The sequence below is a fragment of the Podarcis vaucheri genome (genome assembly GCF_965113315.1).
Source record: "Podarcis vaucheri genome assembly, chromosome: 16".
NCBI classification, from domain to species: domain Eukaryota; kingdom Metazoa; phylum Chordata; class Lepidosauria; order Squamata; family Lacertidae; genus Podarcis; species Podarcis vaucheri.
This window is the reverse complement of record NC_138754.1, coordinates 32166984-32296262: the sequence shown is the minus strand read 5'-3', so window position 1 is coordinate 32296262 and position 129279 is coordinate 32166984. Positions and strand designations below refer to the sequence as shown.

At 44.9% G+C, this 129279-nt stretch overlaps 2 protein-coding genes across 14 annotated transcripts in view; one reads left to right on the top strand and one right to left on the bottom strand.

The window, feature by feature from the left end:
• Positions 1-8557: 8557 nt before the first annotated feature.
• On the bottom strand, positions 8558-103238 carry TANGO2 (transport and golgi organization 2 homolog; the record flags this gene model as incomplete). 4 transcript variants are annotated; one of them, XR_014214499.1, is made up of 10 exons in its annotated part: positions 8558-11906; positions 11990-15076; positions 16215-16319; positions 17994-18147; positions 28629-28699; positions 49158-49272; positions 54712-54834; positions 58163-58251; positions 69302-69424; positions 103147-103238. XR_014214499.1 is itself a non-coding variant. In XM_082203396.1 (9 exons), the coding sequence occupies 9 exons, from the start codon at positions 103236-103238 to the stop codon at positions 14956-14958; spliced, it is 993 nt and encodes a 330-aa protein (XP_082059522.1). In that variant the 3' UTR covers positions 11956-14955. The 4 variants fall into 4 exon arrangements, 3 of the variants coding, with proteins under 3 accessions (XP_082059522.1, XP_082059524.1, XP_082059523.1); XM_082203396.1 differs by lacking the exon at positions 8558-11906 and having other exon boundaries at positions 11956-15076; XM_082203398.1 differs by lacking the exon at positions 8558-11906 and having other exon boundaries at positions 11956-15076; positions 54712-54831; positions 103147-103235.
• Positions 103239-115704: 12466 nt separating this feature from the next.
• ARVCF (ARVCF delta catenin family member) overlaps positions 115705-129279 on the top strand; it is a 605652-nt gene continuing 592077 nt past the window's right edge. For 3 of the 10 annotated variants that reach the window (XM_082203069.1, XM_082203071.1, XM_082203068.1), the window contains exon 1: positions 115708-116104. The gene's annotated coding sequence lies outside the window, so the exon portion shown is untranslated. Of the gene's footprint in view, positions 116105-129279 lie in introns of all 10 variants that reach the window. The other 7 variants (XM_082203066.1, XM_082203061.1, XM_082203067.1 and 4 more) reach the window with 4 other exon arrangements.

Sequence of the window (129279 nt, the reverse complement as noted above, 5' to 3'; positions counted from 1 at the left end):
TCTCACACCACTTCTGGGACTAGCCATTTAGCAACTCCTCTCAATCAGCTGGCATCTATCAGGATGTCATTGGGATGTGGCTGTAGCTGTAGGCAGTCCATGGGTAGGCAAACTAAGGCCCGGGGGCCGGACACGGCCCAATCTCTATCTAAATCCGGCCCGCGGATGGTCCAGGAATCAGCGTGTTCTTACATGAGTAGAATGTGTCCTTTTATTTAACATGCATCTCTGGGTTATTTGTGGGGCATAGGAATTCGTTCATTATTTTGCTAAAAATATACAGTGGTGCCTTGCAAGACGAAAATAATCCGTTCTGCAAGTTTCTTCGTCTAGCGGTTTTTTCGTCTTGCGAAGCAACCCTATTAGCGCCTTAGCGGATTAGCGCTATTAGCGGTTTAGCGGATTAGCGGCTAAGAGGCTATTAGCGGCTTAGAAAAAGGGGGGGAGCAAAAAACAAATCGGAACACTCGCAAGACGTTTTCGTCTTGCGAAGCAAGCCCATAGGGAAATTCGTCTTGCGAAGCAGCTCAAAAACGGAAAACCCTTTTGTCTAGCGGGTTTTCCGTCTTGCGAGGCATTCGTCTTGCGGGGCACCACTGTACTCCGGCCCCCCACAAGGTCCGAGGGACAGTGGACCCGTCCCCTTCTGAAAAAGTTTGCTGACCCCTGAGCTAGATGAAGAGGAATGGTGGGAGCCACTGGTTGGGGAACCCCCAAAGGAAGATCAGAGCCCAGGGATAGGCGATGTTATGACCATGAGCGGTTATAGCAAGCAGAGGGAGCAGACTGGGAGGACGTGTCAGAAGCTGAAGAGGTACCAGGGTTGCTTTGGAATTCCTTTGTCGTGCAACATTAAAATTCACCAGTGAACTAGACTAGTGGATGGAGAATGCTGGATCTTCTAGTATTAATTTAAACCTGTTCCAGCCCCCCCCCCCATGCAATACCCTGGGCATTCCCTGCCCTGAAGCCGCTCAGATGACGAGCTTTACGTTTTTTAAAAAAAAGGTTTTGCTGCCTTCCCTTTGTGTGCCAACACTTCCCCCCTTGCTAATAGGGGTAAAAATCAATTATTAAATGCATTCAGCACAAACTGTGTGAAGCAAACTGGCACTGTAGGAATCTTCAGCTTTTAAATAAGGAGATGACACTGATCCCGGGCTCGGGCTGCAGAAGGCTGATTTTAATTTGATAAAAGTGGAAGTTGGTAAGGAATATAATAAAAAGAGGAAGACATGCATACCTCCTCCAGCACACAGCTTCCATTAAAAAGAAGACGAGGAAGAAAGATAGATCACAGTATTTCACACTGGCTCCAACAGCAAGCCTTGCTTAATGGAATCCAGCTGGAGTTTCGCTCACTTTTTTGCAGTTTATGGGATGAAATGCTCTACATCATTGCCACTGGAGATAGAGGCCACTTCATGTTGAAATATTTTATTTATATGCTTGCTCCCAGACTATGCATTGCGAAGGACAAATGAACTACATATGCCTTCTTTGCAACTGTCAGGAGCCAAACTGAGCTAAGAAAGAACCAAACTGGGAATTCAGAAGCATCCAAGCACTCGGGCAACTTCAGTCTTATTTTTTGAGCTTAAGGCCGGAAATCTAAACTTATGTTGTGTACTGTCCCATCCTGCCAACCAATGCATCAACCATCGGTCAGTACTACAAGTGTTAATACATTTAGCAATGCTAAGATGTTATTTTATCACCTTTTTTTGCTGCTGTGAATGGTCACTTGCAATGCAAACGGGGGCCATTATGATCTGGTGCTGGGGCGATTGTTTTTATATATTGCTTCATTTACAGTGGTGCCCCGCAAGATGAATGCCTCGCAAGATGAAAAACGCGCAAGACGAAAGAGTTTTCTGTTTTTTGAGTCGTTCCGCAAGACGAATTTCCCTATGGGCTTGCTTCGCAAGACGAAACGTCTTGCGAGTTCTTGCGAGTTTGTTTCCTTTTTCTTAAAGCCACTAATAGCCGTGCTTCACAAGACGAAAAAACCGCAAGACGAAGAGACTCGCGGAACGGATTAATTTCGTCTTGCGAGGCACCACTGTATATCTTGGCTGTGTGTGAGTCCTGGAAGATCTTGCTCCCTGCCTTGCAGGAGTTTTCCCAGTTGGTCTGGGAGGGCCCTGACTGACTCCAGCTACAAAAGCTGAGGCTGCTGAACAGACTCTTGGGTTGGGGAATTGTTTAGAGGGGAGGTTGTTTGGAGAGGGGGCTGTTGCGGTTATGAATATTCATTTTGTATCTTTATTTTAGATCTTATTATGATTTATGTGGAAATTGATTTGGTTGTGTACTTTTTGATGTTTTATTTATTGCTTATGACTTTTGTTACGTTAGTAATTATGTATTTTTCATGTTCTAAGTTGCCTTGAGCATGGTTTGAACTATGGAAAGGTGGCATACAAATAAAATTATGTATGTATGTATGTATGTATGTATGTATGTGATATTGACTCCAATCACAAGTTCCCAGGGCAGCTTAGAGAGCAAAGAACAAAATACAGAATTAAAGTTCAATGTATTAATTAAAAGCATCAACAAAAACCCCCAATAAATCAAAGGATGAAAACGGCTTTTGTAGACATGTTATTTCTATGTGCCTAGTATAGTAAAACATTGGTTCTTTTCCTCCTGCATTCTGGGAATTATTTCTATCTTCTCTTTGCTTCTAAAACAGACTATAAGGCCTGTTTATAATCAATCACGCTTCTCTCCCTCTCTTTCACGCACAAGGCTAAAGGTCTGTGCCTGGCACAGATCTTTCTGTATAGCATTCCTTACATACCACACTTTTTCTCTTTTAGTTCACCTTTAGTTCACAATGATGTGTAAATCACAATGATGTGTTAATCCTCAATGTATAATTAATTGTGTGAGTTTATATAACAATCTAAACATTAGTAAACACCTTCTTATAACATTATCAATCTTAGTCATAGGTGGATTAAGAGCTTATATGCCTGTCTAAATACAGCTCTAACATTCTGTCTTTCATGTGCCAAAGATCTATGGAGCTATGTAAGCCCGCCTTACATACAAATGAGCCAATAGGATTTCAGTTTCTTTGTCTTGTATTGAGCCAATCAGCCACTGGCACATTCGTGGCCATGCTTTTTGTAACTTGGAATAAAAGGAGATGCTGTGAGGCTAGAGGAGAAAGAATCTCTCTCTCTCTCACTTTCATCTGGCACACACGCAAGCTCTCAGAAAGAAAACATCTCGTTGTCTGTCTTTATTCATCTCTACAAACCCCCAAAATCCACATCTGGTGACCCCGACGTGATCCTGAAGAAGGGTAAGTAATCAGATCCCAATAGAGATCCCTTTAGAGCCAAAAGCATTCCTCATACTAATCCGACTGGGAAAAAGTCTAAAGCGCTTAATTCGTTAGTATGGGAGGGGATTTAAGTAAGGTGCAAAAGGCTCACGCGAAAGAGCTTCTTTCGTTAGTAAGACAGACAATAGACAAAGTTCAAATTTCTCTAAAAGAGATTGAACAGCTACTGCAGGAAATAAATCATCAATGTCCTTTTTATCAAGCAGAAGGCTCATTGCAAATTAGCACATGGGAGAAGATCGGCAAAATTTTATTTTCCGAGCCACGTGCTCCAATCAGCTGCCTACTCACATGGCAAAAGTGTGCTAACGCCATAGCAAAATTAGAACAATCTTCTCTTTCAATTTCTCCATTGCTGGCAACTGCAGAAACCTCCCCCCCGCCATACCCTCTGATTTTGCCCCCTTTGTCTCCTTCATCACCTAGCCAAAATCCCCCTCCCTTTTCTCCTTCCCTTGCTCCTGTGTCGTCTCAGTTTACAAATTCCCCCCCAATCCCCCCTCACCCCCCTTCTCTGCCTGAACAAGCAAATCAGCATGCCTTTGTCCCTTCCTCTTTGTCTCTAGACCATGCTGCTTTGCCAAAACAATATGGAGCCGTCCGTGCTGGGCTTTTACAGGCTAAGCAAGATGGGCTTTTTTCATTGGAAGAAACAGCTGCATGGGCTGGTGAAATGCCATTAATTTTTCCTCTCACATATCAAAATGCTCCTGGAGGTCAGCAATTACAAGTTTATCATGAAAAATTGCCTTATGCTGTCATGAAAGATCTCAGGAAAGCCATTAGTGATTCAGGTCTTAAATCTTCTTATGTAATGGGTATTATAGAGGGCATTTCTACCTCTTATACAATGATTCCGAGTGACTGGAAAGATTTGATGAGGATGATGTTATCTCCAGCGCAATTTTTAGTTTTTGAAAATGAATTTAAACATGCAGCCATAGCTCTGGCTGATCCAACGCATACAGCAAGCCAGCTTTTCGGCGCTCCTCCATTTGAGACCCTGGCTGCCCAAGCCGTGTTGTCACCTTCACACTTTCAGCGCACTGCAACTTGCGTGCAGCGTGCATTTCGTAAAATTCCTGTCTCAGGACAGCCACTGAGTTCCTTTGTAAATGTTAAACAACAGAATACAGAGCCATACCATCAATTTGTGGATAGACTGAAGGAATCTATCTGTAGACAGATAGATAATGAAACGGCTCAGAATGAGTTGCTAAAAAAATTGGCTTATGAGAACTCTAACACGGACTGTAAAAAAATGCTGCAATCAATCATAAGCCGTTCAACATATTCCCTTGCAGATTTGATAAAAGCGTGTTCGGAAGTAGGGAGTCAATCTCATACAATATCTTTGTTTGCCAATGCACTTCAGGCTTCCGTGAGACAAACAGGAAACTGTTATAATTGTCACCGTCCTGGTCATTTTGCAAAGCAGTGCAAGGCCCAAGGTGGGACTGCACAGAAGAATAATAATGCAAATACCACGACCAGACCTTCCAAAAAATGTCCAAAGTGTGGGAAAGGCTATCATTGGGCAAATCAATGTAGGTCTCAGGGAAACTTCACTGGGCCCAGTCTCTCGGGCCCCAAAGAATAGAGAGATGTCAGCCTTTGGTTTCTGCTGCTGCAAAAGTTACTAAAAATATGCCTTCTGAATTTGCCATTGATTTGATTAATCAAGAGACCAAAAACACTGCATTGCCTGGTGAAATCATAATCATGGCCAGCCAAATGGCAGGTCCACTTCCTCCTAATATCACAGGTTTAATTTTACCTAAATTTTCTGCTGCAAAACAAGGCATTCATGTCATCCCAGGTGCCTTGCCTCCTGACTATGTGGGCACAATCATGGTTCAATTTTGGAGCCATATGCCCATGCAGTTAACAAAGGGTGAATCTTTTGCTCATTTGGTGATGCTGCCTTCACCACCTGATGTTGTTTGTGCTATTGACACTAATCTGCACAAGCTCTCTTTATCTTTTTCCCCACAGCTTCTAGCTGTGACCCAACGTATTGGAAGAGAGAAACTCCTTCGTAAGTATAAAATCAATGGAAAAATATTAGAGGGTCTGATAGACACTGGTGCGGATGTTTCGGTCATTTCCAGTAATTTTTGGGAACAAACTTGGCCGCTTGAAACTTCTCCTGAAGTGTGGGGCGTGGGAGGTAATCAGGCTTCTTGCAAAAGCGCACAGTGGCTGCCTGTCTCTTTGCCTGATAGCTCTGAAGTTATTGCATATATTCAGCCCTGTGTGCTCAAAATTCATCTTAATTTGTGGGGAAGAGATTTGTTGCAACAATTACAAGCAACCATTCAAATAAATGAGTAAGTTTGTGCTTCCACTTACTTGGAAGTCCACTGATCCTATATGGATTCCGCAATGGCCTCTTATAATGCTACTTGTGCACGTATGGTCAACTGTACGAAACAAAACTGCGTGAAAATGGGCAAAAATAACTTTAATTGCTCTGATTATGTAAATATTTCTTATATATATAAGTACACAGAACTGCCAGCAGGCTGGTTTTGGTCCTGCCCAGGTTACACTTTCAATTACATTCCGGCAAACATTAGTCACGGCACACCTTGTTGTTTAAGCCGTCTGTCTATCATATTGCCTGGAAAACATCATTTCTCTTACTCTAGACATCAGCGTAGTGTTGAATTGTCTGATGACTGTGATGATCTTGTCTCTCTCCCTAGCAGGTCTGAATACATCTCTTTAGCTGTCTCTCTCTTAGGTGTTCCAGGTTTGGCTGTGCGTAATAGCGCAAATATTAATTCCTTAGCTTGCTCTGCAGCAAAATCCCTGAACTTTACCTCTCAGGCGCTTCATCTTCTCAACACAGAGCAAGCCGAACTTCGCAACGGTTTATTAAGGTCGAAATCTACTTTGGACTACCTACTCATGGTACATCATTATGGTTGCGAACAATTCAAGGAAATGTGCTGTTTTAACATCACTGACAATTCTAAGGCCGTTCAAAGGCAAATTTCTCATTTGCAAAATCTCACTCACCACATTAAAAAGGATATCGGATTTTCCGGACTCTGGGATTCCTTTTCCTTGTGGTCTACGGCGTGGCTCCCTAATCTCGATTGGCTACGCAATGCCTTTTTTTATGTAATTATTATTGTATGTATATTAATTTTGTTTTGTTGCTTTCTCCAATGCATTCCTAGCCTTACAAATCTTTTTTCTCGCCTTCTCTCTCCTCCACCACCACCTAGCGCGCTCCTTGCAGCCTATTATGCGAAATGGCAACGCCACCAGTAAGAAAAAACAAAAATAAAAGGGGAGATGTGGGTAGGATTATTTTGAGATTCGTTGGCACACCACTAATCTTGAAGTACTTTTGCCCCATCAAGCCTAGCAGTATTATTTCCGGCATTTGATGGCAAACCACTAATCCGGAAGTATTGTTGCTTTATTCACCTAGTTGCCTTACCTCGCAAAGAAGAAAAAAAAGGAGGAGATGTAGACATGTTATTTCTATGTGCCTAGTATAGTAAAACATTGGTTCTTTTCCTCCTGCATTCTGGGAATTATTTCTATCTTCTCTTTGCTTCTAAAACAGACTATAAGGCCTGTTTATAATCAATCACGCTTCTCTCCCTCTCTTTCACGCACAAGGCTAAAGGTCTGTGCCTGGCACAGATCTTTCTGTATAGCATTCCTTACATACCACACTTTTTCTCTTTTAGTTCACCTTTAGTTCACAATGATGTGTAAATCACAATGATGTGTTAATCCTCAATGTATAATTAATTGTGTGAGTTTATATAACAATCTAAACATTAGTAAACACCTTCTTATAACATTATCAATCTTAGTCATAGGTGGATTAAGAGCTTATATGCCTGTCTAAATACAGCTCTAACATTCTGTCTTTCATGTGCCAAAGATCTATGGAGCTATGTAAGCCCGCCTTACATACAAATGAGCCAATAGGATTTCAGTTTCTTTGTCTTGTATTGAGCCAATCAGCCACTGGCACATTCGTGGCCATGCTTTTTGTAACTTGGAATAAAAGGAGATGCTGTGAGGCTAGAGGAGAAAGAATCTCTCTCTCTCTCACTTTCATCTGGCACACACGCAAGCTCTCAGAAAGAAAACATCTCGTTGTCTGTCTTTATTCATCTCTACAAGCCCCCAAAATCCACAGGCTTTTGTTAAGAGACAAGAGTACTTTTATCATGTATCGGTGTAACAAAACACAAGATAATGCTGAACCAGATATATGATTGGGAACGTGGTAAGAACATCGTGTATAAATGTGCTTTTCTTTAATTCTAACATTCTGAACTTAAATAAGTTTGATTTATATATATTTTTATTGTGCAAATGCATTTTTAGATTGGCAATTTTTGTATTTAAACTAATAAACCATGTGTGGGCAGGAACAAATATAACACAGTAAACCATAAAATTCACCCTAAACAATTAAAGCCCAGATTTCATTTTTTAAAAAAATGCTAGCCATTTACCATATTTTTCGCTCTATTGGACGCAGTTTTCCCCCTCCAAAAATTGAGGGGAAATGTGTGTGCGTCCTATGGAGCGAATGCAGGCTTGTGCCATAGCTGCGCGCAACCCCTCCGGCAGGGAGAGGCTGCACAGGGCTATGGCTTCTTTAGCCCCACGCAGCCTCTCCCGGCAGGAAGAGGCTGCACGGGGCTAAAGAGGAAGCCAAAACAGCGAGCAGGATCCATCCCACTCGCTGCCTTGGCTTGTGACATAGCCGCGCACAACCCCTCCGGCAAGGAGAGGTTGTGCGCAGCCTGTACGCTGCTCTTTGGGGCTGGGGGGGGAAAAAGATTTTCCCCCTTGATTTCCCCCCCCCCCAAAAAAACTGGATGCGCCCTATGGTCCGGTGCGCCCTATGGTGCGAAAAATACGGTAAAAGGCCTGGGTAAACAGTAAGATCCTTTACCTGGTGTTGAAAAGACAATAAATAATGTTTCTAGGGAAAATATTCCACAGCTGGGTGCCACCACTAAGAAGCCATGCACTCTACCTCTTAGAGGCCTTCTGTAACTTTTGAGCAAATTCCTTCTGACCCCATACATTCCTCACTACTCAATTTTATAACGTGCCAAATCAGCACAGGTCCACAAAGGATCGGGTCCTCATTAAGATCCACAGAATCCTGTTCTTTACATGTCACATGGAGACAGTAATGCTACAACACAGTATTGGTCAAACAAGTTTATTGATTGCATTTGGACACAGGTGTAAGTGATAAAATATAAAACAATTTTTAAAAGAAAAACAGAAATTATATATTTATATTCTTTTCTTTTTTAAAAAAAATAAATCACTCTACTTCAATGGACCAAACAACTTAATCACTTCAGCACACACAGAGTTATGGCTTTTACAAGATCATTCAAAGCCACACCAAACCGCAGCAAGCTTTATTCTTAAGACTGCCTCTATTTATTTATTTTTAAATACATTACAAAAATAAAGAAATTATTTTTCCTGCAACTTTTGCCTTGTGACGCATTTCTCATTTGCATTTTTTTTGGTGCACAGAAAGGAATAAAAATCTTGCATTGATCACACGTCACTTTGCCTCCATTTACTAGGCCCAAGTTCTAACTAAACGAGGTACGGCTGCAGCTCCTGGTGGTGCAAACGTCAAAGTTTTAATTGTGCCTCCTGCGAAAAAACTATTTGCACACTCAAAACCAGGTTTCCGGGGAAATATCCTTTGCTGCAGTCCTGTGTCTGGGCATCGCATTTTGAGGGCATTATTAACAAGAATACATCCAGAGGAAGGCAACCTGGATGATGAGGTGGTCTGGAAACTAAGGTGATACCCCTAAGTGTCTGATGCTCATAAGTGACCAACAGAAATCAATGCTAATAGCTACGAGGAATGGTCAAAAGAGCAGGGTATGTTCTGCCTGGTGAACCTTCACCAAGTTGAGGTGGGGGACACACAACAGCTGTCTTCAAATATCTGATGATTTGTCAAGAAGACGAAGCAGAGCTGAGTCCCGCCTGTGTCGTATCACACCACTTTAAACAGTCATGGCTCCCTCCCACAAATTATTGTGGGGATTGTAGTTTGCCAATGGCACTGAGAATTGTTAGGAGACCCTGCTATTCCCCTCACAGAGCTACAATTCCCAGTGTTTCCCGGGAAGTGGGTTAAACCACTCAAGACTGTAGCTCTGCTGTTCGGGGGGGGGGGAATAGAGGTCCCCTAACAACTCCCAGCGCCTTAACAAACTACAGTTCTCAGGGTTCCTGATACAGGATTGCCTATACAGTGGTACCTCGGGTTAAGTACTTAATTCGTTCCGGAGGTCCGTTGTTAACCTGAAGCTGTTCTTAACCTGAAGCACCACTTTAGCTAATGGGGCCTTATGCTGCCGCCACGCCACCGCAGCATGATTTCTGTTCTCATCCTGAAGCAAAGTTCTTAACCTGAGGTAATATTTCTGGGTTAGCGGAGTCTGTAACCTGAAGCATATGTAACCTGAAGCGTATGTAACCCGAGGTAACACTGTATGGAATTATACGACGCCCCAAGCCATCTGGAGGCAATCTTGTACAGTGGTACCCCGGGTTACATACGCTTCAGGTTACATACGCTTCAGGTTACAGACTGTGCTAACCCAGAAATAGTACCTCGGGTTAAGAACTTTGCTTCAGGATGAGAACAGAAATCGCGCGGCAGCGGGAGGCCTCATTAGCTAAAGTGGTGCTTCAGGTTAAGAACAGTTTCAGGTTAAGAACGGACCTCCGAAACGAATTAAGTACGTAACCAGAGGTACCACTGTACCCTCCAACATCTCTCCAATGAAAATAGGGACGTCCTAAGGGGAAGAGGGACATTCCGGGACCATATCAGAAGCCGCAATGGCTTCTCTAAATCAGGGACGTCCCTGGAAAATAGGGACACTTGGAGGGTCTGTTATCGGATTATCCCAAATTATGAGAGGGGGAAGGGGGGGGGGAATCCTAGCCACACTCTCCAAAACATGCCTATAAACCTCCATCATTAAGAACATGAGAAGAGCCTGCTGCTCTCAGTGGTCCATCTAGCCTAGTCCTGTTCTCACAGTGGCCAACCAGATTCCTGTGGGAGACCCACAAGCAAGACATAAGCACAGCAGCACCATCCCTGCTTGCCGTTTCCAGCAACTGGTACCCAGAAGCATTACTGCCCCTGATCTTGGAGGCATATAATAGCTGTCAGGGTTAGAAGCCATTGGCAGCCATCTCCTCCACGCTTTGGTCATGCCCCAAGCCCAACGAAAAAGCCCCAAATTATTGAGCTGTACCTTCGCTAAATCTGTGTGTTCATCTGGAGTGCATTCAAGGCTCTATTCGTTCATGGTTTAAAAGCAGGACACATCTCTCGTCTTGCACACCTTCCTTTTCAGTACTGTGTGTTATCAGTAGGCCTCCTACCGACACTTAAGAAATAAAAAGAGCCAGCAGCGTCAAGTGCCAATACACAATATTGTACCAATACACCGAGCGATGTTTAAGGCGTGACGAAATACGGAGGTACTAAAGTGGAAACAGCAGCAGTAACTGACTGTGTCAGCATTTCCCATGCAACGCCAGGTGCATACTGGATAAAAAAATTTCAAAGTACATTCAGAAAGATAGCACATGCCTCACACGTGGTATGTGTGTCCTTAAAACACACACACATACTGCATAACCAACAAGACCCATAAATTCACGAATAAGCTTAATATGTATTTAGTTCTTGTCTTTTCCTGGGAAGAAAAGGGGAACAGCCTGGTTGTGTCATAAAAAATCCAATCTGCATTTCCAAGACTTTAGTCTCTTGACAAAAAGGAAATTGATCCATTAAATGAGTCCTTACCAACCAATGACGAACCAGAGGAATCTCTTGGTTACACAAGAACGTTTTGAGAACCTTTCCCAAAGATCCCGTATTAATTGGGAGATATTTGAAAAATACTTAATAATCAAATTGGATCTGTAACTAGCCGTTTTATTATCATCATGTATTGTCCTGTTTGTTAACTGAAGTATAAGAAGTATAGCCATATATTTGTGGGTCTTCTTGTTCTTGGCATGTTATATAGGGACTGTTACTGAACACAGCACTGCATTTTTTAAACAAAAACACCATCGAGATGATCTCCATGTAGTGAAAAATGGGTACACCGTCACTTTGCACATGTGGAACTTTTTATTTCGGCAGAAGTAATGGCTTGTGAATGCCGGGCGTTTGCCACCCACTCTTCACACTGAGCCTGCGTCCTGAAGGTCGGAGTTGCCAAACAACTGAAATCCCCTTATTAACAGTCGCGAGAAGGAAGCTGGAAAGTCAACACTTATTCCCTAAAGTTCACCAAGATGCAAAGTCTCCAGGATCTGAAACACACAAACTGTATGCACGATTATACACCTGAACTCTGTTTGGGGAGCACATTTGTGAGTCCACCTACACAATATGGCCCAGCTACAGACACCGCTGAATATTCAGCATTCAACCCTTTTAACATTCCCAGATATTTAAGCAAAAGGGTTTGCTTTTATCTATCTATCTATCTATCTATCTATCTATCTATCTATCTATCTATCTATCTATCTATCTATCTCAGTTTGCTTTGCACGTACCAGTACCCGCAAAGAAGGGAGACGCAACCCAAACCACATGCAAAGGCAACTGTAATGGAGGTGTAGATTTAGCAGGACAATGGCTCACAGCTCAGTGGTTCTGCTTTTTTGCATGCAGAAGGTCACGGCTTCAATCCCCCTCATCTCCAGAAAGGGCTGGGAAATTCCTGCGTCTGAAACCCCTAAAGGGCCACTACTAATCACAGACATCACCGAGCTACTGGGAACAACGTTCTGACTCTGTATAAGGCAGCTTCCTATGTTTCGAACCCCCAGTCCATAAAGCGTGCTTGTAGGAGAGGCTGCTAGTTCAAAACTCTATGGCAGCTTCTCCTTTGCTTCCCCTGAAGTGGTTTTTGGGTTTGTAGGCCATCCAAGGACTGCTCTGGGCACACTGCTAGTGTTTGCCAAAGCGAGAATTTAAGATACACTCACCTCCGAAGGGTGTGCGCATCTTTAATTGATAGTGTCCAGGCATCCCATGCTAGTATTTGAAGATGCAAGTGCGGTGGTCTTTAAGGATGTGCACACTCATGTGTGACATTCTCACATCACCTGTGCATTGTGGGAAATGATGGGGTAATATCAGTGTTCCCTATGGCAAGCTCCCTACCTCCACCCCCAGCCCAGCCCATCTCTTTTACATTACCTTGCAACACAACCCCTTCCCACACATACTTCAGTGAGGATTCAGCTGCTGTAGCTCAGTGGAAGAGGATTTGCTTTGTGTGTATGCATGCATGCAGAAGGCTCCAGGTTCAACCCCTCGCATCTCCAGGCAGGGCTGGGAATATCCCACTCCTGAAACCCTGAACAGCCACTGCTGGTCAGTATGGACAGAACCGAGTCCGATGGACTGATGGTTTGCCTTGGGGTAAAGTCGCTTCCTGTGTTCCTATAACTGCTCCTGTCCCAATCTGGGAACAGCACCCTGCGATCCTGTCGCCGTTCTCCTAACCACACATTTCCCAACGCATTACAGGCTATGCTGCAAGAAGCCTCACACCTGAAGTTGCTATCGAAGCCCTCGGCACAGAGGCGAATCGGCTGGTGAAATCTGCAGGACGTGTAAGAAAAGCTAAAACTTCAGTCACTTATGCAGCTTGCGGAATACTAATGCAGAAATAATATGCTGTGCAAGAGACAGAAGGGAGAAGGGGGGGGGATGAATACAAATCCATTCTTACATATAATGCCTTGTCTGCTGATTTAAATGCAGAGAAAACTTAAGTGCAGACTTAAGACTCCTTCACTTAAGCGACTCCTCCAAACTCCCGGTACTGTCTAACTGAAAAGCAACCTAGCATTTGCTCTGGAGGAACCGAGTTCAATGAGCTTCACTCCCTAGAAAGCTCACTCAGGATTGCAGTTTGCAGGATTACCATTGCCCATTGGGACTGGTAGGGTGGAAAGCAGGGAGGTGGATCCAAAGCCAATGGCAGGTGCATCCAACTAATTTTGCTTTTGTCTCCATCGTAATTCTGGTATCGTCTCCATCCTTTCCCCTGCCGAGGTCTGCAAGGGGCGACACTGAGACTAAGGGGAGGAGGCTAACAGGTGGCGGGGGGGCTGGTTGCCATCAGGAAGGCAGGCCGGTAGGGGCTGGCTGAGGTTGGTGGGGCATTGCCCCAGCCTCCCACTGAATCCTGTATACACTGACTGGGTAGTAAGTACTCCCAGTGCACATGATTGCACTGGAAAATATGCACAATTAACAGCACTTGAGTGTCTGCCTGGAGGAGACAAGGAGACTATGAAGTTGCAGAATTACGAATGGCAATCAAGAGTCCATTTTTTAAGGCCCTCCCCAGGACCCCACGAAGCAGGCATTAGCAGTGCTGCGCATATGGCTCCAAAGGGCTTGCTCCCAGCTAAATGGGTACACTAGAATTGCAGCCCAAGGCTCGACTTCCTGTGTTACATCACTCAGGTGTTAGATGCAAAGCAAAATTCACGTTAAAAAGAAAAGCCAGTCTTAGCTTTGTTCTCTTGGAGAGCGTAAGATCGAGAGAGCAGTTGCCATTTTGCCTATAATCACACGCATTGCAACACTGAAACATCCATATATTCAACACATCAAAGGCTGCAAAATTACACATTCAGTTATGATGAGAAAAGGGGGTTCCAGCTCTCCCCACAACTGTTTTTTTTTAAATCTGCCTTAAAAAGCAGACATGACACAGCTTGATTTTATTTTTTACAAAGACACTCTTAACTTAGAAGTGCTTGACAAAAGAGTTAAAATCAAAGTGTGTTGATTTTAACCTTTCTAGGCTAATTCATTGTAGCAGTCGGGGGGTGGGGTGGGCAGGGGCTGGCTTACTGAAGAAGTTCCATCAGGATGTCAACATATATGTAGGGTTTGTGTGGGAGCAGAGACTATGCCATTCACTTCAATGTTAAGGCCAACTCTGAATGCCCAGTGGGAAAAGCACACACAGAATGAGAAAATGGGGAGTTCCTGCAAAAGTTGAGCTCTGCATGCCAGTGGACTGAAACTAGCAAGATATCACCAATTCTGAATTGTGCCCCCCCCTTTTTTACAGATTTGCATTTTAGTTTACCAACTCTGCCTCCCCCTTTGACCGAGCAAACAGGAAATGCTGTCCATGATTATCCACAGTTCCTATTTATCCCCTTCCACACACATGATTCTCAATTTAAATACTTGCGCCACGTAACTGTGTTACCTAACAGCATCCCTTTCAAAAGTCAAACATGTACACTTGTGCAAAATGTGGTTTGCTTCTTAAATATAGCCCAGCTTTTCCTGTTCAGATTTTTCTGTTTTGGATTTTGTGCAAAAAATAAATTGTTTTGGTGGTCGCTAGGGCGTGCTACGCAGCATCAACAAGCCTCTGCTGTATGAAAGCTGCAGCCAAGGCCTTCCGCACCCCTACAGCCTAATAGACTGCACTTTGCCAACCTCCCCTTCTCCCCTTTTTGGTGTGACCCATTCACATGGAGAGCTGTCAAATCTGCAGTTTGAACTGGTAGGTGCTCGTTTTCCACTGGTCGACGTCCGCATTCAGCATGGTGCGCTCGGTGAAGGTGACGTGACCTGCCGCATCAATGAGAATAACTGTATTTGTCCTAAAGAGGAAGGAATAAGAGCATCAAGAATGCTTCTAGGTAGACAAAGAAATAATACGATGTACTCGATTTTTATTTTTATGTTTTTAGGTTTGATGTTACTGTATAAATATGTTATTAGTATTTTTTTTCTTTTAGGAGGTAGCAAAGTGGGTGAAAGGAGTAACAAACCAGAAACGGAAGTTGGGGGAAGCCCAGGAGGGGAGGGAGGAAGGACTGCATAGTAAATGTTATGGATATGAAATGTATTTAATGAATGAAAAAGAAAAATGTATAATTTTTTTTTAAAGAATGCTTCTAGGTAACCAACTCCTGGGATTCTAATTCTTCGCTCTTGAAAAAATAAAAAATCCCCAACTTGCACAGTGAACCAAGCAGCAAGTTGTTGGGGTCAAAAAGGAAGGAGCGAAACTAATTCAATTTTCTGTTGTCACATTGCTAAATTCAGGCTTTTTGCTTTTGCTGCACTGCTAAGCCCACCAATGGTAAAAGTAAAAGTAAATGACCCCTGGACAGTTAAGTCCAGTCAAAGGTGACTATGGGGTTGCAGCGCTCATCTCACTTTCAGGCCGAGGGAGCCAGTGTTTGTCCACAGACAGCTTTCCATTTCATGTGGCCAGCAGGACTAAACCGCTTCTGGTGCAATGGAACACTGTGACGGAAGCCAGAGCGCATGGAAACACAATTTATCTTCCCGCTGGAGCGGTACCTATTTATCTACTTGAACTTTGACATACTTTCAAACTGCTAGGTTGGCAGAAGCTGAGACAGAGCAACGGGAGCTCACCCTGTCATGGGAATTCAAACCGCCGACCTTCCGATCGGCAAGCCCAAGAGGCTCAGTGGTTTAGACCACAGCACCACCCATTACCTGTAAAGCATACCAAAACAAAGTGATGGATAAGGAGAATATACCAACCCCCCCAAACCCCCAAAGAACTCCTTCCTCCTCCACCCCGTTTTGACATATTAAAGTTTGGGGCAGATCTGGATAAACAGCCCCCCAAGTCTGCAAATTCACTTGCTGTAGACTCAGTGACTCTACAGCACAACCAATTACTTCTAGAGGGAACCACTAAATCATTTAAACCAAACGTAACGGACGGCCACATTTTCTTGCGCAAGGGTTCTCCCTTACCTGGTTCCATAATCAGGGCAGCGGACGCATACAGCTGCATACTTGTTCAGGATGGGGAGGATGTAGTCCTTTCCTTGATCCTCAATGGCGGGATCTGGCAGCTGACTGGAGACAGAAAGCAAACCAAATGGAAGTGGCACAACTTCTGCTCCTTCCAGCACACGTTTCCCACCATAGATATCGAAACCTCGAGAGCACACAGTAACGTGATAAGCGGTCAAAATACCAGCAAGGACAGCCTCCCTGGGCTTGGTGCTCCCCAGATGTTAATGGACTGCAACTTCCATCAGCTGCAAGCCATCATGGCCAATGGTCAGGGGTGATGAGCACCAAGTGGACAAAGGCCGGTCAAGGGCAAATTACAGGAGATGTCCACCAGGTTTTACTTGGGTGCCTACTGACTTTATTGCTTGACTTCTGTTTTATTTTGATGGTTCTCCTATATAAGATTTGTGGGTTCTTAATATATGAGGTTTTAACAGCTACCCAAGAGGTAGTCTTCTTCCCCTCTTACATACCCTACCAATCACTTCATTCTGCAGGAGAGGGCATCCCGTCAGGAGGCCAATTCTGCATGATGGACAGATCCAGGCCTTTAGTGTGGTAGCAACACTGATGCTTTAGGACTCCCACTCATTACATATCAAAGAGGCACTTTCCCCATTTTCCCCCCTGCTTTTGCTAAAGACAACCCTCTTCCAACAAACCTTTATCCCCGCTGGTATCTACCGTATTTTTCGCCCTTTTGGATGCACCATCCCATAAGGCGCACCTAGTTTTTTTTGGGGGGGGGAAATAAAGGGGGGGAAATGATTTCCGCCCCAGGCGCGGGGCTGGGGTGGGGGAAGCCCGAGCTTCCCCCGACCCCAGCCCCCAGAACAGGTAACTCTCCGCAAGCCGTGGAAGCCCAGTGCCGGGCTCCCGCACCTTGCGGAGAGCTGTGCGAAGTCTGGGCGCGCTGAGCTCAGCGCGCCCAGCCTTCGGCATGCAGGCAACTCTCCGCAAGCTGCGGGAGCCCAGCGCAGGGCTCCTGCGGCTTGCGGAGAGGTGCGTGAAGCCTGGAGAGCGAGAGGGGTCAGTGCACACTGACTCCTCTCGCTCTCCAAGCTTCAGCGAAAGCCTGCATTCGCCCCATAGGACGCACACACATTTCCCCTTCAATTTTGGAGGGGGAAAAGTGAGTCCTATAGGGCGAAAAATACAGTATATTGAAGCTAAACTGATTTTAGGCATGTGCTGCTGTTACTTTAAACTGTTTATCTCTCTCTCTCTATATATATAATGGTTTCAACTGTTTTTATACATGTAATTGTTTTGTATATGTTTTTGCTATACTATATATTGCTTTGGGATGCCTCATGGGAAGTAGATAATAAATTAAATAAATAAACGCATTGTGACTGCAGCCTACTTTGGGAGTCTTTTCCGTAATGAAAAGCCGTCTGGAAATATTGCAAATAAATATTGCAAATAAATAAGTAAATATGCTTTCACACACACAAAAACCACCCATCCCTGGTGTGGAAGATAATGAGCCAGATGGAACAATTGCCTGGCACCATTATCAGGAAGCTTCCTATTTTTCTCTCCGCTAATGCAAGCAACCGTGTACATAAGAAGGAATTTAGTTCAATACACTTAAGACTGAAAGCATTAAAAAGCACAAGACGAAAAACCGACCATTTTCCCACAAGCATTCTTATTTACAGGCAAAGCAAAGGCTTAGAGTTGCCGATCCCCAGGTAATGACTGTACATTACAGCCAAGGCACAGACTTACGGGTCTTGGTTGTTCATCACTTTAATGAGCTCTTGCACCAGATCTTCCTTCACAAGGTCCTGGCTGTGCCTGATGACATCCGTGAAAAGCTGCTTTCCATACTGAAGCTTCTTCCATGGTGTATCCAGCAAAGAATTGCTCAAGCCATATACCCCTGCATGGGAGGAAAGGTGATAAAAGCTTATGAAAGATGAACTCTTTATCTGCAGTCATAGCTCAGCAGTACAGCATCTGAGCTAAGGTGGTCTCAGGTCCCGGGCATCTCCTGAGAATGTCCCTTGTCTGAAATCCTGAGGAGCTGCTGCCAGTCACTGGGTTGGTGAACCAAAGGTCTGACTTGGCATGTTCCATTTGACAATGAAATCAAGAGCTGACACACCATAGCAAACCACCCCCAACTCTCATTCACAGTTATTATGCGAGCGGACTGTTCAAAATGGCTGCTTTTGATGACATGCTCTACACATGAAAGAAGGCCCACTCTTGAGCAGTACAGTGGTGCCCTGGAAGACGAATGCCTCGCAAGACGGAAAACTCACTAGACGAAAGAGTTTTCCGTTTTGGAGGTGCTTCGCAAAACGAATTTCCTATGGGCTTGCTTCGCAAGACGACAATGTCTTGCTTGTTCCTGCTGGTTTTTTTCCCTTTCCCCCCCTTTTTCTAAGCCGCTAAGCTGCTTATCAGCTGATCCGATCAGCAGATAAGCCGCTAAAAGCCGCTAATAGCGCTAATCCGCTAATCCGTCAATGGGCTTGCTCCGCAAGACAAAAAAACCGCTAGACGAAGAGAATCACAGAACGGATTCTTTTCATCTTGCGAGGCACCACTGTACAGTGGTACCTTGGTTCTCAAACGCCTTGGTATTCAAATGCCTTGGTTCCCAAATGCCGAAAACCCAGAAGTAAGTGTTCCGGTTTTCAAACGTTTTCCAGAAGCCAAACATCCTATTCGGTTGTCCGCTATCATTTCTGGGGTGCCTGCACCAATCAGAAGGGGCGCCTTGGTTTTCAAACATTTTGAAAGTCAAACGGACTTCTGGAACGGATTAAGTTCGGCGCTTTTGTTTTTCCTATTTATTTTGCATTTTTGTTTTTGAGGCTTTTTCAGTTAATTTGTTTTTGTGACTGTGTGGAACCCAGTTCAGCTACTGATTGATTGATTGATTGATTGACTGTGTGACTGTGGAAATGGATAAAACCCCCCCATCCAAACCATGACTATCATCAGTGCAGGTAAGAAAATAATAATTTTTATCATCTGCAATACTGTCTTATTTATTTTATAGTACAGTACATTGATTATTGCTTTCATTTTATGCATCAATGGTCTGGTTAGATAGTAAAATTCATGTTAAATTGCTGTTTTAGGGGTTGTTTTTAAAAGTTTGAAACAGATTGATTCATTTTGCATTACTTTCTATGGGAAAGGGCGTCTTGGTTTTGGAACACTTTGGTTTTGGAACGGACTTCCGGAATGGATTACGTTTGAGAACCAATGTACCACTGTGTGTCTGCATATATAAGGCCATCATGGAGGGACCGAGAGCATTGTACTTTCTGTTATACAGACAGCTCCCCATTTATGCACGTTCAAGGCATGCATGACCGTGCCATCCACCAGGAAGTGACACGGAAAGGCGCCAAAGCGGCCCTAAAAGAGCATGAAAACAGTCAAAATGGCACAAACACAACATCAAGCAACCCCATGAGACTTTGCAAGTGCAATCCCAGGAGTCTTGCGCCAACCTTTGAGGCCTTTGGAGAGCCGGAGTTTGAGAAAGGAGGTTTGGAGAGAGCAATTGTGGTGGTCTGGTTGGTTTTTTGGGTTTTTTTTAAGGGTTTCCAGAGGTTTAGGAGGAGTTTAGAGGCTTTTTCAATGGTGTATCCCAATATACAGCTTGGGAACATAACCCCTGTATATATGGGAAGTTGCTTGTACTGCCCCTAATATGATGATTCAGGAGCTGGATGCCTGTGGAAGTTCTTCAAGGAATTCCCCAATTTTGGGTGGTAGCCAATATTAGTTCAACTCGAGAGCAGACCCGATGAAGTTAATAGGCAAGGCTAACACAGGCCCCTTAGGTTCAGTGGGCCTATTCTGAGTAGATAGATCTTAGCTGGATACAACCCTTTGTTTAGATTTGCTTCCCTTTATAGAAATCAAGAGAGGTCCAGCACCTACATAGTAGCTATATTTGCTATTATGGTTTGTAAGATCAAACCGGGACGCAGGTGGCGCTGTGGGTTAAACCTCAGAGCCTAGGACTTGCCGATCAGAAGGTCGGCGGTTTGAATCCCCGTGACGGGGTGAGCTCCCGTTGCTCGGTCCCTGCTCCTGCCAACCTAGCAGTTCAAAAGCACACCAAAAAGTGCAAGTAGATAAATAGGTACCACTCTGGCGGGAAGGTAAACGGCATTTCCGTGTGCTGCTCTAGTTTGCCAGAAGCGGCTTAGTCATGCTGGCCACATGACTCGGAGGTTGTACGCCGGCTCCCTCGGCCTATAAAGCGAGATGAGCACAGCAACCCCAGAGTCGGTCACGACTGGACCTAATGGTCAGGGGTCCCTTTACCTTTAAGATCAAGCATAAGCTGGTGACAGCCAGTTGTCATCCAATCCAAATGTTATGCCTTGTTCAGATTGTTCTAAATCATAATTTGTTTCATTGCACCTCTGTCCCACCTTTTTTTTTTTTTAAAACATAGTGGCACTCAAATTGGTTCAAAGGTGGTCTCCCATCTAGGGAGACTGACCAGATCCAAACCTGCAAGCTCAGTGCATCACGTGCCATAGCAATGCAAGCAGCTTACTTGAACTTTGCAATGTGGTGTTCTTTTTATCCTGTGTTATGACTTAAACAATAGAATTTGAACTCTGACCAAGTCAGTGTTTGCAACAGAATGCAAATCAAAACCAGGTTAATCTCAACCCAGAATTGTGTGATTACCTAAATTTGTTTTCTTTTAAATTTCCATTTCCCTGCCTTACAACCGTTGGCATTAAAGGGGAGGGGGGAAATTAACATATAAATTAAATGTTTAATATATAAATATTAGCATATATACCCACCTGATAGCTCTCAGGGCTGTCTATATATGGCATAGGGCAGGTGGTTTTAAAATAGATTCTATATCTGGAAAATCTCATGTTTATTTCATTTGGCCTTTCCCTACCTCCAACCCAACAATGTAATTACTTATTTTATTTTAGCATTTGGAAGGGTCCTTTTAAGACACTATGAGCCCACAAGGAAAAGAGGGAGATCCACCCTATCCCTCGACAGTAAAATAAATTGGAGCTGGGGGGGATAGGACGACTTGAGTGCATATTCTAGATACTTAGAACTGTATAACAAAAATCGTCACCATTTCTAAAAGCTCTGTATGTTTGAAACACTTGGTCGAACAAGGTGTGCATCAATACACAGCGTGCTTGCTGGACCAATTGTACCAGGGCACAATATTCCTATTTTATGGGCACATTTGTAGCTGCCTTACCAGACACAGTATTCCTGAGCTGTGTTTTATTGGTTGTTTTCATAAAGGCTGCTGTGACATGCCATGTCCTGAATCGATGGAAATACAGTGGGGTTGGAGAGCCATGTATTAAATAAAATGCAAACAAGAAAATGGACCATCTCAGCCTCTACCATAGATGTATTCTTTTACACTGCTATGTAATGGTGAATGGTGCCCATTGGGTACTGGTCAGACAGAAGGCAGGCAGACCTATATTATTATTATTATTATTATTATTAGCATACCAGCCTATACCCATAGATCTAAGGGCAGTTCGCAATACAGTGGTGCCTCGCAAGACGAAAAGAATCCGTTCTGTGATTCTCTTCGTCTAGCGGTTTTTTCGTCTTGCGAAGCAAGCCCATTGATGGATTAGCAGATTAGCGCTATTAACGGCTTATCTGCTGATCGGATCAGCTGATAAGCGGCTTAGCAGCTTAGAAAAAGGGGGGGGGGACCAGCAGGAACTCGCAAGACATTTTCGTCTTGCAAAGCAAGCCCATAGGAAATTCGTTTTGCAAAGCACCTCCAAAACGGAAAACTCTTTCGTCTAGCGAGTTTTCCGTCTTGCGGGGCACCACTGTATAAAGTTACAATATAAAAAACACAAAGTACATAATAAAAACAAAGACAACCTGATAATTAACCCGTCCACAACACATTTTAAAAGGGCATTAGATGTCATGTTAAAGATGTTAAAGAGGAATGTTTTCTCCTGGTGCTTAAAGGTGTATAATGAAGGTGCCAGATAAACCTCTCTGGGGAGAGCATTCCACAACAAGGGAGCCACCGCAGAAAAGACAATGGCAGGTGGAGCCAAACCCAAGGACAGGTGGAACTTGAGCCAATGACAGGTGGATCCAATTACCTCTGATTTTGTCCCCATCCTCTCCCCTGCTGACCTCTACAAGGACAAAACGGAGAGTGAGGAGGAGGAAGCTGACAGGCAGCTGGTAGTGAGACGGCAGGCAGGTGGGGGCTGGCTGGGGCACTGCCCCATTCACCTTCATGCAGTGGTGGCCAAACTTGGCCCTCCAGCTGTTTTTGGTCTACAACTCCCATCATCCCTAGCTAACAGGACCAGTGGCCAGGAATGATGGGAACTGTAGTCCCAAAACAGCTGGAGGGCCAAGTTTGGCCACCACTGCCTTAATGGATCAGCCTCCACTGCTGATATGGGCTCTGTGTATTTCTAGATATTAACCACACCTGGGCAGTTTTTGGGGATGGGCAATTAATATCGCAACTACCTCTCCACTGGCAAAATGAAAGCCCATTACAAGAGGGTCTTGGTGAAAGGGAGGGCAACAGCGTGCCAAGGGTCACTCTGTAAATTAGTTAAACCATGCCTAAAGAACACTCTAATGAAACTTGCAAAACACCCAACTGATTAGTCTCAATAATTGACTAAATAACTCATCACAGATTTTCTTTTCCTGCAGATTTCAACTGGATCAGTCCCGCGTGAGCTCTCTTCATTAATGAATCCTCTTCAGTCATTATTAGCCTAAAGACTCATCCGCAGACCCTTATTACCACCATTCAATTAGCTAAAAGGCGATTTAAGCATCCTTTTATCTATGGGGAGATGTACATTAAACAGGGTTCAAATGTCTGTTGCTCTGTAAAGAAGAATAAGAGGAGGGGGAGAAAAAAAGCCTTTCATAAGCTCGTCCTGGATTGTTCCACTGAATGACACAACTCTTAATTCTTCTTAGAGGGTCCTGAAGCCTTGGAATAGATCAAGGTTTCCCAAGCATGGGTCTCCAGCTATTTTTGGACTACAGCTCCCACCATCCATAGCTAGCAGGACCAGTGGTCAAGGATGATGGGAATTGTAGTCCACAAACATCTGGAGACCCATGCTTGGGAAACCCTGGATAGACGGTGTAACCAAACTAATAAAACTATTATTCCAGAATGTCCAATCATAGCTAGGAACTGGTTGAGATACTGGTAAAGAAGCAGCACCAAGAAACAGGAAATGTCCACGTGACGTCCAGAGGATGGCAACACGAGAATGGGCCTTCTCTGAGGTTGGATGGCACCTTTGTTACATATCTTTAGGTGCCAGGCAAAACGTTCCTCTTCTGCCAGGTCTCTGGCTGATAAATATCCGATACACTTTTTAATGTGCTGTTGGGGAGGGAATCATTGGTTTGTTTTTGTTTTTATTATGTATTTTGTGTTTTTAGTATATTGCATTTTTATGTTGTGCAATGCCCAGGGTTCTACGGATGAAGGGTGGCATGCAAATTTACAGACAGTTCCCCATTTCCGCAGGGGGGTTACATTACGAGGAACTGCACGCATACGTGAAATCATGTATATTTGAAACACCATTTAAAAAGCCCCAAAACACCCTCTCCTGCCCCGCCCCTTTTTATGGCATTTTTGGGTCACTTCCAGGTTTGGGCCAATGTGTGTATGCATGGTCACACACATATTGAACACGCGTAAATGGGGAGTTATCTGTAACAAATACCATATTTTTCGCCCTATAGGACGCACTTTCCCCCTTCCAAAAATGAAGGGGAAATATGTGTGCGTCCTATGGGGTGAATGCAGGCTTTCACTGAAGCCTGGAGAGCAAGAGGGGTCGGTGCGCACCGACCCCTCTCGCTCTTCAGGCTTCAGGAAGCTATCTGCAAGCCTTTGGAACCCAGCGGGAGTTCCCGCCGGGCTCCCAAGGCTTGTGGACAGCAGCCTGCAGCCCGAAACCCGAAATAATAACAACAACAATAATTGTAAACTCCTTTGCAAGCTTTGCCATCATGCCAAGTGAGCAAATTTAAGCTACACTTGCTCATTCTAAAATATCTCACAGGCCTGGCATGAAAAGTGGCTTGGGGGAGGACAATCTATGTCGCCCTGAAGTGCGTACATGGAAGAACATTATATAATCAGCAGCATCATAGTAATAATAAAGAGTATTATTTACAAGAAGAGTGAAGTGTATACATCTAGGGCATGGTAGTCAATGTGGTACCCTCCAGATGTTGTTGGACTCCAACTCCAACCCATCCCAGGCAGCAAGGCCAATAGTAGTCAAGGATGATGGGAATTGTGTTTCTGGAGGGCACCACGTTGGCTACCCTCAGTTTAAGGTAACATCAACGCTGTGGAACGCGCAGGTTGGTTTTATGCCGCTGTAGTCATTCCCGTCAACATTTGTGGCGGTTTCTGCTCGTAACTTAAAGAAAAAAGCTTGCATTCAAAGCCAGTCCTACTCATAGTAGACCCATAGAACCATAGAATTGTAGAGTTGGGACCACGATAGTCCAGCCCCCTGCAAAGCTGGAATCTTTTGCCCAACATGGGGCTTGAACCCACAACGCTGAGATGAAGAGTCTCATGCTCTGCTGGAATTGATGGACATGGTTAATTTAGGTTCATTAATTTCAAAGGGCCTACTTTGAGTATAACTTGGTAGGACACAACTCCCAAGTTCCCTAACTTTCTGGCTTCTCCCCAGGGATGGGATGCAGGCGAAAGCTGCATCTCAGTGGTAGATTGTGGATTGCAGAATGTCTCAGGTTCAATCTCTGGAGTCCTCCGGTAGGGCTTGGGAAGACTCCCTGTCCGAAACCATGGAAAGCCCCTGCTACTCAGTGTAATACAGAACTAGCAGACCTGTCAGTGTGACTTGGTTTAAGGCAGCTTCCTATGTTCTTACACAATGATGACAGCGGACTGGATCTCACTTTCTTCAGACGAAAGATTGCAAGGCATTGGCACGCCGAAAGAGCTGCATATATGGCTTAATGAAAGGCACTTTATCCCCTTTTACACGCACACGGCACATCTCTCAAATAGGGTCCTTAACGGTGCGCAGCAACACTGGTTGACAGCAGAGATCTCTCTCTCTCTCTCTAGAACTGCCCTACATTTGCTGGCCATAATCCAGAAGAATAAGCACTAGCTGTGTAATATAATGATCTATCCCGCAACCCTCCAACATCAGCTACTCTCCCCGTGGAGGCCACATTTAGCAGAGAATGAACTCGTCGTTGATGCAGAAAGATCAGGGATGTCAGCGGCAGTACCCAATTCTTGCATTACAGCTTTGTGGCACGGTGTGAATAAGTGATCACTGATCTCTTAATGTGGCATTAAGGCATGCAAAAACAAAGTCAGATGTGCTGAGAATTCTCAACATCCCCCTTATAATTAAAGAGAAGAGACAGGGCTTGAATTCCCTTGCTCTCCCTGGATTTATTTTTAACTTGTGGACTTACATAGTCGCCTTGTACTGAAACAGACCACTGCGCCTCCTTCTCACACCGCTGGGGACCCTCGCTGAGGTCTCAGGCTGAGGCAGAGACTGAACCTGGGACCTTCCACATGAAAAGCACGTGCTCTGCCACTGAGCTATGCGCAGTCTTTCAAGTCAACAACTAGGTTGCTTCCATTCTGAAAACTCATGCAACAGCCAGGCTAGGAAGGGTAGGGTTGGAACCACCGTACAAGAGTGGAAGACAAAAGGGACAACAGCTCCAAAATTAAGGTGGCTCTTCCTCTACCAAGAAAGTCATACAGTGGCCATGAATGTAGTTCTAAGTCAAAATTACTACCTTAATAAGCCAGGATATGAGTGATGCCAGGGACACAGGTGGCGCTGTGGTCTAAACCACAGAGCCTAGGGCTTGCCAATCAGAAGGTCGGCAGTTCGAAACCCCGCGATGGGGTGAGCTCCTGATGCACGGTCCCAGCTCCTGCCAACCTAGCAGTTTGAAAACACGTCAAAGTGCAAGTAGATAAATAGGTACCACTCCGGCAGGAAGGTAAACAGTGTTTCTGTGTGGTGCTCTGGTTCGCCAGAAGCGGCTTAGTCATGCTGGCCACATGACCCAGAAGCTGTACACTGGCTCCCTCGGCTAGTAAAACGAGATGAGTGCCGCAACCCCAGAGTCAGCTATGACTGGCCTAACGGTCAGGGGTCACTTTACCTTTACCTTAGGAGTGATGCCAGGTTCCTTTGTGATGCCAGGTACAGAGATGCCATGCTCCTTTGCAGCCCGTCCATCCCTCCCTCCCTGTGATTATTGTTTTATTCTCAAATGGTGTATAAATGTAATGAAATAGTAAATGTCAAGCTTCAAAAGAAACCAGGATACAAAGCTATGCTTTGAAGCTGGCTTCATACTCTGGCTTGTTCTGAGGCCATTAACCATAGTTTTTGGATTTGCACGCAGTTAACTATGGTTAACTGCTGAGCAAAGTGGCTGCAAATCAGCTGCGTGCCCCTGCATACGACTCATGCATGTCCTGGCTTATTATGCCAGGATTTTTGGGGGCTTTGCACTGCATGCAGGTGTGGCCAGTGTCCCCATTTTATTTGCCTACAAACTTTCTAATGCTCTGCTTATACTTTTATATCCCTGCCTGATCACTGAGGTCTTGGGGAGAGTCTCTCATAAGAGGTCCTTCATGGCACGGATGAACAGTTTGTATCCAGCAGGAGCTGTGCATTCAGTATTGTGAGCCCAAATTTGTGGAACTCTCTTCCTGATGAGGTCAAACAGCCCCATCCCTGTTGAACTTCTACACCTACTGGAGGCTCCCCAATTCCAGCAGACATTTTCCATTCAAGTTTGGCTTTAATCCATTTTAACATTTTATGTATTACGTTTAGTTAAGTAGCATGTATTTTTATTTTAAAAAAAACAGCTTTGTGCAATGCAAGTGAGGGATGGTGGGATATGAACATGCGGAACGAGCTTATAGGTTTGTTGTTTAGAAGATGGAGCAGACTTCATCTCTGTTGCTCCAGAGGGCAGGTCTAGAACCAAGGGGTGGAAATGGCAAGGAAGCAGATTCTGGCTGGGCAGGAGGAGAAATTTCCTAATAGTGAGAGATGCTTGACAGATGGTCTTAAACCAGTGATGACAAACTTGGCCCTCCAGCTGTTTTGGGACCACAAGTCCCATCATCCCTAGCTAGCAGGACCAGTGGTCAGGGATGATGGGAACTGTAGACCCAAAACAGCTGGAGGGCCAAGTTTGGCCATCACTGTCTTAAACGGTGGTTGGTTCACTTTTCTCTGGGGACTTGTCAGAGATGCTGGACTCTGCATCTTGCACTGTAGATTCTGCATTGAATGGGGTGGGGTATGGATGAGATCAGGGGCAGGGAACCTTCTGGGCCAGATCTTTATCAGTTTCCACCCTGCAGGCCGGTCTTGACATGCTGACAAGAGTCAATCCCACCATTCAACCTGACATAAAGCCCCAAGTCATGGAGCATGGAGTTGTAGAGTTGGAAGGGACCACGAGGATCATTTAGTCCAACCCCTGGCAATGCAAGAATATGCAGCTGTCCCATATGGGAATCAAGCTTGCAACCTTGGCATTAATGGCACCATGTTCCAACCAACTGAGCCATGGGAGGTCGACGCATGGCAATGAGGTTCTGCTTCACCAGCATGTTCCCTGCAGGGAACGCACAGGCGAATCAGCACCCAGCAGGACTAAACTCCCCAGCTCATCAGCCGATGGGAGGAAGGTTCAATCCTGCTCCCTGCAGCATTGCCAGTGCTGAACCTGCCCCAGTGATGTTGCTGATTGACAGGTGGGCGTGGGTTTTTGCAGGCCAAACAGGTCTCCCCGCCCTGTCCTGAGCCAAGACTGGCCCATGGACTGGAGATTCCCCATCCTTTGACTAGATAGACGTCCAAGGTCCCTTCCAGCACTAAAAGTATCTAGTTCTAAGTTATGTTGAAAGAAGATCCTCCCAAATGATATACAACATCAGCAGTATGCCTCAGCACTGCCTGACTCCTGAATTCCCCTGCAAGCTGCTGTAGGCAAAGTAATTATTAGAACAAGCCCTCAGGCTACAACCTTCCATGTATTAGTTAAGTGCCCTACTCATCGGTATTTTTTTTTATTAAAAAAGTTGAGATATTTATAAAGCCAGTTTACTCCACATGTAGCCAATGCACCTCTAAACCGAAATGCACCATTCAATGAGACTCCTCTTACAAAGACCCAGTAGCTCTCTTTCATGGGATTCCACTTTTCAGGACAAAGACTGTGCAAGCACACACACAACACACACAAACGCATCCCACTGCTATAACATAAACCAACATTCCAACAGTTTTTGATATAACCCACCGGGATTTAAGAAGACAGGTTCTGGACCGCCTTTGTTTCCGTAATACCAAATTACATCTCCTTTGGTGGTGCTAAAAGATAAAAATAGGGGTGGAGAGAAGAGTTTTCCTTGCAAAATGGCAACTCATATCTTTGATTAAGTTTAAATTCCGTGCAACCCTCCCCACAGTGACATCCCCCCGCCCACCCTCAGTTCAGGGATCAGTCAATTACTTATTTAAAATAATAATCATCAAGTCACTATTTAAAAGGCTGTTTAAAGGGGAAAATAAAAAGGAACACCCCCCCACAAACTACAAAAGAAGAAAAGAAAGGATTTTTTTTTACAAGGTTAATAGGAGCTACAAAAGGGAAAAGGAAATAAAGATCTGTATCCAACAGGAGTTTTCATGCTGCATAACAGAGGAATGCAATGCAACAGTTGCACTAGCAGAAACCCATTGAACAACCCATTGTGCGTTCTATTGTGCAACAAAGTTACCAGCATGCTGCTTATGCATTCCCTTGCACAACAACAACCCACTGGTGCAAAACACTTCACCAGCAGAACAAGCAACCTAGTACCGTATTTTTCGCTCTATAGAACGCACCCGAGCAAAGGACGCACCTAGTTTTTAGAGGAGGAAAACAAGTAAAAAATATTTTGAATCAAATCAGTGTCGGGGCTGAAGGGGGAAGCCCGGGGTTTCCCCATAAAGCCCCGGCATCCCCAAGCTAGAACAGCGAGACGCTGTGCAGCGCTTTGCCTCACTGTTCTGGCTTCGGGGACAGCCTTTCAAGCCTCTCCAGGGCAGCGGGGTGAAGACACCCCGCTGCCCTGCGGAGACTTTGCGCAGCTAACCCCGAAGCCTTTGGAGCGCAGCGCAAGGTACCACTGCGCTCCAAAGGCTTCAGGTGGCTATCCCTGAAGCCTGGAGAGCGAGAGGGGTCAGTGCGCACGACCCGTCTCGCTCTCCAGGCTTCAGCGAAAGCAACGCGTAGCCTCCGGAGCGCAGAGGGAGCGCTCCGTCTGAACTTTGGAGGCTTCACGTTGCTTTTGCTGAAGCCAAGGAGCCTGCATTTGCTCCATAGGATGCACAAACATTTCCCCTTCATTTTTGGAGGGGGGAAAGTGCGTCCTATAGAGCGAAAAATACGGTAAGTTGCTTTTAATTGTTGCAACACTGGATACAACCCCTTGAGCTGTTCCAAAACAAACCAAAAGCTTGTTATCTAGGGACGATATTCAGAGAGCCACTGCTCATGCGTGGGGAGTGTGACAATTTCTGCTGATTCTTTCCCCCAGAGGCATAAGGGGCTGCAGAACCAAGGGTGCAAGGAGGTCCTGCTATGTGCCTGCAAACTCTACTTGTGCTTTTTTGTATCCAAGTCTGTGTGTGTGTGTGTGCGAGTGCGCGCGCGCACGCTTTGAACAAAGGGAAATGAAATTGAGCTTTCCCACATTTGATTCAATTCTGAACAACGCCACCCTGTCTTGGATGAGCACCTGGCGAGTTCAGATATGCATCCGAACCGCAGCAGTCAGGACTCATGCTGATCCCACTCGCGTCTGCCCTGATGAGTCAACAGCAATTTCAGATTGGTTTTTTCCTCTCTTTTTTTACTTCTTCATACACGTTTGTTTCAGCAACAAGCCACAGGACATTTCAAGAGTGAGTTCACATCTAGCCATCACAAAACAGCTCTCCCGCATCCCACTTCATCTTAGTTATTTCCCATCCACACCATTGCTGCTTTTATTCTACTGGGAAAGTGGTACACAAAGCCAATTACGTTTTAAAATTTTTTTCACAGATGCTGAAAATATGAATCAAAGCATGGAATGTAATGAAGCCCCCAGAGTACAGCACAGTTCAGCATACACCTACGTGTTGAAGGCAAAATTCAATCTTCACGGCAACAGCACACCATCCAACAATTGTGCATATGTACAAGTTTACAGCACAAAACACACAATGTGTCAGTTCCCAATGAACAAAAGCTTAGTTCAGTTTGGGTTTTGTCCAACTTAAGTTCTGCCGTCGTGTTCTGGTCTGATGCAGAACCTGCCTGGAAAGGGGCAAGATTGGAGGCATGGCTACTGGACCACTGATGGGTGCAAGTGAGCAACTTGCTCTGACGAAGACTGGGAGCAGCCTGGGCCTCTTGGGTCTGGAGACAGCCTCCTCTAGGCTCCACGCCCTTGAGTCCAAATAACTTCAGAGACTTAAAGAAGCAACCCTCTGGACTGAAGATGGACAAGTCTCCTTTGTTCCATAGCCTCCCCTACTGGTGGACTTCTAGCACTGCTGGGCCAGTGATGTGCAGTGACAGACATTTGGTTCTTCAAGGGAAGTTGTCTATCAGGATCCCGGGTCCCAATAGGCCTTGATGGCCTGGGAGGTTCTTCTGGGAATTCTTGTCCAACCGTCTCAAGCCCAACAGCCTCCCTGTCTTCTGCAGTCAGCTCTGATACCTGACCCAGACTAGCTCCCCATCCAGTTCCCCTGCAGCCTTCCAACTTTGTGTCCAAATCACTCCTGGATCCAGGGGTCATGGCATTTACTCAGACTGTAATTAAAGGATCTAAGATAGTAATTTCCTTTCCTTTCAGTGCAACCACTCCGAAAATGACTAATGCTGTATACAACTCTAAGTGTGCAGTACTTGGATATCAGAGCAAACAGGCTATCAGTTTTCTAACACAAAAAGCCCAGTGTTGAGAAATCAAATTGCTCTCCAATATTTATCGAGCTCAAATATGGTGGGGAAGACATGGACTCTACACCCCTCTAGATTTCACCAGATAACAATTCACTGACCACTGGCCATGCGGGCTGGAACCCCAATGAGAAATGTTACACAACATGCAGGCCAGCAACCCAAAATAGCATTGACACACTGCTTCTTCCACCCTTTCCCCACCGGGAGGGGCAGGTGAACGCATGGCACGGCCTCATCTTGTGTTTCACTGCTGTATGTTATGAGCAGGGGACAGTAGAGAAGCCCCAAGCCAGGGCCACATCCTGAATCACGCAGGCACACCCCTAGTTAAAAGGGAAACAACAAGAGTTCTGCTCTTGTAAAAGAAAAAGAGTTAGAGGAGAGGAAAAGAATAGGAGAATGTTGGATTTTAAACTGTCAATCCACAGCATGAACGCTATGGGGAAATTGCAATATAGGTTAAGGACAGAAATAGGATGCAGTTTAGTAGGAGAGTTCATGCTTTGCAGGCCAAAATCCATTAAGTTTTATTTATTTCCCAGGTAGGGCTGGGAAAAATTCTTGGGACCTGGAGACCCACTTTTTGTCAGATTAGACCACTCTTCCTCACCTGGTGCCTTTCATATGCTTTGGGCTATAACTCCCATCAATTGCAGTCAGCATGACCATGTTGCCTGGTGCACATGGGAGTTGCAGTTGAAAACATCTGGAGGGGACCAGGCTTGAGGCAGGCTGGTGCAGACAAAACAGAGTGAGATGGACCAACTGGGACTGAGACGATGGAAGGCAGGGAGACCAAGAGCCAGAGCCAGAATGATCATATGAATGCTTGTAATGAGGGAGAAGGGACACGGGTGGCGCTGTGCGTTAAACCTCAGAGCCTAGGGCTTGCCAATCAGAAGATCGCCGGTTCGAATCCCCACGATGGGGTGAGCTTTCGTTGCTCGGTCCCTGCTTCTGCCCACCTAGCAGTTCAAAAGCACGTCAAAGTGCAAGTAGATAAATAGGTACCCCTCCGGCAGGAAGGTAAACAGCGTTTCTGTGCACTGCTCTGGTTCGCCAGAAGCGGCTTAGTCATGCTGGCCACATGACCCGGAAGCTGTATGCCAGCTCCCTCAGCCAATAAAGCGAGATGAGCGCCACAACCCCAGAGTCGGCCACGACTGGACCTAATGGTCAGGGGTCCCTTTACCCTTTACCTTTAACGAAGAAGGAAGGGTTCAATATTCCTAAATTTCTCCCAAGTTTTATCCAAGAAAATGGGACTGTGAAATTGACTAAACCAGATTACAAAGCAGCTGGCCTAAACAACTTTTCTCCCAAAAGTAGACTTGGCATAAGGCCACTAATGCCAAAAGGTGGATATGCGGATATACAGCAGGCATGAGCTAAACAAACAAACAAACAAACAAACAAACAAACCACTGAGGGAATGGGGCCAACTGAACATAAGGTTGGGAAAATGAGAAACAAAGTTGACAAGATGCATCTATCTCTACCTCAAGGTCTGCGTGATTCACTTCCTTCAGCTGTTACCAGAGTTGGTGTGGGAGCAGCCACGCCCTTGCTGCTAAGAGATGAACTGGCTTCCAAGCAAGGAAGGCATTTATGGGATTTAGCTTTTTTCTCGATACAGAGTTTTAGAAATAAGCTAGCAGATGCTGCTAGTAGCATGTCAAACTCGAGTGGACTGGGGAGGAAATTGGACAAGGCAACAGTTTTAAGGATCTCCCCCCTCTACACACCTTCCTCTTTTTCTTTTTCTTTTATGAAGTAGCAAAGGAAGAATTGCAGAGCTGCCATTAGATGGCTCACTCTCTACATCCTTCAGCCCTTCCTGCCAGCACAGAAAGGCAATTCCTCAAACTGCTCTGGGATTATTAGGCTGGACGTCAGGATGAGATCATATCAGGCAGTATTTCACTCAAGCGATTCACTTATTATTTACAATGGTGGTGGTGGAGAAGCAGTTCTCGAGCGACAAATGAAGTACATCTGTAGTCAAGATTTTAATTCTATCCAAGCTTTCAGAATTGTCTTGTCCCTTTTATGCAGGATTCTCTTCCCCCTGCTCTTTCCCGTTGCAGATAAAAAATAATACACACACGCGCAATTCTGTAGCAAATCATATAGATAAGCACACACACACACATACATGTATGCACTCACGTACACAAATATATAATGATAGTATGGAGTGTTTGCACAGCAGATGAGCAACCATTTCCCAGCATTTCATTTTGTCCGAGAACAGGGGAGACACACCAACAGGCCCTTGCAAACCGAAAGCAGGCTGGGTACAACCCCATTAAAACTAAATGTAACACGTTGGGAATTTAAGCTGCCGGTGTATAAATTGGCATCTGGTACACAAAGTCTAACAAGCAGAAATTGTTCTTTACTCAGCTATTTATAACCTATCCTATACTTTGCAGCTATAACACAAACTGAGATGCGTTGCCCTCCCTTTTTAAAGCAGCCAAAGCTCTAAAAACACACTCGCACCCACCCCACAACAACAACTTTCACCTTCTGTAGGGCATCAACAACAGGGTGATTGAGATCAAAACAAGATTTTAAAAAAAGAAAATGAAAGAAACAGAAGCACTGGATTTACTCGACCTCTTGGGCTCTCCCTCCTTTCTACTTTCAAGGCATTCTTCAAAAGATGGCTTATGCTACACAGCTCATTGCTATTAGTTAAAAAGCTCCCCCGGAAAAGCAATTGTTAGCTTAGCTAATAGTAAAATGCTGCCTCGGCACAAGGGACAGATCCGATTCAGTTCATGCAATTTGCGCTTTCCAAAAACAGTATGTGAACTGAAAAACAAGCTGCCACTTTAAAATTCGCACTGCTCCAAATCGTACGGTGCGGCTCTCTCCGGCCTCCCCTCAAAAATGTACAAAAATTGCTTGCGTTAAGGGAAACACCACAAAAATGAATGTGCTAGTGAAAGCAAATGAAAATGCAATATATTTGGAGGAATTGCCTTGCAATAAATAAATAAATATGTGTGCATTAGGCAAAATTACATGCAAAAATATGTGCATTAGGTTATTTATTTATTTCCCACTTTTCCTCCAAGGAGCTCTAGGTGATGTACATGGTTCTGAGGCTGCCCTTGAGACTGACCCAGAAACTCCAGCGGGTGCAGAATGCCACAGTGAGACTCCTTACAGGGTCCTCACTGTGGGATCACATTCACCCAGTGCTATACCAGCTGCACTGGCTCCTGGTGGAGTACAGGATCAGGTTTAAGGTGCTGGTTTTAACCTTTAAAGCCCTATACGGCCTAGGACCCTTGGACCTACAGGACAGCCTCTCCTGGTATGCCCCAGGGAGGACCTTACGGTCTTCAAACAAAAACGTCTTGGAGTCCCGGGCCACAGAGAGGTTAGGCTGGCCTCAACCAGAGCCAGGGCTTTTTTGGCTGTGGCTCCGATCTGGTGGAACGCTCTGCCACAAGAGACTAGGGCCCTGCGGGACTTGACATCTTTCCGCAGGGCCTGCAAGACAGAGCTGTTCCACCAGGCCTTTGGCCAGGGCACAGCCTGACCCTCTCCTCTGGCAATCCTCACAGAACTCTAGCCCAATGGTTGACATTAACCTGATTTGAACTGATCTTATAATGAAATGATTTTAGAATGTTGTATCACTGTACTGTTGTTAGCCTCTCTGAGCCTGGCTTTGGCTGGGGAGGGCGGGATATAAATAAATTATTATTATTATTATTATTATTATTATTATTATTATTATTATTATCCGTCATTTAATCCCCACAACAAGCTTGTGAAGCAGGTTATTGACCAGCCCAGTGAGCTCCGTGGCTGTGTGGGGATTTGAACCCTGCTCTCCTAGGTCCTAGTCCAACACTCTAACCACCACACTAAAAATAATAATTGTGAACTGATGTGGAAATATCCAAGGCGTTGTTTGGTTTGCCAATTGCATTCACTGTTGAGTATACAACTCCTCGTTGTCTCTCTTCCCTTGGCAATCACAGGAAAGTTTGGCCCACAGAGTTCATCTCCCATCCCACAATGGAGGAAAATCCACACTGTAAAATATCTGCGTTCAGTTATTTACAGCGCTTATATCGTAAGCTGGCAAACTCTGAGGCACAACCCATTCTTCACATTAGTGTTATAATTTTATTTTCATTCACTCTTAGCCTTTACCACAGAGTAGACTGTAAATTCTAATCCACCTGAAAAATGCAACGAAGATTAATGGAATTCTCTGCATTTTCAACATAGGTGCCGGCTGCCTCGTTGTCATTTTACCAGCGTTTAATATTAGTTATAACCACTACAGAGTTCAAGCCTCTGTGTTCCTAAGGTTCAGCACAATAATTACTCATGCTCTTGTCTTGGCTGATGTCTGTACTGCAAGAAAGCAAGCATATATCTTCTCTCTCTGGCTATAGCGACCTTCCTTACCTCCTTATTTTGTTCAGGACCAAACTAACATGGCTCCCATCACAGGCTGAGCATGAAACAGCTAGGCAGCCCAACTCCCTCATCTCAGAAGACTTCGGTGCAACCTGTTGCCTGGCAACTGCCAGCAAGGGAAGCCTTGCCTCCATCATGGACCACTGTGAAATCCAGTTGCTCATCTTCCCTCCCTTGGAATCAAGGATGGGAGCATGAAACACTGCCCTAATAAGCTTGTTTCTACATGGACACCATGTCATTTCTGTTCCTCTCCCAGATCTGGATCTGATCTTGGTTTGAGAACCTTTTGCACAACACTTTGAAATTTTAAATTTTTATTGTTTTTAAAAAATTGCACACTCTTTACAGCAGAGGATTTTACAACCAAAATAAACGGTAATACAAACAAGAACGTGACTTTGCTTTTCATGCATGTTAATATCATTCTTTTAACTTATTATTCTTAACCTCTTAAATCACATATATATCTTTAACAATTTTCCAAATGCTGCCCTATACCTTCCTCCCCCTGTTCCCATTACTTCCCTTCACCCAGGTGCGATCTTCTCAGCCTAATATTGTTTCTCGTTGTGTTAACAAAAGTTTGTATTTGTTGTTCCATATACGTATGTCATATGATATCGTTTTGTATCCTTGCATTTTACCTACTGAGAGTCTCCTGTTGCTATAAAGCAGGACATAAATATTCTAAAACAAATAACCTAAAGAAAACAAAGTACAGTAATGCATAAATTGCATTAAATGCAGTGCCACATTTAGGTTTGTGTGTTTCAAATAGCAGGCATGGGCTCCCCCAATACAGACAGCAAGGGCTGGACTCGCCTGCCACAATCCTACTAAAATACCCCCCCCCCAGGGCAAATAGCAGCTTGAGTTGGATTTTCAACCAGGCCCTGTGGCACAGGGGGAAAGGGCCTTACCCATTCTTTTCAATGGATCTACTCTGAGTAGAACTACTGTTGCATACAACCCTCTATACCAGGCATAGGCAAACTCTGGCCCTCCAAATGTTTGGGACTGCAATTCCCGTCATCCCTGACCACTGGTCCTGTTAGCTAGGGATGATGGGAATTGTAGTCCCAAACACCTGGAGGGCTGGAGTTTGCCTATGCCTGCTCTATCCTCTCTACCACTTCCCCCTAAAATAAGATTAATGCTACTAGTAACACTTGAGCCCGTCGCTCGCCCATAAACTTTAAAAACTTTTCCTACTTTTAAAAGCCGCTTATTTCTCATATACACAGCCTTTTTAAAAGTCTTTTGAACAGCAACAAAAAGAGTTTATCAGACAAGCGCAAGGCTGGCAAACAATGGAAGATAGAGAATGGGACTATATATCATAACCCCGTGGTTTTCAGTCTTCCTGCCTTTAGAGGGCCTTTCCCCCCTCCCCCTTGCCTAGGAATCAATGCGCGTGCCAGAGGATTTCACAGCATGTACTAGAGTGCACTCTCAGTTCAGAGGAGGTGACAGCCAACCCCCTTAGATGAAATAAATGTGCCCAACCATGCCTTGCAGCTGTGCATCGCAGGAAAAGATTGTCAACAAGGGACACCATCTGAGAAGAGAAGCTTGCCTTGCTGATCTTGCAGAGACACCTGATTCAACTGTGGAAGAGCTCCAGGATTTGGAAACCACTGCCTTAAGTCACCTTTCAACAGGCAGCACCTGGCAACTGTACCACTGCCCCCCCCGAAAAAACTAGCTTCCTTCTGTGGAAACCTGTCTGGATGCTTAGATGATTCATCCCATGGGAGCCTGCCCCTGGCGCTTCCAAGCTCTCTCCACTGACAGCAATTAGGTGGGCGCTACCTTCTGTCATCACATAAAGAGTTTCGAAGCATGGTTGTCAACTGAATCGAGCGCACAAAAATATCTTCATCCGAATGTCATTCAAGTTTCAAAGTAACAGCTGGATGTGCAGTAAAGGGCCATCAATGAAAAGAAACCTCCAACATTTCCCTGTCAACAGAAGTTTGACCATCACAATCCCTATTAGTCAGAACACTGGGGCAGGCCTTCTCTCTTTTCTCTCTTTATTAAACACAAAAATCAATTTTACACAGCAAATTAAACATGAATTAAACCACCGTCTGGTTTGAACGCAATGTTAAGCCATGCTAATTTTTAGCTTAATGCAAACAAGTGACGTATTGCTGTCCTTGCTTCGCTCTTGACTTTGTGATACAATAGCAGACTAATATACTCCACCAGCTTTTTACAACCTGGGGCCATCCAGATGGATTGGGATGCAACTCCATCAGCCCCCCAATAGTCAGGGATGATCGTCAGTATGACCAACAACCAAAGACGATGAAAGCTGCAGTCCAATGCATCTGGGGTGGGGGGCATACCAGTTTGCTGGAAGGCTGTACTAAAGACTGTGGGTTGTAACCAAAGCAGAACCAGCAGAGTTTTACTTGCACAGCATCACGTTTGTTTCCTCCACTGCCTCTTTGCACCCCCAAAATCTTCTCGGGGGGGGGGTCTGTGAACCCTCTGGAGCTGATTTTGAGAGTGCACAGGGGGCTGCAGGTGAGAGGAGAGGAGAGAGGAGAGGAATAGCCTGTTCTGCTAGCGCAAGTCCCAGTGGCTCTAATGCAGGGGTCAGCAAACATTTCAGCAGGGGGCTGGTCCACTGACCCTCAGACCTTGTGGAGGGCTGGACTATGAGGAACGGCTAAGGGAGCTGGGCATGTTTAGCCTGGAGAAGAGGAGGTTAAGGGGTGATATGATAGCTATGTTCAAATATATAAAAGGATGTCACATAGAGGAGGGAGAAAGGTTGTTTTCTGCTGCTCCAGAGAAGCGGACACGGAGCAATGGATCCAAACTACAAGAAAGAAGATTCCACCTAAACATTAGGAAGAACTTCCTGACAGTAAGAGCTGTTGGACAGTGGAATTTGCTGCCAAGGAGTGTGGTGGAGTCTCCTCCTTTGGAGGTCTTTAAGCAGAGGCTTGACAACCATATGTCAGGAGTGTTCTGATGGTGTTTCCTGCTTGGCAGGGGGTTGGACTCGATGGCCCTTGTGGTCTCTTCCAACTCTATGATTCTATGATTCTATGACTATATGGGGGGGGGGATGAACAATTTTCACCCGCCCACAAAGAGGCCTGAAGATGCTTCGCTTTACCTGTCCCAGTTGTCGTCCCAATAGCCACAGTTGGGCATCTCCAGCCAGCCAGGAACCATGGCAGGGCAGGAGGCTGCGTTGGCCGGCGAAGACAGAAGCAGCAGCCCCCGGCGGAGGAGCCGCGGACGGAGGTAGGGGAACCGGGGCGTCGCCGGAGCTTTTACCCACCACCTGCTGCTGCTGCTTCCCGAGAGGCACTGCAGAGAAGAAGACCACCGCAACGACCCGCCTGAACGCCATGGAAGGAACTGAGGGAGGCAGGCAGGCAGCGACGAAGAAGAAAGTGCGCGAGGAAGTGGTGCGGATAAGGGGCGCCCGAGCCTAAATAAGCGGCGAATGAAAGGCGGACTGAGGGAGAGGGAGGAGCAGGAGGAAAAGGCAGCAGCCAGCAGCCAGCAGCCGGCGTCACACGCCCCCTTCACAGCGCCACCCTGCCGAGGCGGGCAAGGCAGGCAGGCGAGCCGACTCCCGCCGTCGACGGCGCCCGGCGTGGGACAAGATTGCTCCGTCCCTGAGGAGAAAAGTGCCGCCGTGTGAGGGAGAGGGAGGGAGAGGGAAAGAACGCGTGTGCTGGCGATCCACGTGCCGGATCCACGATTCCTGGAACGTCCGTGTGCCGGATCTAGAAGGCAATTGGGCCTGATCTGGCCCGCAGTCCTTAGTTTGATGACCCTTGCTCTAATGCCACACATGGAACAGGCAGTAAACAACTAAAGCAGCAGGGAATAGTTGTGCCAAACAAATCAACGTCTGTCATTAGAAATGAAGGATTTGCACTCTTTTGCAACCGTTTCGCGGCCCTCATAATTGCATGGCAAATATACACCTCTGATTTATCGCTTTATTTTCTATGGAGGGAGCACCTTTGCACTTGAAATATCTCCCCCTCCCACAAAAGAACCCCAAGTGGATGATGCATCACCCATTAGTCATGTTGCTACGTTTCACCTTAGATCTTCATCCCCCACCCCTCTTCAAAGACATACATTCCAGAAATTCCTTACAAAACCCAAGCTGGTCACGCATCGCTAAAAAGCCAAAGTTTTTTGTTTTAAGGAAAGAAAGCAAAATTCAGCAAAAAGAACGAACGTATCAGACTCATTCCCAAGACAAGTCAATCAGATGTTCTGCTCAATATAAATTCATCTCATGTACTATTCCACAACTCCTCCAGGATAAGAGTTTTGTAGTTTCCAGGCTTCTAGATTTTAACTATGTATTTTGCTGGGTTTTTTTTAAAAGAGAGAGACGAGAGAGGAGAAATCTATTAATAAAGATTGTGGCAAGAACTTAACATATTTTCAAGCAACCAAGCAAGTTTCAAATACTGCTATGGGCTTCCACAAATATTTCACGCATTTGCAGTAGTGCACAACAGTTTAATGGAACGTGTGCTAAAACACCAATGGTCATGTGCTTTCCATTTCACCCCCCCCCAAAAAAAGAAATAAAGCAAGAGTCGTGTATGTAACACCCCAGATACTCATCATTGTCTGAATTGCCCTTGTTATTACTCATTGCTGAAGAGTCTTCTTTGATTTCTGCATGCTATGTTAATTTAATCTGCTACTGCCTTCCTTCCAAGCTATTATGGTGTTTGCTTTTTTCAGCTGAACACACTAGAAAACCACAACTACCTTACAATAGGTTATCAACAATTCAAACTAAGCAGCAGCAGCAGCAGTATGTGAATGTGCAGGCTGTATAATGCAGTGTGTCACTGTGTCCATTCAAATGTGTTGACGCTAGACACAATGCACCTACAACTTCAGCATTCTTCAACTCTGGTTCCCACACATTGCTGGACTGCAACTCCCATCAGCCCAAACCAGCTTAGCCAATGGTCAGGGATGATGGGAGTTGTAATCCCACAACATCCGGGGACCCAAAGCTGAAGAACACCAAACTACTGGAGATCCCGGGAAGGCAGATGAACCCTAAAGAACAAGTCCTCTAGCAATTCACTTACGTTAAAATGTTTTTCAGGAATCCCCTCAAAATGCAAAAATAAAGACTGTACCTGATTAGGCTCAGGTACCTGAAAACAAAGACCATTCCTGGTCAAACAGGGATAGTTGCACGCTATACAAAATTCGGGATTTTTCTTAAGTGGAGATTTAGCTCCTTCCATTTTCAAGCTTCCATGGGGTGGATAATACCGTTGCAACAAGTGCATTGGATAGTTGGTTCCAGGACAGCGCTGGCTCTGGTTCCAGTACAACATTCTAGCCACAAATAGCACCTGCCTAGGAAGTCTCTATAGAAAATGTCCCAACTTGACCATGTAGATCAACTCCTTGAAAGGCTATACGCTCCTAAAGACATAAGCAAAAAGAGCTAAATATGTGGAAAACATCAAGCCTAGTTTGCTATCTGCAGAGTCAGATGTAATATAAACCTGCTTGCTTAAATTCAAACCATCATTTTATAATCTGACTTCTGCCCCGTCGCAAACCAAAGTTTGTCAATTTAGACTCATCAAACCAGTTAGGCTCTGTAAACCGTGATCTGACTGATGTTTGTGCCAAGCCTGTATGTAGTATATTAAAAAAGCTGTCTTTCAGTGAGTGAGGGGGCACCCAGAAGCTGATCCACAGCCAGTTCTTACATGTATCTATTAGCCAAGCATTGCTGCAAAAGACTATCTTGTGCTGATTTAAGTAGTCACCAGAGACTTCCTTTAGTAGCAGAACTTGAGTGTGAAAGCAACATTAATACTTGCCTTGAAGTTCTGGTTTGAGAATTTCAGCAGTTAAGATTCCTTGGAGTTTAGGGGGTTGGGGGGGGCAGGACAATGGGAGATGCATCTGAAGCCTTGTTAATTCAGGACATCTGTAGCTTATTTCCCCAACATTCCACATTTTCCCAGAAGTACACTCTCTATTCCACATACCTCAAACCGTAACAGATTTGAATAGCAAATAGCTTCAGCAGCTAGAAAACACACACATATACAAGCTGGCACTCACACATTCCAGGAAGGGAATGTTATAACTAGCTCAGGAAAGAAGGGCCACATTCTGTCCTCTAAAACTGGGCTGGCAGGTCAGCTTTTCCCCAAAATACTGCCACCCGCTCTGATTTTTCATTGCTGTTGCCCATATTAGCAAGAGGGACGCGGGTGGCACTGTGGGTTAAACCACAGAGCCTAGGACTTGCCGATCAGAGGGTTGGCGGTTTGAATCCCCGCAAAGGGATGAGCTCCCGTTGCTCGGTCCCTACTCCTGCCAACCTAGCAGTTTGAAAGCACTTCAAAGTGCAAGTAGATAAATAGATACCGCTCCAGTGGGAAGGTAAACGACCTTTCTGTGCGCTGCTCTGGTTCTCCAGAAGCGGCTTAGTCATGCTGGCCACATGACCCGGAAGTGGTACGCCGGCTCCCTTGGCCAATAAAGCGAGATGAGCACCACAACCCCAGAGTCGGTCACAACTAGACCTAATGGTCAGGGGTCCCTTTACCTTTACTATATTAGCATGATCTTCAAAAATAAGATGCAGTGCCAGACTCAGACATGAGGAATGGGAGCTGCCACCCTCGTGACTGGAGGGGAGCATCCAAAGTTTGTTCTACTCAGAAAAGACCCATTAAAATCAATGGAGACTAATAATAATAATAATAATAATAATAATAATAATTTATTTATACCCTGCCCATCTGGCTGGGTTTCCCCAGCCACTCTGGGCAGCTCCCAACAGAATATTAAAAACATGATAAATTTGGCTCAATTGATTTCAGCTGGGTCTGCTCTTATCAAAAACAGTTGGACCCAACCCTATATTCCGGCAAGAGCTATTATATTGTTGTTAGCTGCCTTGGATATCTTGCATGACAGAAAGGAAGGATATACGTGCTTTTATTCATACGCATTTTATTTTAAAAGCAAGAGCTAGCACGAAAGACAAGGCATTTTTATTTATTTATTTAAGAGAGCTTTCCTTTCCTTTCCTTTCCTTTCCTTTCTTTTAATCCCGCCTTTTTAGAAGAATCTATTCTACTTGGATCCAGAGAGGCCCTTAGATGGAGAAGTTCTGATGAGCAGCTACTGTTCCACTTTGTGCAAGGGGTAGTATTGGCGGCAAGTTGTGTAATGCACAGGGGATTCTGCGATGCTGATCTCTGGTTTCCCAGTCCTTTCTTTCTTGTGCAAGAATCTTGCGCTATGTCAGAAAGGGCCCTTCTGCCCACAGAAGAGGCCCTTCTATTGCTCACGGGCAGCTCTGGATCCAGCCCAACATCAACCCGCAGAGAGCCTCTGAAAACAAGTGATGTTAACTTCGCCGCAGACAAACAGCAACATGAGCCAGCCACGGAAATTTATAGCTTCAGTGTAAACTGTTTGGAATTATGTTTCAAGATCAATCTTATTACCAAAGGGAATTCTGAGTGCCTTGCGGGCAACGTAGCCACTAGTATCAAAGCCTAAGGGTGAAATATCCACAAGACATCGCTGAAGGCTTTTGCAATTCAGAGATTATTGTATCCAATGTTGGCCGCAGTGAATATTTGGCATATAAGCCAACCACATTGCCTGGATTGTTTTACAGCCATCATAAAAAAACACCCAAAAAAACACAAGGGCAATGGAAGGGAGCAGCACTTTCAGAAGCTGCTCACATATTTCTACCCACTTTTGTCAAATGGTCACAAGCTAATCGGAACAGTCCCTTTATGCTGCGTTTTAAAAATATACCTGCTTTGCTGTCTTTCCCTCTTCACAGAGCAGAGAAAACAGTTGGACATATAAGTGAAGCAAAGGAAAATCTGTGAGGACAGGGCCCATCTTGGGCTAGCTGAACCAAACTGGAGTTGGCACACTGCAGAATGGAAAAAGGTAAACTAAAGAAACCAGGAAAGCAAGACCTAACCATGTGCCTCCATGTAATGAGAACTCTACTTATCACTTGTTACAGTAGTGGGGGGAGAGAAAGTGCAGAATGGACTTCGAAACAGGAGCAAATTAAAAGCAAGAAAGAAAAGAACATAAGCATTTGAAAGTGGGCAGAAATTTCCTATTTATGGGCGAACACAGATGTGGCTCAGCAGGAGAGCACATGGTTTGAATGAAGACTTCCCCAGGATTAATCCCCATCATCTTCCAGTTTGAAGGATGCCCATTGCCAGGGTGGAAGAAAGGTTTCTGCTCAAGAGAACTGTTGACAGTTGGAGTAGACAGCATGGCGGGTAGATGGAGCAATGGTGTTGACTCCACAAATGACAGTTTCAGGTACTCACTGATGTCAGGAAAGGCAGGGCAGTGGAAGGGAATTTTTAGAAGCTATACTGTATTTTTAGAGGCTCTTTAAAAATGCTGCTCTGTTTTGCCATTCCTTTATAAGCCACCACAAATATTCTTGAATTATAAAAAGGCAGGCTGTTAAAAAAAATCCAAAGAAAGAAAGAAGAAGAAGAAAGAGGGACGAAGGAAGGCGAAAGAAAGAAAGAAAGAAAGAAAGAAAGAGGAAGGAAGGAAGGAAGGAAGGAAGGAAGGAAGGAAGGAAAGAGAAACAAAACTATTTATTACCCAACCTTGTCCAACAGATTGTGCACAGAGCAGGTATTTGTGGCTTTGTCATTGAGAAGGGACGAGCAGGGGCTAATCATACCAAGACCACAAAGATCTGGTCAGGGCTGGCTCTGAATGACTGCAACAGAAAGAGGTCTAAACCGCCTGAACTTGTAGGGAGAGAAGGCTGCCCCCATTTGTGAACGGTGTCTGCCCTCCCTGCATGTCCTCCCCAGCCCCTGGTCCCAGGAGAGTGTTCATCTTCATTACAGAGAGACCAAGGGCAAATTAGCAAATCACAAAGATGCCCTACAGTAGTTATGATTCCACTGGGATTTGAAGATCATCGCTCTAAGCAGGAGACACTAGGAAATGTTTTAAATGAAAGCTTCTGCCTGACCTACCACGACTTGCGGCAGTCTGCAGCTGAATTCTAATGGTCCACTTTACTTGAAGCAGGGAGGAAGATTCTACTACAGATTGTTCTGACCTTCAAGCTATGACATTTATAAAAAGCATTCTCTCAAACCCATGCTCATGATTAACATGGCTCCATCACAAGCCACAGGTCCAGACAACAGAGTAAGGTTGCCATACGGAAGCGATCGGCACTCCAGAACTAAGGGGGAGGGAATGCAGTGCTAGTCAAACAAACAAAGCCAAGTGCTACTACTGGGAAGACGAAGGAGAACAGGCATTCCCCACTCCGTCCAAAAGAATGGGTGACTGCTGCTTTCAAGGGGCAGAACCAGAGACCGTCCTTCTAAAGAAAAGAAAACGCACCTGAACTAAGCTACACTTCAAGCCAGGGTTAGCCAACGTGTTGCCATCTGAATGCTGTTGAACTACAGCTGCCACCAACTCCAGTCATCATGGCTAACAGTCAAGGATGATGGGAGTTGCAGTCCAAGAATGTCTGGTGCCACGTTGTCTAAGCCAAAGATTCTCAAGCTGCGATGGTGCAAAAGCTCCATTATCTACAGTAAGGTTGTGGAGCAGTCAGAAATATCTGCACTTGGTCTTGCACTCAATTTATTTTTTTCTGATGACAGAAATCAAAACCATTTTGAACAAGGGCCTGTGATATTCATGCACTGGTGCAGTCTACTAATTTCCCCTGAAATGTTTAAAAAGGAGCCCTTCTTAGCAGCCTGGCCCAAAGCCCATGATTTTCATAATACAGTGATGATATTGATGTTGATGCTAAAGAAAGAATAAGATCGTGGGTTTTTTGCCTTCTTCCATTGCATTATAAGGCACCTTGACAGTTATTCAAATATGAGTTACGTATGTATTTTGATTTGTAGAATAAACAAACAGAAATGTTATTATGTGGTCTGCCAAGACCCCCAGCATTGTTTAAGTTGTCTGGAGAAAACAAATTATTCTCCTTCCATTTGTAAGCCTGGGATTCACCGGTCAGCTATCCCACGGCAGGTCACAACGCATGCCCACCAACTCAGTTTCACTAGTAATCTTTGTATAGTCAAAGCTCCACTAAATACAGGTAATGTTCAAACACCAACCTATTGATTACTAACAGCTGCAGTATGCATTTACAACACACTGGAACACGAATCATGTTTTATTCAAACATAGGCTCACCCTTGACTTGTGCATTGACTCGCTTGCACAAAACTTACACAGAGGTTAGACTATGCCTGGTCTTTACTGAGTATCTGTTCCAATTTGGTTGTGTGTGTGTGGGGGGGTTATACAGTCATGAGCTCGGATCTTGATTTCATCCTGATTTGCTTGTACTGTTCATCGTTCATTCATCCGACACTTTTCAGAGGATTTTCCTAATCGCAAAACACCCATTTAAAAAACCAAAAAAAGTGGGTTTGCCGCACCAGGGCAAGAGCCTTTGAATCCACTGAAACTGCACAAGCCTGAAGTTCTGGTATGCACCTGAAATCCTACTGCAAAACACTGAGAGTCCAAAGGCTACCTATTTGAGGGGAAGAACTCTTATAACTACTTCTGAGAAACCAGAGTGCTATTTTGGGGAGGGAGAGCAGGAGGAGGACATGGTTTGTTTGGCATATTCTGAATACCCCCCTCTTTGGCTAGCAGCCATCCATCTTTGATACACTCTATTGAGCTGTCAAGAAATGGATATAGAAAGTAATTACTGCCCAGGGGAAGCTTCCTCTTCTTGTCAAAATACATATAGCGTATTTGAAGGAGTCAGCTATGCGCTGTACACACATAAGAACGAACTGGCAAATGCGCAACAGGGGAGCAACTTTTGGGGAGGGGGGGCGCATGCCAGTGGTGGGCAGGGCCAGAGTCAAAAGCAAGCAGAGCAACAAGCAGGACCTTTAACTCTGTACAGTGAAAGTTATACACCCATCACTCAATCAGCCATCCATGCAAGCAAGAGGCATTATCACAGTTCAAGAATGCATTCCTGCCATGCAAAAGCACTCAAGGAAGGTGAAAAGCAGGGACAGGGTGTGGCCTGGGAAATGTCTTGAAGGCCAGACAGAAAGGCCTGGAGGGCTGCATTTGGGCCTTGGACTTGAGGTTCCTCATCCCAGATACAGTGGTACCTCGGGTTACAGACGCTTCAGGTTACAGACTCCGCTAACCCAGAAATAGTACCTCGGATTAAGAACTTTGCTTCAGGATGAGAACAGAAATTGCACGGCGGCAGAACGGCAGCAGCGGGAGGCTCCATTAGCTAAAGTGGTGCTTCAGGTTAAGAACAGTTTCAGGTTAAGAACAGACCTCCAGAACGGATTAAGTTCTTAACCTGAGGTACGACTGTATACACCACAGACTCCTAACTATACCGTTAACAGACAATGCTTTGGTTCCTGAGGAGTTCAGCATCTTTGGCATCTTGTTCAAGAAGCATTACAAAATACCGCAGAGGCCTACCTATCCTTCAATGCAACTGGCATAAATGAACAAATAATAATAATAAATTTAATAAAGCCAGTTAGTGCATTTGAAAGCTAACCAGAAAGCAGCTCGGCTGGGCTGAGGCAGCCCCAGTAGGCAACAGGAATGCTGAAAGCAGAGCTGAACTAAGGGCGGCAGAGCCCCAGAAATAATGGATTTACAGATCGGCAAAGGGCCAAAAGGATCGTCAAGCGGCACACACTTCAGCATCCACTCCCGTTTCTGTATTCCACCACAGGAAAACAAAATGGTATGATTTATGTTGGCCTGCACCGTGGGGCAGGGTTGGCAAGCAAAATGAAAACAAAATTCACATAAATTTGAAGCTTGCGGCAGCAAAGTCTTAGCAACACCCTCCATTTGGTTCAGCGGCAGGTTAACCCAGTGAGCGGGGAATGACATTAATTATACCATTTTAGAGTTAGAATGAATCTTAGGGGCCACTAATGCAACCCCACCTGCTCAGTGCGTGGTGCCACCACAGCATCCCTGATAGATGGTCATCCAACTTCTGCTGACCCAAGATTTTTGTGCTCTGGCAGGGGATTCTTACATCCCTTTCAGGGCTACACAAGCGCCTGGTGGATATGACAGTCCCACCACAACTCTGCATGATTAAGTGTGCCACAAAAGCATGTAGAACAAACAGGGTATATTGATAAGAGGTTTAAGCATGTGCTTAGTTTGCTGGATCCAAAAAGCTAAGCAGCTGTACCGTTCGTAATATACACCCAAACAATGGGCAATTTCCTTCATTGCTATGATTTCATAGATCGGGGGGGGGGGGAACGCTTTATGCCTCCTTCTAGAAAGGCTACTTCAAATCCAGGTTGAGGTCACCCTCTTGGGTTAATTAGAGCTCTGCTAGGTACTGCAGAGCTCACTAGCACTCTGTCTCTGCTTTCTCCCAGGACCGCATTCTATATTCATTATGTGACTAATTCAGAAAGCCCCGCGACGATCTACAGAACCATATGAAATGACACCTGAAGTGTGCTTGACTTCAGATCCACTCGGATTGTTGGCAGTTCCCACTTGACACCTGGGATGTGCCATTTTACATTTCCAGGGAGCGACATCCTTGACTTCATCATTATCACCACATCTGTTTCTGCCTCTCGGTCCTTTCTCATTCAAGTTCTCCCTAGATGCCTGACCAGGTGAACAAAGCGAGCAGATTGCAGCCATTAGTTTGTAATAACTGTGAGATGGCACCGCGCTTCCTTCCTTATCCATGTCTACTCCTTTTAGTCATCTATGCAGCTTGCCTGGCAATCCCATCTCCCTTCTCCACAACCGCATTGTAGCATGGCTAGGGAACCTCAAGCTCAGAGGGCAAATGTGGCCCTCCAGGCCTCCCTACCTGGCCCTCAGATCTCTCCCCAGGCCACACCTCCCACTGGCTCTGTTTCTAACCCCATAAGGTTTTTGCCTGGCTGGACTATGTCCTGATAATGCCTCTGGCTTGCCTGGATGAAGGTCAGAATGTGGTTTGTGAGGGCCTGTAGAAACTAGCCTACTGAATAAAGGTAAAATGTATATTCATTGCCCAGAGTAAACCCATTGAAAGTAAGACTGCCATGTCTACCAGTTTCAATGGGGCTGCTCTGAGTACAACTCAAGACTGCTACAACCCTTAATTCGTTCCTTAATAAAACAACCACAAGAACACCACAATTTCTTCATTAAAAAGGGGGGGGGGAGACAGAATAGGCTTTGCTCTGACATGCTACAAACATTTAGTGCTATCCATTATATGCACTCCATTGGTTTTTTTTCTCCAACTTTGCTGCCTTAGCTGTGAAGTTTTTATATACTTACTTCAAGTCTGCTGCTATTAAATTAAATCCATTGTAAAGGTGTCCTTCTAAGGCCACTTTCTTCAAGTAAGAGTAACTGTCCAGATCTGAAGTCAAAAAATTTGTCACAAGGGCACCTGAAAAGTGGGAGAAAAGGGGGGGGGTTAGATGCTGGTAGAATGCTTTCCAATGAGGAAAACGGACATTTCCCCCCTCACTGGGCTAGCTCAACCAAGTAGCAGAAATGAATAAGCTTTCTGACTCACTGCAGTCAAGGACATAGCATGGAAACGGATTAATGTAAGTTTGATCAGCTGTGTACCAGGCTCACCGTTAATAAGCGACCTTTATATGATCAATTTTTTTAAAAGGCTTTTCAAATGTTTTATGCCCCCCTCTGAGACAAATTTCACAAATAATACCAACCCCATCAAAGCATCCTTTTATTTTCCGCAAGTCAGTAATGCTACACAATTACGATCATTGCAAATCTGCTGTAGCAGACCCACCACTTAATACCACCAATTAATAATGTGGTGGATTCTCTCCTGCTAACTGCCCTCAATTAAATATAGTGCACCCACCTCACAGTTCACCAATTACATGAATTTCTACAATTTACCACAGATTATCTGGCGGGGGACTTGTGTGAGGGAAAACTTAATGATTTAGAGTCTCAGGCAGGAGCTGATCAAACAAACAAGAAACGTTTCATTAAACAAAAAGAAGTTTATGAAACAAAGCGGGTCAGGAAATGTGTTCTTTCAGGTTGAAGTTAACTTATTTTATTTAATTATGTCTCTGGCTTAAACTTAATACTACAGTGGTACCTCGCAAGACGAATGCCTCGCAAGACAAAAAACTCGCTAGACGAAAGGTTTTTCCATTTTTGATTTGCCTCGCAAGACGAATTTCACCTATGGGCTTGCTTCGCAAGACGAAAACGTCTCGCGACTTTGTTTCCTTTGTCTAAAAACAAAGACATGTTTTGTTTATAAAGTTAATTTATTTTCCCTTCAATTTTTGAACTGCTCTTTACAGTATGTGTGACTTTAAAGAGCAGTTAATAAACTGTTGTTGTACCAAATTTGGCTTTGTTTGGACTTTTTTTGACCATAGGAACGCATTAATTGATTTTCAATGCATTCCTATGGGATTTCGTGATTCGCAAGACGAAAAATTCGCTAGACGACAAAACTTGCAGAACGAATTAATTTCGTCTTGCGGGGCACCACTGTATAGGCACAACTCTTCTTCAGTTACTAAAAATGAGTTGCTACACTTCAGATGGTAAATGTTCAGGTTTCTAGAATAGAGGGTAAAATGCTCAACTCAGTTTCTGCCACTTAGATATTACAGTTAAATACTTTCAGCACCAAACAGATTCCTTCACAGCTTAATCCTTTGGTTCATGAGGTCTTCTAAATGGTATTACCGAACCAGGGGATCCCCTCACCCCTTGTTACTGGTTTGGGAGTCTTCAGTACCTAGACGAACTCTCCCCTCCTGACTCTACTGAGACCCAGGTAGCCCGTACACTGGTACCTCGGGTTACATACGCTTCAGGTTACAGACTCTGCTAACCCAGAAATAGTACCTCGGGTTAAGAACTTTGCTTCAGGATGAGAACAGAAATCGTGCTCCGGCGGCACGGCAGCAGCGGGAGGCCCCATTAGCTAAAGTGGTGCTTCAGGTTAAGAACAGTTTCAGGTTAAGTACGGACCTCCGGAACGAATTAAGTACTTAACCTGAGGTACCACTGTATTCCCACAAGATCTACCTTCTCCTGGCTCAGACTCAGCCCTCCCAGGACACTCCGGCCTATATACCTTCCCCAGACCCTCAACCCAGTCTCCCTATCCAAGCTGCGAGGCTCCATCCTCTCGCTGTGAATAGTCCTCCTCAGTGTGAATGCTTAACTTCCCTCGGAACCAGTTCTCCTGAACCTAACTCCCAACTCCAACCAAGCCCTATTTCTTAACCTGAACCTTTGCCCCTCCTCAAAACCAAGCCCAACTTCTCATCTTAAATCCAGCCTTGTCTACCCCTCTCCCTCAGAAACTCCTTTTATACCCCCCAAGTGCTGTTCCTCCCCACTCTGTGGCTAGCTGACTCCGTAGCCAAACAGAGAGGGGCTCCAGCCTACTCTGGAGGGGAGACTACATCACCAAACTGTGGTCTGGCTCTGCTGTCCATCAGACAGTATTCAAGCAATGCTGGGAACACATAGCTAAACCCAGCTCCCCAGGATGTGGGCAGGCCTAATATATGCAGAAACGCTGAGAAACGCAATTAAGATATGCTCTATTCTCGGTACACATCACATTTTTAACGTGATCTTGCAAAAATTGCAACGGAGAACTGGTGGCTAGAGAAAAGACTTTCTCCCTTTCTCTTAAGAGTAGAACTGGGGGGCGTCTCATGGAGCTGGGTATTGGAAGATTCAAGACAACCAGGAGTAAGTACCCCTTTACACAGAGCATTGCTAAATGATTAAATTCTCTCCCACAAGATGTAGCGATGGCCACCAACTTGGTTGGCTTTAAAAGATGGTTAGACACTGTCAGGGAACTGCCATCGGCTCAGAGGTAAGAGGTAGAGGGAAGTTGTGTTACAGGGAGCCTCCGAAAATCTTGCGAAGCAGTTCCTCTTCTGACGAGGAGGAAAGCCCCACCTCCAGTGGAGAAGAGGTGCAAGGACCAGAGGATGCTAGAGAGAGCCTTAACACCGCGCCTGAGCAAGCTGGAGAGGAGGGAAGCACACCCCTGCCATCACCCATCATGCGCAGTAGTTTGAGGCGCGGGGAGGGGTGGAAAAGGCTGGGGGTGACAAAACTTTTATGTTGGGGGGAGGTACAAAAACAGACCACTCCTGGATTCTGCTAGCGATTGAGCCAGACATGAACTTATGACGCTCTTCACTGTAAATAGTTTGCACCAAAATAAAGCCTGTAAAAGACAGGTCGGAGTCCTGCGTGGTTACTCTCAAGCAACCGCAACAGCACCTGACAGACACATTCATGGAGGGCAAGCTTTGTGGGCTTCCATTGGGGGCTGGTCACTGTGAGAACAGGTTAATGGACGAGATGGGCCTTTGGCCTGATCCAGCAGCCACTTCCGATGTTAGAAGCCAGAAGCCTTAGCATTCTCTAAGTCCTACCGCCATGGTTACATATGGCAGGAACATTGGAAGCTGGCTAATACTGATCAGTCTATGTGCCGAATTCAACTAAATAGTTGCACTAGTGGGAGCCAGCGCAACCAGACCCATTAATGCAATAGGGTTCCCTTCCCTCTTCCTCCTGAGCCCCCCCCCCAATCAGTTTGGGTGTGTGTATGTCAAAAGCACCCCCAGAGCAGTGCTTGGAGGGAGGAGAGTGGAGATTGTTCCATCTAGGAAGCAGAAAGGTTTGCCCTGATGGAACCGTCACAGTCATGGGACATTGAATTCCATCCTGTATGTCCAACTAAATCAGGGCAGCCCAACTTTTCATACCAAGTGGGCTGCAACTTTGACACAGAATCTGTGGGCCATATACTGCCTTGTCGCATGGCAGAGTGAGGCCAAAATTTGGTCCAGACCTTGCGCTGCCTTCCCAAAGCTGGCAAAGGGAGGTGAGAGGCTCTAGCCGGCTCCTGGAGCCTTGCCTCCACTTTCCTAAAGCTGGGAAACCACTAACCAGGTTTGGGAAAGGAGACAGAAGGACTTTAGGACCTTGTCAAAGCCTCACACCTATTTCACAAAGCCCAGCACGCACTTACCCAGCTTTGGGAAGGCAGAGCAAGGGCTTGGAGGGGTGTCAAATGTTACCGAGGGCTGCAAAAGAAGGCCTTGAGGGTTGCATGCAGTGCTTGGGGCGTGTGTTGGACCACCCTGACCCAAATCCTACTATTCCCTACTGGCAGTGGTTCTCTAGGAGCTCAGGAAAATGCTTTCCCTATTACCTGGTTTGTAACTGGAAATGCCAGATTCAGAACAGATTCAGTACCACTGAGTTATAGATCCTCCAGCAAAGAAGTGGTTTCTGCCTAGTTTCAGACCTTTCGCACAGGAAACAAAGGTGATGAAAACTATTCTACCTAAACTGAAGCTTCAATCCTGCTTAAGCTTTAGGTATCCAAACATAGAGATAACCCAGCTTTCTGGAGACCACTAAATTATTCCAAAACAATGGGCTCCCAAGACAGTTAAATGCTATTAATTGTTCTACCAAAATCCTGGCTGGCTGGAACACTAGCATTATCATCAATAGAAGCAACCTAGCAATTACAAGCCCCATCACTTTAATATGTAACATATCTAAGCATTTTCTGGCAACAGTTGGAAGCATAAGCCTATGGAAATAAAATTATTTTCAAAGTAGCAAGCAGGTTTTTAGAGCAGAATTTTAAAAGCAGTTGTGTGTTGTTGTTTTTAAGAGGAACAGCACCACTTTCAACTAACTTGATGTAACCTTGGGAGCTGATGCATGCCATTTCCAAACACTGCAAAGACTGAACAAAGGAAGATAAGAATTAACTCTCTCAGCACACCAGGTCCAAGACAATAATGATTACGAAGGACTACACAAGTGAAATGGATTTTATATTTTAAAGAAATAACCGAGGCACTGTTGGTAAGGAGGCAGTGATGGTCAGCTGTAAGAATGGACGACAACAAGTGAAGGATGAAATGGATATTAATGAAGAGATGATGTGGCTACAGGAGGAAAAGATGGACCTATGTTTGTAACAGGAGCGGGGAACCTGATTTTTTTTAAAAAAAGAAATTGTATTAAATTAAAGTAATTCGGTTTGATTTGTAAAAAACATTGGAAAACTAATAAAAATAATTGGTGGGGGGCAACCACAAAATGCAAGCTAAAAACGCATAAGAAAAACAACTTTTCACTGCCAGCTAGCCCATAATGCTTGTGGCAGCAATACTGCATGATTGCATCCCTATAATCAGTGATGGGAGTACCCCAAAAACAAGAGAAGATGGAGGGAAAGAAGAACTGAGTTTGCATATGAACAGTGGTACAGAGCACATGGTCTGCATGCATCAGCTTCCAGGTGCAATTTCTGTCATCTGCAGTTAAGCCACCCCTGGTAATGGAGACCTGGGAAAGATCTCCGCCCCAGACTCTGGAGAGTTGCTACCAGCATTGACAGTGAGCAGGGCCAGCTAGACCAACAATCTGTCTCCATACAAAGAGATCTTCTGGATCTATACTGGAGGGGCAGGGGGTTGAAAGAGAAGATTCTGGTTTAGTAAGGGAGAGGGAACACGGGGGGTTGCCTTACACAGAATCCATTCAGCTCAATAGTGTTGACTCTGACTGGCAGCATCTCTCCAGGATTTCATTGGGGGCTCTCTCCCAGTCTAATCAGGAGATGCTGGGAATTGAACTTAGGACCTTCTGTGTGCAAAGCAGGTGTTCTACCACTAAGTCATGGCTGTTCTAGGTTTGGAAACACCGCAACAGAAGATATGACTGTAGTAAGGGCAGGATTTATAGCTGAAGATTCTGCATATTAAGGGAACTTCCAGGGATGTTCATGTAACCCAGTCCCCTCTCGTTTCCATATACATACCTCTTCCTTTTGCATTCTTGTCTATCTTTGGCTGCATGTAGTTCGTCAGGGCTGCCAATTTACCTTTCTTGCTGATTCCAAGCCACGTCCCGCCTTCTTTTCCTTCCTCCATATCCAAACCTGCTAAAAACATTTGTTTTGTTTAGACAAGCCTACCCAAATACTTAGAATGGTTAATGTGTGCTTTAATCTGTTTTCAGTTTGCTGCTGTTTTTAATTTTTTGAATGCTTCAACTTATTGTTTTTCATTGCTTTTATTGAACATTTCATCGTTTCATCTTTTTTGTAGATCGTGTTGAGGTTTGCTTGTTTGTTTTCCATTCAAGCAGTGTGCAAATTTTATGAAATTTTAAAAATACACAGTAACAACAGTAATAAAGTAAGCAGCATTTTAAAAAAATCTAAAAGGTGTCTTTGGTCTCTGTTCAAGAGCTTCATTCTTTCATATCCTTCAACATTTCAGTTGTGAAAACATGAGGGACATGCCCAGTTCCATGGCTGAGAGTGTTCCTTGGAAGAACACTGCCTGATTTGGCTCTCAGTGGGTTTTAAAGTGTCCCAGGAGGTAGGTTAGGGCTGAAAGGTAGTGACTGGCCCAAGGTTACCTAGTGAAGAGTAATGGATGAGCAGAGATCTGAACCCGAGTTTTTGCCAGTCTTAGTCTGATACTCTAAGCCAGCCTTTCTCAACCGTGGATTCCCATATAGTGTTGGACTACAACTCCCTAGCTTCACTGCCCACTGGTTCTGCGAGATATGGATGATGGGAGTTTTAGTCCAACAACATCTGGGGACCCAGGGTTGAGAAAGGCTGCTCTAATCCAAGGGTGAGGAACCCCAGGCCTGGGGGCCAAATGCAGCCTTCAAGGCCTCTCTGTCTGGCCTTTGGGACCCTTCTTATGCTACACCTCCTCCCCCCAAGCTATACCCCCCACTGCGTCTGCTTTCAGCCCTCCTTGAGTTCTGCCTTTTCGCAAGCATCTCCCATTATCCTGGACCATTGGTTATGCTGACTGGGGGTCAGGGGACACCAAGAGTTCTCTAGTCCAACCCCCTGCAATGCAGGAATCTCAACTAAAGCGTCAATGACAGATGGCCACCCAGCCTCTGATTAAAAACCTCCAATAAAAGAGAGCCCACCGCTTCTGAAAGGAGTTGGTTCCACTGTTGAACAGCTTTTATTGTCAGAAACTTCTTCCTGATGTTTAGTTGGAATCTCCTTTCTTGTAATTTGAATCCACTGGTTTGGGTCCTACCCTCTAGATATTTGAGTATAGCTATCGAAGGCTGATCGCCGAGGAATTGATGCTTTTGAATTACGGTGCTGGAGGAGACTCTTGAGAGTCCCATGGACTGCAAGAAGATCAACCCTATCCATTCTCAAGGAAATCAGCCCTGAGTGCTCACTGGAAGGACAGATCCTGAAGCTAAGGCTCCAATACTTTGGCCACCTCATGAGAAGAGAAGACTCCCTGGAAAAGACCCTGATGTTGGGAAAGATGGAGGGCACAAGGAGAAGGGGACGACAGAGGACGAGATGGATGGACAGTGTTCTCGAGCCTACCAGCATGAGTTTGACCAAGCTGCGGGAGGCGGTGGAGGACAGGAGTGCCCGGCGTGCTCTGGTCCATGGGACCACGAAGAGTCACCACGACTAAACAACAACAACAAATCCTGTCTCCTCTCAGTCTCTTCTTTTCCAGGCTAAACATACCCCAGCTCCTTCAACCATTCCTCATAAGGTTTGATTTCCAGGCCCTTGATCACCTTAGCTGCCCTCCGCTGCACACATTCCAGACAGTCAATATCCATCTTAAACTGTTGCCCCCAGAAACAGCAACATCTGGACACCCAATGGTTTCCCATCCCAGTGGTAGAGGAAGGTCAGAATGATCTTCCCCTCTGCCCTCTGCCAACCGGCTGCATTTCCATGCTGGTTGTGGAGGAAAGTGTGTTCCCCCATAGAATGATCCACTCTTCCTTCCTTCCTCTGCCAGCTCTGCTCATTCATCAGCATGGAGTTCCCTGTTGCCTATGGGCTACCAGGCAAGTAAATACAAGGCTGCATAAAGGCAAAAATGATGCAAAACCATTTTACTGCACTTACTTTCCACACCGCCCCCCCACCGGCCCAGTATGTCTGGTTTTATTTGAGACAAAAAAGGCAGGTGTTATTAATTCAAAGGGTGTTATTCACACAAGAAATGAAACCTAGACCACTAACACCCTTGAGAATATTTCAAGGCACTATTGCCTCAAAAGTGAAGAAAAAAGAAAAAGAAAAATAGGCAGGGAAAAGCTTAAACAGGGACAACAACAACACATCAAAAAGTGGGTTCAGCATCTCCCCACTTTGCTACAGCCTGGTGCCTGGTTAAAATTCAGATTTCAGCATCAAAGTGTACCACTCCACTCCCCCTCCCTTGCATTTGTATAAAAATGGGGGTGGGGAAGTTTGCAGCATACCCTGCAAGAATTTGGAATGAGTGAGAGACTTTCCGAAAGTAAAAGGAACTGCAGTGCAGAGAGAGTGATTTATCCTTACAATTCTTCCTGCCAATGACAACAACATCAAGCATAAGAGAAAAATCTTTGCACCGTCAAAAGATTTTAAAGCTATGCTTTTGCCTGCCTGTGTCTCATTTTTATTTATGTGCCTAGCGAGGCTTATGCTTCAGTTTGGCTAGGCAGAGAAAAGATGTTTTTGGTTTTCTTTGAAAGAGAGGCAGAGCATTAAAGTGAACAAAAAGGTTGCTTAACTTTTTAAAAAGTCACCAGGTAGAAGGTTGGTAGAGTCGCTTTCAGTAAATTGCAAACTGACAAAAGGCAAAGAACAACACACTTTCTCTTTAACCCCAAGCTATTAAACTATTTTTGAAGACACTTGTCTCTTGGCCAAAACTGCACGCTTGAAAAATGGGATATCGGACCACATTTATGGGAGAGCAAAATGCATTTCTGTTACGATTTAACTATGGCTCAAATCACTCGATTTCAGGTGTCAAATTAAAACACTGTTGTGAAAGTTGTAAAAACAAAGACAAACCACCACAACCACCAGAAATGAAAGCAACATTTCAGAAGACCTCGCCTGTAATAAGAATGCATGGGTCTTTGAGAGGCATCTGAAATATCACATCACAGCCCAACTTACAGATGATAGGTGCCCATTCCAAAACACACTTCACATAGATTTACAGTCAAAAGCAAAGAGAGGGAAAAATTAGCATCAGCACGGTTTAGGGATTAAAGTTTTGGACTAGAACCTGGGAGACCTGGGTTCAAATCCCCCAGCTCAGCCTTGAAACTCACTGAGTGATCTTGGGACAGTCACCATCTCTTAGCTTTGCTTAGCCTATCTAATCGGGTTGCTGTGAGAATGAAAGGGGAGAGGGGAGACCATGTACATAAATGCAACATATGAATAATTACTCAAGGAGAGTGTTACGTACCGCTGAGGATCTCATTGCTGCCGTCCCAGAAGTCAGCTGATTTTGACGGTCTGTGATAAAATTCATCTCTGTTAGCTGCTAAGATAAGCCTGGAGGACAAGAACAGGAAAGCATGGTTGCCATGGATAATGTGAATAATGTTAGACATAGGAGCATTGTTGGCCCACCTAGAGGATCCTTCAACAATACAGTGGTACCTTGCTTCTCAAACGCCTTGGTACTCAAACAACCTGGACCCCAAACACTGCAAACCCAGAAGCAAGTGTTCCAGTTTGCGAACTTTCTTCGGAAGCCGAACATGGTCCGTTTTGAGTCTTACGCTTCCGATTTGAGTGTCACACTTCCGTTTTGAGTGTTATGCTGAGGTCTGTCTGTTTTTGCTATTTATTTTGCATTTTTGTTTTTGCGGCTCTTTTTTGTTTTTGTGACTGTGTGGAACCCAGTTCAGCTACTGATTGATTGATTGATTGTGGGACTGAAGTACATTGTTTATTGCTTTCGTTTTATGGATCCATGGTCTCGTTAGTAAAATTAGTAAAATTCATGTTAAACTGCTGTTTTAGGGGTTGTTTTAAAAAGTCTGGAACGGATTAATCCATTTTGCATTACCTTCTATGGGAAAGCATGCCTTGGTTTTGGAACGTCTTGGTTTTGGAACGGACTTCTGGAACTGATTAAGTTTGAGAACCAAGGTACCAATGTATGGAAAATAAACAACATTAAAACCCCACTGCATTTCCATCTAAAGACATTGCACATGGCAATGGTCCAACAGCTTCTTATAAGAGGGAAACACTGCTGACCCATAAAGTCAGTCTATCATGGAGGAAGGACAGGACAACATGGACTGCCTCACATGCAATGTTAACCATGGCTTTGTGCTATGCAGACAAGCCTTAGTGAGACCCAGCAAAGCAAACCGTAGGTTATGAAGCTGGCTTGCTCAATTAAACAAACATGTTGTATGTCAGGATGCCTGGTTTGCACTAATGTTGAGCCCAGTTTCTTTGAAATGGCAAAGGAACTTGGGAGAAATTCTCCTCCTCCTGGGGAAGGGAGAGCACATACCTGATGCTTAGCTTGGGCTCAGTAAGGCTCATCCACAATACACTCAACTATGGCCTAGTGCTACATGTGAACTAGTCCTGTCCTTCCTGCTGGGTTCCTTAAGGTATGCTCACACAGTTTGCTCCATTGACAACTGGATGACCTGTTTTGCAGGTAGTCTTTGCAAACAAAAGCCAAGCTATACTTGGACCCACACAGCCTAGATGAAAGAGCTCTTACTGCTGCAAATCAACATTATCCATTAATCCTAATCCTAAGAATCATCAATCATGGACCACAGATGTTCTGATGATGGAAACAGAGGCAACACTTGAGGAAGACGGGGTGGTGGGTGGGGAGAAGTTGCCCCTTGACTTGTGTGCCAAGTTTCCAGGTGTAATACAAGTGGGTGGGTGCAGGGGGATGGAGCCAATTTTGCTTTGCATTTTACTGGTTTGATTATCAGATTTTGTTGTTGTTGTTTAGTCGTGTCTGACTCTTCGTGACCCCATGGACCAGAGCACGCCAGGCACTCCTGTCTTCCACTGCCTCCCGCAGTTTGGTCAAACTCATGCCGGTAGCTTCGAGAACACTGTCCAACCATCTTGTCCTCTGTCGTCCCCTTCTCCTTGTGCCCTCCATCTTTCCCAACAACAGGGTCTTTTCCAGGGAGTCTTCTCTTCTCATGAGGTGGCCAAAGTATTGGAGCCTCAGCTTCAGGATCTGTCCTTCCAGTGAGCACTCATCAGATTTTACCACTTTTGAATTTTACAGGAAGAGCAATATACTATAAATAAGTGATTATTCTTTAGGAGCACCTTTATCATCCTCTGGTCCTACACAATGAATGATTATTCCTGTTAACAAATGAAATGGCCTGTGTTCAATGCGTAAGTACCAAAAGGCAGGTGTGCGCACGCACACACACACACACACACACACACACACACACACAGACAGACACAGACACAGACAGACAGAGACAAGAGACAGACAGAGAAAAGATAGCATTTATTTGAAAGACAGGAATTCCAACTAGCTGCTTCAGGTGGGAAGAAGCAAAGCCATCTATTCAGCTGGGATCTGTTGCTATTTGGCTCCTCTCCTCCCAGAACTGCCACCTCCCCATGCTATTCTACTATAATAATATAATAATAATAATAATATAATAATTTATTATTTATACCCCGCCCATCTGGCTGGGCTTCCCCAGCCACTCTGGGCGGCTTCCAAAAGAATACCAAAATACTATAATACATCAAACATTAAAAGCTTCCCGAAACAGGGCTGCCTTCAGATGTCTTCTAAAAGCCTGGTAGTTGTTGTTCTCTTTGACATCTGGTGGGAGGGCGTTCCACAGGGCGAGTGCCACTACCGAGAAGGCCCTCTGCCTGGTTCCCTGTAGCTTGGCTTCTCGCAGTGAGGGAACCGCCAGAAGGCCCTCGGTGCTGGACCTCAGTGTCCGGGTAGAACGATGGGGGGGGGGGGGAGACGCTCCTTCAGATATACTGGACCGAGGCCGTCTACTAGCTCATTATGGGCTTGTTCACACATTAACACGGAACACAGGTGCAAGCTCTCTCCACACATGTACACACGTGAAAGGTTGTGTGCACTGGTTGATTTATACACATGCTGAATGTTGCCTGTATACAGCCAAATGAGCGTGCAGTTCAACTACCCACATACACAGATTGAACGCTTGCTGAATGTACCATATGAGCTCCCATTATGCAGTTTCCCTACGGAACAAGAAATGAAGCAAGAGAGGTATCGACAAGGGCAGTCTTCTCCAACTTGGTGACCTCCAGATGTTCTTGGACTCCATCAGTTCTAGCCTGCATGACTACATGACTGGTGGTCCATGGATGATGGGAGCTCTGCCCCAACAGCATCTGGAGCACCATGGGTGCATAGGGGCTTGGAGGATGTGACATAAGCAGGCACAACACCGCTCCGAAGCACTTGGTGAATAAAATGAGGTCTTCTAATAGGAAGAGAGACTGGGAGAGGTCGTGTGGCAATTCAATATGCAGCTGAACCCATAAGACATCTAGAGTCAGGCAGAAGGGTCATTTCTCTTGTAGACATACAGAAACACAATTTTTTGAATTCAGAAACCAAGGAAGAGGGTAGCATAAGAGCAGTCGATATGGGCCAAGGAGCACAGAATCCATATATTTCAGCTCTTTGAGCTCCAAGTTTCACTCAACTACTAAAGCAAAGAAGGATGCTTTGGGTATTTGCTTTTGGAGTTCATTCTAATGCCCACTGGAAGAGCAGTGAGCTTCTCACCGTTATTGATGGAGCAGATCTAAAAAGTTCAGAAAGCCACAAGCCACTCCTTTAAATAAAGGCACAAAACATAATAAATAGTCCCTATAATCTCCTTTAAAGAGTTTTCAGAAGTCTCTCTCTCTCTCTCTCTCTGTGTGTGTGTTTGTGTAGTCTACCACCAAAATCTCAAAGCCCATCCACAGTGATTTTGCCTTGTATAAATATATACAGATAAGCCTCAAGCATAATGGAAATATGTATCATGCTGCTCAATATTAGCAGTTAATCAGAACCAACCATCAAGGTCTTCTAAATATATTATGCACAAACAGATACAGCTTTGGCTTGTAGTTAGGGAACTGTTCTTAGCTATCAACATAATTCAGTGTGCCAGGAACGGCAGCAGCCTGATGACAGAAATAGTTTTCGTAATGTGCCATGATGAGCATGTAGCTCATGGATTTACTTCCTGTATATCATCTCCCAGTCTAGCCACAGCCATGCAAAGGCACCCATAGCCCAGTCTTAGGAACACCCATGACCATAACTAGCAACACCACCTTCTGGTCTTTCTTCCCCAAATGGTCATCAGTCCTTGCTTGGAGCTGATGGACAGGCCTATCAGAACTACAGAAGCTCCTACCAAGATGGAGGACTGGCCCTATCATTGGGCAAATTAAAACAGCCACCACATTCAACAGATGTGTGTGTTGGGTGGTGGTGGTGGCTGTACCAACAGCTCTCTCCCTCCTCCCCAAGGTCATTCTTTTTAAGTCTCCCCAACACAGACAGATCAGGCACCACAAGTACTTATTTACAGGTAGATGCAGCCAAAAAAGTGGGGAAGAGTGTGTAAACCCAGAGGATGTACTATACCTTACAGGAAAAAGTTATCTCTGCCCCACCCCAGTTATTTGGGTTTGGGGAGTTTGTATCTAAAAGGTAAAACGTAAAGGACCCCTGGATGGTTAAGTCCAGTCAGAGGCGACTATGGGGTTGTGGCACTCATCTTGCTTTTCGAGGCTGAGGGAGCAAGTGTCTGTCCACAGACCGCTTTCCAGGTCATGTGGCCAGCAGGACTAAACGGCTTCTGGCGCAACGGAACACCGTGATGGAAACCAGAGTACACGGAAATGCCGTTTACCTTTCCGCTGCAGTGGTACCTATTTATCTACTTGCACTGGCGTGCTTTCGAACTGCTAGGTTGGCAGGAGCTGGGACAGATCAACAGGAGCTCACACTGTCACGCAGATCAAACTGCTGAACCGCTTCTGATCGCCAAGCCCAAGAGGCTCAGTGGTTTAGACCACAGCACCACCCACGTCAGAGTCTGCTCCTTGGACAAGGCAGCATGGATTTTGCACTGCCAAAAACCAGTGGTGTAATGCAAGCACTGGGAACTGCATCTGACAACAAGAAGAAAAAAGTTCCTCACCCATCTTGCAAAGGTAACATAGTCTCTCATCCTCCCTAGGAAATTTACTTGAATTAGCGCCACCCATGTCCCAGTTTGCATTTAAGGTCCTTTGGGAAGAGAAGGCAGACTGCAAGGTAAGGAGGATTCTGTTTGCTCCATCTACTGATATGAAAATAAAAGCAGGGATAGGGAGCCTGCAGTCTTCCTGTTGGATTAGTTTTCATCTTTCCTCACTTCTGACCATGCTGGCTGGGGCTGATGGAAGTTGGAAGTCCAACAGCCTCTGGTGGGTCTCAAGTTCCCCACTCCACCCCTTTTAAAGCCAATTCTGTGCATGTTCAGGGGGTACTATGCACCTTTTGCTGCTCCCCCTTAGGTAGCAAAGCATCTTGAGTTGGCCCTGTAAAGGTGGGAGGACTGCTTGGCTGAAAACCAGAGCACCATTCATGTAATTGGAGAAGTGGATAGCAGTTATTGCCCACTCCCAGTTTTACGACCAAGTGGTAACATTCATTTTTATTTTTCATTTAAATATGCAATATTTTATCCTGTGTAGGAAGGTTTCAGGATTGCAATTTTTCTGAAAGACACAGTAGGTTGTATCCAGAATACATTATCTGAAATGAATGGGACAAGTTAGGAATGACTGGGGCTTTATCTGTGCTATGCATTTCAAACTCTACTATGCCACCAAAAATTGTTGCTTCCCTCCAAGTGTCCTGGGAACTTGTTAAGGGTCCTGTGAGTTGTTGGGAGACCCCCCTATTCCCCTCACAGAGTGGTTAATCAAACAATCCCTCTTCCCACGGAACTATGGGGATTCTAGTTCCACAAGGGGAATAGGGGTGTCCTAACAACTCTCAGCATCTATAGAGGATAAAATGGTATAGGTAAAGGGACCCCTGACCATTAGGTCCAGTCGTGGCAGACTCTGGGCTTGTGGCGCTCATCTCGCTTTGTTGGCCGAGGGAGCCACCATACAGCTTCCGGGTCATGTGGCCAGCATGACTAAGCCGCTTCTGGCGAACCAGAGCAGCACACGGAAACGCCATTTACCTTCCCACCAGAGTGGTACCTATTTTTCTACTTGCACTTTGATGTGCTTTCGAACTGCTAGGTTGGCAGGAGCAGGGACCGAGCAACGGGAGCTCACCCCGTCATAGGGATTCGAACCGCCAACCTTCTGATCGGCAAGCCCTAGGCTCTGTGGTTTAACCCACAGCGCACCCGTATAGCGGTTCTTTAAATATATGGTGCGGATGTGGCCCAAGGGACTTCAATGGGGACTAACTTAAGTCTTTCTCCAACACAATGTTCCAAAGCAACACACCGGCTAGGTGCTAAATGAGAGGAAAGATCCTTCTTTCATCCACTTGAGCAATGAAGCATACATTAAAAAGGTATTCAGATTTAATGCAAGAAGTTAGTCAAGAAACACCAACATTTAAGGGTGACCTCTGAAGCAGTCTGCTTTCTTAAGCCAATTAGTTATAATATATTTGGTCATTATGAAGTAATTTTGATGATCTAGAAGGGACTATAAAAGCTGACATTAATTCATAGGAAGAGAGGGCTTTGGCTACAAGGGCTACACACTTCTAATCAATGATCTAAACTAGTTTTACGTTCAGTGGAGTATCTTTAATCTCAATTACTGCTTGGTTTCATAATGCACAAATCACAGACTCAAGGGCTACTGCAGTTTCACATCCCCCAAGCATTACATCCAAAGGGAAATGTTTTTGGAGGGTTCTGACTGATATGAGTTTGTCTTACACTATGGAGAAAGGAAGAAACTTGCCCACAGGCACTGCTCACGAGCGGTCATTATAGAATTAGCAAGATTTGTCCACCTATGCTTTGGTGGAATGGAAAACTGGAGAAAACTGCTTACGCAAGTAAAGCAAAATTCCAAGTACAGGCAACATGCACAAGATGTTTGCTGGTGCTTCAGATTGGCACCGAGATTTGCCAGGTTCATTAGAACACTTCAATATACAGTTGTACCTTGGAAGCTGAATGCCTCGCCAGTCGAACGTTTTGGCTCCCAAACGCCGCAAACCCGGAAGTGAGTGTCCAACGTGACTTCCACAGCTTCCGATTGGCTGAAGGACTTTCCTACAGCCAATCGGAAGTTGTGCCTTGGTTTTCAAATGTCTTGGAAGTCGAATGGACTTCCGGAATGGATTCTGTTTGACTTCTGAGATACTACTGTACAAGGCCACACCTACCTTTGCATACTGGTGGGGGGACACCCTGCACCTCTTTGGAATCACCTGAAATTCCACTTGTTTATTATATGTAATGGCACAGTTCAGGCATCAGGGCCAAGCCATGGTTTTGTTGCTATGAATAAGCTTTAAGCTTGCATGTTCCTTCTCTTCCTTCCCTCCTTTCATCCAGTTCACTCGCTTATTTACTGGACTGAGCAAACCACAGTTTGTGGCAATGGCCAAATCGGACAAACTTTGGTTTGGGCAACCCTGAATTCGAACCCCATTTCAAACCGTGGCTTCCAATACTGGTTCAAAAGCATACAGGACATAAGTGAGCAAATTAAAGTAGGCAAGGGGAGGGAACCCATGAGCCTGAAGCTCAAAGACCACAGTCAAAACAGGACCAGTAAATCTGCACTGGGTCTGTGTTTAATTCCTGAATGTCTGCTAGCCACAATGCAACGTAGAAACTAAACTTCTTAAATTGGGTGTGTGAATGCAAGGTTCTAAATTCATACTTTATTAGAATACCTTACTTCTTTCTTTCAAAGTCTCCATATTGGAGAACAGCAGCAGAAGTGCTCTTCTCCAAATAAATTATACAAGACCCTAAAAATAGCTACATAACCTCAACTGTGTTAAGATTTATGTAACTTCTTAATGTGGGGGCAGAGAGAGATGGAAGCATGAGAAATCATTCCATTGAAGCAATTTCCTGTGATATAATTCAGTTCCATAAAAAGATTATGAGATTATGGCTCTGAAAGCTAAAACCTGTATTTACAAAAAGTAGCAATTTGTATCTCAAAAATGAGATTGATAAATCTTTATATGTATGTGAGAGTGAGTGAGAGAGAGAGAGATGTGTGTTTAAATGGAAAACATTTATATACAATACGGAAGAAGTATATTGGAAAAACATGGTTTTGGAGGAATCTCATGCCTAAACCCTAGCTACAAGACATAGCCAGCTGTCCACTACCACAAACTCCAGCTATCTGCATGGTTTCTCACTGCCCTGATTTTTGCCTTTTGGGTGGGGACTTCCTAATATTGCATTAGTATGAGATGCTGGCATGGTCATCATGGAAACACAGGAGGTTATCGTCAAACAAACACAGGAAGTCAGACCACTGGTCTATGTAGCTCAGCATCACCTAAGGTGACTGGCAGTAGCACCCCAGAGTTTCCAACAGGAGTCTTTTCCAGCCCTACTTGGTTTGCCAGAGACTGAACCAGAGACCTTTGGCATGCAAAGGTTATGTCCTACCACTGAGCCCTATACATGGCCCTATGCCCAAATAAGATTCTGGCTCCAAAGGTTCAATCTCATAGCAGGTTAGTACTTGCATCTGATTTCTATCACACGCAGCCTCTATAGATCCTGACCATAGTACATGGTCTTGCAAACCAGTGTGTTCTAAGATGATGTGCCAATACATTCTATCCCATAGCCTTGTTTTACAACTGAGCAGTAAGTGGAAGAAAAATGGTACTCTGCGCTCAGTGTCTATTTTTACAGGTGGTACACACTTCTTTTATGCAAGTTTCAGATCTAGTCAATATGATGATAAACCCAGGTAGTATAAAAAAAAACAAATAAATAAAGAGATGTTCACGTTACACATTATTTTGCAAACTGTATTGTTCTGCCCCTTTGGTTTGTTCTCCCCCTGTGATTTATCATGCTGATGTAGCCTTGACCAAGTTTCTTTCTATTCTGCAAATTCAGGATTTGCTTGTACATTTGTCATTTTTCTTGCTGTCTCTGTTATTTAGTATTTATTATTCTCGTATGGTTCCCAAGTATTTCATCCTTCATTAATCTTACAAGTTTTGTTTACAATGCCAGTATCTTTTTTTCTTTCCTATGTGCATGACAAATTGATGAAGGATGCTGCTTAATACTTTTATTTATTTATTTTAACAACAACAACAAAAATGCAGCTTAACATTAAAATACTAAGGCAGTGGGCAAAAAGGGGGTGGTGGAAATAATGTGGTTACTGCTGGGAGGTGGCGATAATGGGGAGGAGACTGTGGCTCAATGAGGCAGGGCATCTAGCTCCTCCTCCTTTGTGGGAAAGGAAGCTAACACAGGCTAATTTAATTTCACATATATGCTCATGGGGTCTGAACTGGCGCTGACTGACTAGGAATGAGACCTTGGGTTTGTAGCAGATGTCGACCCAGTGTGTTGCAGCAGTGGAAAAGTCAAAGCCCATGCTAGGGAGGATCATTAGGAAAGGTACCGGAAACGAAACTGCCAGTATCACAATGCTGTTATACAGATCTATGGTGCCAAAGCATCTAGGATACTGTTGACAGTCCTGGTCACCCTCACCTCGAATATTGTAGAGTCAGGAAAGGGTTAAGAAAGGGGCAATGCTCAAGGGGATGGAGCAATTCCCCTATGAGGAAAGGTTGCAGTGTTTGGAACTTTTTCGTTTAGGGGAAAAATTCGGGTAAGAGGGGATGTGGAAATTTGTTGTTGTTTAGTCGTTTAGTCGTGTCTGACTCTTCGTGACCCCCTGGACCAGAGCACGCCAGGCACTCCTGTCTTCCACTGCCTCCTGCAGTTTGGTCAGACTCATGTTTGTAGCTGTGAGAACACTGTCCAACCATCTCGTCCTTGGTCGTCCCCTTCTCCTTGTGCCCTCAATCTTTCCCAACATCAGGGTCTTTTCCAGGGAGTCTTCTCTTCTCATGAGGTGGCCAAAGTATTGGAGCCTCAGCTTCACAATGTGGAAATAGAGGGCTTTTAAAGAAGGTTGGACAAATTAATGGAAGGGAGGGTTCTATTGAAGGCTACTAGCCATGGGGGTGGCGCTGTGGGTTAAATCACAGAGCCTAGGACTTGCCGATCAGAAGGTGGGCAGTTCATATCCCTGCGATGGGGTGAGCTCCCATTGCTCGGCCCCTGCTCCTGCTTCTACCTCCTAACTAGGTGTTAACAGAGAAATCTGAGGGCTCCCTTGGACAAAAAACAAGGACACCAGCCAGGAATATCAGAGCAAAACAGCAGCCAGTAGGCTTGGTCTTTATTGAAGACTGTCATGACAGGACTCCCACCTGCCACAAGGTGAAACAAGATGGAAGCCCCGTACAAAAGAGCCCCCAAACTTTTATTAGCTGCTAATCCCCATGTTACACCCCCCAAACTACATCACTAATACATCATGAAAGGAGAGGTCTGGTGGCAGTAATCTGAGCATCCTGGACCCTGCCCCATTCCTCCTCTGCCCTCCAAAACACCCATCAAGTGGAACAAAAGAGATATTTACATTTCCCTGTTTCCCAGCCAAGTTAATCACACCCTTTTGTCTTCATCTGGGTTTGTTATTTCTGGAATGGCTACCTGTCTGGCATTCAGGTATCAGGAAGCCAGGGATTATTACTCAGGCAGAGGGGCTGCTGAGTAGTTGAGCTCACATGTCTATATGAATTTATGAAGTTTTCCCAGTGAGCCAGTACATAGATACATTTATCAGTGAATTGTTACATTTGGTATTGTGCAGCAGAGGCCCTTTGAAGACAGTCATAGCTTGGGTTACAGACGCTTCGGGTTGCGCGATTTCGGGTTGTGCACCGCACCGAACCCAGAAGTACTGGAACGGGTTACTTCCGGGTTTTGGCACTTGCGCATGCGCAGAAGCGCCGAATGGCGACCTGCGCATGCGCAGACGTGGCGCTGTGGGTTGCGGATGTGCTTTCTGCCCAGATCACGTTCGCAACCTGAGCGTCCACTGTAAATAGGAAGAAACTATGATGAAGTGTTTTGTGGGGACAAGTCACAAAAGTCACAAAAGTGATTGTGCTGATTTTGGTAGTGGGATGTATGTGCATGATATCTGCTGGAGGGGCAACCCCCCCCCACCTATACATAAACTCCTGCAACATAGGAAATATGAAAACAGGTGCAAACGACAATGCTCTGCCAATTCAATTCTACCTTTTCTAGGCTCCAGAAAAAAAAGGGAGCGGGAGAGGCGAATAGAGGGGGTGTTTTCTTTATGGCATTGGTTTTCCATTCAGGAGACAAATAGGAGGTTAGATTAGGGTCACAAACAGCACAGCAAAGCCAGCACAGCGAGCAATCCCATGAATAGTGTTACATATCCCAGCAGCTATGGCAGCAAAACATTTAGGTAAGAGACTAATATAACTAGAGTTGAAAATTACCTGTATGCATTTTTGGAAACAGGTCGCGGGTCAAACTTAAAGAACAGAATGCACATGAGTAACTGAAGGGGAGAAGTTCTGCTTCTTCCGGAGAGGGTCAGTGAAGGGTCATACTGCAGCAGCCTGCAAATGAAACATATGCAATGAAGGACCAATCCGACTTGGAAATTTACAAAGAGACAGTCCTCGGTTCTCAGCTGGAGTTCAGAGTTCCCACTGTTCTCATTAGCAGTGCTCCTTTCTGAAATTAAGAGGGTTGCGGAGGTGCATATTTCCCCCCCCCCCTCTTGGTGACTCATGTATAAGCATGCCTCTGAAAAGACGGGTCTTTGGCACTGCCTAGGTTTTAAATGGGAATTTAAAGTTCAGAGGAGGAAAGCTTGCAGACGGTTACTATTTTGGGGTGGGATGCAATCGCAGACAGGCAAATTGCGGTCACACAATTGTAGTTGACTGGGAGGTCTGGTGCGACAAACCTGCTTCCCCCCCAAATTGGGCTTTTTAAAATAAGTGAGGGCAGGGCAAAATGCACCCAGAGGTAAGGCTTGCTTTGGTGCAACACCATCTAACCTCCTCGCAAACCTATCAGAACAAATGCTCAATAGGCGTCTGCAATGTACTGATACACCTAAAAGCAACTAGAGGCAAAGGCTTGGTTTAGACTAGATTTCTCTAGCCTGGTTCTTTCAAAAAACAGTCCCCATCATTCCTGGCCATTGGCCATGCTGGCCGGAGGCTGATGGGAGTCGCAAGCCCAAAGCACGGGGAAAGCACCAGAATTGTGGAAGGCTGGTTTAGTTAATCATCCAAGTCGTATTTTGGAACCTTGTGTTCATGCACTCTTTTGTCCACTGGCATGTTCCAAATCTCTCCCCCTTTTCTAATTTTGTTCAAGCCATGGTTTACTTCCAAACTGAAACGGAAAACTCAGATCAAGCCACGGTTTCCAATTCTGTCCTAGAGAAAAAGGACAGCTTGCCCGATTCAAGCGTCTTGACAAACTGCATCTCTTGAAACTATGAAGAATGGGAGCAAATCACTTTGTGCAAAGAGGAATGGGAGCCTGAGGTTCATTCTGGCTCCTCCGAACCATGGAGGACCAGGCAGCTGTACCAGTTGGGAATGATGGGAGTTATAGTCTAAAACCCCAGATTGTGGAATGCTCTCCCCAGAGAGGCTTGCCTGGCACCATCACTACATGTTTTTTGACGCCAGGGTAAAAACAACCTCTTTACCCAGGCCTATGGCTATTAAATAATCTACGACCTGTGAAAGTGTGGGGGACTATTATTATGATGATGATTATTATTTTACTATTAGGCTGTCTGCCATTATGTTTTTTTTTATTAAGTTTCTTTTACTTATGTTCTGTAATGTGTTTTCTTAATGTTGTACAATGCCCGGGGATCTTCTGATAAAGAGTGGTATATACCACATTTTTCACTCTATAAGACGCACCAGACCATAAGACGCACCTAGTTTTTGGAGGAGGAAAACAAGAAAAAGAATATTCTGAATCTCAGAAGCCAGAACAACAAGAGGGATCGCTGTGCAGCGAAAGCAGCGATCCTTCTTGCTGTTCTGGCTTCTGGGATAACTGCGCAGCCTGGATTCGCTCCATAAGACGCACACACATTTCCCCTTACTTTTTAGGAGGGAAAAAGTGAGTCTTATAGAGCAAAAAATACGGTAAATTAAATAAATAAACAAAACATCTGGAGGACATCAGGTTGATGAAACATAGGGGTATGTGAGAGCAGAAGAGGAGGCCATAGCTCAGTGGTAAGGGAAACACTTTGCATACAGACAAACTATATAGGTTCAACACATGGCATTTCCATTTTAAGAGGATAAGATATAAGGCAGTGGTTGCCAATGTGCCATCTGGAGGCCCAATGATGCCCTTGAGGTCTTCCCCACCTGTGAGGTTTTTGAGCCCCTTCCCCAACCTATTACCTTTTTCTCCATTTAGAAGCACACAGAATGGCCCAGGAAAAGACTAATAATATTAATAATAATACCTTTATTTCATTGTACAACCTGTGTACAATGAAATTAAATGAGCCTCACTCCTCCCCCAACACTCAATCTCTTATCAAACAACACACCACGTCGCAAGTCAATTTCGCTATGTTATTTTTCGTTCAACAGCCTAACAGCCCACGGATAGAAGCTATTTTTTAGCCTGTTGGTACGGCTGATTATACTTCTATATCTCCTGCCTGAGGGTAGAAGATTAAAGAGGTGATGGCCAGGGTATGAGTCATCCCTGAGAATTTTTCTCGCTCTCCTAAGGCAATGATCCCTTGCGATGTCATCTAGCAAACTCAAGGGACAGCCCATGATATCATGTGCTGTATTCACCACCCTCTGTAGAGACTTTCTGTCTGTGGCTGTCAGGCCAGCATACCAGTGTGATACAATATGAAAGGACACTTTCTATTGTGGACCGGTAAAAGGAGTTCATCAGCTGTTGTGTAACATTATTCTTTCGCAAGACCCTGAGGAAATGGAGTCTCTGTTGGGCCTTTTTGACCACCTGAGTTATGTGGAAAATGACTGATGTAAAAAAAAAAAAATGAAGATATGATATTGAGATGTACAGGTTTTGATGGACTTACTGAACGAAAGATATTGTTCCTGTACTCAAGAGTCAATATGTCAGGCCAAGACCTGCTAGCTGCTCCTCCAGAAGGAAGAAGCCTCCGACAAAATAGAAGAAGAGTGGCAAAATAAACTTTTGTACTACGCAGGATAAATTAGATAACTTGAAACCCAAGAAACGACTTCAAATTTTAAAAAAGGGGGTAAATATTTAATGCATATCCTTTGAGCTTTGTGTACAGATTTTTACACTAGTATAACTTTCTAATGTCACTTGTATTAAGATGAAGAAGGTTTAAAATTGGATCATGAAGAATACGTATAAGGTTTTATGGACATGCATGAACAAGTATTAAACAATAAAACCAAGAGGGGGAGGGGAGGGAAGTCAAGCAAAATTTACTTATGATTTTTTTCCTGTTTTTTATTTTACTTCAATTTTTTATTTTTTATTCTTTTATGCAATTTTGGAAAATTAATAAATTGTTATCAAAAAAAGAAAAGGGAAAAAAAGAAGCACACGGAATCAAAGGAGGAAGTTACAAGAGTGACACTCTATCTCACTTCCTCTTTCAGCTCTAAGTGCTTGTCAAGACTCAGATTCAATCTAACTTTTACCCAGATCCCTTGGTGTGTGTGTGTGGGGGGGGAGTATGTGTGCATGTGCGTTTCTGCACTCTTTCTCTCACTTTCTTGAGGGGAGGGGGCAGTTTGATGAAGGGGAAGAGGGAAGTGAGGTGGTGGTGTCCACAACGCTTGCTCAAAAATCCGGATGTGTCCATGGGTATAAAAAGGTTGCCGACGCCTGCAATAAGGTGAGGGGGAAGGTCATCTCCCCAAGACCATGAAGAACTGCTGCTGCAAGGGAAAGGAGACAAAATATGGGGCTTAATGGACAAATCGTCTGACCTGGTTTGAGGCAGCATGCTATTTGCTTTGTGTACATTTCCTAACACAAAATCCCTACATTTGCAGCCTGCTTAAAGATTTCAGTCACATTTGGATGGCTCAAAAAACATTCTTTTACCTTTTCAAATATTTTCTAGAAAGTCCCACTTTGGGGACAGTGTCTGGTAATGAAACCGCAATGTAGCCTTACTCCCCCCCCCCCCGCACTGAAAACGGTGATTACAATGGCAGTAGCTGAACTCCCAAATGTTTCACTGCTACAGGCAGCCTGCATGTATTAAGGGTTTTCCAGAATGTGGAGATGGCGGTACAGCAGAAAGGCAGATCAATACCTGAACTCTATAACGGAGCTGAATAATTAACTTAACCTTGCCCCAGTGAGTGATGACCAAGGGGTTTTTATTGAAAACAAATTAAATTATTTTTTATGAGCCCAGGAGCATTGTTCAAGATAAAGTGATCTTTTCTCATTTCCACGCTACGCTCGGCTTCTAATTCAAGCCCTACATTTCACAGTACCTCGCCAAACCTTCCCACAATATCCCACATTCTTAATTCCAACAGAAGGAAGCCATTTTCTGCAGCATTTCACGCTGGGTTCCCCCCCACCCCTTCCTTTTTTGCTCTTTACCACTAAAAACAGAGTTGTATGTGCAGTGTTCATATGAAATCTTAAAACTAATTGAAGCCTGCCAAACCAGCAGCTTGCTGCTGTCAAGCCACAGATCAGCTCAATACTGATAGAAGTCCACCACCCACTGTCAAGGTTCCATAGTATTCAGTTGCCAAAAAATTGATTTTGTTCAATATTATTTACATACCGCGCAGGTGGCACTGTGGGTTAAACCACAGAGCCTAGGACTTGTCGATCAGAAGGCCGGAGATTCGAATCCCCGTGACGGGGTGAGCTCCTTTGCTCGGTCCCTGCTCCTGCCAACCTAGCAGTTCGAAAGCACATCAAAGTGCAAGTAGATAAATAGGTACCGCTCTGGCGGGAAGGTAAATGGCGTTTCCATGCGCAGCTCTGGTTCGCCAGAAGCGGCTTAGTCATGCTGGCCACATGACCCAGAAGCTGTACGCCGGCTCCCTCGGCCAATAAAGCGAGATGAGTGCTGCAACCCCAGAGTCGGTCACGACTGGACCTAATGGTCAGGGGTCCATTTACCTTTACCTAATCAATAAAAACTTCTAAGGAGGTTTATATAAAACAAAACATTCGTTTGAAAAATGACAATACAGTCGTACCTTGGCTCCCGAAGTCAAACATTTTGGCTCCTGAATGCTGCAAACCCAGAGGTTTGTGAATGTTCTTCGGAACCCGAATGTCCGATGTAGCTTCTGATTCGTTGCAGGAGCTCCTGCAGCCAATCGGAAGCCGCACCTTGGTTTCCAAACGTTTTGGAAGTCGAACGGACTTCCGGAACAGATTCTGTTCGACTTCCGAGTTACCACTGTAAAACCAAACACTGAAAACAAAACATTAAAAATATATGAAGTCAGCTGCCCTCTGCCGTATTTCTAATCTAGTCATTACTGGGCCACCAAAATGATCAAGGGGGTTGGAGCAGCTCCTCTATGAGGAAAGGCTGCAACATGTGGGACTTTTAAGTTTACAGAAAAGGTGAGCAAGAGGTGCTATGATGGAAGTTATAAAATTATGCACAGCGTGGGAGAAGAGAAAATATTGGAAGATCCAGGACAGATAAAAGAAAGCACTTCTTCAGGCAGCAGATACTTAAAGTATGAAACTCAAGAACAGTGATGGCATCCAACTAGGATAGCTTTAGAGGAGGATTAGACAAATTGATGAAGCATAAGGCTATCAAAAAACGAAGATCGTGGCCACTGGTCCCATCACCTCCTGGCAAATAGAAGGGGAAGAAATGGAGGCAGTGAGAGATTTTACTTTCTTGGGCTCCATGATCACTGCAGATGGTGACAGCAGCCACTAAATTAAAAGACGCCTGCTTCTTGGGAGAAAAGCAATGACAAACCTAGACAGCATCTTAAAAAGCAGAGACATCACCTTGCCAACAAAGGTCCGTATAGTAAAAGCTATGGTTTCCCCAGTAGTGTTGTATGGAAGTGAGAGCTGGACCATAAAGAAGGCTGATCGCCGAAGAATCGATGCTTTTGAATTCTGGTGCTGGAGGAGACTCTTGAGAGTCCCATGGACTGCAAGAAGATCAAACCGATCCATTCTTAAGGAAATCAGCCCTGAGTGCTCCCTGGAAGGACGGATCCTGAAGCTGAGGCTCCAATCCTTTGTCCACCTCATGAGAAGAGAAGACTCCCTGGAAAAGACCCTGATGCTGGGAGAAGGGGACGACAGAGGATGAGATGGTTGGACAGTGTTCTCGAAGCTACCAGCATGAGTTTGACCAAACTGTGGGAGGCAGTGAAAGACAGGAGTGCCTGGCGTGCTCTGGTCCATGGGGTCACGAAGAGTCACCACGACTAAACGACTAAACAACAAAAGGCTATCAATGGCTACCAGCTATGATGACTATGCTCTGTCTCCACTGTTTGAGGCAGTAATGAATACCAGTTGCTGGAAAAACCATAAGGGAGGGAGCTCTTGGGTTTGGGGTCCTGCTTGCAGGTTTCCCACAGGCATCTGACTGGCTGCTGTGAGCACAGGATGCTGGGCTGGATGAGACTTTGGCCAGATTCAGCAAGCTCTTCTCGTGTTCTTAAGGGCTCTTCAAGTTGCCAGGCCCCCTTCCCACTGCTTGTCTATCAGCTCCATCTGGTACGCAGGCTGAGACCCTACCTACCTGCAGACTGTCTCGCATGCTCTAGTTACGCTTGGACTATTGCAATGTGCTCTACGTGGAGCTACCTTTGAAGGTAACTTGGAAACTGCAATTAATCCAGAATGTGGCAGCTAGACTGGTGACGGGAAGTGGCCGCCGAGAACACATAACACTGGTCTTGAAAGACCTAAATTGGCTCCCAGAACGTTTCTGGGCACAATTCAAAGTGTTGGTGCTGACCTTTAAAGCCCTAAAGGCCTTGGCCCAGTATACCTGAAGGAGCGTCTCCACCCCCATCGTTCTGCCCAGACACTCAGGTCCAGCTCGAAGGCCTTCTGGTGGTTCCCTCAGTGCGAGAAGTGAAGTTACAGGGAACCAGGCAGAGGGCCTTCTCAGTAGTGGCACCTGCCCTGTGGAACGCCCTCTCGTCAGATGTCAGGGAAATAAACAACTATCTGACTTTTAGAAGACATCTTAAGACAGCCCTGTTTAGGGAAGTTTTTAATGTTTGAAGTTTTATTCTGTTTTTAATGCTCTGTTGAAAGCTGCCCAGAGTGGCTAGGGAAACCCAGTCAGATGGGCAGGGTATAAATAATTTGTTGTTGTTTAGTCGTTTAGTCGTGTCCGATTCTTTGTGATCCCATGGACCAGAGCACGCCAGGCACTCCTGTCTTCCACTGCCTCAGGCAGTCTGGTCAAACTCATGCTGGTATTATTATTATTATTATTATTATTATTATTATTATTATTATTCTCTGTTGTGAAAATTCTCTGCAGCACAACCTACTCAGGACTCATGGATGACAGTTCATGCATTTCTGTTCTTCTGTGTAATCATCCGGTATATTGCTTCACTTCACATTGCAACTTGCAGACAGATAATGAAATATTTTCTGCTATTAAAAATCATAAAACCATGAAGTCATTTGCTACAAACAGAGGATGTGAGAAATCATTTATTATTATTTTAAATACAGGCTGGATTTGAGGCACTTTGTGAGAAAGTTCTCCTTTTTTGCCACTTTTAACAGCAAAAGGCACTTCTGGGCCTTGCTTCTGCCAAATTGCAGCAGATAACAAGCATCTGCAAACTACTGCCCTCTACTGTCAAGTGCCACGATCTCCTTTATCAAACGGCCTTTGAGAATACGCTGGGGAGCCATGAAGCAGAAATGCTCAACTGCTGGGTAAGGTGGTGTCAGTGTGAAAACTAAAGAGGACCTTGTTCTCTTGCTAATTGATATGTTCCAACGGAAGACAACAGTCAATGAAGCAGCCTGTTCTTTCCTACTAGAAACAAAAAAATCCTCATCAGAGGCGGATTTAGGGGAGAGCAACTAGTGTGGAGCCTCTGGGGTGCCGAAAATATGATTTACAACGCAGCGTGAGAGGCGGAGGGGCATCACACAGGGCACTGCTGAAATTTGAGGCCCCAATATCAGCCACTGTCCCCATTTACATGGGAGACCTGCTGGTCTCAAGGCAGAAACTGAGCCACATCATTGGTCCATTTAGTTCAGTATTTCTACACTGATTTGCAGCGGTTTTCCAGGATTTCGGGTAGGGAGCCTTTTCCAGCCCTACCTGGAAATACTGGGAATTTAACCCAGGTATTTCTAGATGAAAAGCAGGTGCTGTACCACTGAGCTATGGCCACATCAGACCCACAACTCAATGGCTGAAATGCTGGGCCTGAAGCATTTACCCCCCCCCCCAAAGCACTTACACTTGATCTTAGCCAATAGCTATTATTTCACAAAAAGTATCAGCTGACTCTTTAATACAGTGGAGACTTGTACTAAAGTTGAACAGAAGCTCCTCGGGCAGTTAATAAAATCAGCATAAATATCACATCATAGTAATTGGATATAGCAAATTTAAAAAACAACTAAGGACAGACAGGTCAGGAACTCAGCTCAGCTACTGGTAAGTCTGAAATCTGAACATTAGCATTCTAATCGGCTGAAAGCCATCTTGGGGCAAGGGGGAAGGAATTTTTTTAAAGTCTAAAAGCTGAGTTTCTTTGGGCAAGTGCCACGTGCGAGAAGGTCCTGGATCTCAGATTCACCTGCTGTGCCTTAGATGGAACAAGTTTTCCTTGAAAGAGAAGAGAAAGACAAGAGAAGAGGCATTTTTAAGTGAACACCAGAATCCTGAATATGATAGTTAGCGTTTTGCAAGTGACAGAGGCTGTGTACCCACGACCACTTAATCCGGCTTCATCATGCTCCCACCTCTGGTTTTAAGCTGAGGACACAATCCATAGGAATCCTGTAGCTTCTTGAGAAATACTCCAGTCTGGTGCACTTTTCCTCAAATCAGCTTCTGTCTGATTTGAAAGAGCTGCAGTTAAGATGTGGCGTGTACACTGGACAGCCATTGGACATGCTCAGATAACAGCTTCGGTGAATTGGAGTTCAGCATGTGGAAACAAATCAGGTGATAGGCATTGTGTGAAGACATTTCTCTGGCCCCTCCCTGGTCTGTGCAGCGATGATAAGACTGCAATGTACAACACAGCAGAGGGAAATTTTTTGCTCTATAAGACTCACTTTTTTGCTCTATAAGACTCACTTTTCCCCTCCTAAAAAGTAAGGGGAAATGTGTGTGCGTCTTATGGAGCGAATGCAGGCTGCGCGGCTATCCCAGAAGCCAGAACACCAAGAGGGATTGCTGCTTTCACTGCGCGGCGATCCCTTTTGCTGCTCTGGCTTCTGAGATTCAGAATATTTTTTTTCTTGTTTTCCTCCTCCAAAAACTAGGTGCGTCTTGTGGTCTGGTACGTCTTAATTAGCGGAAAATACGGTGCCTCGCCATGTTTCAAGCCCCTAAATTGTAAATACTACACAAACAATACACACAGCACAGTATTAAATATCTGATGATTTGCTGTGCTGAAAATGTGTTCATTGCATACCCCCAGCCGATGAATGACACAAGGCATGAAGCATTAAGAAAATATCTTAACAGAACGGCATTCTGCAATGTGAATACACATGGGTCTTGTTTTAGTGTTCCAAAATTAAGAACCATGGTTTCATCACTCTCACCCCTTGGAAGCCAGCCAAGGAATCATCCATGACAAGTCATTCCCCTGCTTCTCTCCAAACTCCTATAAACATGCATCTCGAAAAGGCATCAAAACAAAATTTACAATTCCAAAGCAAGTTACAGCCCTCTCTGGTTGAAGCATGGCATGCTGAGAGGTTAACATTTAACAGATTTCCAGAGAGATTAGCAACGTTGCAGCAAAAACAGCCAGAGAGTCTTGTGGCACCTTAAAGACAAATTTACTGTGGTACAAGTTTTTGCAGACTCAATTCCACTTAAAGAGACAAAATTTTCTTAATCATTCTACATATGTTAATTAGTTTACCAATGCCAGGCTACCTGTGATATCTATGACTGTTTCTTCAAAATGGTTCCTTGCCCCACTATAAATATTAGTAATACCATCATCTCAGCAATTATCACCCATCTGCTGATGTAAAGGTGGATATTTAACACACATTTAAACTCTAATAATCACTGATTTCAGTATCTCCTGGCAATTCACCTTTCACCTTACAATTTTCTGCTGTATATACCTGCCAACTAAGATTTGACCACATGCTTCTGTCAAACGGGGGCTTGAGTCCACAAAAACTTACGCCACAACAAATTTGTTAGCCTACTTCCGTAAGACATCTTGATTAATTTTAGCAGGAAATTCCAGAGGCCTGTATGGAACGCTCCCTCCCAACCCCCCGCCCCAATCTCCCACCAAAGGAAGTGGATGTAACAAGTTTAAGGACAGATGTCAGATAACTATAAGCAGCAACAGCATTGCGTTGGGAACCCTGCCAGCAAATTAATTGGATTACTCAATCAAAAGAAACTGTTGACAGTTAATGGCTTGCAAAGACTCATGAGGGTTGCTTTACGGGAGATTTTCGTCTCCGTTTGCCGATTAAAATGCACTACTGAGTGGCGAAGTTTACTTCGGCAAGTAGAAGTTAATTTGGTTCCAGTATTAAAGCCAAAGCAGCTGTTTGCATCAAGCTGGTGCCTGCCGCAAGGCTCCGAGAAAAGCTGCTTGGCACAAACCGACCATCTCAAGAGCTCAAAACAAGAGCGAGACTCTTACTCCCTACAAAGTTTGTACTGCTGGGATACCGGAGATTGCTTTTCAGCTTTTTGGTGCTGATGCTTTCATAACCACTGGTGGTGGATCATGCAAAAGATTCTCCTGGTGGGTGGACAAACACCCTCCCCAACAACCGACGGCCCACTGGAGATCCTTTGGTGTTGGGGATCCTAGATAATTGCTAGCCAGGGTAAAAGCCAACCTTGTTGGGTAGCACTGCTTCCATCCCTACTATCCCCCAACCTGAGCTAGGGGAAAGTCAGATTGTTCTCTGGGTGTCCTTGGAATTGACAAAGACAAGAGCCAAATAAACCACTCACTGTCTTTTGAGCCCCAAGTCTACGCTTTATTTGGCAGCACAGAACCAAGCAGCCAGGTATCAGATTCGGAGCCACACTTACTTAAGAAACCACACCAGGATAAATGCAACGCTTTAAGGAGGTTATAAATACAAGCATTTATAACAGAAGACAGTTAAGAAAAGACTTAAACAGCATAGACATAGCTTTGGGAATTTGAGTACGAAATAGAAAATAACAAAGCTGCCGTAGCTTGCCTCACCCTAATACAAACCATTAGAGTCGCGGACCCAGGGGCAGAGGCATCCTGTTTCACCACTCGAGGTGAAATAGGAAGTGCCATGCTGTCCTGCCGCTGCTTCTGCCACCACCGATCTGCTTCTGCCGCCACTGTGTGCCCTGCCATATCCACTGCTGGCAGAGAAGCCGTGCCACCCTTGGCGCCAATTTCAGGAAAGATTGTGCTGATTTGGGGGGGAACCTCTTGCACTCTACAAAATCTGGTGCCAGCTTCTCTGTCAGAGGCGGCAAGGCATCCACAGGTGTACCATCTGGGGCAGTGGCCTCACCCTGCCTAATGGCTGGATCAGCTCTGCACGGACCCCCACCAAACCGGCAAGCTGCATACAGGCATACACAGGTGTTGCAATTCACAATCCTCATGCAACTGGGATCTGGTTGTGCTCACGACCTCCGAGCCTGATCGCCTGCTGAAAACCTCCTACAGTAGTCTGGATCCTTCTCAACAGTTTTTAAGTTTACTTTTTTTGCCCCCTAATCTTTCCCCCTTTCATTTAGTTAAATATTTGCACTGATTCAGTACTGCCCTGTCATATACAGACGCTGACCCCCCAGCAGCATGAAGGCTGCACCTGTGTGGTCCTGTTCACACACTATTCCATATCCTGACTACACCTACACACACACACACCTACACACACACACACACACACACACACCTACACACACACACACACACACACACACACACACACAGAGTATATTCAAATAAGTCAGCAAAGCATCCAGTAGAAAATAGATCGCATGGTGTTTGGGCACTGGGGCATATAATGATGGTTTGGCACAGAGAATGATGAATGAGGCACAACCAGCACAGAAGAAAGCAGAGGAAAGGGGATGAAGTGGAGAGGTGGGTGGGAAACTGCTCTACCCAAAGGTGTGATTTGTAACTTTATCAGGGTGATGCACTTGGAAAGAACAGGCAGAGTTCAAGAGTGGTGTTGCACAAAGTGGAGGAAGAACCCAGAAGGGAAGCGGACACGGAGCAATGGATCCAAACTACAAGAAAGAAGATTCCACCTAAACATTAGGAAGAACTTCCTGACAGTAAGAGCTGTTCGACAGTGGGATTTGCTGCCAAGGAGTGTGGTGGAGTCTCCTTCTTTGGAGGTCTTTAAGCAGAGGCTTGACAACCATATGTCAGGAGTGCTCTGATGGTGTTTCCTGCTTGGCAGGGGGTTGGACTCGATGGCCCTTGTGGTCTCTTCCAACTCTATGATTCTATGATTCTATTCTATGATTCTAAGATCTGGTTTGGGGTGGAGAATAGAATATAGGAAGTTATCTTATACCACGTCAGACCATTTGGTCCATCTAACTCAGCATTGCCTACACATTTCCTGCCATACCTGGAGATGCTGGGGGTTGAAACCAGGCACTCTGAGCACAAAGTGGATGCTCTAGCACTGAGCTACCTCTAATATGAAGCTGTCTTACATCAAGCAACACCAGCTTGCTTAGTAGTGCTGCTATGAGATGACCCTTCTGACTGCAGGTGCCAGGGATTGAACCTGGGGCCTTCTACGCACAAAGCAAATGATCAACCACTCACAGAGCTACAACTATTCCGCCTCCACCTGCACAAGGCAACACAATGCGGTAGGATCACCATAGGCTGATTACAAGAGCAGATGGTGAAAGGGTCACTGTGAGCAAACCCAAGCTCATTTGCACTCCCACTACCACTCTATATCTTAATTTTGGTAGCTATAGGAAATCAAATGCAAAAATGCCTTGGTGCCTGAATGAAAACAACAACGACCCAAGTATATGGTGGATCTATAGGAAGAGGATGCAGCCCATAATTTTAGCTGCAGTTTTCAGCCAATCCACATCAAAGAGGAGGGGGAAAACATATTTCTGTTGCCTTTCACTACAGGACTTTTGATCTGGCAGTACTCTAGCCGTTGAAAACTCTGCCCGAAGGAATAGATGGTTTAAATATTTCAGATACGCAGATAGCAGTCCAACTGAGTTTTAATAGCTAGCGGGGACGCATTTCACCACTTTTTTTTGTATGTATCCAAAATCATTCCAGCCACATCTCTCCTTTTTTCACTTACCAGTTGGGGATTCAGAAACCACAGGTCATTCGTACAGCCCTCAAGCAGTGACCCAGCCTGTTTGACTCCAAAGAGTGAAGAGAGACAGTTTCAGACAGACAGTCAGACTCCTAGAAAGAGGAACCGGATGTCTTGTTCCCAAAGAAATCACAATTTTTGTTGACAAAAGAAAAAGCTGGCTCGAAGGATGGGGTGGGGAGAGAAAGGAAACTAGGTCAAAAGTACAAGCAGCTTTTTTACTTGTTTTGACGAATGCAGCTATTTTTTCATTCTTTATCTAAAGCAACGGAAGAAAGCATCAAAATACCAGTCTCTCTCTCTCTCTCTCTCTCTCTCTCTCTCTCTCTAAGGACCATGAACACAATGGCAGTTCATATGCTTCTTTATATGCAGAAAGATCCAACTTCAATCCCTGCTATTTTCAGGTAGGACTAGGAGGGTACCTCTGCCTGAGGCCCTGGAATGCTGCTGCAATTCAGGACAGGTGATACCAGGCTTAGATAGACCAGTTGTCTGGTTTGGTATAAGACAGCTTCCTATGTTCTTCTAACATCAAGCAGATTGGTGCCTGAGCAAAGGAAGTACAGGAGAATGTTAGGTCTATTGATAAACTGCACCACTCAACATAAGGAGGCCCTCTGCCTGGTTCCCTGTAGCTTCACTTCTTGCAGAGAGGGAACTGCCAGAAGGCCCTCAGCACTGGACCTCAGTGTCCGGGCTGAACGATGGGGGTGGAGACACTTTGAATTGTGCTCAGAACCCAACACTTTGAATTGTGCTCGGAAACATACCAGGAGCCAACGTAGGTCTTTCAAGACTGGTGTGATAATGGTCCCTGCGGTTGCTCCCAGTCACCAGTCTAGCTGCCCCATTCTGGATTAGTAGTAGTTTCCGAGTCAACTTCATAAGGGATGATGATAGTCGAAGTTCAAGATCACCTGGAGATCACCACGTTGATTACCCCTGTTCTAGAGCTTTGCATGAGAAAATGTGAAAATCCAGATGCAGTGTTTTGCTTGCAAGAAGGTGAGCATCCAAAGAGCATTACACAAAGTATCATGTTACTGCAAACAGCCCTTGCAGCTGTGATCCTTCTGTTCATGGTCCCTTGGACCCAATCCATAATTACAGTTATAAACTTGCAGCTTTCGAATTCTGGAGCTGCGGAGATGGCAATGGTGTGCACAGTAACCATATTGCTCTCCAATATGTTTGCTCCCCAAGGAGCAAACACGTTCTCCAGGGCGCAGTATTTTATGAAGGGCAAAAGCCAGGCCAGAGGCTTCACAATGGCTGGCACTTATATTCCACTGTGGTGTGCAAGGGTACCAGGCGGAATGATCGTAATAGGAAGCACTTGCCTTACAGCACTAAAATAATGGATTGAATTCTTCACAGGACAAATCGCAACTTATCAAGCCCAAGTCATTACACATTCCACCGCTTGTCTTCTTTAAGAATTCATGCTGCTTTATGCAAACATACATTTTTCATAAAGCCACCATCACAACTCACACAAAGGAAGAAAACTGTAGTCTTTTCTCAACACCAAGAATCTGTGGTGAGTATCTTTTGTTAGTTAATAGTCTCAGCACAGGTCTTTAATGTGCTTTGAACAGAGAGAGCAGCAGTAGCCCAAGACTTAATGTTTAACCAATTAGGTTATTTGAAGGCTTCGTCATCACTGCAGGCAGGTCAAAAATGCACGCACTAAGAAATAGAGCAGCATTCTGAGTAAAAACAGGCAGGCAAGAGTGAAAGCTGGCAGTCTATACAGTCGTACCTTGGAAGTTGAACGGAATCCATTCTGGAAGTCGTTCGACTTCCAAAACATTTGGAAACCAAGGCACATCTTCCAATTGGATGCAGGAAGCTCCTGGAGCCAATCAGAAGCCGTGGAACCCACGTCGGACGTTCCAGATCCAAAGAACGTTCGCAAACCGGAATACTCACTTCCGGGTTTGCGGCATTTGGGAGCCAAAACGTTTGACTCACAAGGTGTTCGACTTCCAAGGTACAGCTGCATATTTAAAAGTGAATTTTAAAACTCTTTTTTTATAGTTTACATGTGCCATGTATAGGGATGGGCGTATCTGTCAAATCTGGGTTCTCTCAGTTTCTAGTTGCTCCTCTCTTAAATTCAGTTTCTGCATTAGCTTGTGAACTGTTTTCCCCCACCCTAAGTCCTCATAAAAATTCATCGGCATTTTAATCCGAATTTACCTTGATATACACAAGTTTATATGCAATTTTGCCTAATATACATTTTTTTCACAGCAATTTCCCCGAATATAATGCATTTCTGTATATGACTTTCACTAATACATGCCTCTTCAAGTATACTTTACCTTAATATATGCATTTTTACACACATTACTTGGCTGGATGACTTCACTGCAAAATTTGGAGAAGTGCAAATTTCTAAAGATGTCAATGCCTATTGCTTTGGAAAGTGTGAAATAGGTATTTTCACCATTAAATGTGAGCTGAATGTAATTTCTCCCCCCTCTCTAGTTATGTGTATGCCATATTCAGCACACAGCAGCACACAAATGAGAAGGATGCAAACACATGGTCCTACTGTCACAGCTTATATCCAAAATGCACAGGCCCTGACAGGCCGCCAACAAACTAGCCTTCAAGCAATTAGCTAAAGCCTTTTTGTGCATCTCGAACTGCAGCAGAGAAACAAGCAACATCGACGTAGACTGACAACCTGTTACCAGGGTCAGGGGCCTGCAGTCCTGCAGGTGTCACTGGACTCCCATCACGTCAGGCAAGCATAGCCAACGGTCAGGGATGATTGGAGAAGTAGTTCACAAACACCTGGAGGGCTCGGGTTCCCCAACACTCCTCTATTAGTTTACCGGAGTGTCTAGATCCTGATCATTACTGCCTTTTGCCCCCTTATAATTTGATATGGAACAGCATCATTTCACTCACCTCTGCAAGCCGCTGCAATTTGCTGAATATTACTACAAACCTCTAAAGTCATTATTAATGAAGCTCCCTCTACAGCAGTAGCTACAGAGAGACCAGAGTAGAATGAGATATAAATCATAAAGTGATGGGCACATTAAAGCTGACATTTCCAATATTTTGCCTGTCTCACATCGCTGCTTCTCGTTATCACCCTTTGTTCCATATTTTATTTATTCTATGTGATTAACTTTATATGGATCTGTTAAAAACATGACAGCTTAACATTGTTATAATAATTGAAATCTATTTCAGAGCCTTGATTTGCCAGTTTGTTGTTCAACAACAACAAATACTCACTTAGCGGCCTTTGAATAAAGAAGCGCATTGGTAAGCTTATGTAAAAGCAAAGAACAAGTTTGCATTTGATTTTTAAGATGCAACGAGAAAATAAAGGGGATGGGGAGGGATGCACACAACTGCGTTTTTACTAACACAATCAAAGGAAGGCAATGGAATATTTTTTAAATATTTTGCTCCCCATACTTACTAAAATGAATACTTGAAACAAAGAAAACTACTTCAACTCTTTTGAGTATACCAGAGGAACATGAAACAAGGAGAGTTCATGTGATTAAAAGAACCATCCCAGATAGCTCAGTTGTGCAAAATCAATATTGAAGAATCATTTATTGTTATATGATGAATACCTCGGGTTAAATACTTAATTCGTTCCGGAGGTCCGTTTTTAACCTGAAACTGTTCTTAACCTGAAGCACCACTTTAGCTAATAGGGCCTCCTGCTGCCGCCGCGCCGCCAGAGCACAATTTCTGTTCTCATCCTGAAGCAAAATTATTAACCCTAGGTACTATTTCTGGCTTAGTGGAGTCTATAACCTGAAGCGTATGTAACCCGAGGTACCACTGTATAGTCAATTGAATGAGTTCCTACTTTAACAAGCACAGCTTGGATTTTCAGGTACCTTTTGGCTTTTACCTGAAATCTGTTTTCCCCATTCCTGGTAGTTTCTATTGCACAATTACAAAGATCAAATTTGTGTATACCTTTCTATGAACTGGTTTGTTGCAGTTCCTTATGTACAGCCCAATAGAGAAATAGGCTTTCTCCTGGAAAGAAATTATTTTCAATCATATTTAGGACTGCAAAATTTGTTCTGGAAAGTAAGGAATTCTGATCTCAGCATTTAAGAGACACTGAGATGTTTTGATTTTGATAACTCACTTGATATGAAAAGCACAAGGCTGCAATCCTAACCCCCACTTACCTGGGCGTAAGCTATACTGAATGCAGTAGGACTTACTTCTTAGTTGGCTTGCTCTGCCAACAGTACACCTCAGTATATCTATTTCTTGATTATTTGTGATCCCACCTCTTTTTTTAGCCTGTAGGGTGGGTACTGTTGTGAACTGTTAAAACATGTTCCTATTTAAATAGTGCCATACTTATAGATTGTGGTGGCTTTTTATTATTATGCAATAACATACATATGTCTGCATTCTTGCACATAGTTCTGTAGTTTTACACCAGGGATGGCCCTTCAGATGCTGCTGTACTACAAAACCCATCACCCCTGACCATGCTATCTGGGGTTGTTGGAAGCTGAGAGTCCAACAACTTCTGTAGGGCCAAATATGCAATGCAAGACCATGTTTCTGACTACCGTATTTTTCGTCCCATAGGACGCACCTAGTTTTTTGGGGGGGAAATAAAGGAATTCCCCCCCTTTATTTCCCCCCCAAAAGCAGGTCGGGGAAACCGAACCAGGTCGAGTAACAGCGGGATGGCGGCGCTGCGCCTCCCTGCTGTCCCCCGAGCTTGTGGGGCTGGCCGATGTCTGCCCGGCGCGAGGGGCGCTCTGCATCAGTTCACCCCGCCCGCTGGGCGGCAGGCTGCTATCCGCAGCGTGGGGAGCCCTGCGGGGAACTCCTACAAGGCTCCCCACGCTACGTATGTCTGCCGGGCGCGGGGGGCGTTCTGCTTCAGGGCGCCCCTCGCGCTGGGCGGCAGGCTGCTATCCGCAGCCTAGACATCCCTGCCGGACCTCCCATAGGGCTGCCTAGGCTGCGGATGTGTTCCATCAAAGCTTCATCAAAAGCCTGCATTCGCCCCATAGGACGCACCCAGATTTCCCCTTCATTTTTGGAGGGGAAAAAGTGCGTCCTATAGGGCGAAAAATACGGTAATTTCCAGCATGCTGTGGGAGAAACTATCCCCAGTACCTTACTACTGCTTCTAGAAATATCGTGCCTTGGTCCTTATCATTTCTAAAGTTATGTTTATTCAATGCATTTGTCTTGTGTTTTATTGTTTTTCTAATTTTAATAATCTGTTTTGTGCTTGTTTTTAACTTGAGTGTACTTCCCTTGTCAATGCAGAATGTCTGTATTCATTAAGCACTTTTCCTTTTTACATTTTATGTTTCCTAGGAATGGTAACTAATGACTAATAAATGACTAGATATTGATATTTCTTGACTTTATTTGATGTACATTCCTAAGAATTTGGGTTGGGATCCAGGACAACTTTGTAAGCACATCAAGGGGTCAATGAACTTAAGAGGTTTGGGAAACTCTGCTTTAAATACAGATAGGTAGCCGTGTTGGTCTGCCATAGTCAAAATCTGCTTTAAATAGTTATTTCTGAACCTTATGTACACAACTGTGGCATGGAGCTCACACACTGGAACACACAGGAATGCCTTTCACAAGCTATGATAAAGGGAGCTTGGGAAGAGAAGGCTATGGCAACAGTGAAATCTGTGGGATTGAGGGAGCCAAGACTGAGCCATTCTGTGAAGGTGGGTGGGTTGGGAGAGAAAGCGAGGAATATATGGGCATGGAAAAAGAACGTGTGCCAAAGACGGCCGAGAGACATACATTGAGGGAGATGTAACAGGGACAGGGGCTGAGGGTCTTGGCAACACTTTTCATCCCCTTTGCCAGTCCCAAAAATTGGCTTCTAGTGTCGTTCACAGCAATTAAAATGAAATACAAGGAACAATATAAAACACTGCTAGGGGGCTGGTTCTTGGCTATGTCCACACATGATGGAAGGGTGCCTGGACAAAGCCTCTGCTCATTCTGACAGCCATAGCGTCTGTGACAAACACTGCAGATGATCCAAAGAATACCACAAATTCTCAACATACCAATTGGTTCTGTGCAAACATTATAGGCAAGAAATTAAGATACAGCAAATCCAGCGCTGGGGAATCTAAGGGTCTCCAGCTGTTGTTGAACTACAACTCCCATCATCCATGACAACCATTCGTGCTGGTTAGGGCTGATGGGAGCCTAACAATCTATGGAAGTGGGATACAACCACACCCTTGCATTAAGCAAAGCAATATCTAACTGCAAAACACGGTATGTATACAGCTATTAGGCATGGTCAGGATACGGCACTTGTACACGATATGGATGGGCTTGTGAACTCAATGCCACCACCATCATCCTGGTGCTTCCCTGGCCGCCCTCTGCCTTGCTACATCCTCACTCCAGCACATGGCAGCAGTCCACCTAGTGCGCCGTGACCGAGGTATGGACCTTCATAATGTTGGTGTACAACTCTCAACCCAATTGTACAATACCCTATTGCAGGGGTCTTCAACCTGTAAGACAAAAAGAGCCACTTGGACCCGTTTCCGAAGAAAAAAAAACTGGGAGCCGCAAAACTTGTCATTATAAAAATAACTTTTTTGTCACTTTTAAAAATTATTTCTTTGTTTGACCCCTCAGAATTACTCCTCATAGAAATAAACGTTAAATTAACAAGTTACCTTTTTGTGTGTGTGTGTTCTTCACTCCCCTTCAAAACAGTGACCAGCGTACATGCCCCTTACAATGTAGTGGGCGGGCGGGAAGGTGACGTCGGGACGGTGCGTGACTAACGCACACACCGCCCCCATGCGACGTCACAGCCAGTACAGCGCCCGCCACAGTGGGGAGTGTCGGGGTGCACAATGCGCCTCCTCCCCTCGCTAGTATCTGCCCCGGAGCCGCGGCAAAGGTGTAAAAGAGCCACATGCGGCTCCAGAGCCGTGGGATGCTGACCGCTGCCCTATTGGTTAATTATTAATTTTTTAGAAGAGAAGGTGAAAAGGGGAGAGCCCACAGCTTATTGGTAGAAGGCATGCTCTGCACGCAGAAATCCCAGGTTCACTTGGCATGTCCAGCTAAAAGCAGGGTTTCCTCAAACTTGTGACTCCAGCTGCTTTTGGCCTACAACTCCCATCATCCCTAGCTAGCAGGACCAGTGGTCAGGGATGATGGGGACTGTAGTCTAAAAACAGCTGGAGACACAGGTTTGGGAAACCCTGAGCTAAAAGCATAGCATATGATGGAAATGACCTCTGCTCAAGACCCTGGACAGCTACTGGCAGTCAGAGCAGACAATACAGTGGTGCCTCGCAAGACGAAATTAATTCGTTCCGCAAGTTTTTTCTTCTTGCGAGTTTTTCGTCTTGCGAAGCATGGTTTCCCATAGGAATGCATTGAAAATCAATTAATGCGTTCCTATGGAAACCGCTTGCCAGGCTGGCGGTGCGGAGAAGGGCTTTTCTCCCCACCGCAAGCCTTCAGGACAGGTACGGGAACAGAGGGGAAGGGGCGCAGCACTTCTCCTCTGTTCCCGGGGCTTGCATTCTGAATGTTGGTGGTGGGAAGGAAAACCCTCCTCCCACCGCAAGTCTTCAGGACAGCCTTCTGAAGGCTGGCGATGGGGCGGAAAGACCTCCTCCTGCCGCCAGCCTTCGGAGCAGCCTTCCAAAGGCTGGCGGTGGGGCAGAGAGCCCTCCTCCCGCCGCCAGCCTTCGGAGCATCCTTCCGAAGGCTGGCGGCGGGAGGAGGTCTTTCTGCCCCACCGCCAGGCTTTGGAGCAGGCTTCCGAAGGCTGGCGGCGGGAGGAGGTCTCTCCGCCCCACCGCCAGCCTTCAGAGGAGGTCCAAGGACAGTGGGGAAGACGCGCTGCGCTTCCCCGCTGTCCCGGAGATTTCCCTATGGGCTTTCGTCTTGCGAAGCAAGCCCATAGGGAAATTCGTTTTGCGAAGCGCCTCCAAAACGGAAAACCCTTTCGTTTAGCGGGTTTTCCGTCTTGCGAGGCGTTCGTCTTGCGGGGTACCACTGTACTGAGCTTAGGTCCACCTTCCCAGCCTGGTATCTTCTAGATGTCTAGGTCTACTGCTCCCATCAACCCTGGTCAGCACGACTAATAATCAGGGATGATAGGATGGGTAGTTCAAAACATCACGTGGGCACCAGGTTGGGGAAGGCCATGCTTGAAGCAGAATTGGTCTAACTTGGTATAAGGCAGCTTCCCGAGCTCTTATAATGCTGCAGGAAACACTTGGGAATGAGTCTTTGATCTACTCCAGCATACAGTGGTACCTCGAGTTAAGTACTTAATTCGTTCCAGAGGTCTGTTCTTAACCTGAAACTGTTCTTAACCTGAAGCACCACTTTAGCTAATGGGGCCTCCTGCTGCTGCTGTGCGGCCAGAGCACGATTTCTGTTCTCATCCTGAAGCAAAGTTCTTAACCTGAGGTACTATTTCTGGGTTAGCGGAGTCTGTAACCTGAAGCGTATGTAAGCCGAGGTACCACTGTATTCTCAAGACAGCAGTCCTCAAACTTGTGATAAGATAGAAGTATTTGTAGAAGGGATCACAACTCAGCAGTGAGCACATGCTTCCCATACATTCGATGCCAAGATCAATCCCCGGTATTTCCAGTTGCAAGGACCCAAAGCAAGGACTCTACCGCTGAGCTGTGGTCCTTTCTTGGAAACAGGGGTCAAGTAGCTGCTGATAGGAAAGACTCCTGCCTGAGACCCTGGTGAGGCAGTAGAAAATACAGAGGCAGAAGGGCAAATAGTTTGCTATAAGGGGGCTTCCTGTATTGCTAAGGAGACTGTAGGAATTAAGACCTTTCGTCATTGAAAATAGTGGATCTCAATGTGACACGCTAGAATTGAAGACGGCCCTATGTTTAATTAGGTTGAAGTCTACAGGTTTAAAGTATTCTAATGCTACTCCAGAATTCAACTACAAATTAATTACAGTGGTACCTCGGGTTACGAACTTAAGGTCTGTTCTTAACTCGAAACTGTTCTTAACCTGAGACAAGCTTTCACTAATAGGGCCTCATGCTGTCGCCGCACCACTGGCACGTCATTTCCGTTCTCATCCTGGGGCAAAGTTCTTAACCTGGTACTACTTCAGGGTTAGCGGAGTTTGTAACCCGAAGTGTTTGTAACCCGAGGTGTTTGTAATCCGAGGTACCACTGTACTATTGACAACTAGTCCTGCTTACATTTTAGTATATGGCATAACATTAACATTTTAAAGTGATTCTGAAAACACAAAAAATGGATATTTCAACAACAAAACTCAGTGGTGTTGTTTTTTGCACAATACTCCTGGTTGAGGAATGACCACATATGCTTTCTGTGTGGTATAAATATTGCACAATGGTTGGGGGGATGTTTAAGAGCAGCTTTATTATGCAATGCCAGAAACAGATGGCCAGAAGAAGAGTTCTGCTTGAGAATTGTGGAGGGGGTGGGGAATCATAGCAGCAGTCATGAGTATTTATCGCTTTTCACAGTTACCAGGTAAAACATTGATCAATTCTTTCAGCTGTTACCCAACAGCATTAATTTCTTGTTTCCCCCTCTTGCTTTTGTACTAAATAAGAAAGCCATTTATTAAGCCCTAAAGATGTGTAGCAATTCATTTACAACTCCAAATCCAGTCACACCTGTAAAGTACTGCTGCTTGTATAGTTCTACAGCTTGGGAAACAAATTAAACTTTGGCACATACTTAAATTTTAACGTGCATTTGATTCACAACACTTGCTTGTTTCTATGGGCACACAACACGTGCGCTTCCACTTGGCTTAAGCTTACCGCAAAATTCCTATTTTCTAAGTATACAAAACATGGATTGAATAAATATAGGAGCCAGAGGAACTGGAATAATCTAATTTTGAATACTATCTGAGAAACACCTTGTCACAGTTCCGAGTCCAATTCACTGAAATAAACAGGGATTCTGCATTAGCCTAGTCTAGTGCTGTTCTTTGACAATTCCCCCATATTTCAACTGAGATTAAAGATACTTCTGATGGGTTGTGCTATTTATGAAGGCTGGTGTGGTACAATACATTACACAGGGAACTACTATATTTAAACTACATCAACAAAATAAGTAATATAACATCTACAATGTAAGAGGATTCACTTATTTTTACTAGAATCCTAATACCATATAAAACATATACATTCACTTCTAAAGTGATTTTCAATATCCACCCCGTTTCACTCAATGCCCAAGTGAGTTTACTTATAACAGATGTATCATGTAGTTTAATGTGCCATTTTCTTAATATACCGGTAGTCATTTGAAAATTCCTCAGGTATTGTTAAATCTTGGTGTTACAATGATGTAAAACATAATCAATTCTTTTACTTCCGATACAGTCCATTTTAATATTTAAAATATTGAATACTTTTTAAGGTAGAAACTTAACTTTCCAAAAGCACATATTTACCTTCAGAATCCTCTAGCACTGCCATAAAATCACAACCAGTGAACAAAGCCCCTTCCCTCTTGTCTACATTTCAGAAGTTTCCAATCATTTTTATATTATAATTAGCTTTTGATACCACTGCAATATCATTTTTAAAAATTATGTTCCTTTAATCATATTTGATCTTGTAATAGGGTCGCAATACCATTGATATCATTTTAAAACTATTTTCATGTAATACAGAAGCTACTTTACTCGTTTACTTCTTAATTACAGTGACATGTGTCATTACTACCAATTTTATTTATTACATTTATACCTCACCTCTTTCTCCACAACAACCCTGTGTGGTAAAAGGTAAAGGACCTCTGGACGGTTAAGTCCAGTCAAAGGCAACTATGGGGTTGCAGTACTCATCTTGCTTTCAGGCTGAGGGAGCCAGCGTTTGTCTGCAGACAGTTTTCTGGGTTATGAGGACAGCATGACTAAACCGCTTCTAGAGCAATGGAACACCATGACAGAAACCAGGGTGCACAGAAACGCCGTTTACCTTCCCACCACAGCGCTGCTTTCAAACTTCTAGATTAGCAGGAGCTGGGAAAGAGCAACGGGAGCTCACCTTGTCTCAGGGATTCGAACCGCTGGTTTTGATCGGCAAGCCTAAGAGGCTCAGCGGTTTAGACCACAGCGCCACCCGTATCCCATGTGGTAGATTAGCCTGAAAGACAGTGACTGACCCAAGGACCAACTGGGGAGCCCTGGTCTCCCAGGTCCCTAGCCTGACACTTTTAACCACTACAGGACACTGGCTTTAAGGTGATTGTGATGGCACATGAAGTCCAATACAGCTTGGATCTCAGTTACTTAAAGGATCGTCTGTCCCTTTATCAGCTTAAAGGTAAAGGTAAAGGGACCCCTGACCATTACGTCCAGTCGTGACCAACTCCGGGGTTGCAGCGCTCATCTCGCTTTATTGGCCGAAGGAGCTGGTGTACAGCTTCCAGGTCATGTGGTCAGCATGACTAAGCTGCTTCTGGTAAACCAGAGCAGCACACGGAAACACCGTTTATCTTCCTGCCAGACCTATTTAGCTACTTGCACTTTGACGTACTTTCAAACTGCTAGGTTGGCAGGAGCAGGGACCAAGCAACGGGAGCTCACCCCGTTGCGGGGATTCGAACCACCAACCTTCTGATTGGCAAGTCCTAGGCTCTGTGGTTTAATCCACAGCGCCACCCGCATCCCATACTTTATCAGCTTACCTGTCTGAAAACCATCAGTGGATACCCTTCTTTGTGCTACATTGGTGAGACTTGTTATGCTGAGACATGGGAGAGTGATTTCTCTGAGCTGGCACCCAATTTATGGAATGCCTTCCTCTCTATGATCTACTGGGAGCTGACTTTTTGCTTTCCAGAGCCAGCTAAAATCATAGTTGTTCACTCAGGTGTTGACAATGTGTTACTCCCTGGACTGGGTGCTAAAATGTAGTTGGCTGTGTTCTGTAGACCAGAGGTTCCCAATTGGTGCTCTGCGGACCCCTGGAGGTCCATGGCACCATTCATGTAACAAAAAACTACCATAAAGGTATCAAAAATTTCAAAAGTAGGGGGTCCATGGCTTGGCTTTTGAAAAAGAGGGGGTCTGCAGTACTTAGTTAATTGGGAAACACGGGCTACAGACTGTTAAGAGGCTGATTTGCTTTATCTGTCCTCATTTTATTGTATAATTCTATATATTATTGTTGGTTGTGGGGGTTTTTAAATTGCTGATTGCATCCCACCCACCCACCCTGGGATGGCTTGCAATGAAAGGCATGTCACACATATTTTAAATTAAAATATTATTGTCATTTAAGGGTCACAAACTCCACTTGGCCAAGAATATACAAAGAGGCTGCAGCAAGAGTTAAACACTAGCCTCACAGTAAAGACACTCCACTGGATGACACCAGCAGCTGTTTGAATACACTTTACCAAGAATACCAGAAGGCTGGATGCTGCTAGTATATCTAGTCAGTTTTCACAACCAGCCAGCATCCGGGGCAGACCTCACCATAAAATAGTGTGAAAATAGTTAGATGATAGATTCCAGATTTCCATGCCTCCAGTCTCCATTTCCGTATGTCACAAAAAGGCTCGATGGGTCATTATTTTGCTTCAGAAGCAAAGTATCTCTTAAGGCCAGCTCTGACAGCATGTACAGTTGTATTGTCAGAAAATGATCATCACAAGTACATCAGCAGAAAACCGCTACCTCTAAAGCTGTCGCACGCAGCACCCAAGGCTGACTGAAGGCATTTATTCTTTAACTCTCACTATAGTCAAAGGTTACTTACAACCGGCAGATGGAAACTGACTTCAAAAGAGCTTTGAAGAATCAAGGTCAGAGAGAGCTAATGCCCTGAGGATTTATAGCAGTCACGAAAAGGCATTGGCACATACAACTAATTATACATATTGGATGGTGGCTATTAGCTATGGCACCCATGTTCATGTAGCCTAATATATAAAAAATATGTAGATACTGATTTATAAATGGCTAACAAAAAGTGGTATGCAACACGCTTAACAAAAAATGAAGGTCAAAATACAATCAGTAGAGCAAAACAAGTAATAATCAAATATGTGCTGAGTAGCAAAAATGAGATACCAAGCAATATTGCTATTTCCCAAAGGTTTATTTAAAAATAAATGTTTCTAACATGCATCAGAAACCACAGATAGACTCATGTTGAATGTCCACAGGGAGTGTGTTCCAGAGCGTAGGCACCATGATGGAAAATTATCTCTTCTGAGTAACTGCCAGGTGGAGCTCATGAACATGCAACCGTACCAGGAGGACCTCTTTGAATGACCATCGTGACCAGGAACAATAAGGGAGAAGGTGGTCTCTCACATAAACATGTTCTATACTAAGGGAACTCTGGGAGTGGTGAGTGAGGGGAAGTTCTGTTGTGCAGCCAGCTAGGACTGCTCATGCTAGGAGAACTGTTTAGTTTCACACTGCCTGTTATTATTTTTGGAGAGGGTTGTTTGAGATAGTGTAGAATACTGCCTTCCAGTGTTTAAAAACTGTGCTCACAATGAGTTGCACTCAGCTAAGTCCTACTCATAAGGAAACCTATTAGCTTCAATGGGTCTACTCTGAGTAGGAGTAGCATACACTACCCATTAACAATATTTTATATGAAAAATAGTAAGAGAGGAACTAATATTGCAAACTAAGGGGGCATCTCTATATGCACTTATGTGGATAAACAACCACGGAGTAAATGAGATTTAACTTATTCTGAGTTGACATGCATAGGAATTAGATATGCACAGGAAGAACTGGATAACTCAGTTGGTTAGAGCATAGTGCTGATAATGCCAAGGTTACAGGTTCAATCCCCATATGAGACAGCTGCATATTCCTGCATTGCAGAAGTTGGGTCCCATCCAACTCCACAATTCTATGATGCTATGACTGACCTGTAGAACACTGGGGTCTGCCGTTAAAACCCTAACCAGGTTTTGAAGAGAAATTTCTTAACTTATCAGTGAAAAGGGAGGAGGGGGTCCAGGCAGATATGCCAAGGAAGAAGCTGCAAGGTTTTCTAATGAAGACTCTCTCACATACCCCAACCCACTTTTGCCTGAATAACTGTTAGAAGAGCATCTTCATCAGATCTTAGGGGACTGGCACTATGATACAAGAGCTAGTGGTCCTTTAGATAGGCTGGACTTAAGCAATTTAGAGCTTTAAACGTGACCACAAACATCTTGAACTGTGCCTGGAAACTAAATGGTAACGAACACTCCTGCAAGCATGGGAATCCACAGGAATGTTTTGGGGGAGGTGCTGAGATGAGGTAACAGGTCAATTTCTTCCAAAATAGGAGTAGTGTCTGTACATTTGGTCTCATATCCCAGGTTTTACAAATGGTAGAAATGCAATGTTCTTTAAATGAAAGCTGGGAATTATGGTTGGGGAAGGGCTTGCCCCCACCATGGACTCCCATGGCTGCAAGTATGCTTCCACCATGAACCTAGTTGCCACATTCTGGACCAACTACAGTTTCCAGAGACTTCTCAGAGGCTGCACCCATAACAGAGCATGTTACAAATCCAATCAAGGTCTAACCATTGCTAGGGGGATCCTGCTCAAGGATGCTAACTGGCTGTTATATCAATTAAGCTGGTACCTCTGTGAAATTCATCTGATTCCCCTTCTACCACTCACAAAACCAGATTACTCCAATACCAGAAAAGAGAATTGTTCAAGGATTTTCAATTACCATCATTTACTTACAATGAAATAAAGCCATTTTGCATTTAGTAAATTAACATTTAAAAGCTTATTTCTGAATATAGTCAACACTGACCATTTTGCATTCACGGTAATGCTTTCCTCGGGAGTACTGTTGAGTATTGTACTTAACAGCTTTCAATTGCCTTCTGCAGGGTGAAATGGCCAGGTGCTAACATCATTATACATGGTTCTACACAGATTTAGCAAAAAGAAAACATTTTAGAATACCTGAACAGAAGTCCCCAAGGAAAAACACAAGCCTGGTCTTAAGAGTGCAGAACCTTCACTGGTTTGGTTTGCAGTACTAAAACACAACATCTTCAATTAATTATATCCTAAAGGGCTGCTGATTTTGGCAAGAGCAGCAGGAAAGACAGCACTCTATCAATCACTGGTTTTGGAACAGACATGGTATCATAACCTATTCCACTACAATATTCTGAAATAGGGGAGAATGCAGGCAGCACAGATTTGCTCAAGGAACATGTGTGGAACCTGTGGCCCTCCAAATGTTGGATTACAGCTCCTATCATCCCTGACCATTGGCCATGATGGCTGGGGCTGATGGGAGTTGGAATCTAGCAACATCTGGAGGGCTACAGTTCTCCACCTCTGGCCTAAGGCATTTTAAAAATATGTGATAGTGTGTCAGAGAAATAAACTGAGCACTGTTTTCCTGCACAGACTTTTGAGGGAGATGCCACGCTAGAAACCTGGGTTCTAATACCCTTGAATACCAAACTCTCATATGTACTTTTCAAAAGCAAGATACTTTTAGCATGTTATTGTAATGACTAATATTTAAATACTGTAGGTTTATGACACAATTAACATTTTACTATGGATACTTTGGAGCCACAGAATTTTTTCTACAAATAAACCTGATACTCTGGCCTTCTGAAAGAAGGGCCAAACATTTAATAGGGACCAAAGCAGCACAATGGTAGAGCACATACCTCACAGGTAGACTGCCACAGATTCATTTCCTGAAATCTACAATTAAAAGGATCAGACCTAAAGTGACTGAAAAGACTCCTCTATCCGAGATCCTGGAAAGCCACTGCCAATCGGAGGTGGTACAGAGCTAGATGGCCCAATGGCCTGATCAGGTACAAGGCAATTTCCTATGTTCCTATCCCATTTTCTAAAGCAATGATACTCTGCAATATGAAAGCCTCCTGTCATATAGGACAGTGACAACAGTATCAATGGACTTTAGTATACCTGTATTTACACAAACCAATGAAAAGTATGCTGAGCAATCCTGTAATAGTTAAGTTTCTATACGTGTTTGCACATACAGGAGCATGCACATTCACAAATGAATAGAGTGTAGTTTGATGCCTCATTTAACATCTTGGCAAATACCAAAATAAAGTAAGAGAAGGCTCAGCTGGCTTTGCAGCAGCCAGAGATACCAGTCCTTGGAGGTGTTATCAGATGATTAAAGGTAAAGGGACCCCTGACCGTTAAGTCCAGTTGCAGACGACTCTGGGGTTGTGGCACTCATCTTGCTTTACTGGCCAAGGGACCCGGCGTTTGTCTGCAGACAGCTTCCAGGTCATGTTGCCAGCATGACTAAGCCACGTCTGGAGAACCAGAGCAGCACACGGAAACGCCATTTACCTTCCCGCCAGAGCGGTACCTATTTATCTACTTGCACTTTGACATGCTTTCAAACTGCTAGGTTGGCAGGATCAGGGACCAAGCAACGGGAGCTCACCCCGTCACGGGGATTCAAACTGCCAACCGTATGATCGGCAAGCCCTAGGCTCTGTAGTTTAGACCACAGTGCCACCTGTGTCCCTATCAGCTGATTAAAGGTAAAGGTAAAGGTACCCCTGCCCGAACGGGCCAGTCTTGACAGACTCTGGGGTTTGTGCGCCCATCTCACATCTATAGGCCGGGGGCCAGCGCTGTCCGGAGACACTTCCGGGTCACGTGGCCAGCGTGACAAAGCTGCATCTGGCGAGCCAGCGCAGCACACGGAACGCCGTTTACCTTCCCGCTGGTAAGCGGTCCCTATTTATCTACTTGCACCCGGGGGTGCTTTCGAACTGCTAGGTTGGCAGGCGTTGGGACCGAGCAGCGGGAGCGCACCCCGCCGCGGTAAGAAAAAAATTATTTTGGACCACAGAAGTGCAGAAATGTTTTGAGGGGTGTGTATTAGCAACACAATGGGTAACAAAGGAACATTCATCTATCCACCCTATGTTTGGTGGAAAAGGCAAGGGCAAATCATAATATAGAGCATTCTCTTTTAAAAAAATTGTCCTGGGGAAAATGAATTTTTAAAAAGGCAAGATAAAAAGGTATAACATAGAAACAAATCAGTCCTTTGCTGACAGGTAGTCCTGAGTACAGAGTTTCCATCCACAGAGTTCCCACACATATCATGAAAAGCTCACTCATTACAGAACTGTAAAGTGCTGGGGATAGTTTGGGGTTTTGGTGTGTAACACAACTTCATTTTCAGAACTTAAGTTTCTGAACCTCACAGTTGCAGAAAAATAAACACATAATGCTACAATGCACCATGAAAAGTCATCTCACCAAATGTAAAAGAATAAAAAGGATTTCCGTTCCTTTCTTACTTTTCTACACCAACCTTCCTCCTGTGAATTAATGTGCAGCTCAACATGGAAATAGTAGGTTAATATTATACGAAAGTATAAGGTAAGCCCCATTGAACTAGGAGAGTATAAGGATTGTGATTAAGCTTTTCCCATTACTTTACCTCAAGGCAAGGAACAACTTCTTATGCCAGGCTTCGTCTTAAAGATGCAGGCCCAGTAAAGAATTAAGGAAAGGTTTGCAGCTGCGGTTCTGGTGGGGGTGGAGTGGGAATCCTAATCTCCTCTTCTGCTTATTTGGTATGCAGAATCAGCAGGTGGACAGTTTCAAGGACTTGAAGACAAACACTATTACCTGATTGCTACTGACCAAATAGCTGCTAAAGGTGCTGCTAAATTCAAAAGTTGATTACACTCCTTAAAAGAAAATGTGTGGAGCTATCATCGTTCAAAGGTACTTGCCTGATCTCCTGCACAAGCCCACGTTGGAATCCACTCAGTTGTGCAAATTTAAGCACAGACTTTCCTTAGGGCCAACTGTATGTTATGATGGAGATCCATGGTTACATTTTTAAAGAATAAATTGAAAGGAACCATAGAGGGGTCTCAATTTGTCCACAATGGCAGCACTATTGTGGTGCTGTTTTGCTGATCAAAATTACTCCCCCAGCTGCTCTTTACCCTGTGAGGGTCTTGAACTGAAATAAAGTGACAACTCCCTCCCTCTTGCATTTTTCATTTTTAAAATAAATAAATAAACTACAAAATACAAGGACAGTTCTTCTACATCAGGCATCCCAAACTCAGCCCTCCAGCTGTTTTGGGACTACAATTCCCATCATCCTTGACAACTGGTTCTGTTAGCTAGAGATGATGGGAGTTGTAGTCCCAAAACAGCTGGAGGGCCAAGTTTGGGGATGCCTGTTCTACATAATGGCCCACACTAATAGAGAAAGCCTAAGGTGTATTGCTTCAAGCTGAGGTCAAGAACTAAAAAAATATTTATGTAACATCACTATCACATCTTTCCCTACGGAATTCAAGGCAGCACACACGAAGCTCCCAGCAGACGTCAAAAGGGTTATCATTAGCAAGGATTGCTAAATTTGTATCATTTTGTTACAACTGAAGTTCCCCCTTTCCTCCCAGGAAATCAAAGTTACATATGTCGCGTGTGGCCCTTCAGTTTTATCCTCACTACAACCCTGAGAGGTGGTTTGGGCTAAAAGACAGTGATTGGGCCAAAATTAGAGTGAACTTCCGTACTAAGCAACAATTGACCCTGGATCTTCCGAGTCATGTGACTTTCTATCCCCAAAATAGAAAAACAGAATGACGTTTTTCCATACCTCAAGCAGCACTCCTGGGAATATACACCTGTGTTTCTAATGGTTGTTTTCAGAACTGTAGTTTATATTTTTTCTGCTTCCTTCCCCAACCCATATTTCTTGTTTGCCATGTCTTTTCAATTGTAAGGGTAAGAAATATCTTACTACAGGTTTTCATAAGCTGCTCTGAGCACCTTTTTGGCTAATCAGCAGGGACAAAAGTGCTTCAAATCAATAAAACAATTTACGACTCTTTTTTTCAGTACAGAGAAAATACAAATTGAAGCAAGTCAATACACACAAGGGGTGGGGGGGAGAAGAACGCATGAGAGAGAAAGTCCGCAACTCTTTCCCCCAAAAAGGTTACTTTTTCACAGGCAGGGGGATCTGTTACATTTGTTTGATGCTGAACAAGACAGCCTGCATCTGCAATCTGTGAAGTCCAACACCTCATTGAGAACTAAGGATTGTTGTACACTATTCAACAAAGTGTAACATCCTTGCTATTTTGCTTTACTGTGTAAGTTGCTTTGAGGCGCTTGAATGTAAAAATGAAACAAAAATAATAATAATTCTCAGAAAGGTGGTCTCATTGGCATAAATGGACCTAACCACCGGATAAGCTCAGTTGGTAGAGCATGAAATACTTGATCTCAGGGCTGTGGGTATAAGCCCCACGTTGGGCTAAAGTTTCCCGCATTGTAGGAGGTTGGACTAAATGACCCTAGCGGTCCCATCCAACTCTACAATCCTACAATTCCAATATACAGTGGTACCTCGCAAGACGAATGCCTCGCAAGACAAAAAACTCGCTAGACGAAAGGGTTGTTTTTTGAGCTGCTTCGCAAGACGATTTTCCCTATGGGCTTGCTTTGCAAGACGGAAACGTATTGCAAGTTTGTTTCCTTTTTCTTAACACCGTTAATACAGTTGCAACTTGACTTCGAGGAGCAACTCATAGAACGCGGTGTGGTAGCCTTCTTTGAGGTTTTTAAACACTTTGGTGATTTTTGAAGTTACAAGAACAGAGATTCTGACTGAACATACGGGGAAACCTTCTGATGTTAAGAGCTGTTCGGCAGTGGAACGGACTCCCCCGGGAGGTGCTAGGCTATCCTTCCTTGGAGGTTTTAAAGCAGAGGTTGGATGGCCATCTGTCATTGGATGTTTTAGCCCCATGGTTCCCAGCGTGGGGCACACGCCTCACAGGGGGAGTAATTTGATTTTTAAGGGGGGCAATTTGAGAATGAGTTATTAACAGTTAAAAGCCTTTTAAGCTTCCTCCACGGAGTTCATTTTCTGAATAATAAGAATTATATGTCACGTGGGGTGCTGGGCGCAGCCGGATTTTAGAGATGCTTAGGTGGGCAAAGGGACGCGGGTGGCGCTGTGGGTTAAACCACAGAGCCTGGGGCTTGCCGATCAGAAGGTCGGCGGTTCGAATCCCCGCGACGGGGTGAGCTCCATTGCTCGATCCCTGCTCCTGCCAACCTAGCAGTTCGAAAGCACATCAAAGTGCAAGTAAATAGGTACTGCTCTGGCGGGAAGGTAAGCAGCTTAGTCATGTTTCCATGTGCTGCTCTGGTTCGCCAAAAGCGGCTTAGTTATGCTGGCCACGACCCGGAAGCTGTATGCCGGCTCCCTCGGCCAATAAAGTGAGATGAGCGCTGCAACCCCAGAGTCAGTCACGACTGGACCTAATGGTCATGGGTTCCCTTTATCTTTACATTAAGAGTATTTTATTTTAATATTTTGTTGGAAGCTGCCCAGAGTGGGTGGGGAAACCCAGCCAGATGGGCGGGGTATAAATAATAAATTATTATTATTATGAATGAATGGACCCAAGTTTGTCACGCCCATTCATTCCAACGGGTCTGCTCCGAGTGCGGCCAACACTCCAAGGCAGCCCTAAGTCAAGAGCCCTCCATCCCTCCGCGCCCCACCCATCCAAACGTCAACAGCCGCTTCGCAGCACTGGGAGCGGGAACTGAACGGAGGGCAGAGCCGCTTCTTTCCTCCCCCACAGCCGGCTCCTTGTGCCCGGGCTCCGCCGGGCCCCGTCCTCAGCTGGCCAGTTCCCCTCCCGGCGCCAACCCGCCCTCAGCCGCCTCTCCTCTCCCACTTACCCCCTCAGAAGGCTAAGCGCGCAAGAATCGCCGAGCTCCCTTCGACCCGCTTCCGGGAACACAGCCCACCTCGCAACAACGGCCGCGCTCATTCGCCTCTCGGGTCTGACCACGCCCGGCGCCCGCTCATTGGCCAGGTTTGAACGCACCTCGCGCCGGCCCCTCCCTCGCCCCCGCCTCCTCCGTCCTTTTTTGCTCCTCGCTGATTGGCTGGCTTCGCCAAGAGCAGTTGGACGCCTCTCAGGCTTCCAGAAGAGGCGGGGCTTTTTCCTTTGGGTGGTAACCTGCTTTAGCTAGGGAATGTTTTCCAGGGCTGTTCCCTCCTCCTGCTCGGCCCTCTCTCCCTTTCAAATGATTTTATTTATTTATTTATGCTTCTTTCTGTAAATGCCTTTTTTTGGGTGGGGGGGGGAGAGAAAATATATACGGTATTTATAACGTTTTTGATTTTACATGTACAGAAAATAGCGTTTTTGAAAAAAAATATTATGCAAATATAAGAGGGAAATAAGTCATAAGTTTAATAGAAATAGATAAAAGCAGTGCTTTTTTCTGGGGGGACTCAGGGGTATGCATACCCCTAAACATTTTGTAAATCTTTGTACTTTTGTCCATTTACTGTACGTATTTATTTTTCTCAATTTGAACTATAAAATGGTGATTTTCCTGAGTCAAAATGAGAGTACACCTTAACATTATTTTTTTAGAAAAAAAAAGCTCTTGCCAATCAGAAGGTCGCGGTTTGAATCCCCGCGACAGGGTGAGCTCCCGTTGCTTGGTCCCAGCTCCTGCCAACCTAGCAGTTCGAAAGCATGTCAAAGTGCAAGTAGATAAATAGGTACCGCTGTGGTGGGAAGGTAAATGGCGTTTCCATGTGCTGCTCTGGTTCACCAGAAGTGGCTTAGTCATGCTGGCCACACGACCTGGAAGCTGTCTACGGACAAACACCGGTTCCCTTGGCCAGTAAAGCAAGATGAGCGCCACAACCCCAGAGTTATCTGTGACTGGACTTAATGGTCAGGGGTCCCTTTACAATAAGATAGGCAGTTGGTTGAAGACAATGGAATACAGAAGAGAATAAGAGGGAGGAGAAGACACACAACATAATTAGGTGTATATGATTGAATGCACCAAAATTCTGTTACATGCTGGATGCAGACTTAAGTTGTGTGCATATTTTATTTTTGCTTTTTATATCATACCTTTCCTCCCAAGGCTCAGGGTAGTGCACAAAGCTCTTCCCTTCTCTATATTATTTGCGTAACAACCTTGTGAAGTAGTTTAGGGCTGAGAGTTGGTGACTTACCCAGTGAGCTTCGTGGTTTGCACTTTGGCATAGTGGGCAGTTTAGGTTTTTTTCTCTCTCTCACTCTTTTAAACCCAATACATTATAGTTTGAGAGGGTGTCAGGGGGAAGGTGCTATTGTGACTCACTTATGTGAAATTGCATTTCAATAAATTCATGCATGCTATTACCATTCACCAGTTGTGGATGCTGAGACAATGAAAATTAAGGCCTATAAACAATTTTCTGGGGGTATTTAGTGGGGCTTACCTTCTGGGTATTACACACACATTTTTTAAGAATCATAAAGCCAGCGTCTCTCCCCCCCCAAAAAAAATATAAGTGCTGTACAGATATGAGGCTAGGATTGTCATGTTTCAAAAAGTAAAAACCAGGACACCCTGAAAGTTGTTGAGGTTTTTTTCCCTGATTGACTTGCCTAAGATCCAGGGCAAAGTGCCACCTTTTGGAAATTTCTCCCTGGACGTCAATTCCACCTTTGAAATCCCAATAATGCCTGTGGAAATCTGGACGTACGGCAGTCCCATTGAGGCCAAATCTCACAAAGAAAGCAGTGAGTCAAAGGTTGCAGACCATGGATAGCTCCAAGTGAACAACTTGTTCACATAACGTTGGGAGCATACTGAGGCCTTTTTCGGCTATATTCACACCATACTCATAAAGCACCACTTTAAATGCTCATGGCTTCCTTCAATGAATTCTGGGAGCTGTAGTTTGTTAAATGTGCTGAGAGTCCTTAGGAGACTCTATTCCTCTCACAGAGCTACAGTTTCCTCATAAGAAGAACTAACCGTTAAACCACTCTGAGAATTGTATCTCTCTGAGGGTAATGAGGTAGGGTGTCTCTCTCAGCACCCTTGACAAACCACAGCTTACAAAATTATTTGGGGGCAGCCATGCCTGTTTAAAGTGGTATCATAATGCTTTAAATGGTTTGTGCAAATGTGGTCTAACCCTTCATCTCCCGACTATCTCCTCAGGCTCCACCAGCTTGTAGAGACCTTCAGAATCTTAAAGGACCACTTCACTAGCTTAAATGCAGGACTGATGAATGCAGTGGTTCCTCAAGCTCGGTATAAGGCACCCATGAGGGTCCAGGCTCTGGTCCTGGCAGACTGAGAGGTTCTTGTCTGACAGCTTCAGTCACAGTCAGTTCAAAGCCTTGAACTTGATCAGCCTCCTTAGCTGCTGCCTCAGATTCTGTGTCTGGTTTGCTTCTGCATTCAGGGGTCATGCCACAACCTGTGGTTATCCAGATGTTGTGGAACTATAAGGTAAAGGGACCCCTGACCATTAGGTCCAGTCGTGACCAACTCTGGGGTTGCAGTGCTCATCTCGCTTTATTGGCCGAGGTGTATGGATCAGATGGGATTACCATGAGGAATTATAGAACACAAGACATTGTGTTGACTAGGTTTGATATATTGACGATAATTTCTGATTAAATCCCATAAGATTCTACATTCATGCCCTTTTGATGCCCTTTTGCCCTTGCTGCCCATTTCTCCTTGCCTGACAATTCACGTACACACTTAGACAGGCAGGCGTCCTGTGTCCTCAAAGACTCGGCAGTTTCGTCTTTGTAGTTTCTAATAGGTAATCTTAGGATGTTAATCTTAGGGCCAGGAAACAGATCTCACATGAAGGTGATAGTGATTGTTGTCTGTCCTTCTGGCCATCCTCCTTATCATGTGTATTGCTTGTTTATTACCTCCGGGGCTGCCAGATGCTCCCCTTTGTAGTTCTCAACTTATTTACCCTAGAAATATTTGTGCTTAATTAGTGTTAGTAGTTTCACTTGTCCCCACGTGGGTTTGTGGAATTGCTCAGAAGAAATCTGATTGGTTCTTTTGAACACTCTGTAAAAAGTTCTTTTGTGAATAAAATGGCCTGGGCTGGGGGCTGCGAAAATCTGACACGGACAAGCACAGAGAGGCACAATTATACGCACCCTACCCAGAGTCTTGCTGGTTCAAGTCTCTGTGTGTATTCTTATTAATCAGAGTTCAATCCTTCCTTTACTTTGCAAACGCAACACGAAGGAGCCAGCGTATAGTTTCCGGGTCATGTGGCCAGCATGACTAAGCCACTTCTGGCGAACCAGAGCAGCGCACGGAAACGTCGTTTACCTTCCCGCCAGAGTGGTACCTATTTATCTACTTGCACTTTGATGTGCTTTCAAACTGCTAGGTGGGCAGGAGCTGGGACCGAGTAACGGGAGCTCACCCCGTCACGGGGATTCGAACCGCCGACCTTCTGATCGGCAAGCCCGCATTTCTCTTGTGGAACTATAGCTCCCATTAAATAAAATTATCAAGTCTTTGAAGCTCTCCCAGAGGCATTGAATAGACTAAGTCTTCCATCATATTCCATGGAGAAAGAGGCAAGGCTCATCAGGAAATTCAGGACCACGGAGAGCTCCAAGTGAGCAACTTTCTCCACAAAGGTTTTTAGGCTGCACTCCACTCCTGTTTCATGACCTCTCTTTTGATGTGCTTCCTGCCCCACTGGATGCCTTCCATTCTATAGCCTCCCTCCTGGAGTGTTCCCTGTGCCCACGGGACTGGTAATTTGTGGGGGGAAGCATCTTGTTCCTCGGAGGAAGGTGCTTAAGGGTCTAAGGGTTTCCTCTGGGAGCTTCTGTCCAACAGTCTTTGATGCAAGGACCTCCCTATCGTGGATTTTTTAAATAAAGGGTTTTGTTTGTTTTTTTGACTTTTGCAAATATTTCCTCTAATTCTGTGGATACCTCCCTCTTGTTCAAGCCAGTGCCATTTTGGGAACAAAACTGGGAAATGTTATAGTGTATCTAAAGTCAGTATTATTATTTTTTTAAAGAAAATAAACTATTCACCAGCTATGGGTTCCCCCTCCTTAAGGGGCTGACAGTTTGGCTAGCAGGATTAAATTAGTCTATTAAGCTCATGCAAATATTATGCAGATTGAGTGGGAAAATCCAAACCTGCTGGAGTTCTCCTTTGCATAATACATTCTAATTGTGACTGCAGAACAATTTACCTGCTCTGGATTTTAAGGCTGTTTTGTTACTGTGGTTGGAAGAATTATATTGTTATGATGGCCTCTGTTGTACACATCACGCACCAATTGCAAAACAGTAGCCGGAATAAACACACAGGCAGGATTTCAGTGTGAAATTGGTTTCCAAGGTGCAACAGCTCTGATCAAGTCAAGCTGCAGTATCTATTAGTGCACACGGAGCTACAATTGATTATTTAATGTATGTGCAGTACTTTGAGGCAGAGAACACTCATCGTTTCTCAGGAATGACTCTGTAACTTACTATATTGAGACCAGCAGATAATTTTGATGTTAAGCAGAAGAGATTACATTGGGAAGCAGTGCCTCAGAAAATGCTTTTGAATGGTTGATTAGAGTATAGCGAAACATGTCATAAGCTATCACTCAAGAGCCCAGCAAAATGAGGTTGTTTACTGCAGGTGGATTTGGATTAAAGGTGGTATAGAATTGTTCTGAGATGTCTTAAGGTAGTCTCTTGGAATATTCAGATTTGCATTACTGAGGCAGCCTTGGTGATAAGTGCCAGTGAGTGGCAGGAGCAATTTGCTTTAAAAAAATAATAATTCATGTTTTGCACCTGTCATCACAATTTTTGTTATGGGGAGGCAACTGCGCCTTTAATCAGAAAAAGAAAATAGGGAAAAATAAGATGGTTTGCAACATAATCTGATTCATGCTTTTACTTGGAAAGTAAGCCTAGTTGTATTCAAGGAGATTACTCTCTGGTAAGAGAATACATAGGAGTGCAACCATCTAACCTGTGCATGTTTACTTGGGACCCTGAAATTTGCAATGTTTACTGAAAATGTTTATGGCAGGAATCATATGTGGAGAGTGGAATCTTTCCAAAAACAGTCCAGTGAGGACTGAGGATGCTTAGCAGCCACAAGATACTGACAAACTGGATTGGAGTATCCTGGAGAAGGCACACCAGGGTGGAACAATGGACTCTGCACTGCAATTTTTTGTTGCAGGTCCTACTTGTAAGGACTGGATTATTGTGCTCCTAGCAGGAATTTAAAATAATATACTGTTTATAGGATGTGTGTGCGCGCACACACACACACAATTGTTATGTTGTGTCATTGTTATTTGGATTTGTTGGTAGTTTTTTCTTGCCCAGGGCAACCTAAAGTGATTTACAAACAACCAAATAAACAGACAAAAAACCCCACATAGATACATTAAAACAAAGAGGAAAAAGAAATACATTAAAAACATCCCACTAATAGGCCACTAATACTGTAGTTACAACATCAAAGGTCTGGTTTTAGAGGAAAGTTTTTGCCTGGCACATTATGTATACAAGGCCTTCTTTCTAGTGATGTCAGGAGAAAATTCAAGCACTTGCCAAAATTATAATAACACAGGTATCTTCTTAGCATCAATTTGTCCAACTGACACACAATGAACATTATGGGAACTTTTATTACCAAGGTTGAGGGCAAGTGAATGTATTTTTATTGATAACCAAGGGTGTGGGGTGTGTCTATCTCCATGAGTGTGTGCTAATGTATGTGCATTTAGCTATTGAAAATGTATTGGCCAGAAAACACAGTTCACAACAGAGCCATCAAAGTTTTGATCCGGTTCTTCACAAACTTTTAAGGCATTGGAGTTTAGTGCAGGAAACAGGGAGATGAGTTTACAACCCATCTCAGCCATCAAAGTCTTATTTTATCTAGATGACTATGTGGACTCCATTACCTGATTTTAAACATGGTGAGTTGGTCCACCGGGAAAAAGGAGGGGTATGAATGAATGAATGAATGGAATCTTTATTGCTAAAAGCTTTAAGCCATCACAATTGGGAAAGGAGGCGTAGCATTGGTATATAGGTGATAACTCTGCTGGAATGGGATCGTGTCAGGTTTTGTTTTGCTGTTGAAAAAAATGTGCCCGGTGTTTCACTGCAGGAGGTAGGAAGTCCACAGCCCACAAAGAACACAAATGGGTTCCTGAAGCAGTGTTGTTAGCAGAGGCAAAAGCCTTGCTGGCATTTGCAACTTTTAAAAAAAACAACTCAGTTTACTGTTGCCGCATGATTTGTGTTAACAGCAAGGATGCACTCATGACCTATAGATGAAAGCTGTAAATTTTTTTTAAGTTACCTTAGCTTGTTGTTGTTTGGTCATTTAGTCGTGTCCGACTCTTCGTGACCCCATGGACCAGAGCACGCCAGGCACTCCTGTCTTCTACCTTAGCTATAATCATCAGTCAGTGCCGGATTTATGTATAAGCTAAACAAGCTATATCTTAGGGTCCCACTCTCTTGGGCCACCCCAGAAAATTTAAAGGAAAAAACCAACCTGGATGTACATTTCCAAAATAGAAGATAAAAATAAATAGAATAAAACCTACATACAGAAACAGTGTTTTGTGTTTTGTAGGCTCCTATGTGGTAAGTAATGGCCCCTGCCTGCTAGCCCGCTCCCTAAAATATCACTGGTTTGCTCATTAATTGTATTTCAATTCAACAATTACTTTGATAAAATACATATTTTGTTATGTGCAAATGGCTTTAGATACCTATTAGGTCCATAAATTACCATATAGCATATATTCAACACAAAAAACAGTGACAATTTGTTGTTGTCAAAGGACAGCTGGACATATAAAGGGCCCCATAAGAAGGGTGGTGCTGTGGGTTAAACAAAAGAGCCTAGGGCTTGCCGATCAGAAGGTCGGCGGTTTGAATCCCCGCAACAGGGTGAGCTCCCGTTGCTCAGTCCCAGCTCCTGCCAACCTAGCAGTTCGAAAGAACATCAAACTGAAAGTAGATAAACAGGTACCACTCTGGCGGAAAGGTAAACGACATTTCCGTGCGCTGCTCTGGTTCGCCAGAAGTGGCTTAGTCATGCTGGCCACATGACCCGGAAACTATACGCAGGCTCCCTCGGCCAATAAAGCGAGATGAGTGCCGCAACCCCAGAGTCATCCGCGACTGGACCTAATGGTCAGGGGTCCCTATACCTTTGCCTTCCATAGCTTAGGGCCTTATCAAACCTAAATCTGGCCCTGATCATCATCACTATCAACTACATCACAACCATGGACTAGGAAGTGGTGAAATGGGTGTGTGCCGCCTCTGACCAACGATGCCACAGATACTGATAAGCATCAATGATACCCATGCCACCAAATTTCACACTGTACTTGCTAGTGCAGGCATGGAAATCCCTGTAACCTTCCTGGTGGTGCTAGACTACAACTGCCATCATCCCTGGCCATTGGCCATGCTTGCCACGGCTGATGGGAATTGGAGTTCAATAGCATAGGGAGGGTCATATATTTCCCAGTGTTGCACTTCCACAATGGAAACACACATGTGTGATATTCAATAGTGTATTTGGGCAGGGAGGTGATTTTGCAGCTCCCTAAGCATTTAGGACGCGGGTGGCGCTGTGGGTAAAAGCCTCAGCGCCTAGGGCTTGCTGATCGAAAGGTCGGCGGTTCGAATCCCCGCGGCGGGGTGCGCTCCCGCTGCTCGGTCCCAGCGCCTGCCAACCTAGCAGTTCGAAAGCACCCCCGGGTGCAAGTAGATAAATAGGTACCGCTTACCAGCGGGAAGGTAAACGGCGTTCCGTGTGCTGCGCTGGCTCGCCAGATGCAGCTTTGTCACGCTGGCCACGTGACCCGGAAGTGTCTCCGGACAGCGCTGGCCCCCGGCCTCTTGAGTGAGATGGGCGCACAAACCCCAGAGTCTGTCAAGACTGGCCCGTTCGGGCAGGGGTACCTTTACCTTTAAGCATTTAGGTGAGAGACACAGGTGGTGCTGTGGGTTAAACCACAGAGCCTAGGGCTTGCCGAACAGAAGGTTGGCGGTTCAAATCCCCACGACGGGGTGAGCTCCCGTTGCTCGGTCCATACTCCTGCCAACCTAGCAGTTTGAAAGCATGAAGTGCAAGTAGATAAATAGGTACTGCTCCAGCAGCAAGGTAAACGGCGTTTCTGTGCACTGCTCTGGTTCTCCAGAAGCGGCTTAGTCATGCTGGCCACATGACCTGGAAGCTGTACGCCGGCTCCCTCAGCCAATAAAGCGAGATGAGCGCCGCAACCCCAGAGTTGTCCGCGACTGGACCTAATGGTCAGGGGTCCCTTTACCTTTAAGCATTTAGGTGATGACTGTTTGTGCCGTGACACTTGCAGTGATCCTGACACATTTGTTGCCAGTATTGAAAATAACTTCTAGAAAGAGCTACATACATCGGATAGCCAGGCAGGCTTGAACAAATTGCACCATCAGCCTCGGTTGCTGAGCCGTACAATAGGAATAACGGTGCCCTCTCTCTCTCACAGTGTTGTTTTCGTGGCTGCCCCTTTTGAAAGCAGAGGGAGGGTGACAGCCCACATTACAAAGCTGTTTGAACCCACATCCTAGCTGAGTTTATGATGCCATGTTTATGATGATGGATTTTTCCCTGGGAAGCCTGCAAATGTCAACAAACAGACTCTAGTACCTGCGAGGGTGAGAAGCTTCATTGTTGTCTATTGAAATCCAATGACCCTTTCTGGAGAGGTTTAGTCAGGGGTTATTAGCTGTCCTTCCCATTTCCCAGAAAGGTGAGCTGTTCCAGTGGAGCTTCTGTAGCTGATGCACAAACACTGGATAAAATGTGTCTGGGGAAGCCCATCCAGGGACCTAGAATACGGAGTTGTGGGGAGGAGATGGAGAGAAAGAATGAGCCACCGACTACATGAAACTGCTTTGACAGACAATCGGATTACCCAACACAAAGAGAGCAGCAGCCGCAAGGGCGTCCAGCAAGACAGATCCCACCAATCGGGTGGTGGTCGCTGGGTATAAGAGAACCAATCCATGGACGCAGCTGTAAAAATCAGGATGGGGAGTGGGGAGTTTGTCTGCGGCTCCCTCTGCTTGAAGCCACAAATGCAAGTGATAATACTTAAGAAGGAGCCCCATGGTGTTCAGTGGAGTGGGCGCTGTGAGCCTAACTTTTACTTACACAGGAGTAAACCCCCATGGAATTCCATAGGACCAGGGCTGGATTTAGGTTTGATGGGGCCCTAAACTATTGAGGGTAATGGGCCCCTTTATATGTCCAGCTGTCCTTTGTCAACAACTAATTGTCGCTTTTTTGTGTTGAATATATGCTCTATGGTAATTTGTGGACCTAATAGGTATCTAAAGCCATTTGCACATGCAGAATGTAAAAAGGTAAAGGACCCCTGACAGTTAAGTCAGGTCACAAACGACTCTGGGGTTGCGGCGCTCATCTCACTTTACTGGCAGAGGGAGCCGACGTTTGTCTACAGACAGTTTTTCTGGGTCATGTGGTCAGCATGACTAAGCCACTTCTGGCGAAACCAGAGCAGTGTACGGAAACACCATTTACCTTCCCACCGGAGTGGTACCTATTTATCTACTTGCACTTTTGGGTGTGCTTTCGAACTGCTAGGTTGGTAGGAGCAGGGACTGAGCAATGGAAACTCACCCCATTTTGGGGATTCAAACTGCCGAGCTTCTGACTGGCAAGCCCTAGGCTCAGTGGTTTAGACCACTGTAGATAAATAGGATACACAGAATACACAGAGGAATTATACCAGAAAGATATGGATGTCTCGTACACCCCAGGTAGTGTGGTTGCTGACCTTGAGCCAGACATCCTGGAGAGTGAAGTCAAATGGGCCTTAGAAAGCACTGCAAATAACAAGGCCAGTGGAAGTGATGGTATTCCAGCTGAACTGTTTAAAATTTTAAAAGATGATGCTGTTAAGGTGCTACACTCAATATGCCAGCAAGTTTGGAAAACTCAGCAGTGGCCAGAGGATTGGAGAAGATCAGTCTACATTCCAATCCCAAAGAAAGGCAGTGCCAAAGAATGCTCCAACTACCGCACAATTTCACTCATTTCACATGCTAGCAAGGTTATGCTTAAAATTCTACAAGGCTCAAGCAGTATGTGGACCGAGAACTCCCAGAAGTGCAAGCTGGATTTAGAAGAGGCAGAGGAACCAGAGACCAAATTGCAAACATGCGCTGGATTATGGAGAAAGCTAGAGAGTTCCAGAAAGACATCTACTTCTGCTTCATTGACTATGCAAAAGCCTTTGACTGTGTTGACCACAGCAAACTATGGCAAGTTCTTAAAGAAATGGGAGTGCCTGATCACCTCATCTGTCTCCTGCGAAATCTCTATGTGGGACAAGAAGCTACAGTTAGAACTGGATATGGAACAACTGATTGGTTCCAAATTGGGAAAGGAGTACGGCAAGGCTGTATATTGTCTCCCTGCTTATTTAACTTATATGCAGAATTCATCATGCGAAAGGCTGGGCTGGATGAATCCCAAGCCGGAATTAAGATTGCCGGAAGAAATATCAACAACCTCAGATATGCAGATGACACAACCTTGATGGCAGAAAGTGAAGAGGAATTAAAGTACCTTTTAATGAGGGTGAAAGAGGAGAGCGCAAAATATGGTCTGAAGCTCAACATCAAAAAAACGAAGATCATGGCCACTGGGCCCATCACCTCCTGGCAAATAGATGGGGAAGAAATGGAGGCAGTGAGAGATTTTACTTTCTTGGGCTCCATGATCAGTGCAGATGGTGACAGCAGTCACGAAATTAAAAGACGCCTGCTCCTTGGGAGAAAGGCGATGGCAAGCCTAGACAATATCTTAAAAAGCAGAGACATCACCTTGCCAACAAAGGTCCGTATAGTAAAAGCCATGGTTTTCCCAGTAGTGATGTATGGAAGTGAGAGCTGGACCATAAAGAAGGCTGATCGCCGAAGAATTGATGCTTTTGAATTATGGTGCTGGAGGAGACTCTTGAGAGTCCCATGGACTGCAAGAAGATCAAACCTCTCCATTCTGAAGGAAATCAGCCCTGAGTGCTCACTGGAAGGACAGATCGTGAAGCTGAGGCTCCAATACTTTGGCCACCTCATGAGAAGAGAGGACTCCCTGGAAAAGACCCTGATGTTGGGAAAGATGGAGGGCACAAGGAGAAGGGGACGACAGAGAATGAGATGGTTGGATGGTGTTCTTGAGGCCGCTAGCATGGGTTTGATCAAGCTGCGGGAGGCGGTGGAGGACGGGGGTGCCTGGCGTGCTCTGGTCCATGGGGTCACGAAGAGTCGGACACGACTAAATGACTAAACAACAAGATAAATAGGTACTGCTCTGGCAGGAAGGTAAACGGCGTTTCCGTGCGCTGCTCTGGTTCGCCAGAAGTGGCTTAGTCATGCTGGCCACATGACCCGGAAGCTGTACACCGGCTCCCTCAGCCAGTAAAGCGAGATGAGCGCCACAACCCCAGAGTCGTCAGCAACTGGACCTAATGGTCAGGGGTCCCTTTACCTTTAAGTCCCTTGGAACAAATAGGAACTTGCTGGGATCAGACTGTGGCAGGGAACGAGGGAAGAAGGAAATGAAATAAAAAAGCATTGCTTGGCAGAATATTTATCTAGCTATAGCACGTTGACTTGTGCTCATTGGGGCATACTAACAGGTAAGCCTTCAGGGGATTGTGACTGGTTTAAAGCCAAACTAGTTTCAAATTGTACCCTGTTTGAAAACGAGGCCTTTTCTGTGTGGTGTTGCAGTTGTGGAGAGCGTCGCACCAGGGTTCAAATCGCCCCCTCCCAGCCACGAAGTCATTGGGTGACCTTGAGCCAGGCAGTTTCTTAGCCTAACCCACCTCTAAGGGTTGTTGTGTGAGGGTAAAACGATGAGGGGGGCAGGAGGAGAACCATGGACACCACCTCCAGCTCCTTCCTTGGAGGAAAGCCGGAACAGCAACAAAACAATAACAACAACAACAACAATAATAATAAACTTTTTTATTGTGGGGAGGGGATCTTTTGTGTTTGTTTGTGGCGAGTGGGGGAGGGGGGAGAAAAAAGTCAGGAGGACGAAAAGTAGGATCTGGCGCATCCCCAATCCTAAGCACGTGGCCTTGCAAGTGAAGGGCCACCTTCACCCTAAAATGTGCAGGGAATGGCAGTTCAGGCTTTTGGAAAAATAATAATTCAAACCTCCCCCCTTAATATAATGAAGATCTGTGCATGCTGGCCTATGAAAATTATTTTTGGAGAAGAGATCCAGACTTTCCCTCCCTCTCCGCCCTGCTCGTGGGGTCGTCGGCGTGTTCCTATTTTGCTCCCTCTGCGGGCAGCGAGGCAATTGTGTGTGACTCTCTCTCCGATGCGCCCAGGCTGTTGGGCTAGACGAGGAAAGCTTTGCAGGGCCGGGAGAGGGCAGCTGGGAACGGGAGGCAATTCGGCTCGTCCCTGATGCGCCTCCTGTGCGTGTTGTGTGTCTGTTTTCTTCCTCCTCCTCCTCCTCTAGAGCCAGGCGAGAGAAATCTGCAAGGGGAGGAGGAAACCTTTGCGGGCGCGCTTGGCAGCTCCGGCAAGAGCGAGAGCGCAAAGCAGGAGAGCGAGATGCCGTGTGCGCGCGTGTGAAGCTTTGACCTTCTTGCTCTGCTGATCAATTGCTGAGTATTTGATTTGAAGGCGGCTCCTCCCCCTTCCTCCCTCCCAGCCCGCCTCCTCTGCGATCGTGTGAAGCGAGGAGGAATCTCTCCCATGACTGTGATCATCCTCAAGCTGAAGGCGGAGACGCAGCGGAAGGCGGCGAGATGGTGAGCTGATCTGGGTCACTGGGGTGCTGATGGAGGGAGACCACGAGCATGCATCTTTTTTTTTTGGGTGGAGGGGGGGTGTATCATCTCGTGCAAAGAGAGAGCGCACCTTAACCCCCCCCGCCGCCCTCCTTTCCACGCTAACCTTTGTTTTGCCCACAAAGGTTGCGCCTTCGTAGGCGCCTTCCCCTCCCCCATGTGGAAGGGTGGTTGGTTTTTTTGGAGTGGGGGGGGGAGAGAAGCTAATCATATTAGGGATAATCGCCCACGTTTCGTGTGCTCGCTCATTGTTTCGGAGCGGTGGGGGAGCAGCGCGTGTGCTGGATTGCTATGGGAATGGGTTAAAGGAAGAAAAGGGAGAAGAAAAAAAACGCATATGCAAAAAAGGCTAAACAAACCGGCATTGTGCCGTGTGGGAACGCTGCATTGCAAAAGGAAGCCTTTGCTCTTGTCAGGGTAGGAAATCGGCGCCTCCCCCTCCCCCTTCTGCGTGGTTTGCATTGTGAACAGTCCAGATCCAGGGCTTAAACCACGCTGCCCTTTCCCTCCCCAATAGGTAGATGATTGTTCACCCTATGCCCCCCCAAAAAAAACTAGCTTGCCCCTTAAACTTTCCTCTGTTGCCTGAAGAATTCTTTCCTGGGGCTGCAAAGAACTTGAGAGAACTCCTGCTTCTTCCTCCTCCTCCTCCTCCTTCCTTTTCAAAATCAGTGCCACCATGGTGATGAAATTGGATAAATAGACTTGGCTGTCTGCAATGTGCTAATTCTCTGGGGAGAAAGCTGCAGCCCTGGGCTGGCTTCCCTGGGAGGAAGCCCCACCGAGCACAGTGGGGTTTACTTCTGAGTAAGCATGCCTACAGGAGTGCAGGGTTGCACATTCCTTTTAGCTGCTTTGGGTAGCATCGCAGTGGGTGCCACCCCCCTTTCCCCTTCACACTGCAGAGCCTCTCATAGTCTCCCCCCCGTTGCCCCCCCTGCTTTTGAGATGTTTCCAGGCGCCACTTATATATGTCAAAGCAGCGACTTGCTTGCAGATAAATATGTATTTTCTTCCAGGGAGCGAGGATAAGGTTTATTTCTGTGCCGTTTTAAAGAGAGATAGTTCTAGTCCCAAGTGACAGAATATTGACATCTGCTGATTGTATCTTAGCCAAGATGACATGCTGCAGTCTCGGCTTTAAGCGGGTTGCCAAGTTTGAGTTTCCAGAGAGATTGGAATGGATACTCCTAAAACTTACAAAATTGTAGGAACGGCGAAGCTGAGCGTTTGCTTTCCCACACAACCCTAAGGGCACACAAATCAAGGGGGGAAGCAGTGTTGCTGTACCAAGCTCTTTGTGTGTGTGTGTGTGTGTGTGTGTGTGTGTGTGTGTATAAAAAGTATATCTAAAATAGCATATGGCAGGGTAGCAGGTACTTGTAAACTAGGAAGATTGGTTCTGTGCTGTGAGCCAGGGCATTGCTGGGTGTTTGTCCTCTACTCGCTGTTTCCGTAAATGTATGAAATGTTTATACGATGTACTTCATTAGGCAAATTGTTTGCTTGTTTCTTCCTCGAACAAACCGGCTAAGTAAGGCTTAAGAATGCAAGAGAGTTCATGTTCTTTCAAGCATCCTGGCTTGGAAGATATTGGTGATTCCCCATCCCCCCTTTTGTTCTTTTCTTTGATTAAATGATTTTTTCATATGAAACACGCACACATAATCAACAGCATGGAAACCAAACCAATATAAATATACCAGCTGCTGTTTTTTGGTTTTTTTAAAAATCTGTTTCCTATGTAATATATTTGGTTGGACAATTACTTGAGGCTAGTTACTAGGGATGGGTGAATCTGTCAGTTTCAGTTTCTCAGTTTTTGCCTCTTCAATTTAGTTCTCCATATTTCCATATAAGTTTGTGATTTATTTATTTTTAAATAAAGGGAAAGTCCTCATGAAAATTCATCCACAGTTTGGTGCGAATTTCTCCTAATGCACACTTTTCTTTTCTTTCAAAGCAATTTCCTCATATTTACTGCATCTGTGCATGTTTCACAAAAGCATGCAATTTTATGCACATTAATGCACATTTTTGTGCCTATCACTTGGCTTTGGAGAGCTGCCTTGCGAAACTGGCAGAAGTGTGGGTTTCTCAAAGGACTGCTTTGTTTCTGTTTGCTAATTGTTTCGGCAAGTGCGAATTAGGTGGGTTTGCCTTTAAATGCAAATTTAATCCTATTTCTCCCCCCTTCCCTAATCTGAGTTCAAAGAAACATTCCAGCCAGGCAAAAGCAGTCAAGTGTAATGGAGCAGAGCTTGGGAGAGGAGACCGTGGCCTGGGGAGAGTCCCAAGGGCTACAGTGAGAGGCCTGGAATACTGTATTTGGCCCACAAGGAGGTGTGATTTCCCAGCATGCCTCACTCCTCAGGCCAGCGCCCCTGTTCAGTGTCTTGAATTTAAGAATGGGCTGCCATATTGCACAGTCCGTCCCCAAGCCAGAGGTTCGCCACCATTTGACTCATGGAATCGGTTGACTGCTGAAGGTTACCTTGATAATGCAGGGGTTCCAAAATTGTGGTGGTCACCGGCATGCCCGTATTAAATATCCATAATTGGTTTCTTAATTGCATGCGTATTGCTTCTTCTGTTTCTGATGCATTGCAATCTGGAATCTACGGCGTTGTAATTTGCAATATGCAATAAAATATAAGAAATAAAAACCGTGCAGCATCTAGCACAGTGCATTACAACTGCTACAACAGGCCATAAAATTTTTAAGTGGTTTGCCAAGACCACCAGCAATTTTCATGTGGTTGATAGGGAGGGAAAGCTTAGGCTGTGTTTGCTTCGTGTATCATTTTGGAAGGTGTCAATTATAGTAGTACCTCTGGTTACAAACTTAATTTGTTCCGGAGGTCCGTTCTTAATCTGAAACCGTTCTTAACCTGAGGCACCACTTTAGCTAATGGGGCCTCCTGCTGCTGCTGTGCCGCCAGCGTGCAATTTCTGTTCTCATCCTGGGGCAAAGTTCTTAACCCGAGGTACTACTTCTGGGTTAGCGGAGTCTGTAACCTGAAGTGTTTGTAACCCGAGGTACTACTGTACTTAAGTTGATGGAATGTGAACTGAATCACTGAAAACTGATCAGAGTCAGATTCCTTCCCCCAATCCTACTTGTTAACACCAATACAAGACCCACCTGTTTCATGTTTTCAATAAAGTTGCCTGCTTTCCCTCACCTGTGCATTCTTAGTTAGCTTTACTATATGGGCTATCTCCCAGTCTGTTACTAGTCGATTAAAAATACATATACACAAGTTGCTATATAGGCAGTTGCCAGCAAGTATTTTACCAGTTTTATATCTACTGGTAAGGCGGACATATCCTTACATATGCAAACAGTGGGACCAATGGATCTACAGTGGTACCTCAGGTTACATACGCTTCAGGTTATAGACGCTTCAGGTTACAGACTCTGCTAACCCAGAAATAGTACCTCGGGTTAAGAACTTTGCTTCAGGATGAGAACAGAAATTGTGCTCCGGTGGCGCAGCAGCAGCAGGAGGCCCCATTAGCTAAAGTGGTGCTTCAGGTTAAGAACAGCTTCAGGTTAAGAACGGAACTCTGCAACGAATTAAGTACTTAACCCGAGGTACCACTGTATCAGCAAATCAATATCCTGTTGTTGGTTTTATCTCATTTTCCAAAATACTTCTATTTTGGGCCAGCACCAGAAAATAGGAAGCACAGTCGCATTTACTGGATACTGGTGAATTTATTATCAGTGTGTTCCTTTATCAAACAAAAAATTGGGTTTCTCTCCCAGTAGTTGTTGGTAATATCAATAACTAGTTCTGTTATTGGGCTGAAAGTGCTGGCTGCTGTTGGCTTCCATTTGGTCGTTTGGGATTCCCCTGCAGAGAGTTCTAAAAATGCATTTGGCTCTTTGTTGGAAGGACTGGCATAAGGTCAGCAAAATGCGGTGTTGCTGTCTCTATGTGAGTGCACACACACAGAATAGAAGAAGAAGAAGAAGAGTTTGGATTTGATATCCCGCCTTTCACTCCCCTTCAGGAGTCTCAAAGCGGCTAACATTCTCCTTTCCCTTCCTCCCCCACAACAAACACTCTGTGAGGTGAGTGGGGCTGAGAGACTTCAGAGAAGTGTGACTGGCCCAAGGTCACCCAGCAGCTGCATGTGGAGGAGCGGAGACGCGAACCCGGTTTCCCAGATTACGTGACTACCGCTCTTAACCACTACACCACACTGGCTCTCCAATAGCTTTGTATCAGCACCAGATTCTTCCCTTTTGCATGTTGGTGAGAGCTACATATTCTGTCATAACTCTACTTAAAAAAACAATAATACACCTCTTGACATTTATCTAGGCCATCATGTGTATGCAGACATATCACAGTTATGGGAATCTGAGCTGGCGCATCTTATTTTCTTCGGTGCAATTTGCAAGAGCATTGCAAATGCCTCTGGAGGGTATATATAACTTTGGAAATGAGGGGGGGGAAATCTATCAGGAAACTCGTTAGAGCTGTTGTAACATCGGATCTATAATATGCTGCTCTTAATATTTTATTGTGTGGGTATAAATCATTGACATGGATGCTGTAAAGAAATCCCTTTTATAGCTATGGAGGGGAAAAAAACCTGGGGTTTGTTTCTCCCTTTTGAACTGAAGTGTAGTGTGATAACACTTAGGCCATTGGTTATTGTAATCTCTTTTGCAATCAGTTTCTGCCCCCCTCTCTGTCTAGTTTTCTGTTTACTTGAGTCCCCCAGGTTGTTCCTTTCTGAGGCCCCTCCCACTAGCCATTTCTTTCTGTTGCCTCTTAGCCTTTACTGAGCTCCCTAATCTGGCTTGCTGCCTTGGGTGTTGTGCAGGATGCTGTTCCATTCACTAGTGTTGAGGACAGGATCACACTTCAAAACGACCTTGACAGATTAGAGAACTGGGCAAAAACAAACAAGATGAATTTTAACAGGGAGAAATGTAAAGTATTGCACTTGGGCAAAAAAAATGAGAGGCACAAATACAAGATGGGTGACACCTGGCTTGAGAGCAGTACATGTGAAAAGGATCTAGGAGTCTTGGTTGACCACAAACTTGACATGAGCCAACAGTGTGACGCGGCAGCTAAAAAAGCCAATGCAATTCTGGGCTGCATCAATAGGAGTATAGCATCTAGATCAAGGGAAGTAATAGTGCCACTGTATTCTGCTCTGGTCAGACCTCACCTGGAGTACTGTGTCCAGTTCTGGGCACCACAATTCAAGAAGGACACTGACAAACTGGAACGTGTCCAGAGGAGGGCAACCAAAATGGTCAAAGGCCTGGAAACGATGCCTTATGAGGAACGGCTAAGGGAGCTGGGCATGTTTAGCCTGGAGAAGAGGAGGTTAAGGGGTGATATGATAGCCATGTTCAAATATATAAAAGGATGTCACATAGAGGAGGGAGAAAGGTTGTTTTCTGCTGCTCCAGAGAAGCGGACACGGAGCAATGGATCCAAACTACAAGAAAGAAGATTCTACCTAAACATTAGGAAGAACTTCCTGACAGTAAGAGCTGTTCGACAGTGGAATTTGCTGCCAAGGAGTGTGGTGGAGTCTCCTACTTTGGAGGTCTTTAAGCAGAGGCTTGACAACCATATGTCAGGAGTGCTCTGATGGTGTTTCCTGCTTGGCAGGGGGTTGGACTCGATGGCCCTTGTGGTCTCTTCCAACTCTATGATTCTGTGATTCTATGAAGTCAGATTCAGCTTCTACACATGGAATGAGGAGGGGCGCCATCTTGGTTCTTTGCCTTAGGCACCAACATATCTTGGGATAGCCCTGCATGAGCCCCAAATCCAGCAGCTGCTGCTGATCATTGGGATGGTTGGGGCAGTAGGCAGGGAGCCCAAAGGGCAGGTGGTGCTACACAGCCAGGTAAAAAGGTAAAGGGACCCCTGACCATTAGGTCCAGTCGTGACCGACTCTGGGGTTGAGGCACTCATCTCGCTTTATTGGCCGAGGGAGCCGGCGTACAGCTTCCGGGTCATGTGACCAGCATGACTAAGCCGCTTCTGGTGAACCAGAGCAGCGCACGGAAACGCCGTTTACCTTCCCGCCAGAGCGGTACCTATTTATCTACTTGCACTTTGACGTTCTTTCGGATTGCTAGGTTGGCAGGAGTTGGGATACAGCAACAGGAGCTCACCCTGTTAAGGGGATTCGAACCACTGACCTTCTGATCGGCAAGTCCTAGGCTCTGTGGTTTAACCCACAGCGCCACCCGGTCCCTTCAGAGCCACCTAATTCTGACCTTGTCCCCTTCTTCCTCTCTTCTGAGTTCTACAAGGGCAACACTAAGGCTATGGAGAGGAAACTGATAGCCAGGACCAACTCTCTGGGATGGTTGTGAGTAAAAATGAGGCAAGTGGGGGCTGCTTGAGGACAGACTGAGGTTGGTAGGGCAGTGTCCGATTTGCCTTAATGCACCAGCTTCCATTACTCAGATGCCTGAGCTGTGTTTGGTTTGTGTATTGTTTCAGAAAGTGTGAATAGCTTAAGTTGACTGAATGTGAACCGAATCACTGAGAAGTTATTCAAATCAAATTTCTTCCCTGATGCCACTTAACACAAAGACATGACCCACCTGCTCCAGGTTTTCACTGAATGCACCCTCAAGTTGCCTGCTTTCTCTCACCTGTGCATTATTAGTTAGTTTTACTATATGGGCTGTCTTCCAGGCTATCATTATCTGGTGTCCTGATGTGGAAGTGACCATTCCCATCCCCCAAAATTGCATATAACATGTCACATGGAGTGTAGGGTTTTATAAGAACCCAATAAGAGCTCTGCTGGATCATTATCATCATCATTTTATTTGTATATAGGCGTACCTTGGTTTTCGAACAGCTTAGTTCTCAAACGTTTTGGCTCCCAAACGCCGCAAACCCGGAGGTGAGCATTGTGGTTTGCGAACTATTTTTGGAAGCCAAACGTCTGACAGAGCTTCCTTGGCTTCTGATCGGCTGCAGGAGCTTCCTGCAGCCGATCAGAAGCCGCACTTTGGTTTCCGAATGTTTCGGAAGTCGAACGGACTTCCATAACGGATTCCGTTTGACTTCTGAGGTATGACTGTGCTACCTTTCCAGGAAAAGGAATCCTGCTGAAAGCGGCTTAGAACAACAAAGAAAAAAGGAGAACACCTCAAAACCTGCCGTTGCAAGGGCGATTTTGTAACGATGTAATGAGCCATCAACATAATATCGAATACAGCAATGAAAGAAAAAACAACATTTCGGTGCCATAAATATAACAAGGCTACATTATAGCATCACACCTCCTGGCAACAGGAGAAATAGCAAGGGAGCTACATAGTTTCACCTTGGCCCCAGGAACACCTGTCATGTAATGTTTGCTGACAGTCTCCTGCAGCAACTTGCAAGGCTTCTAAAGGCAGCGGGTGGGATCAGCCCCACGTCCCTTCTAGTCCTGCACTCTGTTTTCACAGTGGCCAACTGGAAGCATATGGGAATCTTGGAGGCATATGGGAATTTAATTCGTTCTGGAGGTCTGTTCTTAACGTGAAACTGTTCTTAACCTGAAGCACCACTTTAGCTAATGGGGCCTCCTGCTGCCGCCGTGCCGCTGGAGCACGATTTCTGTTCTCAACCTGAAGCAAAGTTCTTAACCTGAAGCACTATTTCTGGGTGAGTGGAGTGTGTAACCTGAAGCGCATGTAACCTATCACTGTATAACATCACTCTCCCCATTTGCAACTGGTATTCAGAGACTTCTTTGCCCCTAGGATTCAACAAAGCACTATCTTTTGCCTAATTTCTCTCTCACCTGCACTGTCAATTCTATTTCACCTATGCTTGACACCGACTGCTGAGAGTTATCAGTACCTGAAAAAAATATATAAACTTGCAAGTTTGCATTATTTATATTGCGCCCTGCTTTTCTTTCAAAACAGGAATTCAAAGTGGACCAAAGGATGGATAGATTAGTATCCATAGCAATTTCACAGACGCAGATGTCTGTTGAGCCTCATTAGCACATTAATCTGTGACTTTAAAAGCCAGTATGAAAAAATTGTTAGAATACGTATTTAAATATCCCGCTGTACATATTTCTAAAACATTTTATTCCTAAAATAATGTTTGTCGATGCATTGGGCTACAACGGCTTTTTTCTTTCCATGAGCCAAGGGCTGTGTCATGCAGAATTGGAAAGATAATTACATTCCAATTGTGAACTGGTCCAGGAGATGCGAATTAGATTAAAAAGTCTGCCTAAAAATGCAGACTTAACAAAAATCTTCTTCTGTCCTTGAGGACTAATTTATTCTTCTTTGCAAATTTAACCCTAGAGAGAAGGAAGTGATGCAAGGCCTGAACTTCGAGTAAAAATCGAAAGCCTCTGTTAGCTATGATTTTCAGTGAGGGCGGAGGTTTGGGGTTCTGGCCCTTGCATTTCTCTCATGAAAACTCTCTATACCTTGAATAGAAGTTAGAATGGGAGAACCAGTTCAGTTTTTTTTTTTTATAAATAATTTTTATTAACAAACCAATCAAATCACATTAGTACCAAATTACGAAACCGAATTTTAAATTTTTGTTGGGGGTACCCATGCTTCGAGCTCAGAAAGGGTCCAATCATCTCTTATTTCTGCTGCTTTGATGTTCACAGTTCTGAACATTCATCTCTTTGTTGTTTTCCTTTACAAATCATCTTTCAGTTTTGGAAAAAGAAAGAAATCCGGTGGGGTCAGATTGGGAGAATATGGAGGGTAGGACAACTCTGTAACCTCAGTAAGGATTTCATGTGGAATATCCAATTCTTCCACCATCATTCAGATGGACAAATGACAATCCCGCAGCAATAACTCGCAAACTCTGTTGACGTTTGCCGCCGTTCTGCTCGTCAATGGTCTACCAGACGAGGGTCATCTTCGATGGTTTGCCGTCCTTCACGGAAACGCTTAAACCACTCATACGCTGTCGTTTGAGTTACAGCTTCATCTCTGTACACAACTGTGAGCATTTCGTGGGTTTCTGATGCCGATTGTATGTCCAAATATTTCTTGCTGTCCGATTTCTGTGACCATTCACCAAACTTTCCAGTCACACCTTGTATGTTTACCCTCTTTTGAATCTTACTGGCTTTCCTTGTCACTTCCTACCTTTCTCTGTAGCTTTTTCAAATGTTCATTTCCTTCCGCATAAGCACCTCATCTTTCTTTCTTTCTTTCTTTCTTTCTTTCTTTCTTTCTTTCTTTCTTTCTCTCTTTCTCTCTCTCTCTCTCCCTCTCTCTCTCTCTCTCTCTCTCTCTCTCTCTGTATGTAAACATTTTGTTTTTGCTATTGGGAACTGTGGCTGATGTGGGAGTGGTGGGCCTGCTGTAACAGGAGATAAATAAGAAATAGAAATATACCCACCATGTTATTGACTTGAGTACTTATTTGCTTCCAGGACTGAGCATGAGGTGAAATGGTTCTGCAGGTGATTGGCCGTAATCCTCCCTTCTATGACATGCTACAAAGTGGGTTATGCTTTTAAATATGTAATAAAATGTAATATAAAAATAAGATGCCAAATGAGCAGATAAAACTCATGAACATTCATGCCGCAACTTTTTTAAAAAAGCATAATCTTGTTGCTGTAATCCGCTCTGGGGATGAGGGAGGGCGGGCTGCAACTGTTGGCCAATCAGTGCTGTGTACAGGCAAAGCTGTAGCAAAACTTGTCAGAGGTTGCTCATTTCACCACACAAGCGGGGGTGGGGGGAGAGAGATGAGGTCTAATATTTATGGAGGGACGTGGGTGGCACTGTGGTCTAAACCACAGAGCCTAGGGCTTGCCAATCAGAAGGTTGGCGGTTCGAATCCCCGCGACGGGGTGAGCTCCCGTTGCTCGGTCCCAGCTCCTGCCAACCTAGCAGTTCGAAAGCACACCCAAAAGTGCAAGTAGTTAAATAGGTACCGCTCTGGCGGGAAGGTAAACGGTGTTTCCGTGCGCTGCTCTGGTTCGCCAGAAGTGGCTTGGTCATGCTGGCCACATGACCCGGAAGCTGTACGCCGGCTCCCTTGGCCAGTAAAGCGAGATGAGCGCCGCAACCCCAGAGTCGGCCACGACTGGACCTAATGGTCCCTTTACCTTTAATATTTACTGGTGTATAATGCAAGCATATTTGTACCAAGCTGATAATTAATTAATTTGTAGCAACTTGATAATTAAGGGGGAAACTCTTGTGTGCACATCCTTGGATATTGCCGCTCAGATCTACAATCATCAATTGCAAAACTTATGAGGCCTGGTTCAGTTGTAACAACCCTAGTTTGTGGTTCGAGGACCCGACCCCCGTGTAGAGAAATAAAGACACTAAGACACGCGATATATGGTTAATGGGCAAGAAAAGGCCACAACTTTATTGGTTACAGCAATGGAAAAAGGTATTGGCTTAGGCATTGGATGTGGGTTATTCACCAGTAGATGGAGCCTGTCGATGCTAATCCGACTATAGGCTCACCCCTGTTGTCACCGAGGGTCGTGCCAAGGCCTCCCGCCAAGCAGGCATCGGACGGAATACCCGACCCCCAGATTCCTTTAACGGAATGAACATGCTGTGAACATGGCAGCCTCCCTTCCCTTTAAGACTTCAGGGTTTTTGCTAAACCTTAGTTAAACCAAGAAACTCTGATTTGCTTTGCTTGGTAATGAAGATGTTGAACTAAGATCTGGCGGTGGTGTCATACCTGGTTTCTGGTGCTTTAAAAAATCTGGAAATAATTGAATTCCCACACAAAGAAGAGAGCGGAAATTGGAACAATTGGGCACAACTCTTGGTTTATTTGGCTGACTGTTGTGTTTGAACTGAGCCAGAGAATAATCAGAAATAGTGACAATTAATACCACGGTATGCCAGGCAGTTATGGTGATGACTGACTCTGGATGGGCAAGCTCTCAGCTCATCAGAAAAGGAAACAATGACAGGAAACACAATTTGGTATGTTCCATGCCTCTGAGAATAAATTATATTCCAACTCAGACTATGTTCATCCTTGGGAAGCGTGTCACAAGCATTCTCTGTTGCTTTCATGGGTAGAGGAGAACACCCCAGTTTTCAGAAAATCAAAATACTTTTAGTGGGGGATTAAGGAAGTGATCTTGGAATGCTGGCTGTTAAGAGGAAAGCCCACCCCTGGGGGAAAAAAAACTGGAGTGAAGGTGGGATGAAATAGAATGGAGGCCAAGGCTGGCTCCCGAAACAGCAGCACTCTATGCTGCAACATTTTGTTACAGGCTCCACTAGAATGGGTTACAATTTCAAAATAAGAAGGCATCCTCGAGCCCTCTTAGTAATTAAATTATAATTACCTTGAGTTTTGGCATTGGGGAAGTTGGTACGGAGAAAATGTAGTAATATAATCATACTGCTGTCGTGGGGCGGGTACAAAACACCCCCAATCGCAATGGGCATGGTGAGGGGAGGAACTAGCTTAGTGACAGAGGCAATTTTTGCATGGAGAAGGTTGCAAGTTCAATCTTAGTACTGAGGACCCAAGTGGGTTGCCGGAGGCTAGGTGGGTCAAACAGTCCGACCCAATATAAAACAGCTTTGTTTGCTGTCTTGAATGCTATTATTCTCATCCAGTGGTTTGTTGCCCTCATGTGTGAGAGAAAACCAGTGGCTTTACGATTCTGTATGAGTATGTGTGTGGATCTCTTAAATTAGGCACGGGGAACCTGTGGCCTTCCAGATCTTGCTGAATCGTGATTCCCATGATCTCTAACTCTTGGCCATTCTTGCCTGGGCTGATGGCAGCTGCCATTCAGCAAGGTCTGGAGGGCCTAAAGTTCCCCACACCTGCCTGAATTGAACCAAACATACGAGTACTACATATGCAGCTAGTGTCCCCTCCTCCTTTAAAGGTCAGGACCTCAATACCTTAAGGACCGCCTCCCATCATATGAACCAACCCGGACCCTGTGTTTGTCATCCAAGGCCCTTCTCTGTGTCCCCTACCCCTGAGAGGTTTGGAGGGTGGCAACAGGAGACGGGCCTTTTCTGTGGTGGCTCCCTGCTGTGGAATGCTCTCTCCAGAGAGACTCACGTGGCACTTTCATTCCGTATCTTTAGGCGCCAGGCAAAAGCATTCCTCTGTACCCAGGCCTTTGGCCATTAAATAATATACGGCCTGTTAAGGTTGTGAGGGGAAGGGATGTTATTACGATTATTTTTTAAATTATGCTGATTATGATTATGCTTTTTATTATTTTGCTCCATAAAATGTGTTCTTCTTGTATACCACTCTGAGATCTTTTGATAATGGGTGGTATAATAATAATAATAATAATAATAATAATAATAATAATAATAAAAAAATAAGAGTAATAAAGTTCAACAAGAGAATAATAAAATCTAGAATTGTAGCGTTGGAAGAGACTACAAGGGTCATCTAGCTCAACTTCCTACAATGCAGAAATGTTTTACCCAACATGGGGCTCGAACCTGCAACCTTGAGATTAAGTGTCTCCTGCTTTACTGACTGAGCTATCTGTTCTTAGAATATTTCTGAGCAGTGCGGGACACAACCAGCCCCCCTATACTGTGCCTGAAGGCAAAGCCATTGATTTATGACACATGTTTATATCCTTTCCTCCAAACAACCCAGGGTCCATGGCTCTCCCTCCCTTGCTTTTTCCTTGAAACAATCCTGTGAAGGGCTAAGATAGAGAGGGGTGACTCAAGGTTACCCTGGTGACCTTCATCATGGCAGAGTGGGCATTTGAATCCTAGTCTCCAAGGTCCTGGTTCAGCAGCCTAGAACCACACCACACCACACTTGCTTTCAAATGGTGTTTTCCCACCTACCTCTTTTAAAGGAAGAAATTCAGAGGGGGTTTATTCTTCTCTGGCAAATATCCTAGAATGCTCTTGGAGTAAACGGAACACACTGGAGAACCTGTTGCTCCTCAGATGTTGCTGAGCGCCAGCGCCCATCATTTCTTGCAGTGTGGTCCAAGGTCAGGAGTGATGGTGTTAACGGAAAAATCCGAGGGCTCCCTTGGACAAAAACAAAGACACCGACCAGGATTACTTGGAGCAAAACGGAAGCCTGTAGGCTTGGCCTTTATTGATCTGTTGCAACAGGGTGCTCCCCTCACCCACAGGAGAGAGGAAG